The sequence below is a fragment of the Streptopelia decaocto genome (assembly GCF_964273445.1).
Source record: "Streptopelia decaocto genome assembly, chromosome: 23".
NCBI lineage: Eukaryota > Metazoa > Chordata > Aves > Columbiformes > Columbidae > Streptopelia > Streptopelia decaocto.
This window is the reverse complement of record NC_138678.1, coordinates 156,703-278,598: the sequence shown is the minus strand read 5'-3', so window position 1 is coordinate 278,598 and position 121,896 is coordinate 156,703. Positions and strand designations below refer to the sequence as shown.

Genomic DNA, 121,896 nt, shown 5'->3' with positions numbered 1-121,896 from the left:
CCAGCGCCCTGGGGAGGGGGTTATGGGGCAGCACAGGGTCAGGGGGTATGAGGGGCTTTGCCCCCTCGAGACCAGGGAAGCCCTTTCCAAGGTGGATTCTCCGTGGCCAGAAACGTCGGTCGTGCCCTTTGCCGCGGTTGCCGAGCAGGACGGAGCCAAAGCCTCGTCCTGGAGCCGAGGTGGCGGCCCGGCCGCTCACCCCTGCGGCTCCAGACTGTTGCTTTTCTCGGTCAAGCAGCAAATGTTGATGGTGGGGTGGGGGAGCCGGTGTGCAGCAGAGCCAGGGGACCGTCCCCCATGGCCGGTGTCACAGGGACGCATCGCTGCCCGCAGGGATGTCAGAGAACAGGCTGAAGCACTGACTATAGAAAATAAAGACTTTATTATTTCTTTTTCCAGTTTGTAAGACAGTTCTCATTACACAGACCACAACGGGCGAAGGCTCCGCCGCGGCAGCACCGCGGGTCGGTACCACAGCTCGGGGTCCTGCTGCTCCCCCCAGTGCCAACACCTGCCCAGCTGGCATCAGTGGATCGGGGGGGCTATTTGAAAGCCCCTGGGGCTGCAGTGAAGCTGGTGACACCCCAGGGACTGTCACTGAGGCACTGGGGTTTGTCACCAGGTCAGGGCAGCGGGAGAGCACAGGGACAGACGCAACCAGCGCTGGGACAGAGATGCTGTTCCTGCCACACGAGCCAGGAAACGTCACAAACTCAGCCAGCAGAGAGAGAAATAAAATAGCCAGGACAACCTTTATTAAACAAACACAGAAACGTACCATCAACCTCCTGTTATAAAAGTACTTTACATACATTCAAGGAGACATCGTATAAATATCAGTACGAAATGCCACTGGCTGCAAGAGTCCCAATTTGGCCGACGTCTTAAAAATTTCCTTAAAACATTTGAAAGTAAACGAAGAGGAAGCGAAGCCGGTACCGCAGGCGCAGCACCCGCCGGGGCGCCCGGGCGCAACCGTCCAGCTGCCGCGGGTGTTCGGGAAGCAAAGGGCCGGTGGTGGGAGGTTTAAGGCACAGGTTTGAATCCCAAAGTTCAGCCGGGGTACGGGACGCGCTCCGAACGGGCTGTTTGATAGGGACACCGAGACCTCTGGATGGGCTGAGAGATGTTCAGGATCCAGCACAGAACACACCTGAGACGGGAGAACGTCCCCCGCGGGCTCCTGCATCTCTTCGCACCCCTCGCCGAGCAGCACAAAGATCCCCCGAGCGAGCCGTGCGGTGACACCGCGGCAGGAACCTGCTCCTCGGACTTTTCTAACGGGACGAGAGGCCGCGCTGCTCGCGGGCAGCGGCTTCTACGCAGAGGACAGAGGAGATTAAGTCCCTCTTAACAAGGGTTTTGTTTCTAACTATGTCGTCAGGCTAACGCAAAGAATACAAGAAAATCAAATTTGATTCTACTGAAAGGAACTTACTCTCCCAAACGGAGGCAGGAAAGCGGAGGTGAGGTTAATAACCAGACCCTTCTTTGTAACATTCGTGAGGATTTAGTTCTGTCAAACTGTTCCTAAGTCAAGACGAGGGCTCTTCATGTGCAGCAGCGTCGTGCTGGATCTCTTGTTCACAGGTAGGGAAAAATCGGTGGGATCTCCGGCCTGGGGAGCTGGAATCCAATGATCTCCCGCTTGGTAACAGGGCTTGTGCACACACGAAGCCACCGGGATCAACTCAGAACACCCACATTTCCTCTACAAGAAACAACTCCCTTATCTTGCTATTTTCCAGTAATCCCACGTTGAGGAAATAACATAAGGACATTGTAATAAATTAACTGCTTTGAACACCCAAGGGAAGGAGAGAGGACGCGTTTCACAGCAATAGAGGTATTTTTGACATTTTCATTAGTATTTCCTATGGAAAAAAAAAACAACAAACATAGCTCTTTTCAGCTTGGCGAAACAAGGGAGGTTCAGCTCTGCCATCAGTGTTTTTGCTATAAAAATAAGGTTTTGTGTTTACTTGGGTTCTACGACTAAGTCGAATAGAAAGGAGAAGGCTCTTACAAACACTCCTGCTGTTGTCTCACCCCCTCCAGCTCCAGCTCTGCGGCATCTTGTGCTTCTTTATACAGCACCTCGCGTGCTCCTTGGAAACCACCCGCTGGCGTGTTCTACTGTACGGTTTGCGTTACGTGTGTTTCTTCATCGAGCTGAAAAGCGAGTCCCCAAACGTCCAAGCTTTCTGCTTCCCAGGCGGCGCAGAGCGATCTGCTCCGGCTCCTCACAGGAAATCCAGCTCAAGGGCTTGGTGAAGGGACACCAGGTCTGCATGATTCGTGATCCTCCAGAAGGGCATGTTGTGCTGGAACAGATGACAAAGTCGGGTTTAGGGGGTGGTTTTAGGGCTGGAAGCGCTCGGGGTGCACTGCGCTGCAGGTGACAGCACAGCCCGTTCGGAAGGACCCCGGGCACACGCACATTGGGATCTGAAGCCCGACGTGCGCAGCTGTTTACGATGGGTCGGCACTGACTATCAGCTCCTGCTTCACCCACAAAAGCCTTTCCAGGGCTCCAGGGGATCCGCGGAGGTGACAACCTGGCACGGGGCAGCCCGTAGAGGTGACGGCCCCGCAGCAATCTCTGCATTTCACTGCCTTTCGTGAGCGCGACTCAACGACATGTTCAGGGCTGCCCAAATCAAACAAGATATTTGCTCCGTGTTTGTAATTCAGACCAATTGTAGATAGATCTGACTGCTGGCAACCGAGCCCTGACTTAGAGAAATTGTGTTATCCCACCTGACGGCTGCGTGATGTGCTACATCAACCTCCTGGTTTATTAGAGCAATCCTACGTAAAACAAACTTTAAAGCCCGAAGAGCCAGGAAACTCCCCATCTTAGTGCAGTGAAGATCTCTCGTGTCAAAGGCCAAACCTCCCCCTGACCCACCTGCTTCGCTGCGACCTCTTCGTCCCGCCCGTCTCCGATCACCACGTAGGTGACTTTCTTCCCGAATCGCGACACGATCCTCTCGAAACAGCTCTCCTTACCTGCCGAAAGACAGCCCTGCCTTAGGCAGACGGTACCAGCAGCCTGGCAGGTCCCCTCTTCCCAGTACAGAAACATTCTTGTCTTATTGGGAAGGGGATAACACCCAGTCAAGCTCCTGAGGCCAGAAGCCACCACTATCACACTATGGGGAATTATATTTCCTGTGTCAAAACCCAAGCAGACGCCTCAGCACAAGCCCTTACCTATTTTTGTAGCGCTATAAATGTTTTCGATGGGAAACACCTCGCCCAATCCGTACAGGAGGACTTTGGCCAGAGCTGGCACCAGCTGGGTGGTCGTGATTAGGATGTTCACACAGTTCTTTCTAGAAGAAGAAGAACACCGCTGGTAAAGCACATCTCTGGGCAGCGGTGCCGCGCTGGGCAGCTCGCTCAGCTTGCTGAAGTGCCACGCGCTTTGTTGTCCTGCTTTCAAAAGGCTTCCTGGGTCATTTCACAGTATCACAGTATGTTTGGGATTGGAAGGGACCTCAAAAGATCATCCAGTGCAATCCCCCCATGGAGCAGGAACGCCCAGGTGAGGTCGCACAGGAACATGTCCAGGCGGGTTTTGAATGTCCCCAGGGAAGGAGACTCCACAACCCCCCTGGGCAGCCTGGGCCAGGCTCTGCCACCCTCACTGAGAAGAAGTTTTTTCTCAAATTTAAGTGGAACCTCTTGTGTTCCAGCTTGATCCCATTACCCCTTGTCCTATCACTGTTTGTCACCGAGAAGAGCCTGCCTCCATCCTCATGGCACTCACCCTTTATATATTTATAAACATTAATAAGGTCACCCCTCAGTCTCCTCTTCTCCAAACTAAAGAGCCCCAGCTCCCTCAGCCTTTCCTCACACAGGAGATGCTCCACTCCCTTAATCATCTTTGTTGCCCTACGCTGGACTCTCTCCAGCAGTTCCCTGTCCTGCTGGAACTGAGGGGCCACAACTGGACACAAGATTCCAGGTGTGGTCTCCCCAGGGCAGAGCAGAGGGGCAGGAGAACCTCTCTGACCTACTGACCACCCCCTTCTAACCCACCCCAGGTCCCATTGGCTTCCTGGCCACAAGGGCCCAGTGCTGGCTCATGGTCACCCTGCTGTCCCCAGGACCCCCAGGTCCCTTTCCCCTACACTGCTCTCTAATATGTAATTTCCCAACCTATACTGGAACCTGGGGTTGTTCCTGCCCAGATGCAGGACTCTACACTTGCCCTTGTTAAATTTCATCAGGTTATTCCCTGCCCAGCTCTCCAGCCTGTCCAGGTCTCTGATGGCAGCACAGCTTCCAGTGTCACCACTCCTCCCAGCTTGGTGTCATCAGCAAACTTGCTGACAGCCACTCAATTCCCTCGTCCAAATCGTTGATGAATATATTGAATAATATTGGCCCCAGTACTGACCCCTGAGGCACTGCACTAGATACTGGCCTCAACTGGACTCCGCACCATTGACCACCACTCTCTGGCTTCTCTCCTTAAGCCAGTTTGCAACCCACCTCACTACTCTATTGTCCAGACCACACCTCCTCAACTGAGCTGTGAGGATGCCGTGGGAGACTGTGTCAAAGGCTTTGCTGAAGTCAAGGTGACCACATCCACCACTCTGCCATCATCCATCACCCTGTTACATTTGTGGGGTTTGTTTCTTTGCTTTTTGTTTCCAACATAAATTCTTTGGCAGAAACATAGTGTTTTCACATGTTATCATGAAAAGAGTCATCATGTAAGTGTCACCATTAGGTAGGCAATGTCCCTCTTCCACCCACTGAGCCATCCAGACTATGACCCTCACATTGGATTCAAGTTCCAAGTCCCTGCTCTGCCTGGTTTCAAACACAGGCTGGAACCAGGGCCGCTCTCACTCTACCCAACTGTCCCAGCCTGCAAGAAATCTGCCCATTATGTGCAAGGGGGAGTTAGTGACAGGCTTTATCCTAGAATCAAGAAACCATCTCAAAGATTATCACAAACAGTACTTTTCCACAGAAAGATCAGTTACAGAAAATTGGCTTTTCCTGAACATTTCCTTCAAAACATTTGCAACGAATTCCAACTCTGGAGCAGAAAAAAAAAAAAAAATCCTTATTATTCTTCAGTAGTGCATAACTACCACTCTTCTCATAGAGAGCGATTATAACTTCTGCCATGAACAGTTACGCTACACTTATGAAGGGAACTCTTAACTGTTTAAGATGAGGGCTGTCTTGAACCTTCAGTTTCTGTAGGGCTAATTTGAATGGGCTAACATTCCTCACGTTCTGAGTCAGCAATACAAGAAGGTTCTCATCTTGCTTTACACAACATGGAAATTTGGCAGTTATCTTCCCTCAGAAATCAGGATTACAAGCAAAACTACAAGAATCATCTCTAAACACAAGGGAGACAGTGCTACAGTTAGTGCCAGGTGCTACAGTGAAAGAGTGACCTGAACAAACCAGAGCTTTGTGAACAAATTTCAGATGAAGAAACAGTCTTGTTAAGCTACATTCCTGTTGTCCTGGCGAGCACAGGGGACCTTCCTAACAACAGGTGATGAAGGAGAAGGGTGCTCGGGAGTTTATTCACCTGTGACAAACAGCAGCGGTATCACACATGGAGACAGCTCCAAGCAAGAGAAAGGGCTGAAAAAGCAACGTCCACATTTCCAGTTCCGTACCTGGACTGTATGAGCAGCAGGGACTTTAATGCAGTTTCCAGCCAGGAATCCGTTAGCACTTCGATATCGGTCCTGAGTCGCTGCAGAGCTTCCCTCTTCTGCGGGCTGAGAAGGCCTGGAAGGAAAAAACAACACGAGCGTTCCCAGCTGAACATGGAAGGTCTGACACAGAGAGCCAGTGCTTCATTAAGAGCTGCCTGTTCCGCAATAAAGGAGGAAAACGGCCTCAAGTTGCGCCAAGTTGGATCTTGGGAACAATTTTTGCATGGAAAGGGTTGTGAAGCACTAGAACATGCTGCCCAGGGCAGTGGTGGAGTCACCATCCCGGGGGGGTTGAACAGACATGGAGATGATGTTCTTAGGGTGGTTTAGTGTTAGATTTAGGTGATCTTAAGGGTCTCTTTCAACTGAAATGATTCTGTGATTCTGTTAAATAACACGGTACTGAAGGCACCTGAGACTGTCTCAAGGCAACAGAAGCCAGCCTCCAGTGACACAGCTGAGCCCAGACATCCATCTGTGAACAGCCAGTTCTTAGAAAATATGTCTGATAAAACATCTATAAAGGGTTTTTTTGTGTAGGTAAAGGGTATCCCAGCCCAAAACCCACCAGGCTGAGTCACCCTGCTGAGCTGCTCCAGCATCACCCCTTCCCAGGGGTGGCAGCGCCAAGATTCAGGCTAAACAGCAAATGTATCAGCAAAGGGACACCGCACCAAAATTTTCTCTTAAATGCAGGATCGACTGACTGTTCTCATCCACACAATAAATCACAGCCTGCGACTGGCATGGCGTTCGCTTTTGGAAGACATTACCCTCTTAGATTCCATGGAAATTGGGTCCCTCTTAGCACTAGGAGAACGTTGCTTTATCCAAACGCTCAGGAAAGCAAAAGCTCTGAGGAATGCCGGGGCCCGGCACCACAAAGCCCCTTTGAGAACACCCACCTCCGACGTTGGTTTTGTATTTATCGTAGATCTCGCGCACCCTGCGGTAGCGGAAGGCCAGTTTTCTCATCCAGTCCACGCCGCCCTGGACGCCGACGGCCGAGCCGTGATTCGCGGTGCTGCCCGAGCCGCTGAAGCCGTCCGTGGAGAAATTGTAGTTGCTGGTTGGGAAAAGCAGATCTGTTACATGGCTGCGGCGGCAGAGGAACGAGAGAGCTGTACGGCAATGGTTTTACTACCCACAGGTCAGTGCATGAGCCCAGTTCAAGTTCAATATTAATCATTTAGCTTAAGTAGATACACACTAAATGTAATGAATTATTAAAAGATATAAGGTTGTATGATTTTTAACATACTCTTTGCTTCATGTTACTTGGTAAGCTGGATTTGCTAAAATTTAAGCTGGAAAGTTTTGCTCATATATACGAAAAGCAACTACAACCCGCACTGAACACTTGCAAGATAAAGTCCAGTTTGCACTTTGAGAATAAAGGATTTATTCAGACAAAACTACCTGCAAGGTTATGGACAATAAACAATGTCTACAGCTGAAGAAAACAAAGGCCCACGTGGAACCAGAGGAAAAGATCCAATGAGAAGCAAGAAGACCCCAAAGTGAAATATTTTATTGGGCTGAATCATGGCGTGAATGGTCTGTAAAGACATAAAAGGCTGTAGTTTTCTATGCTTGCTTGGACCTCTGCACAGGTACAATTCCTCAAGTCTTAATGATTTGTAGGTCTTCAAAGAAATACCACCCAGGACCAAAAAACCCCTTTTCCAAGTTTCATGGCCTGCACAACGCTGAGCTCCGTCCTTGTTGGGGCCGGAAGCCCCCACAAAAAACAGCTGCTCATTTCATCACTACGCCACCTTAAATCCTGGCCGTTGTCGTCAGATGCCACGTCTTCTATGTGCACCTGGTCACACTCCTGCACAAGAAAGAAAGAAAAATAAAGCCATCTGTTGGAACCCAGAAACATCCTGAAATGTTCAGATTAAAGGGTGATATGAAACAACCCCCTCACGTTACTACCCAACACCTACAGCAATAAGTTAACACATAGTTAACACATCAATCACCACCTTTCCGGCACAGGAGTAGTTGGTGTTTTGTTTTCACAGAATCACAGAATGGACTGGGCTAAAAAAGACCTCAGAGATCATCCAGTCCAACCCTTGGTCCAACTCCAGTCCGTTTACTAGATCATGGCACTAAGTGCCATGTCCAATCTCAGTTTAAAACCCTCCAGGGCCGGTGAGTCCAGCACCTCCCTGGGCAGCCATTCCAATCCTGACCACTCTCTCTGCACAGAATTGCTTTCTAATCTCCAGCCTCAATTTCCCCTGGCAGAGTTGAAGCCCATGGCCCCTTGTCCTATTGCTGATGCCTGGGAGAAGAGCCCAATCCCCACCTGGCTAGAACTGCCCTTCAGGTAGTTCTAGAGAGTGCTGAGCTCAGCTCTAAGCCTCCTCTTCTCCAGACTGAACAAGCCCAGCTCCCTCAGCCTCTCCCCATAGGGCTTGTGCTCCAGTCCCTTCCCCAGTCTTGTTGCTCTTCTCTGGACCCGCTCCAGCACTTCAATCTCTTTCCTGAGCTGAGGGGCCCAGAACTGAACACAACACTCCAGGTGTGGCCTCCCCAATGCGGAGCACAGGGGAAGGGTCACTGCCCTTGTCCTGCTGACCACGCCAGTTTGGATACAGGACAGGACACCATTGGCCTTCTTGGCCACCTGGGCACACTGTTGGCTCATGTTGAGCTTCCTGTCCATTAGTCCCCCTGGGTCCCTTTCTGTCTGACTGCTCTCCAGCCACTCTGTGCCAGCCTGTAGCGCTGCAGGGGGTTGTTGTGACCAAAGTGCAGCACCCGGCACTTGGCCTTGTTGAACTTCATCCCATTGGAATCAGCCCATTTTTCCAGTCCATCCAGATCCCTCTGCAGAGCCTCCTGCCTTCCAGCAGCTCCACACTCCCTCCCAACTTGGTGTCATCAGCAAATTTGCTGATGATGGTCTCAATCCCCTGATCTAAATCATCAATAAAGATGTTGAACAGGACTGGACCCAACATGGACCCCCGGGGGACACCACTAGTGACCGGCCGCCAGCTGGATGCGGCCCCATTCACCAGCACTCTATGGGCCCGGCCCTCCAGCCAGTTCTTAACCCAGCGTAGAGTGCACTTGTCCAAGCCATGGGCGTTACCACCTTCACTAACTTCACAGCCACAAATGGAAGCTCCATTTAAGTTTCTATTTGCAGCAACAAAAACATCTTGTTTTCAGTGATGCACCTACAATTAATTGCTCACTGTTCAAATTTTGCCTTCCTAACCTTTAAACTAGGCCTGTAAATTCTGCAAATTACGTTCATATTCGTGGACTCGTGTCAAAGAAGATCGGTCGGGAAATGTGCTAATTCCAACCATTTAATTCCATATTCTGGAGAACCTGACACTTCAGTATATAGATTGTGTTGCTGTGCCCGTTAGTATCTGATAACACAGCACATGATTAAGCAAAGATTTATATTTGGCTTCCGTGGATTAGCGCAGAACAGTGACGTGGATTTAATTTGGCCAAGAACACTGTGCATGGAATTGGACGGTCCCCAAAACCATCGGTCACGTACCTCCAAGTCATTGAAAAACAAGTGAGTATCGGCCACTTCGAAAATCATCTCCTCCATTGACAGGCCCGAGCCGATCACCAGAGTGGGATCCTGGCAAAACAACACGAGAAAATGAAATTCACGGTGGTTAAATGCAGAAGTAAATTGCGATAAATCTTTCATCAGTTACGTTGGACGAAATTTCCCCCGTATATAATTTTCTACTCCTTTCCCAAAGTTTAACATTGACTTCTGTGTAACAGATCTGGTTTTTCTTCCTCAGAAAAGAGCCGTACCTTGCCGTATTTTTGAGCGTAAGACCCCGTGAGCAGCGAATGGAAGATGATGATGGTCTCATCCAGGTCCCAGAGAAACACACGCTGCGTAGGGAACAGAAACAGGTCAGAGCTGCGATATCCCAAGCACCGAGCTGCGATGAAGGAGAAAGTTTCAGGGTGCTAATGAACTTTGGAGGGTAGAAGTTTACTGGCTGTTATCTGGAGAGCACCAGGTAAACAAGAGAAGAGAAGCTGCTGAATTAATATGTACTGTGATTAAGTTATAGAAGATGTCCCCATCATTAACCAATTGACATGATATAAATGCAAAATGAGGGGATATTTCTCAAGTTTTAGATCTTTCTGCATGACAAGAGGGAGACAGAAGACTGAGTGATACACTGTTTAGAAGCAGAGCGCTCAGTTTATATTTAACTAATCATTAATAGATGTATTGTATCTAATAATTATGTGAATATAAGCAATGCAAGAGCATCCAGTCTTACGAAGGACGACCCCCAGAGCTGGTAAAATAAAAAATGCCGCTTAACAGTATAATTGACTCTGCTGTTAACTTTATTTCGCTGTTTCAGCTGGTGAGGATCTTGGTGTTTATCAGAGACACTGTTATGATAAATACGAGGGACTGGCTGCCATGTGGACAGAGTTTCAGCACAGAAGGACTTTGATAAACTGAAGAACTAGGCCCAGAGGAACTAGAAGTTCACCAACTGCATATTTCGCACGTGGGGTGCATATCCTGATGTCTCCTCTGCTGATGATTCCAAGACGTGTTTAAGTGATGCTTGTCAAGAACCACTAAGAACTCAGTTCAGCCAGTGTGCAGATAATGTGGGCCAGCGGAATTTCCCAGATTATCTCCTTCCATCTCCATGGAGGAAGGAGGAAAGAGGAGGATTTTTACCACCACACCTGCAGAAAACAAGTTTGCTACTCACCTCCAGTTCGCTGTCCTGGGAGGAGGAGGGATCTGCTTTCCTCTTCCCCCTGTTCTTCCCAGGGATGTTTTTTCTTGCCTGCTCATCCAGCTCTTTACTTGCTGTTGCTCTTGCTAATGAAGGACTCGTGGACGCGTCTCCTAGAAGAAAGAAAGAACACGGCTTTCAACGCTCGCGTCTCAAAACAAACACCAGCTCATAGCGTTCGGCCACAAAGCTCCTTTGCAATAGGTGAAGGCGTTTTCTTGCTTTATTGACACAATAGTGGTTGGATAACACACAAACCTACAGCTCCACTGGCCTGTCCAAGAATTAGTAAAGAAAAACAGGATGATCTTGACCCTAGAGAGAGAGATTTGGCCAAGCACCATGGCCATGACTGATGAGGAGCCATTATGGAGCCTATTAATAGAAAGAATAAAGCACCGTGATTAAAAAAAGTAATTAAAATAAAAAATCAGTGCTTTGATCTGCAGAACATTACGACCATGATGGGACATACTCTCTGAACCCTTCATAAAAGTTCAGGCAAAAGAGTTAACATCCCAAGCGTCGGCCTAGACTACTTCAGAAATGGCACAAGGGACTTGAAAGAGCTTCAATTCATTCGGGGTCTTGAAGATAAGACATCGCAATTCCTATGAAAATTCATGCAAAATGGTGAACGTGGAGAATTCCTGAGCTGAGAAAACGGCACCGAACACAGTCACTGGGCCATTCCCTGGCCAGCACCTTGAAATAACAGGTCAGTTCCCCAGGCTTTTACCATCGGATAAGAACACATTCTCCCTGTCGCGTTTACCGCGGGAGCTCGAGCCCCAGCCGTACCGGAGGAATGTCTCTGCACCATCCGCGCGGGCGCCGCGGCGTTGGGCTTCTCGGCGGGGTACGGGGTGGTCTGTAACGCAGCGCTCTCCGCCGTGCCGTCCGCCGCTGCCACGACTCCAAAGCCAGAGCTTGGGTAGCACGGCTGGTACTGGCTCTGGCCCAGGATCGTGTAGGTGGGATATTCCTGTTCGAGGAAAGGGTTCGTTACGATAGGACACTTCTTGCAGAAAACACTCCTCTGCATTCAGTCCCAAAATTAGCTCATGATGAACAATGTGACAATGACAGGGAGCACCAAGCGGACAGGACGCCATCAGTTCACCCCGTGTTCTGGGATTTGTGCTTTTCTCTTGTGTTTTACTTGCTGATTGCAGATGTACTGACAGAGCCACAGCAGCCTGGCCTGGTGACCCAGGTACCCTGGTCTGCACTACTGAAAGAAAACCCTTTTTTCCCCTTAGACCTCCAGGCAAGTTTATGTTAATTTAAAAAAATCATAAAAAGCACCAGCACAAGCATACGAGGATTTCTGTGCATCTGCTGCATTTTCCACACTTCTCATATTCCCGTTCTGTCTGTCACAACACTGAAGGGTTCCTTTGTACATCTAAATATTCGGAACAGCAATTAACTGCTGATCATTCTCCCACACCCACTGCTACTGTGATACTGTGATTCTCTGTTTACCCCCAGCAGGTCACAGCTGCAGAGCTTTTGGACTTCTCTTCTAGCAGCGTCAGAATGCGTCTCCTGCTTTACCGGAGCTTTCTGGTTTGTTTGTGTACGACCTATTTTCCTTTTCTTGCTGAGGGAGAACCAAAGGCGTTCAAAAAACACAGTATCACAGTATGTTTGGGATTGGAAGGGACCTCAAAAGCTCATCCAGTCCAATCCCCCTGCTGGAGCAGGAATGCCCGGGTGAGGTCGCACAGAAACACGTCCAGACGGGTTTTGAATGTCCCCAGGGAAGGAGACTCCACAACCCCCCTGGGCAGCCTGTTCCAGGCTCTGCCACCCTCACTGAGAAGAAGTTTTTTCTCAAATTTAAGTGGAACCTCTTGTGTTCCATTGAGCCCATTACCCCTTGTCCTATCATTGTTTGCCACCGAGAAGAGCCTGGCTCCATCCTCATGGCACTCACCCTTTATATATTTATAAACATTAATAAGGTCACCCCTCAGTCTCCTCTTCTCCAAACTAAAGAGCCCCAGCTCCCTCAGCCTTTCCTCACACAGGAGATGCTCCACTCCCTTAATCATCTTTGTTGCCCTACGCTGGACTCTCTCCAGCAGTTCCCTGTCCTGCTGGAACTGGGGGGCCCAGAACTGGTCACAATATTCCAGGTGTGGTCTCCCCAGGGCGGAGCAGAGGGGAAGGAGGACCTCTCTCGATCTACTAACCACCGCCCTTGTAATACACCCCAGGATGCCACTGGCCTTCCTGGCCACAAGGGCCCAGTGCTGGCTCATGGTCATCCTGTTGTGTCCACCAGGACCCCCAGGTCCCTTTCCCCTACACTGCTCTCTAATATGGAATTTCCCAACCTATACTGGAACCTGGGGTTGTTCCTGCCCAGATGCAGGACTCTACACTTGCCCTTGTTAAATTTCATCAGTTTATTCCCCACCCAACTCTCCAGCCTGTCCAGGTCTCTGATGGCAGCACAGCTTCCAGTGTCAGCCACTCCTCCCAGCTTGGTGTCATCGGCAAAGGTGCTGATAGTACACTCAATTCCCTCGTCCAAATCGTTAATGAATATATTGAACAATATTGGCCCCAGCACTGCCCCCTGAGGCACTGCACTAGATACTGGCCTCAACTGGACTCCGCACCATTGACTACCACTCTCTGGCTTCTCTCCTTGAGCCGGTTTGCAACCCACCTCACTGCTCTATTGTCCAGACCACACCTCCTCAACTGAGCTGTGAGGATGCCGTGGGAGACTGTGTCAAAGGCTTCACTGAAGTCAAGGTGACCACATCCACCGCTCTGCCATCATCCATCCACCTTGTTACATTCTCATAAAAGGCTATAATCCTCCCTGCAGGTTTGATTCTCAAAATAGTTCTATTTTAGTGATGCAAATAGTTGGCTTTCCTTGGTTAATTTTGAGTAATACGTTAAACAACGACGCTGCGCTTAAAATTAACGTGGAAGGAGTTTTACCTGTGAGATGCTGGCGACCGCTGACGTGGAAATATTGACAACGGTTGAGGACGTGGAGACTGGACTGGCGTTGGTCGTTGATGCTGTAAAATTAAGAATTACTGCATTAAATGCTTCTGGAAAAGCACAGGAGACAAGACCAAGCAAAGGTGTGAAACAAGAACTTAACAGACTGGAGCACTCTCCTTATAACAGCCTAAAACAGGTTGGGGGGTATTTTGAAACCAGTTACATTTCAGCGAAGCTTACAGGGAAGGAGAGCTAGCTTAGAATTAAAACCAGGACTTCCGAACGTTCCAGAGACTACAACTGTTTGTTGGACGAGATTTTCTGAAATGATTTGTCAGCAGCTTGTAGGACAAATTATTAGAGATGTGGGGTTGTTAGTATAAATGTCAAGGTGTTTAATAGTCTTCGTATTGTCGCATTTGGTTCTTCCAAAGCACAGAAGATGCTGCCAGAGCGTGTTCTGGGAACACAAGTCATTGAGCAGATTTTGTGGCTTCATGTCACTCCACACGGGGTTTTGGGACCCTCAAGGGTTAGTGAATACAATGAAATCAGCATGAACAACACCAGATGTACCAAACCAGGTACCACCATGACATCTTTTCTTGTGCTAAATCTTCCTCTGTGCACAAATACAACCAAAAATCACTTGGAGATGCTCAAGCAAAGACTTGCAGAGATCCACAGCATCACCGTCACTTCCTGCAAATGACACCCATGTGGAATTCAGCCCAAGACCGAAGATCTCGAGCTTCTGAAGGCCAGAGAATCAGACCCCACCACGAACTCTTCCTCAAGGTCCGCTGTGTTATGACACGCACAGATCCCGCCTGGTGAACAGCTCCTGGGAAGGAAATGGGTCCAAAACATGCCTCAAAGAAGATGAAAAGCAAAAGAAATGTATCTTAAAGGAGCAAACAGAGTGATTCTCCTGTGTGGTGCTCTGAAGAGCTTCTCCGCTGAGCTAGAGAACAGAAGCGAAGAAATCAGAGGAAAAAAAAGATTCCAAGCGCCCAGATTCCCTCATCTGATTGTCACTTTTTATTTGAACTCTGTTTTCCTCCCAGCATTTCTAATGACCCTTTCTCTACACAGTGCTGCACATCGGATCTTTACAAACAGCTCCCACTATAGATGAACCAATTCTTTCTGCACCGTGGGTCACTCCTTTCACCTGTGACCTACAAAAGTGTTCGGCAGGGATGCGCCCAAAGTGACCGCTCCATGGGCTCGGGTTTAAAACACCAGCAAACACAAGTGCTATGACTCTTTTTCCCTCTCCTTCTCCTCCACTTCCAGCCCTCGCATCTTACACCCCGCATCCCCTGCCTGATTGATCCTATTCGGTTTTGCTTTGGTCGTTTTCAAAGATGTTTCGACCTGCTCCATGTGCTGGGAAATGGTGATTAATACATTTTCTGTTTCACCGAGGCTCAAATATCCCATTATTCCATCCAGCATCTACAGCCTGAACCATGTCCACGCACTGGAATACGTGTCAGTGGGACAGCAGCACCGTCCTGCTACTGGGACTGCAGAGAAAATGTAAGTTTTCAGGAGATAACTAACAAAGCAACACCGTCCATCCTTCCAGCGCCTGCTCCCACACCCCCCTGCAGCCCCCAAGGGCTGAGCTGCCCCCCACACTTGCTCATCTGACAATAAGCAAACGTAGCAAACTCAAAAATAGGAAGAGTTTCCTGCCCGTTTGCAAAGCAGTTTTCCAAAAAAGTGATTCAGGGATTGAGGTGCTCGCTGTGGTCCATCACCCGCAGACCCGCCGGGGACACCCTGGCCAGAACCATTTCTGACCCTTGGCTATGAAAGCTGGTGCTATAAACCACCATCATCCATTCTGCCGGGGGAGAACCTGGAGAAAAGTGACGTCTAAAGGAATGTGGTGTTTCCAGTGTTACAAACACTGAGCAACCTGGTTCTGAACGCGGCGTCAACTCGTCTTGGAGCAGGAGGCTGAACTAAAGATCTCCTGAGTTATTCAATGAAATCATCGCACAACAAACAGATTAAGAATTCCGGAAGCGCTTCTTAAAAACTACAGAGAAAGAGACACGTTTTCACATTCATCGCCCAAACGTAAGCTGCAAAAATCCTGCCTTGCAAAAAGGATCGATTTGCACATATTTGCCATACGCAACATTCCACTATTTACTACTAAAAATTGCTTTGGGAGCTGGTGAAATTCAGCCCCTGGCTTCTTAGATTCCACTTCCAGCAGGTGGAATATTTGCAGGCTAGTTTTGTATTAAGAAATTCACTTTCTAGCAGATCTACCAAGCTGGGAGGGGTGTGTGCGTGTAATACATAGGAGCCATCTACCTCCAGAAGCAATTGAAACTGAACGCGGACACACGCAAAAGAAAAGAGACCAAGCGTTTAAGCATGCACAAACCAGAGCCAACGTGCAAGCCTCTCTAATTTCACTATCTGGACTCAATTAGGTGGAGAGAGATAAAAACCATGCCAAGTTACCTTCAGCAGAATAAGAATAATGTGCTGGGCTGGGCTGGCTTGTGGTTAACCCTGTAGTGCAGGTAAGAACACTGGGCTGGCTTGTAGATGGAGGCTGAATTAAACCACTTTCGGGTTTCATACCTGGCCACAGTGCACCTGAAGCGGATAAATCGGACCAGTTACAAATACGCTGGGACTCAATGGCATGCTGTAACCTCAGGTTAAGGTTTGCGCTTTGTCACAAAAGCAAGGAACAAATCACACACAGAAAATGTTTAATTTTGGCAATAGGATGTGCTGAGCGTCAGGCTGCACACAGATTAGAGCTGCTGACAAAACTGGCTGGAAAAGAGAGAATTAAAAGCACCAACAAGACGAATTTCCGAAGCTTTCAGCTAAAAATCTGTTAGTGTCACGGTAAGATTCAGTGCCAAGGAACTGCTTGATCCCTCGGATGGTGGGGCTGAGCTGCAGAGCTCAAAGAACAGGGAAAACCTCAGGATCCAGCTGAAGAAGCGCAGCTCAGGTCTGGATCTTCAGGGCTCCTCACCTTTTGTTTCACCATTTCCAGCCCTCCAGCCAAACCAAACATGTTTCTCCCTGGCCCGGGTTAGAAAGCGAGTATCGGCTGAGAGGATCTACTTGAAAACAAGCAGGAGTGCGCAAAGCAGAAGGACAAAGGATGTTTGGAGCTGGACACAAAGCTCAGGCCTGGCAGAAAGACCAATCTCCATCTTAAACCCTCAAAAACCGGTACCAAGGTGGCAAAAGCCGCCTGTGGTTCTCCACGTGCTCCAGGACGAGCTCTGAGTTTCTTACCCAGACAACAAGGGAGACTCTACAGAGCTGGACAAGAGCAGCGGCTCCCTGAGCTTGTTCCGTGTGTCACCATTCAATTCTGCAACGGCTCTTTGATTTACTTACATACCTGCCCTCAAACTGCCACCTATAAGTCAAATTAAGTCGTTCACCCAACTGTTCAGCCACGCCAGGGTTGTGATTCTGCGACTCTCAAGTTGCACCATCCATTACTTCTTCAAACCTCTAGTATTGTGATAATTAGCAAACAACAAGGAAAGACTGATTTAAGAAAGATTGGAGATATATTGCAGAATAAAATGTATGGGAAACAGAGAGCAGGAGAAGTTTGTTTAGTCTGGGAAGGGAATGGCGCAATCTTCAAACAGGCGAGTGGTTTTTAGAGGGGCCGGTAACCAAACGGTTCCTTACGGCGCAAGAAAGATGCCAACTCACAGCCACAGGTACTCGGCTTGCACGTCACTGCTCTTTATTTTAACGCTTCTTTAATAAATTCTCTCTGCACCACAAGTGTGTCCCATGCAGAACGATGCACTAAACACCACCGGAAGTTATTACAGCACAAGGGGTATTGGCAACAAATACACGCTAGAAAGTCATGCAAACCTCTGGAAAACATCTGAGCAATCTGGTCCAGTCCTGCCCTGCTCAGTGGAGATTTGGGGATTTGCTCTTAAATGTGTGTGTTCAGTCCTGCACCCTCCACCTGCCCCTCACACCATCCAACAGGTAGAATTTTACCATTACTAGAAATATGACTGTTAACACCTTCCTAATGCTTAAATCCAGACTAAAAATTAATGTCTTTAATACCGAACCTCAAAATCCAAACCAAGACATCTCAGCCGCTGATCGCGTTCCAGAAGATGCTTAACAGATAAAAGTTCCTATGAAGTCAACGGTAAAGGTCTTCAGAAGAATTTCTACTGTTACTGTTACATAACACTGACGCAGTTAAACACCCCAAATTTCAGAGCCTTTGTGTTAAAAAGAGTGAAACACACACTCCCAAATGAGATTTGGGAGATCAAACCCTGTTTGATCAAACCCTTGTGTCCCAGTGACTACAAACCCACTGTTTGCTTCCCGAGGTTCCCTCAAGCCCAAGAAAATTCATTCTCATGAATCTCAGGTGTTCATATATATATGTAAAAAAAAAAGAAGAAAGGTATCTAAATCCATTTTATGTACTTCTCATAAAGAGAATTTGTGCCACGTTGCTTTAAACAGAATTAGTAATGTAACTTTTGTCTAATAAAACCGAGCCTCACTGTATCACCTTTTCTACACCATCTTTCGTGACAAATCAATTGTGTTGTGATTTATATAAAATCCTTGCTCTGGCAGCAAAAGCCACAAATGTCACCGGTTTTGTCCAAAGACATTCAGCTCTTCAGCTAAGGAAAAATTAACCCCTTTACACGTCAAGATATTAAGATTTTAGAGATCAGTACTGTAGGTACCAAGTGACAATTTAAATCAGGCGTGTGCTCTCCTATGAACTCTTCAACACGCCTGGTTAGTTAAACATGGAATGAGATAGAAGATGGTAACTGCATGCATTTGGAAGGCTCTGAGAAGCGCTTTCTTACCAAAAGGAGGTAGTCCGTAGGTCTGGGTGGTCTGGGGGTAGATGGTGTAGGGCTGAGACTGCTGGAGCGCTTGGTACTGAGCCTGCCCGGGGTACGGGCTCATGGTTTCCGACACAGGTACAGAAAGGATATGTGCATATGGCCTTAGGGAAAAGAGAGAGCGAAATTAGAAAACCCTGTTTACACTACACATCTTTCAGCCTCCAAACCACAAGACAAATGAAAAAATTGCTTTGGGAAGAAGAAACGCTACACACTGACATGTGCTCTGAGTGTGAAATCTGCTTGTGCGTTAGGCGTTTATGTCATGGTCATTCCTCAAATACTGTGGGCATTATTCAACAAGACACACAGGGCTGCTGTCTTATGATCATACGGATAAATTAATTACTCGATGGGGCTCGTTTATCCTTATGATCATAACACAACAGGCACTGGAGCCAAAGGGTGACTTGTATGAGCTTCAGCAACAAGTATCTGTTGCCAGCAGACATGAAAACGTGAATTACTTCATCACAGAAATGCATGAAGATGCAACAAGATCCCTTCAGAAAGAAGAGTTACAGAGTTTAGTAATAATTGTTTGACTCACTTTGCAGAATACATTTGTGAGGTATAATCGTTTGATGACCTTGGGATGTAATCAGTGCAAGTCATAACTGGAAAAAAAAAGAGTTTGGATAATTACACAGGTGACTTCAAAACCAAACAAGGACAATTAAATATCAGTATGCACATTTTAATCAAGACACAGGATTTACAAGTTTTTCAGTGCCTTGAATATTTGTTTCAAAGCAAATTCTCAAAAAATCCCCCCGATTCAAATGAGCGATGACTTGTATGACTATAAATCTACACAGTACATGGGTTTACCCATTTGCATCTACCAGCACCACACACAAATTCTTACCCAGTTTCCCCAACAATAAGACAGGGTCTTACATTAATTTTTGCTCCGAAAGATGTGTTAGGGCTTATTTTCAGGGCTGTCTTATTTTTCCATGAACAACAATCTACATTTATTTGAACCAAAAAAATCAACATTTATTCAAATACAGTCATGTCACCACATTCTGGGACATCATCATAACTCTCCAAACCCTGAATTCCATCGTGAATTTCTTGTGATTCACTTTCCTTTCGAACCGTTGGCTCCAATTTCTCACATCTAGCAATGGTGCTTTCCTTAAACAAGCACCAGTTGGCAATGGAAAGTTCCATGTTACATATTTTCAATCAAGTTGAGCTGATTTACACTTGTAAATTGGTGCACGCAAAGCTATTCTACACAGGGATCTCACTTTTGTAATAACCTCCAGCCCTCTTTTTCCAGAAGAAAGGGTAAATTCCACTTCTCACTCACTAAGCAATCTTTTTATTCTCTGCCTCAGTTTCCCCTCCATTTAGCTTGTGCTTGATGAAGCAAATTAACGAGACCAGAGGAAGAAAAGAGGAAAGCTGGTGGGAGCAGAACTGCAGAAGGCACTTACTCTCACTGGACATGGGAAGGTTTGAACCAAGGCTTGAAGATTCAGGTTTCTGATCGCCGACTTCTGCGTTGCTCACGTGACTGGCAGGAAAAACAAAGGCAAATCACTATCGTGATGAACTCTTCAATTAACATCCTCAGGCACTGTAACCCCCAGGTTCAACCTTCCTGACAGAGGCAAACTGCTGTGTCACGACACAAAAAGGGGTGATGGTTTAAACTAAAGGAGGGAGATTGAGGCTGGACATGAGGAAGGAATTGTTGCCCTGAGGGTGGTGAGAGCCTGGCCCAGGTTGGCCAGAGAGGTGGTGGATGAACCATCCCTGAGACATCCCAGGCCAGGCTGGACGGGGCTCTGAGCACCCTGAGCTGGTGAAGATGTCCCTGCTCATGGCAGGGGGGGCACTGGGGGGGCCGGGAAGGTCCAACGCAAACTATTCTATAACTCTATGACCAGCAATAATAAAACTAGAGCCTGCTCATCCCTCCAGGATGGGCTGGAGCTCATCCCAGGACAGGCCCCGCTCGCTCCCCCAGGACGGGTTGGGGCTCACCCTGGGATGGGAGGCGCACTTTTCCTGGGCAGGATGCAGGTAAGGGGGGAATTAGCTGCCGCGTGCCCTGGATTTGGTTAAAAGACAAGTGATTTTCCTTCCTTTGGCCGCTGAGAGGGAGCGAAGCTTCATGGAAATACAACCACCTGGCTTTTCCCCACCATACAACCTTTACAAACAAAATCCTTGGAAATTTTTCTCAAGCTGAACAGGCTTCCATAATCCAGCATGAGTTTTGCAAGAAAATAACATATTTCAATGGGTATTTGTTTCAGGGTACTTGTCTACAATTATTCTTGGTGGAAAAACTGTGAATGCGTGGCAGAGATAGCCAACCTGCGGCTGCCACACAGCGCGTTTTCAAGTAGGTTGAACGCTGCTCGTTTTGATCATTTCCTGTGGAAAATGTAATAAATAAAGGGCCGATTCTCAGCACACTGTGCCAGCCCGTGTTCCTGCTCCTCAACCCTGCATGGGCAGCTCTCGGGGTGATCCATCCCAAGTGCTCTTATGCTCCATCATTTACAACTTGATACCAAAGGGACAATTAGTTGTTTGCTTTTTTAATTGGGAATTTAATCTCAAAGTATATTTGCCCTGTCTCTGTGAAAAATAAAACAATCTGCAAGCTTCTAAACTGGACTTATAACGACAAAAGGATGTTAATAACGGTTCTACGCTAAAATCAAATTCACATTTACATACCTCAGGCTTTGTTCTCTGGATTCCTGCATCTTGGCTTTTTTCACCTGCAAAGACAAACACATTCAGAGACCTGACAAACGAAGCTCTTGGCAGAGCTTGCGCACCTGGTTATTGGAGTGTTTAAATACAAAAAGCCTTGCACTGAACTCCAGAGCAAACCGGTGTCACCAGAGGCTCTTCATCTCCAAACGGGTCTTTTACTAATTAGAAAACAAGTACTAAAGCTGCTAAAAAAGAAGTGCTACAACCTGGGCAGGATGAGGGGGTGAGCTGTCTATGTTTCTGGAATGTATTTAGATGCCACATTTGCTGCTTCCTCCTTTCAACACCCCCTGCCCCCCGGAAAACCTCTGCAGAGACACCAAGGGGGTTTTTGTCCCCTCTCAAGTCACAGGAGCACAGTGCGATGATTTCTCATGCAGGAGAAGTGAATTCATGCTTTTTAAAAATAAGGTGAAAGGAGGAGGGAGGGAGGAAGGAGGGAGGAAGGAGGGAGGAAGGAGGGAGGAAGGAGGGAGGAAGGAGGGAGGAAGGAGGGAGGAAGGAGGGAGGAAGGAGGGAGGAAGGAGGGAGGAAGGAGGGAGGAAGGAGGGAGGAAGGAGGGAGGAAGGAGGGAGGAAGGAGGGAGGAAGGAGGGAGGAAGGAGGGAGGAAGGAGGGAGGAAGAGGTCTACCTGAGTGATTCAGCAACGTACTGAGCTGTCTCTAAGGTACAGCTTTACTCCATCTTTTTATTTCACTACCATTTTTGGCCTTATGTTGATTTTAAAAGAATCATTAGTGTCATGCTAATTATTTAAGGAGTCAGGACCTTCCACTCTCTCTCTCTCTAGCTGGGGGAGTACAAGTCGGGACGTTTACTTCGGTGAATACAAGTTTGTCTTGCCGAGTGTCACTGTATTCAGAATGCCAGCTCACTCGCTGGCTGTGGTCAATACAGCCGCATATTCTGTCTCAGAATAAGATACTTAAAAGAAATTGAGAAGAAAATCTTCAGCTGCATCTGCTCACAGATTTTTCACAGCTCTCATGCCTTGAAGAATCAAATTTTACAAAGCCAGATTTCATGATGTAAGGATGTAAATACAGAAATTTCCTCCTTTAATACGCACGTCTAATTCATTTTTAAATCCTACACAATATCTGAAGTTTAAATTGTGTTTTTTTCTGATTAGTCTCATGTTCTGTACACAGTGACTCAGGCACATGTTGTGTCCAGCAATATTTTGAACAACTGAAAATGTAGGTTTTCATTCCACTTTGTTCCCAAGTCACAAATGACATCACAGTGTATTTTCTAACTACTTAGCTGAAGAAAATTAAATTCTCACATTAAAAAGGCACCAAAATCTTTTCAATGGGAATGCTACCAAATTCCCTATTTATTCTATTTTTGTGTGCATTTGAAAATGCCTCCGAAATTAAAACAAGCTTCACTCTCTTGGCCCTTTCCTCTCGAGTTGGCATCAGGTTAAATTCTGGAACATAACATTAATACCAACTTTTTTGCTTAACTCCTGTGCCGCTGTGTTTCAGATGTACAAATTTTAATTCATATCATACTGCATTGATAATTGCTCTACCCAAAATTTTTGTGACGTGATATTATCGGTTAGTGATAATATGGATGGTAATTATTAGGCATAATTTCACATAGAAATACTAGAGAGCTTAAGCACACAAAACTGTTATTACTATTGCCTGTAGGATTGTGGTAAATAAAATGTACAACACATTTTGCTACCAACCAAATGATTTTTTACCTCTAGATAAACATATAAGGTTTACAAGCCTTATTTTACATTATTCATTAAAATATTATAAATTAAAAATTGGTGAGATCACCCATTTGGTGTTCGCTTTTAAGCTTTTTCAATGGACTTACTGGTTGTTCGGGGAGGTCTTGTGGCTCTTCCATGGGTACGATTTGAATGCTGGTCGCTTCCGATCGTGTGTTCCTCGGCCGTCTTCAAAGCCTGGCAAAAAAAGGTGTTCATAGCTTTATGTACTTTTGGGGGGACTTATCATTGAGGCTATCGGAGAACACGAATTGTTAGATATTCCACCCACCAGCTTTTTAAACTCCTGTTGCCATCTCGCGAGTCAAAGACAAAATTCATATACGGGCAGATTTCATAAACAAGGGATTTAGCTTTAAGCTCCTGCCCTGGTTTCGGCTGGGATGGAGTTCGTTTTCCTCCCGGTGCAGCACTGAGGTTTGGGTTTAGGACGCGAATAGTGTTGATAACACGTCGATGTTTTCGTTGTTGCTGAGCAGGCGAGGACTTTCCAGCTTCTCATCCTGCTGGGGGGACGAGGAGCCGGGAGGGGGCACAGCACAAAGGGGCATCGCACGCCAGAAACATCACAGTATCACAGTATCACAGTATGTTTGGGATTGGAAGGGACCTCAAAAGCTCATCCAGTCCAATCCCCCTGCTGGAGCAGGAACGCCTGGGTGAGGTCGCACAGGAACATGTCCAGGCAGGTTTGAATGTCCCCAGAGAAGGAGACTCCACAACCCCCCTGGGCAGCCTGGGCCAGGCTCTGCCACCCTCACTGAGAAGAAGTTTTTTCTCAAATTTAAGTGGAACCTCTTGTGTTCCATTGAGCCCATTACCCCTTGTCCTCTCATTGTTTGCCACTGAGAAGAGCCTGGCTCCATCCTCATGGCACTCACCCTTTATATATTTATAAACATTAATAAGGTCACCCCTCAGTCTCCTCTTCTCCAAACTAAAGAGCCCCAGCTCCCTCAGCCTTTCCTCACACGGGAGATGCTCCACTCCCTTCATCACCTTTGTTGCCCTACGCTGGACCTTCTCCAGCAGTTCCCTGTCCTGCTGGAACTGAGGGGCCACAACTGGACACAAGATTCCAGGTGTGGTCTCCCCAGGGCAGAGCAGAGGGGAAGGAGAACATCTCTCGATCTACTGACCACCGCCCTTGTAATACACCCCAGGATGCCATTGGCCTTCCTGGCCACAAGGGCCCAGTGCTGGCTCATGGTCACCCTGCTGTCCACCAGGACCCCCAGGTCCCTTTCCCCTACACTGCTCTCTAATATGGAATTTCCCAACCTATACTGGAACCTGGGGTTGTTCCTGCCCAGATGCAGGACCCTGCACTTGCCCTTGTTAAATTTCATCAGGTTATTCCCCGCCCAGCTCTCCAGCCTGTCCAGGTCTCTGGATGGCAGCACAGCCATCATGCCCGGGGTGTATTTTAGGGGAAGAAGAAGGACGGGGATGAGGGAGCGATGGCGTTTGCCTTCCCACGCAGCGCAGCGAGGGCTGAGCACCCGATACGGGGAGCGGGGAATGAATTCCTTGCTTGGCTTGTGGGGGCAGCTTTTGCTTCACCTTTTATCTCAGCCCCCTTAAACCAGGACAACTTCAAGATACAGACACGCAGCACATTTTGACATAATCTCCTTGTACCGTACTGACTACAGAGGCCGAAGTATCAATCGGACCTGCGCACCATGATTTGAAAGACACTTTAAATGATCTGGTCTGATCTACTAGGTCAGTAAACGGCGTGATTCGATCTAATCTGTTTTAACTTAGAATATAAAGAACAAAAAAACAAAAAATCAGTGCAAGATTGTACAACTAAATGTATTTACTGTTTATTGCCAAGTTTCAATTTCCATTGCACCCTTCAAAAAGTGAAGTTTGGTGAAAATTTATAGAATAATTTGTATTTAGGAAGCTGAGTAGCATTTAGCATAGAGACCTTGTATACTGTGCCCAAGAGCTGCTATTCCCCAGGGTTTCAAAACCATGAAAAAATTGGAGATTACCTTCACAACCTGGTTATTTTTTTGCAGTTTGCTGGGCAAAAGATGTGGGCAATTAGAGAAATTAACCACAGCAACTTTGCGAGCAGCGGTACAACCTATTCCTGCCTCCGCAGCCGTGGAATTCTGCTGTAAGTCTCAGTGGAAATGTGGAAGGCTGTTTACCTGGCTCTGCTTTCTCTATACCTGCTTTTCCATCCTGTCCGGAGCGCTCGGGCACCTTCGCATCATGAAAGCTGCGGTTTCCCCCTCCCGGCCCCTGCCAGACCTACTTAAAGCGCCCGCACGTGCAGCCAGGCTGCGGCGCCGCACCACGTGCCCGCCCGGCACGGGGACGCTGAGCAGCCCACAATAATTGCATGTTAACCATGAAAATACAAAGGATTTCTCCCTTATCTAAGAACAGGCAGAGGTCCTGCATACCAGGGTGTATTGGATATGCCAGGCTAAAATTTCATTGAGGTTTGGAGTATTTTCTGAGGCTGCGTCCCCTAATTAAAGCGACTTACCTGAATTTACAATAAGTCTCCTCAACAACTCAGGTTCTTTTGAAAAGACCAAATTCACACCATGCACGAGGAAGTAAACAATACAAAGCCCTGCTGTCACCATTCCAGTTTTTCCTCCAATTGGTTTTATTTTAAATACTAAATCATTAGAAAGACAAAAAGGAGACTCCACACCCGCTCTGGGCAGCCTGGGCCAGGCTCTGGCACCTCCCAGCAAAGAAGTTTCTCCTCATGTTCAGATGGAGCCTCCTGTGTTTCAGTCTGTGCCCGTTGCCCCTCACCCTGGTGCTGGGCACCACTGAACAGAGTCTGGTCCATCCTCTGACACCCACCCTGAGATACTGATCCATTGATCACATCCCTCTCAGCTTCTCTTCTCCAGCTCAACAGCCCCAGCTCTCTCTGTGTCTCCTCATCACAAAGATGCTCCAGACCCCTCAGCATCTTCGTGTCCCTCCCTGGACTCTCTCCAGTGATTCCTTGTCCTTCTCAAACTGGGGAGCCCAGAACTGGACCCACAACTGCAGATGTGGCGTCCCCAGGGCAGAGCAGAGGGGGAGGATTCCCCTCCCTGACCTGCTGCTCACACTCTTCCTCACACACCCCAGGTCCCATTGGCCTCTTGGCCACAAGGCGCATTGTGGGCTCATGGTCCACCAAGACTCCTGGGTCCTTCTCTGCATCTTTGGAGCCTGATGAGCTCTTGCCTCGATGGCAAGTGAAAACTTGACCTCTTTCTTCTAGAGAACACTCCATTCCTCCAGATGTGCCATGAGGGACATGAGGAAAAGGTTCTTCCCCAGAGGTGCTGGACACTGAACAGGCTCCCAGGGAGGGGTCACGGCCCCAACCTGACAGTGTTCAAGAGACTGGACACCGTCCTCAGACACACGGGGTGAGCTGTGGGGTGTCCTGTGCAGGGACAGCAGTTGGACTCTGACCCTGTGGGTCCTTCCAGCTCAGGACATTCTGTGATTCTATGGTTTGAAATAGAAGTAGCACAAGGACACAACAGGAAACCTAAATTGGCAACTTTTGGATCTAAAAGTGACCACAACAGAAGAGCTATCAAAGCAGATCTTCACTATCTGCAGTTCCAGAGAGTCCAAACCGCTGCAGTTACACCTGGTCCTGAGCAGCTTGGTCACTTTTCCACCTATAGATCTATTTATATTTGTGTGTGTGTGTGAGGTCTGAAAAGCAGATTGTGGTGGCGAGAATATTTCTGTGGGCTTGTGAATGCGAAAACCTGGACAAAACGTAACTAAACGTGCAATGAGCCACCAAAGGAGCTGCAGCAATGGGAGAAACATTCAGAAATATGAGTGTTATGTCTCTGAAAACCAGTAAAATCCCACTTTTTTCCCCTTTATGGGTGGCTTGCTTTATTTACCTGATGAAAACTACTCTGTAATATGTGGCTTCACAGTTCCCGGCCTCCTGCTCTGCACAGGATCACTATGCAAATAATTCTCTATTAAAAGCAGTTTCTTGCACTAAATCCCGTCTTAAAAATCCTAAACCACCAAGTCCAGCTTGGTCAGACTTGAGCTAGATACTGTGGCTATAATTCCACTATTAGCATCAGGCTGGACTGCTATTTACTTTCATTCTGCTCTTTTCAAGCCCATCTGCCTTGGCCTCGAATCTAAAATATAAACTTTCAGTTCTTCTCTCAAGCTGCAAACAAAGTCAAGGAGACCGCGATAAAACCAAAGAGCAGCAATTACACTGATTAGAAAAAAAAAAGCTGTTTGAATATGGGTTTATATTACTTTAAAATAGCTGCTATTTCCCTAAGAACAAAGCTTTTGTTAGGGTAATGAAAATATCTATTAAACAGTTATATGTATAATAATGCCATCTATGCAGTTATTTCCACTCCTTACTGACTCGAGGGTCAGCATCTTACCATGAATAGTAATGAAAATATGAATTAAGCAGCAAAAGAGGAGCAGGACTTGGCCCAGCAGGACGGCCTGGGTCCCTCCTTTATTTTAATTTAATTAAAACCACTCAAATACATAAATACAAAAAGAGAGAAGAGCCACAAACCGACATTACTACGCGCTGCTCAGCTACCAAGTGCTGTTTATTCTGAAGTTCCTCTCCAATTTTATGGTTCCCCGTATCTCAGCATTCCCGGATCCAACCCTGACGACATTTCACCAGCTGAACTGCTGAAATATTCCCACCCTGGTGACCCCGCGGCCAAAACACCTTCGAGATGCTTTAAATAAAAGGGAATCGCATCTCTGGCGACGTGCAAAGAAAGTCCAGCTTTCCTCACGGACTAGGGAATGAAATACTTAATACTGAATAATACTGAATAAAACTCTGTCAAAGTTATGGGGAAGGCAGATGATACGCCCCGTTTTTAAAGGTATAAGTGGCAACACAGTCCTGGAGGATTGGAAAATCAGAGTTTGATTAAAATTTCATAATCTTAAGGAAAAAAAAAGATTGTGCCGTATTTATAAAGTAAGAAAATGACAGAAATTCAATGTATTAATGCAAATAGTTTTACCCCAAGCAATGGCTATTTCATTCATAGTAAAATTTGGGTTATTTTTAAATCCGTGAAAGGTTATAATGTCAGGGCTTTGCTGGAACAATGACACGCAGCTCGGTTCCCCAGTTCTTATGCAATCCTGTTAAATTTGATTTTGAAACGCAGCGGGGAAATTTTTTAATGGGGAAAAGCACTGTCTTCACCGAGGAAAAATGTGGAAATAACAACTTCATCCTTGAGAAAAACAACTCCCGCCGAGCCCAGGAACAAGTTCCACACAGATCCCAACAACAGAAAACTGCTGTTAACCTTTTAGTTACAAAACAAAGCACAGGGATTGATGTTAACGTAAGAAAAGTCGATGAACTCCTGTTCATAAGGATTCGACTTGCACTGAGACTTAATGTGCAGCTCTAAACTTTATTTTCAATAAATTATTACACTAATACTTATCAAAAGCCATGTGGCTTCCACCATAGAAATTAATCTATAGTTTTATTAGAAACTGTTTCAGGACTCAGCTTTCACCACGATTTTATTAAGGAGGTTGCCACTACGGTAAATTTGCTTATTTCTTGTGTTATTTTGCATTAGAGGCAGCCATGGGATTTATCACAGTGCCATCAGTTCTGAGAACATCTGGAGCTATTTGTGTCTTAGCAACAACAGTTGCTGGAGTAACCTGCTCCAAAAAATTAATGAAAGAATAAAGTACAGGATATTTGAGATTTTTTACTGGGGGAGGGCAGAAATAAATAAGAAGTTTAAATGATGGGTGTTCAACACTCAGTAAGAGCCATTGCTTTTAATTAAATGCATTTATAAAAGCGTAGAATGGTTTTGGTTGGAAAAGACCCTCAGGATCAAGTCCAACCATAACCTGACTGGCACTGACCCATGTCCCTGACACCCGTGTCTAAATGCCTTTTAACCCCCTCTTGACACCCACCCTGAGATACTGATCCATTGATCACATCCCTCTCAGCTTCTCTTCTCCAGCTCAACAGCCCCAGCTCTCTCAGTGTCTCCTCATCACAAAGATGCTCCAGACCCCTCAGCATCTTCGTGTCCCTCCCTGGACTCTCTCCAGTGATTCCTTGTCCTTCTCAAACTGGGAAGCCCAGAACCGGACCCACAACTGCAGATGTGGCGTCCCCAGGGCAGAGCAGAGGGGGAGGATTCCCCTCCCTGACCTGCTGCTCACACTCTTCCTCACACACCCCAGGTCCCATTGGCCTCTTGGCCACAAGGCGCATGGTCACCCTGTTGTCCCCCAGAACTCCCAGGTCCTTCTCTGCAGAGCTGCTTTCCAGCAGCTCAACCCCAACCTGTACTGGTGCCGGGGGTTGTTCCTCCCCAGGTGCAGGACCCCACACTTGCCCTTGTTGAACTTCATCAGGTTCTTCTCTGCCCAGCCCGGCCTGGCCAGGTCTCTGGATGGCAGCACAGCCTGTGGTGAGTCAACCACTCCTCCCGGCTTGGGATCATCAGCGTCCCCAGGGAAGCCAAGGTCCCCAGCCAGCAACAGAGAGGGGCTGAAATGCTGGTAGAACAGCAGATGACACACACCCTCAGGCCAAACAAGAGCCAAAGGAATCAGTACCTTCTTGCTGACCGTATGGAACGGGTAACCTTTGATAAACAACAGTCCATCATATTTTCCGCTGCCTTTTAGCTCCCAAATCTGTCAACATCAAGAAATTCCCCGAAGGGCTGTTGGTTTTGACTTCAGCCTCCTCCAGCTAATGGATTCTGTCATTTCATTCACAGATTAGAGAAACTTACTCAACAACTTGGTGCTGTTTCTTCTTCAGCACAAAGTTAAATTCTTAAGGTTCTGGAAAACTGCTACACAGATTACTAATTGGGAGAACTGTCAACCTGCTTTTGCTACCTTATTTTAAAATGCTGAGAGCAGTGGTACCATTGACTCACGGGGACCTTTTGGCTTTCCTCAGCTCAGGCACGAGTATTTTTAAGGCGGAAGGTTGGTCACCGTAGCAGCAAGCTTGGCATGAGTGCTAACTACTGGATAGAAAGGAAAATTTAAAAATACAGTAGAAAAAGATTTAAACCTTGGGTGTTTTTGTAGTTCTGCAGACCACCAGCCAAGCTAACGAAGAAAAAACTGCAGTCTCTGTTATCTTTGAGTCCTTTTATCTTCCTGAATATGTAATTTTACCCTCTGATCATCTTAAAACAATAATATTTAAGGAAGAATTTCTAAAGCCCTCTCAAACAGTATAGGGTAAAAAAAACTGTCACAGAAAAGACATTAATATGAGACTGATTTGTGAGGTCTTCAAAACGGAATTACATATATAATGGTAGCATATTTATAGAAACATGAACCATCACCCTTTTTGAATCAGAGTTTTGCAGACCCAGTACAGGTTTTAAACAACACTCGTTTTCTGGGAGCACTTTTCAGGACAAAAAGAGCACAGATCAGCAGGGGAAAAAAAAATACCCACCTTTCCTACATCTAGTAATTAAGACTACAAGCCCTGAGTTACCCATGTCCACAATGACATATTATCTGCTTTAAGTCTTGAATCTTCATGCATGACATGACTTGAACACACTACTTGCCAGGCTTTTAATTTGGTATATTTTATCCAGTTTATGTTTAGTCGTATAGAACTATTTTCTGGTATAGAAAAGCTAGGAAATTGTCCATTAATCTGCTGTACTCCAATCTGTTAACACAAAACATGGAAATAAGGTGTTCTCTCACTGATTCAAAACTCATTCAACATCTGGACATCTCCAAGCCAAAACTTTGAGAAGCTGTAAATCCTTCCCAAGTCACTAATGAATTATTACAGCTATTTCAAACATCTGTGACGGGCAGGCGACAGTTTTTCAGTCACACAGCCCAACAATCCGGTCACCAAGGTGCCGTCACCGCTGCAGAGGCCGCGGGGAAGGGCCGAGGGGGAGGCGAAAGCTGCAGAAAGACACGGGACAGAAATCCTGCCGGTTTGCAAACGGCGAGACCTGAACCCTTGCTGCCCGTTGGAGAATGTACCTGTGTATGTGGTGAAAACCGGACTGCAGAACTGCACCAGTAAGAAGTATCGCACCATGAGGCGATAAGAAAACACCCAAAACGTGATAAGTACAGGTTGACAGGTCAGTTTTTTGCAGGTTGAGGAAGCCGCTGTCTTTATGTGCTTTTAAAAGCAGCTTATTATGAAAACAGCAATTTGAGGCACGATTCTCAACAAAACCTATCTTATTCAGTACTATAAATAGAAGATAATCTACAACAGACAGAACTCAAGGAAACCAAACAATACAGATAACGATAATCACAAAAATCTTACCTTAATCAGCGTGTTTTACTTTCAATTGACTTTTAATTACCTCTTGCAAGTTCCTACTCTACAGATTAAGTGCATCACCGAAGCAGCGCTCGCTCTGCACCACAAGCAAAGCCCACCGAGACCTCTTTGTACAATCTGAATTACCACAGCTCTGCTGCGCCAAGACGAGCTCTAGTCTGGAAACAATTTAGTCGCAACATGCGGTGCAGAAACCAAACTCCATAAAGCTGCAGCAGCTCCGCGGAGCGTTCCCAGAACCAGGGGCGTCCAGAAGAGCCTGTGAGGCCCCACCGACCCACATCCCCTTGGACCCGTCTGCACAAGCCCCAGTGGGAGCCACTGCACCCACTCAAGGCCTGAGAACTGCGGAGATGTCCCAGTGTCTCCTCGCCAAGCCCGGGCACATCCCCACACCCCGAGCTCCTGTTCCCCCGCAGGAGCCACTGAGGGGGTCGGTCGGTCGGTGCCTCCCTGGAGGTTCCGGCTGGTTCCCGGCTCTCCCTTCCCAGGCAGCCCCGGCAGCTGCTCCGGGGCCCCGGGAACCCCCCGCCGGACTCCGGGGGTCTCACCCGGCGCCGCCCCGACCGCGACGCCTCCTCAGGCCTGCGCTTCGCTCCACACACACACCCCGGCCCCGCTGGGCTGCGACCCGAGGCGGGGGCGGCGCCGGGGGCTCCCGCGGGGGAGAAGCGGCCCCGCGCCGCCCTCCCCGGGCACGGAGCGCGGCCGGGCCGCCCTCGGGGGGCTCTTACCGAGCGGCGGCTCCGGCGCCGGGCCCGGGAGCGCGTCCCGCAGCGGACATGGCAGCGCCGGCTCCTCCCGCCGCAGCGCCGGCCGGAAGCAGCGCGCCGGCGCCGGAAGTGACGCGCGGTCCGCAGGCGGCGGGCGCCTGAGGTGTGGGGAGCTGTTTCTCCTCTGGAATTCGTTTTTTACTCTTTAGTGGGACAAAACTTGGACGTCACGTGTCCCCAGAGCTCGCGCGGTGATTAAAAATACAATAAATAAATAAATGGCGCCAAAGTCAGTGGGTTTTCCCTCGAGTGTAAGCGCAGCAAGATGAAGGGCACGACACTCGGGGAGTGCTCTTTATTTAAAAGAACTTTGGAGGATCCACTTTATTGCAAAGCGAGTTGGGGTGAAACCCAGCAAGTGTTCCAGGAGCAGAAGTGGAAGCTCAGAGTGGTTTTTAGAAACACGTGTAGTTACTGCAACGCGTCCTGAAGTGTCCTCGGGGCTTTCTCCTCCACTCGCCCTGTTCTGAGGTGCAAGTTCACGTTAGTTCTCTGACCCTCCCGGCGTTTCTGTGGAGCAGAGTGTGTTATTTACACACACGAAGCCTAAACTGTAAACTTTTTTGCAAGCTTTCCAGGAACTGACAGAGAAACTCACACGTTTACCAGATCTGCGGGTTCTGGAGGGGCGCCTGACACCCAAGCCAAACCCAGGACCTTTCAAATTCCCTTTGAAATGTTTCAAATTCCTGTCAAAAATTTTAAAATCCTGTTGAAAATTTCAAATTACTTGTATAAATGCACTTAATTAAATTCCTATTTCAAATTCCCGTCAAAATTTTTACAATTTCACGTCAAAATTTCTAAAGTTCCAGTTGAGATTCTTAAAATTAATGTTGAAATTTTTCAAATTCCTGTCAAAATTTTGAAATCCTGGTGAAACTTTAAAGAATTCTCCGTAAAATTTTCCAAATCCCCGTCAAAATTTTTAAAATTTTTTAAATCCCCGTTGAAATTTTGTCAATTCCTGTTGAAATTGTGAAAAATGCAGTTGTGATTCGTGCTAAGATGTTTAATATTTACAGGTATAACCAAATGAGGCACGGACTCTGAACTTGGAAAAGGGAAAGGTGGTTGAGTTCTATGTAAAAAGTTATGGAACTTGTTTAGGAAGTTATATTGATAGAGCAAACTAACATTTTAAGGGTTAAGCAACTATATAATAAGGGCCTACTAACAAGCTAACATTTTAAACCACATAATTAATATCTAGTTTAGAGCTGTATGTAAATAATTGTGCTAAAAAAAGCAGGACTTCATTAAATGCCGAGATCAGCAGTTTTACAGCACCAGCTGCAACCTTGAGGAGACAAGACAGCCAAGATTTACAGCAAAAAGGGGGCGCCAGTCTGGTTTCAGTCGGTTTGGCAGCTCGGGTTCCAGCCAGTTCCTCCTAATGAGCCAAAGGTACAAAGTCCACTGTGATGAAGCTGAAGGAGCTTCATCCAAAGAGCCCTAAAGACCCCTCCTCAAATTCACCAAGTGACCTGCGCAGGCGAACAGGGGAGGGTCTATGGAAATGGTTCTCTGAGACTCATTTTAATAAGAAGCGGGAAAGGTCATGAATATGTACAGGTGTTCCTGGGGTCATTATGAATATGTGATACCTCACTGTATTTAAGCACAGCTCTTGTTGTTCAAAGGCTGCGTGTTGGGCGGAGCGAATCCCCCGCGCACCCAGCGCTGTTCTGCTTATGCTCTAATGAACACGTGTTTAAAGAATACAATTAAGGAATTGGATTAAACGTTGTTTATCCATAGAAAAAGCGTAAGTTATTTATTTCAAAATGTTTCAAATTCCTGTCAAAATTTTTAAAATCCTGTTGAAATTTTCAAATTCCTGTTGAAAATTTTCAATTTCCCGTCAAAATGTTTACAATTTCACGTCAAAATTTCTAAAATTCCAGTTGAGATTCTTAATGTTGAAATTTTTCAAATTCCTGTCAAAATTTTGAAATCCTGGTGAAACTTTTAAAATTCTCCGTAAAATTTTCCAAATCCCCGTCAAAATTTTTAAAATTTTTAAAATCCCCGTTGAAATTTTGTCCATTCCTGTTGAAATGTTTAAAATTCCTATTCATGTTGTGATCAAGATTCTCTCCTCTGGAGATGCTGTTAGGAAAATAAATGTCTTGCTTCTTTTGCTCGTTCACACAAGGCAGCATAAAACCTGCCGAGGATCTTCAGGAGATACGTCGGAAGGACCCGCGTCTGCTGAATCTGCACAAAGTGCGATACAAACGTTGGTCCTGTCTTGGGAAAGACTTGAGCTTATCTCCCTATTTTCCTGGTCGCTCTGGGGTGGGTGTGGAAGGCTGTGTGTGAATAATCGGTGTCACAGGCCAAAGACGCTTTTCCTGTCATCAACCAGACCCTCCGCTGTAGTTTAGGGAACAAAAAACTGCTGTGAAAACAAGTTCCCTGCCCAGTTTCCTGCGCGGGATTGGGCAATTTTGGGTCAGAAAAGGAACCTCGAGTGTCTCGTGATTGGTAACAGAGCTCAGCACCACTGGAAAACCCCATTGCCCATGACCTGACCAAATACTTCACTTGTGGTAGGACATCAGGAACTGGTCAGCAGAAATAGAAAAGCTGGGGGAAAGAATAATGCAGGGTTGCTTGCTACAACTCTAATTCACATAAATAAGAACAAAGATACTAAAGAATTTTACGTTTGTTTGGGTTTTTGTCTTATCATAATGCCCACACTGACAATAATCTGTTATCTGGAGCCTCCAAAGTGAGATCGGGCTGTGGCACCACTGATTTATCTTCCTTTTCTTGCCTGCTGGTCCAGTTACTTGATTGATTCAAGACCTGGGAGCAAAGGCAAATTGGGCAATGGCTACTCCCTGTCAAGTACGGACCCAGCAGACCGCGTGAGCAGGTGAGATGAGATCGGAGGTGCACGTCTCTTCTTTGGAGGCATTTGAGGAAATCCTTGGACCATGTCCCTTCCAGCCACTTCTTCAGCTCAGGTTCCCTTCACAGAACCGTGTAAGCTGCTTAGAAAAGTCACTTGACTGGTGGCACAGTCTGTTCTTCCAGGTCTTTTAGAAGGCTCTAACAGCTTTGATACTGAATTCTTCGGGGGAGCTGGGCAGGCAAAGGACTGGGGACAGTGCCATCGGGGCTGACACAGGGGATAATTTCAGTGCCCTCAGCTTCTAGCTGCTCACTGCACAAGGTCAGTGACACCTTTATTTATTTATCTGAGCTCTTCTCAGCGCCCATGAGAACATCAGCCCAGACAGAAGCTGCTTTTCTGCCAGATCATTACAGGTTCCAGTTCTGCAGTTGCATGTGGTTGATAGAAGCGATGAGTGCCCATTCCTCCGTCAAATGGGAAAAAGGAAACGTAATATCCTGGTCCTCTGTTGTGTCCCTCGGTGCCTCTTCTTGAGAACAGATGAGTGACTAATTTCACACATCTCAGTCTACGATCGGAACGGGGCTGACCTAGATCCTCATGGCATCCTCTTGGTGAATGGTGCCCTCGATCACGGTGTCTGTGGTTTGCCTGGAGCACTTGCGACTCCCTTTCATGCTTTTCAGGTTTTCCGAAAGATGCTTCTGGAACTTCTTGGTGAGGAAGCAGTAGATGATGGGGTCCAGCACGCAGTTCATACTCAAGAGGCACAACGTCACCTGGTGAGCGTCATTGAGTTGTTGGCGCAGCTGACAATCTTCTTTCCTCCACTGCTCCAGAACCGTCAGGGTCCAGGGCAGGTCAACTATGTGGTGAGGTACAAAGCTGATGATGAACACGGCCAGCACCGTGCAAACCATCCAGAGCGCCCTTTGCTTGACGTGAGCGCTCCTCCGCGGCTGCGCTGGTTTGGAGAACAGCGTCCTGATAATGATGACGTTCCAGCCTAGTATAAAAAAGAAAATGATATAGAAAAGGACGCAGATGATGACGTGAATGGCGAGAACGGCTGAAACGTTGCCGGAAGAATCGTAGCGCTCGAAGCACCGGGTGAAATTCTTCGAATCGATCTTCTCCACATTAGTATTATCGTCGAAAAGGTAATACAGAGAGCTGCCCACTATTATGATCCAGATTGCTGCTGATAAGTAGATACCTCTTCTCTGGGTGGTGAACTGAGCAGCTTTGATGGGATTAGTCACGGCCTGGTACCGGTTGTATGTGATGACCATCAGAAAGGCAACAGAAGAGTAGGTGTTAACAAAAAATAAACAGCCAGCCACATTACAGAGGAACTTGGGCATGATCCAGTCCCCGTGGTGATGGTAGTACACAACCCACATCGGCATCGTAACCAGGAAGAGCAGGTCGGCTACGGTCAGGTTCACCATGAATATCTTGATTTCATTGAGTTTCTTGGTGGGGTAGATACGGCTGAAAATCCAGAGCACGTAGCAGTTGGCAGCAAAGCCCAGGATGAAAATGATGCTGTAGAAAACGGTGAAGAGGTTGTAGCGAAACTCAGAGTCGATGTGGCATGGAATGTAGGAACCAGCGCTACCTTCCGCACCAACTTTACCCTTTTCAGACATTGTGCTGCTGAGTAGGCACGTCTGAAGCAGAGTTTCCTGCCGTCGCTTTTCTTCTTACCTAAAAATATAGAGCATTTGTGGTACACTGTTGGTTTTTAAAGACAGTTTATCTCCAAGTCCTGCCCATTATCTCTCTGGCTCCTTTCGCCCGCCCCCATCATTTCTGCACCAAATGCAGCAGCAGTAATTCTGTACTTTCCTGTGTCGCTGGTGAGGCTACAGACAAAAACATCCCTGAAGAGACGCCTTCAGGATTGTAATATTTCCAGTCTCCACCTCAGTGTTTCTTCAAATCTAAAGCTTGGACATAGCATCATCAATACTGCATGTGTTCTTGTCTCAGATTTACATGGATTTGGTCTTGTACGCTTTAACCTGCTGCTTTTACCATCTAGAGAACACACACGTTCTTGGCTGCACCACCCACCTCCCCATGACACAATCTGCAGATCTGCTTGTTTTTCTCTCCCTCTTCCTTCATGCGAAGATAACTAATACAGGTAAAGCAGTTTGAGAGCCACCAGCAAGGACACTCGGTTGCTCACCGATGGTAAACGCGCTGGGTTTTTAACCTTATTTGCAGAACGTGGTGGTTTTCCCGGAGTGAGTGAGCTGTACCACCAGTCACGAAGCCCAAACTCCTTGCGCGAGTCACGACAGGAGCGCCGGGTTCTGCACGTTGTAATGGGCCCGTCCCAGCTCTGCCGGTCCCGCACACACAGGCGTTTTCCCCCAAAGACTCTGAGGAGGTGCCCGCCTGCCTCGAACCGTTCTGGATCTTCCTCAGCAGCAGAGAGTGGCACAAACGCCATCTCAGCCTCTCTGGGCTGAGTCTCTCGTTGTGCCCGTGTGCCATCGGTTCCTCCTTTGCAATCTTCCTCTGCAAATGGGGAAGTCAGCTCTAGCTCAGGAGAGCTCTCCCTTCTTCAGAAAACCCTGCAAACCCCTTGGTGCTTCTTTCCAGTTGTTGGGAGAGGTGACCAGTGACCAGTGACAGAGCCCAGGGAACGGCAGATGTGCCAGGGGGGTCAGTGGGACATGAGGAAAAGGTTCTTCCCCAGAGGTGCTGGACACTGAACAGGCTCCCAGGGAGGGGTCACGGCCCAACCTGACAGTGTTCAAGAAGAGACTGGACACCGTCCTCAGACACACGGGGTGAGCCGTGGGGTGTCCTGTGCAGGGACAGCAGTCGGACTCTGATCCTGTGGGTCCCTCCAGCTCAGGACACTCTGTGATAACTAATTTAGCAGTGAAGATGACTAAACCCACTATTCTACCTGCCAATTTCAGCAACTAGTTCTGGTGCTCGGGGCTGGAATCTTTGCAGTGAAAGGTTCTGCACCAGTTCTGCATTCACAAGGAAAAGAGAAGCACCCACATCAATATACAGGTACGACCATTCACAAAGTCACTTTAGGCTGTGCCGCAGGGTCCTGCCCACCTACCCCTCCATCTGTGGTGCTGTACATGGGCATGGCAGTCTCCAAACTTTGCCCAGGAGCTCTGGTGAATGTTACTGGTGGCCTCTCCAGTTTTTCCCTTCTCACTTGTCAAGCCAGCTATTCTACAAAATACAGCTAGAAGAGAGCGTGGCACCATTCCGCACTAAACCTACTCAATACCCACATTTCAGCCTGAGGAACTCGAGCTCACATCTCCTGTGTACTTGCGAGATGCCCTAAGCCTCAGAGATCTCACTCAGTCTCTCCTGCTGAAGCGGTTCCCCTTTGTCTAAAACACGTAAACACGCTCGCCCAGTGAGGATTTACTGGCTCGTGGCTGCAAGGTGCGAAGACAACAAGCTGTGCTATTGGCAAAAGCATCATCCAGGAGGAATAACACTAATAAAGCATACTTTGTGCTTACCGCAGCTGAAAGGATTCAGCACGATCTGCCAGTAGTAGAGCAGTGATGGGTGTTTTACTGGGGAGGCTCAATGTTCTGAATCCAAATGTTGTTTGTTCTGAGCGGGGCTGGGAGGTCTCGGCGCGGGCGGCTCTCGAGAGCAGGACACCGGAATGGGAGCAACGGCAGCATGACTGCAGAGTCACTAGAGAAGAGGAAACGTGTGACATCAGCAAAGGAAATGAGAAATAAAATAAGCGGTTGAGGAAAGGCAATTAACCGCAGTGAAGATGTGGAAAGTCCTTAAAGCTGTTTCCTCAAAGCATCCCTCCTTCTGACGATCCCGAAAGACGGCAAAATTGGGGTTTTCCTCTAAAGGCAGAATAGGAATCCTCTCCCTATTCCTGGTTAGATCTGGGATTAGAGAGCATTCGAGCATCCCTTGTCCAAATAGATGGGCGGCAGAAGCCAGAAGAGCTTTCACTTCATACCTTCAAGGAATGGAAATGCCAGGAAACTCATCTATCCCATGGACAGGCGCATTCCCCAGCAGAGCCTCCTGCACGCTTGTGAATCAGGAGTCCAGCCATGCCAAGTCTCCTTTTGTGTTAGGGACCGTCAGCCGACATGGGGACACCACAGCACCGCAGGACTTCACCTGGCCCGACCCCCTCAGTCATCACTCCATCTGTGACAGCCTGAGGACTCATCACAGCGGTGGAAACGGCTTCTCCGCGTTCACCCGGCACTGTGTCCTGCAGAAAACTCACACCTGCACACCTCCAGGAACCGCAGCACCGAGTCCGGTGTCTGGGTTCGGTGTGAAACTCATAGGAACGGCGCCCAAAAGTCCATCGCCAGCACAAAGAGGTGCCCAAGCCTGCAACAGGATCAACGCAGGCCACGCGGAAGCAAAAGAGGCCGGTTCGTGATGGCGCTTCCCTGGGAATGCCGGCTCTCCTGGCTCTTCTCATGAAATGCCACCTATGGCCAACAGCCCAGGGGAGCCTTGGCCACATCCTGGCTGTGAGGAGCACCAGAGACCCCCGGGTGTTGTGTCCCCTGGGCACCAGCCCAACTTCTTGGAGAGCCAGGAGCGGGCACGGACCCTGGGACACCTTCCAGCGCGCTTTTGCTGTTCTGTGACGTGGTTTAACCCGAGCTGGCAACGCAACCACACAGCCGCTCACTCACCCCTTCCCCGACCCCCCAGTAGGGGAGAGAGTCAAAGGGGAAGGGAGAAACTTGGATTTAATAGAATAACAAAGATACTCAAGGCAATTCCTCACGAGCTCTGTCCACAACTGAGCAGCCAGTCCTAGCAAAGCAGCCCCTGGTCCCACAGCCCATCCCAGAGAGAGGAAAGGGGGAAAAAGGCAGAAAAGTCCAGAGGTCCCTGCAACACGGCGAAGGGCCGGGCTAAACATCCCGACCGAAACTGCCCCGGCTCCGACAAAACAAAAGAGCGAAGAGAAGAGAGAGACACAGAGAGATCAGAAGAGCCAACCCAACCGCAAGGCCCTGGCTCCTTAAATAATTAGCGTGACGCTGATGGGCTGGAACACTCTCACTGGTCAGTCTGGGTGTCAGTCCAGCTCTGTCCATCCATCCCCTCACACCTGTGGGCAGAGCTCAGAGCGCCCGTGGCTCCCAGACCAGAGCAATTAGACACGTTAACTCTGTGCTGGGCTGGTATCTCTTGTTCTCAAACTAAGTCACGTTTATCCAGAATTAAGGAAATAAATTCATCCTTCAGAATATCACTGATTTCCTCCCAAGACTGGTCCTTGAGGCAATTGCATCCATTAAGTAGATACATCTGCTATTAAACCCAACTCTTCCTAGAGTCTGTCTACTTAATGATTTATATAGTTAAATGCATAACGGATTTATATATTTAAAAGCATAAAAGATTCTGGAGGTATGTTAAACTCTCCTTACAGCTGCTTCTCTCAATACCTGACTCTAATTCCACAGAAGAAATATTTTTACTGTTAAAAAAAAAATGATGGAACAAGTTGAAAGTGCAGAAGGTTCATCCTGAAGTTCAAGCAGCGAGGCCCAGACTCCGCGTCAGCCACGTTCATTGGCGCATCAACACCTTTTTGCAATTCAGGGCACGTGTTTAAAGAAATACGTTCTATGAACCGACGTGGACTGAGGAGACACAAACCAGGGCGCTCGGGTCACATTGGGAACGAGCTCTTTCAAAGCTCTCTGCTCTATCGGGGTGACCTGAGGGGCGACACGAGGCTCCTCAAGTGATGCTGCGGTTGGACTCGATGATCAAGAGGGTGTTTTACAACCAAAATGATTCTGTGATTGCACAGATGGAGGATGCAGCAAAGACCTTCCCCCTGCCCCCCGCCGGCCTCCCTCCTTCACCTTCCCCTCTACAGACGGACCGAGGAGCTGGACCCTTCTCGGACCACACGGAGCCCCAGTTGTCTCTGCAAGGCTGCTGCTGAAATGGAAAACGAAACAACAGCGCGTTCGTGAGCTGCCGACCAAACGAATCTGCTGAGCTGCAGCCGCCGAGTTCCTAGAGGAGATGGAAGCCCTGGAGGTTCTGGGCTCTCATCAGAAACCTTCGTCCTTCCTCCGCTCGGCCACCGATGGGAACGTGTCACCGTCATATGTCACCAAGTATTTTTCATATTGTGTTTGTAACAAAGGTCTCTGAATTTGAGTGATGCAGGAAAGTCAGAATAGCGACCACGTATTCCTTTACATGAAGAGATGATGAAGCAGGGAATGTCAAATGAGGCTGGCGGGAGCTGTCATTTCAACAAAGGGGAATCTTCATGCAAACGGCAAAAGGCTGGTGGAACCTCCTGGTGTTGTAGATGCTGCAGCTGACGTGGAAACTGGAGCAGTGCACAGGAGAGCAGTTTGTGTCAGTCCCCGGGGCAGAGCGACCCCGTTTGGCTCAGGAAGCCCCCGAGTCAGGAGCGTCGGGAGGCCCGAGCGCTGGCGGGGCTCCTGGTGCACCTCGCACCGCTGCCCAGGCACCGGGCTTTGCTCGCTGGACTGGGCTCCCCGCAGCGCTGCTCTGTCCCAGCACCCCTAGGTCATCCTCCTTGTGTTCTTCTGGTTGAAGAGAACCGAGCAACAACAGCGCCCGAGTGCAGCGGCGAGGGGCGCAGGGGCCCGATGGGTGGCAGCTCTACCGGCGCCACTGGCTTTGCTTCCTGACCTGAGCGCCCCCACTGGAGTCGGGGCACCTCTGGCTGCCCCTGACCCAACCAGAGCCCCTTACACTCTCCAGATTTACAGATTTTGGCTTTGCCTCAAAAGCTCAGGTTGGGCCACAAGTCACCGAGTTTCACTGAAACACCCAGAGCAATCATGCAGAGTGGCCATTGCTGGGCTGACACTTGTCCCCCTCTTATGAGCTGGGGAGTTCCCTTCCTCATCATCTCAATGATGCATCTAAAGCCTGAAAAGCAGAAGGGACCCAGATCCAGCACTCCCAGCACTGAGGGCAATGGAAACAGGATGAGAACGGTCCCCTCTCCCCCGAACTGCCGCGTCTGTTCGCGCCGAGAGCTGCTTTTATTAGCGCTGATTCCCGTGCGATGCTGTTCAGGAGCATCAATGGTACTTTAGGTTGTTACATCAGGTCGGTGGATCCTGGAGCAGCTTCCCCAAGTGACATTTTCTGGGGACAGAGAATGGCCTGTGCCCGCTGCTGAGAAGGATGCTCAGCACCTCCGGTTGCACCCGCTGTCTCTGGCGCGTGTTCTTGGGAGCGTTTCCTTCCGAGAGGAAGCCAGTTAGCAAATACTTGCTTTTGATGACCACATATAAATTTTGCAGGTAGCAGAAACTCTTTTAGTTGTAATAATATGTAATAATGTGTAATAATGTAATAATGTGTAATAATGTAATAATGTGTAATAATGTAATAATAGATAATAATAAGCAAATATCCAGTGATCTCTCTCCAAGAGCGAAACCACACTGTGTTAGTGGAGAAGAGCTCTCCACGGAGCAGCATTCTGACCGACGGTCTGTGCGTGCGCTGCTCACTGCCCTGCTCAGTGACAAGAGCGGTGACCGGGGACGGGATGAAAAACCAGCCCAGAGCTTGTGACAGCACCAGCTGCTGCCGGCGGGCTCAGGACCAGCACAAGGACCAGCACACGGGACCCAGACACGGGTGAGCGTGATCCCGTCCCGGTCCCAAGCTGCGTCCTGGAGCGCCAGGACAGCTCTTTGAAGTGACACCAAGTTCCTTTTGAGCCGGAGCGGCTGATGATCTCCGCTGAGTGTTACCGTCTGTGAGTTTCCACCACTTATCTCGCCCCCTCCGCACAATTTCCTTTTGCTCGTTGCAGGAAAGAAATAACTAAATAAAGTTTGTAGCTTTCTCCCGGGAGCACTTGAGAGCCCGGTACAACGTGTCCCCACCTTGTTACCAACTCCGCAGGAATGTGCCCCAGAGCTTTGGCTGCTCAATGGGGAAACATCCACCTCCGCGTGGCCGAGAGTTGCTCCCGGGGCGGCCGCGCTTCCTGGTGGCCGTGGGGCAGCTGCAGAGAGCGGGCGCAGCCTCCTCTTCCTCACAGGGGAAGGTCCATGGCGGGGATCCGCACTTCACAGTGCCCAAGCAAAACCGGGGTCATTCTTGCCAGCCAGGGGTGGGACAGGACCCAGGTGAAGGTGTGAAATCCCCATCCCCACGGCCCCAAGGGCAGCGCCAGCTGGGCTTGTTCCGGCACGACTCACGTTGTCCCTGCTTGATGGGGAGGATGAGGATGGGTCTGAAGCCCCTGGAGCCGTCTGAGATGCCACAGCTCAGAGACAGAAGCATAGAACAGAATCATAGAATCATTTCGGTTGCAAGAGACCCTCAGTTAGAGCCTCGCAGTCAGCAATAGGACAAGGGGGCACGGGCTTCAACTCTGCCAGGGGAAATTGAGGCTGGAGATGAGAAAGTAATTCTGTGCAGAGAGAGTGGTCAGGATTGGAATGGCTGCCCAGGGAGGTGCTGGACTCACCGGCCCTGGAGGGTTTTAAACTGAGACTGGACATGGCACTTAGTGCCGTGATCTAGTAAACGGACTGGAGTTGGACCAAGGGTTGGACTGGATGATCTCTGAGGGCTTTTCCAACCCAGTCCATTCTGTGATTCTGTGATTCTGTGATTCAGGATCATTGAGTCCAACCATAACCTGACCTGACTCTGGCACTAAACCCTTAGAGCCTGAGATGCAGGGGGGACGCACAGCCGGCCGGTGCCCCGAGACACCCCGACGCAGAGGAGCTCGGGGAGGGCGGCAGGAGGGGAAGGAGCCTCTTACCTCCAGCCACAGAGCAGCAGGTCCCTGCCGAACACGGAGCCACCGGCCGAGCCGTCAGCGTCCTCCTCGGGGAAGCGGCCGGGCAGGAAGGAGGGGAGCAGGTGAGTGACTCACTTCCCTCTTGGCACCGCTGTCCCGGCTCAGACGTGCCCCGGCTGCGCCCTGAGCTCCACACCGGCTCCCACAGCCCTTCCTCGAGTGGAGAAACGGCGGCAGAGGCTCCGTGCGGGACACACGGGGGACCCATCGCCTCTTGCCGCAGCCGCTCTGCTCAGGTTTCACCTGGGATTTCCCCAGATGTGTCATTCTGTGGCGCTGGCATCACTTAATCACGGGCATGACACCCACCTGAGTCACTCGTGTTTAACAAGAAATCACTTGTGTTTCTGTCTGCTCTTCATTCACCGCGGGTTGTTTAACAAGAAAACGCTGACGGGTTTTCTTTGCCGTTGAGAACTGGCGCTGGTTTCTGTGAAGGAGGAGGTGGGAGGTTTCTGAGCCACAGTCCCAGTCTGACCGGCGCATCCGAGCACACGCAGCCCGCGCCGCTCCCAGAGCTGCACGTCCACCCGTCCGCCCACCTAAACCGCGGTAAATACCCAAATTTCCCAACCAAACAGAAAAGCAGCATCAATTGGCTACGACCTTTCTGAACAGTGAAGAACGTCAGCGTGAGGAAAGCGGGGCTGTGCCAGGAGGAGCACGGCCAGCAGGATGAGCGCAGTTACACCCCCTCCGCTTGGTGCTGGTGATGCACCTGGAACCGCGTGTGCCACTCAAACGGGCCGCGGGGAACCGGAGGGGGACGGCGCCCTGAGACAGATCGGTCACTGCCTGCAGCTTTTGGAAGGGACGTGTCAAAGAGGACAGAAGCAAACTCTTCCCACTAGGGGCGGGTGGTGTGACAAGGGGCACGAGCTGCACACGGGGGTGCAGGACAGTCAGGATGGGCATTGCTGAACGAGAGACCCCCAGAGGTCGCTCCCCAGAGCATTTCAGTTCAGTCATTTGAACTGCAACAGCTGCACCGGACGGTGATTCGCACCGTGTGGCTGCTGAGCCTCAACAGTGAGTCCTGGACCCGCCTGAATCCAGACTATTAAATTAAACAGTATTCCCTGGAAATAAAACGAACAGGTTCAGAACAAACACGAGGCCTTGGTACTTGTTTTTAAAATGTTCTTTAAGCATCAATGATTGTTCGCTGCTCCCCTTATCTACAGTCATGCTGAATAAAGCCATAGCTAAATGGAAAGTTAAATGTATTTACGAGGTGTTAATGTCTACGTCTCATTATTTGCAGCCTCTCAGAGAAAGCAAAAGTAACTACAAATAGCGCTGTGCCAGAAACTGGTCTCTTGACCAACAATGTTGCTTCAGCACGCAATGAAGTGGTTAATTCTGAAGTGGTCACAGGTGTTGGTGACAAGAGGCTTTGTATTGGAATATGGCACCTCTTTTGGTCCGTGTGAAAACAAGTTTGAATGCTAAATATTTTCTGCCACTTTCAAGTTACTGTTGCTCTTCCCATTTTCTGTAGGTCAAAATATGGTTCATGGCAATACCGTACAGGTCTAAAATCTCTTTACAGGCAGTAGTCTGGGGTGCGATGAGCACCATGCGGTTCACCACGCGGTGCTGGATCAAACTGCAAAATGGAGCATTTTAGAGTATCATCAAGTTCTGTAATTGTGGCCTGGTGGCCACACCACCAAACAATAGTTTGGAGCACTGAAAATCGTTCCTACATTGCGGCGCTGGCTGCAGCGCTGGGCTGGGACGGGGAAGGCAGGAGCCCGGCCCCGCGGAGCAGCCCCCAAAGCCCGGCCCGTCTGTGCACAGCGCGGAGCCGGGGCTGCGGGAGCGTCACCTGCCCAGGAACCGTTACCTCCAGAAAACAACAGCGAGCGGCCCCACACGACAAGGACGACACGACAAGGACGATGCTCCTTTTCTTTTCCAGCTGCCCGGGCAGAGCATCACGCTCGCGCCGCAAGAGGAAGAGGCAGCCAAATGGCCTGTTAGCTGTGCAGAGCGCCCTGCAACCGCCCAGCGCTTCCTGCGGGAAACTTCCCACGTTAAGGCCAACCATTCACCATTCCTCTCCACTTTCAGTTGTTTTAAAAGAGCAGCAAAAGAAACTCATTGGGAAGAAGAGGGCACAAGCCCTCAGTCTGTCCTGCCTGGTCCCTCTGTCTGGCTGCGGTTGATCCCTCAGAACTAGTTGTGCTCGTGAAACACAAAGGGCACGCGGTGAAAGAGCCGTTACCACCCGGGAGAAGGGGCGGAGAGCTGACGTAGAGCACGGTGTTTGCCAAACTAAGCAAAATTTCAAGTAACGCACTGGTTTATTTTACCAAGAAGAGGTTTAACCTCCGGCAGATCCCCCTGAACATTCTGTGGGAATTGGACACTGAGGTCAAGTTACTTCTACCAAAAAACAAAGCCAAGACCCTACTGAAAGGTGCTTCTGTAGCTATTTGGTACCTTCTCTCCTTCCGAAAGAGAAAACCAAATATTCCTTATTCCCACCAATGTATTTTCTTGCCCTGCGTATCGAGGACAAATATTTTTGGCTCTGAGGACCAAGTGACCCAGAAAGAGCTCCAAGGAGGAAGGAGGCCCAGAGATCTCTCCCTCTCGAAATTAAACCACACGTTTTGCTGACCCACCCCGTGGAAAAAGTGACTCGAAGTGCAGGAGCCCACAGCAGCAGCGTTTTGGTGACTCGGCCGCAGGCTGCACCGGTCAGACTCATAAACATTTCCAAGCAGTGGAACCAGCAGCGTAACATGGGTCCTACAAGCATCTCAAGTTCTCACAGGACTTGTCCCGAGCTACCTGAAAAAAACATGAAGATGTGAAATGTCAGTAGCATCATCAGCCAGCAAAGACATTACATGGCATGAAAGGCCCGTGTTTCAACATCCAAAGGACAGACTCTGGGACAAGAGGCACTGGGACAGGTCTCTGAGCTTGAACACTTTGTCAGGAAATAAGAGGCAGATAAGGGAGAGGGGCAGCACATCCTCTGTGCTCACAAACACGCCGATATCTGAGCTACTGCCCAGCACCGCTCGTTCTTGCACCCAGGAAGCAGAAGAGGTTGCAGCAGCGAGACAGCACCGCAAATTTAACTGACATTTTCCCCAGAACGAACGCGGCTCATCGTTGCTTGAAGGAAGTCGTGTCCTACCAGTCAGCGGAGGATCAGGCTCTGCCGACAAAAGGTATTTCAGCACCTGAACAGAGCGATGCTGCTCAGTTCACCTGCGTTATTGTCCGGTCACACAGATCTGACAGGAGAGGGGAGGAGAGGGGAAAGGGAAGGGAGGGGAAGGGAAGGGAAAAGGACGGGGAAAGGGACGGGGAAAGGGACGGGGAAAGGGACGGGGAAAGGGAAGGGGAAAGGGAAGGGGAAAGGGAAGGGGAAAGGGAAGGGGAAAGGGAAGGGGAAAGGGAAGGGGAAAGGGACGGGGAAGGAATAACACAGGCAAATATAGCGATTTCACATCTACACATGGTACAGAACAACTCTCATCCCGTAGTACAAGTTCCTCTCCCGTGACCCTCAAATACTGCCACATAGAAACAAAAAAGAAATATTTCCATTTTCACAAGAGAAAGAAATGTCACCATCAGTGTTGCAGAAGGAAATTCATCGTTATTTACACGAGGGGTGGGGAGGGAGGGAATGGGGATGTGGGACACAACGGGTGATAAATTTCAGGTATTTCTGCCCAGCTCTTTCCCCAAGAAAAACAAACCAGTCGATGTAAAAGATTAAAAACTGAAGAATGGATTTCTGTACCCACAGTAAAAACAAGAATAAAAGCAAAGCCCAACTGTTTAATCCAAACCTATTAGTTTCCTTACATAGGGTGACAGCCCTGAATATAGAGAAGGTCTCAGTAACTAATGAAAAGCTGAGAAATCCTGTGTGAGATCCAGCGGGCAGAGTTCAGCCGCCCAGCCCTCGCGAGGCAGAGCAGAGCTGGTGGGATAGCGGGCACCTTCACCGCCCGGGCCCAGGATACTGCACAGAAATCCTCCCAATTCCATGAGCTCCCCACAGCGTTTGCCTGTGAAGCCACAGTCACCTTGCGGCAGGTGCATCCGAACCCTGGGTGCTGTCGGCGGCTTTTCCTGCAGAATCTGTTTGGTAACACAAGGACTGTATCACCGCTCCTCCCTAGCGGGCAGAAATAGACGGCAATTAATTAAAATCTAAAGAGCTGAGACATCGGAAGGTGGAAGCGCCGCTTCAGGGCGGCAGAACCCATCTTTCCAAAGAGAGATCTCGACAATGCCTGAGACGCGAGGAGCAGCGCAAAGACTGGCAAAGATTGGTGGCATTGGAAGACGAGGACGCAGCAACAGTTCAGGTTTCAGACCCTCACCAGGGACGTGTTCACGCTCAACAGCAGCATTTCAGCGCCCAGCGCTCCATTCGCACCCCCGCAATTATTCCTGAATAATTCCAAGAAAAAAAAAGCCACAATGGTAACTTGGGTAAAAATTTATTTTACATACAGACCATCGCAACTTAACTATGAATCAAGAGAAGTTATCTTTTTCCTTACAGGAAGTGACCAGCTGGTCTGAGATTAACAGAAGGCTAAGCCTGAGAGCTGGGGGTTAATTTGGAAATCAGGGCTCGGGGAAGGTCCTTCCAAGCACCACTCAGAGCAGTGAGGACTTTTGGCTGCACTGCACCGTGCTGGAAGCACATTCCCAGTGAGTTCACACCTTTCTGACGCTGAACACGCCAAGAAAGACGATGCCCAGCAAGGTACAGATCCACCTCTGATATTTTGTTCAGCTCTCAGGCTACAAATGGAAGTGGAAACAGCACAATCTCTGTGAGGTACAAAACACCGAGTTACGGGGCAGCAGACAGACAGGACAGCGATAACGGCCAAGTGCTCTACGTGTAGCGGGTTCCTGGCCGCGTTCATACTATGGCCCTAGTTCAAAGGGACAGAGTACAAAAAATACTTTGACCAATTAATTAATCGTACTGGAAACAAACAGTCTACGAAAAAGCAATTCTTACTCTAGGTGCCAATGAGTCCTTAAAAGCAGGGAGGGGACTGAGGAGCCGCACTTGGGCAGTGCCGCCCGGATCATTCGCGCTGCTCCATTTTTACTTTGGGAGGTCTCAGGAAGGTCCTGTTTTTCTTTTCTTTCTTCCCCTTTGTATTAGCCTGGAAATTCCTCCAGCTGTCCACACGGCCATCCCGACTTTCCTGGGAACGAGAGAGGAGATGGAGAGTTAAGAGGTGCAAGATGTCCAAAGGAAACAAGAAACCTCATCTCCAGTGGATGCTCCTCATCTGTCAGCCCAGAACGTGCGCTTGCTTTCGCTGTCTCGCATCCTTGAGACAAAGGGATCTGATCAACCTGCGCAGTATCTGAGGGAGGGTGGAACGAACACCTGGGCTGCCCAGGACCAGAGGCGCAAACTGGATCACAGGAGGCTCGATCTAAACACCTGGAAACACATTTTTATTGAGGGTCCTGGGCTCTGCTTGAGCAGGGAGGTTGGGCCAGATGGAGCCCAGAGGTCCCTTCTGACCTCAACCATTCCTATGAGGATTCAGAAATACTGCGGAACATACACAAGGGACAAAACATACAGGTTTTAGGGTAAAGAGAAAGGATCGGAACAACGATGCAGTCGAAGACCAGAATCACCAGGAGCAGGAAAGCCCAGAAGAGCAATGCAGACGTACAACACGAGCACCTTGAAAGGCTGAGATTATTGTATTGGGTTGTTTGGGGCTTTTCTAAGAGTTTTCCAGAATATCCAGCTTTTATATAGCACACGAACACAAATTCTTCCCAGCTCAGCTCCAGAAACACCCTACTTGTCCACCTTACGCAGCTCACGCGCTTCTTTCCCAGACACCCTCGTTCCTCAAGTCCTCTTGAACACGGGCTGGGATCTGGCTTTGGATTAAATGACCAATCTAGCTCATCTTTTCACGAGGTCCTGCACACCATCACTGACTTCTCTCCTGCTCACCACTCCTCACATGTCACATTTCATCTCTGGTGTGTAATGAGGGATGAGTTACAGGCTACTAATGGTTGAACAGCTGCCAGATGAAGTTTGACTGGTCACCAGTGACCTGGGCTAAGCAGCAATTCCAATTTCTGACTGGGGCAAGAACGAGCTGCTGACAGAACTGACAAATCTTAATCTTCCAGACCTGTTTGTGGGAAGCGATACCAAAGCCCTATTGGTGGCCCCTTCTCTCCACAAAAGGACAAAACCCAGGCTTGTGCAGCATCTTTTACTAAGTGTCTACTTAAATGATCTTATAGCACCTGCAGACTAAAAGTCTCTCTTCCCTCCAGGGTCATTCATTCCCTGCAGCGTGGCCAAAAATTGCTGGAAGTTAAGCTGGCGATTACCTCAAAGTTCTTCTGCCATTCTCGCTCTCGTTTGGCTTTCTCTTGCGCCTCAATTTCCTCTTCCCTCTGCCGCTTCCTGGAAGGGAAGCCACAAAGAAGTTATGAAGCCACAAGCATCTGCCTTATAAAGAAATGCAGTAATATCAAAACATCTCAGAAGAGTCTTCTCGTTTCTTGGTAGATTAAAGTGCTTATCAGAAGAGATAAATACACCTGAGCTGCATGAGCAGAACACCCCTCATACCTTTCGTGCATTTCTTTAGCTTCTCTTTCTTTCCTCTTAATTTCCAGTTCAGCAAAGAGCTTCATGGTCTGCTTGTATACGGCTTGTTTGAACTGTAAAACACAAAACCAATCTTAAAATGATGCCGATAAACACAGTTAGAGAAGTCTGGTTTATGTAAGAACGTAAAAAGGATAAAAGGAACGTGAAGTTTAGATAATATTTACTCTCTATGCTACAGCTAAACTGTTTTCTAAAATGTGTGGGTTTACAATGTCTTATCAGAATTTGTTCTTTTTAAGTGCAAGGATTCACAACACTCTTAAGTCTAATAAATACTTCTGTACTAGTTTTGACTCTTAATTCCTCAAAATACATCCTGGACTCCCCAGTTTCTCTGAACAGCACATGACTTACAACTTCAGGATCATCCTCTTCTACAGTGGGAGGTTTTCCGTCCTTCTTCAACTGCTTCTTTTTTTCTTTCACCTAAAGGTAAAGAAAAAAAGTAAGAGCCTAGAGAGTTTTATAGGGTTTATATTCCTGCTTCACTGTGTGGAAAGAATTCTGGACGACAGTAAGTTCTTGATTTGGATCAATGTTTTATTACAGGTGACGAAGTCCTAGTCCTAGGTCTAGATAAGCACATGTAAGATCATTATCACATGAATTGTAGTAATTAAAACATTATGTTAGATACTATTTATTCAACACAATCCTTTTTTTTTTTTTTTAAGATATATTTGTATCCAAACCAGCAGGAAGTTTATTTTGCCTTGTGATATTTAAAAGACGAACAAGCAGCAGAACATCAGGTGTTCCTTGCTTTAGAGTATCTGAGTTCTCTAGTATTGAGTATCTCTCTCTCGAGTGTGCTGTGTTTTAGTCCACCCACGTCACTCAACTAACTTCTTAGCCAGCATAATCCAAGCTCCTTTTCTTATCTTATAGGTCATTTCCCCCCAAACTTTCCAGTCTCCTGCTGTCACCACTTATTTTCTTCCACCTACGCACATCTGAACCACGTCGTTCATTCACAGACTCGGAAAAAAAAATATTTAGGTCAGGCTGTGTGGCTTGACCTAATTATTTCCAGTACTGAATTTCACGGGATTATCTGGCGCTGAGCTCACCGGCAGTCGGGGACAAAGCGCGTTTGTTCGTGTAGTGAAGAGCCCCTGAGTCCAACTGCGTGGTGTCACTACGAGGTTTGCTCAGCTCACCGTTGACTGACCCAAACATGCAGCAGGTTGAACCAAAACCACGTTACAAACGACCTGGCCAGGCCTATGGAATACTTGCCGTGTGTTCCACGTATTCCTTTCCTGCCTGTATGACATCCAAGGCCCTCTTCTTTTGCTCCTGATCCAGCAGCAACTTGTACGCTTTATCTACGGCTAACAAAAAGCATCGACGTCAATAGCACCATTCACCAGGCATCACAAGATTGCTACGTGTTGAGCACCCCTACAAATTTTGCTTCCTAGAATTTGAAGGGGGGTTGATTGATGCATACACCCAAAACCATCACATTCCTTCTTTCGTGTGGGCTTCGAATAAAATCTACCGCACAGATTAAACAGTTTTTCTTGAGCAATCTCAACTTGTTTGTCCCCGTTGCAAACAGGCAATGTGATCACTGCCACCTAGTGAAAAACCACCCCACATCTGCTGCTCCCTCATCTCCAGCAGCTCCACCCCTAATAAAAACTGAAACCAGCTACAGGAAAATACCAGTCCCACCACTATCATCCACCAGCCCAGAAAAAGGGTGAGAGCGTTACCTTCAAATGCCTTCTGGGCTCTGTCTGCATCATCTTGATTTTTGTCTGGATGCACCAAAATTGACAACTGCAAGAGAAAAGGTCTTGCTATCAGAAGATGAAGACTGTTTCACAGATTTTGGGGAGAGTAGGGAAAGTCTCAGCTAAAAGGAATCACAGGAGATGACGTTCCTTTGTATACAGACAAATCAGCTGACAACATGCAGAAGGATGCACTGGTAAAAGCTTATAAATCAAATACAATCCCAGGCTGTCTGAGAAACTCTGCAGCTTGAGATGCACAGAATAATATGAACACCCTTCAGTTGCGGTGCCTGGGGATGATAGCAATGCCTTGGCCACTCAAGTTTCGTAACCTTGGTCTTCAGAAGAAACACACCTCCAAAGATCATCCTCAACTGAAGTTTCCCTTTCACTCAACACCTCCCACGCAGTTCTCCAGTATCCATAAGGCTGTTCAAACACTAAACTGTTTAAAAGAGCAGGTAAGGTTTTTCTTAGGCTCCTTTACTGAAAGAAAACTCCAACAACCCCAGTTTACTGATTCACAGAGCTGAGAAGTCAGTAACAGACTGAAAGGTTCTCTTCTCACCTACAGAACTCACCCACAGCCCATCGTCAACCCCTCCAGGGATGGTGACTCCAGCACTGCCTTGGGCAGCCTGTTCCAATGCCCCACAGCCCTTTGGGGAAGAAATTGTTCCTAAATCCAACCTCAGCCTCCCCTGGTGCTACTTGAGGCCATTTCCTCTGCTCCTTGCACTTGCTTCTAGGAAGCAGAGTCCGACCCCGCCTCACTTGTTGATACAAAGATTGTTCTATGCATTTCTTCCCCAAATGGCTGCTCCTCTACCATCGTTTTTCTTGTTCCCAAGCACAGCTGCATAATCTTCACAGACCTTCCAGTTCCCTTCCAGAGGCTTCAAGTGCAAAAGCCAAATACCTGCCGGAATCTTTTCTTTATCTCTTCATCTGTAGCTTCAGGATCCACCTGCAGCACCTAAAAGAGACCAGGAGAGCAGAGGAAGTTCGACAATACTCCCCATGTTTCAGGTTCCTGGCAACAAGCTCCAACACTTGGTTCCCTGGTGTACAGACACAAGAGCAAAAGCTTCCCCCATCACGGAGCTGCTTCAGGACATGAATATTCACCTAGTGAAACAGAAATATTATAAAAGAAACATGGTTTGGGATATTCACGTAGACAGCTGCCAGCCCTGAACAGCCACAACTGGTCTAAACCTTCAACCAGTTGTAGAAACTCTTTGATTGGCAGAAACAGAAGCATTTGGTGCCTTTGGGACACTGCTGGATCATTTGCAACTGAGTATTTGGGGCAGAAAACATACTACTGTGCAAGAAATTATTCATTTTATCATTTTGGAAGAAGACAGGACAGTTTTACTGTTTGGTTTCCATGACCGTCTAGGGAATTTTCTTCTTTCTTTACGTTTGGTCTTTTTACTGAAATAAATCTGCAGTAAATCTGGAAGCTGCTATACTGAGTCAAACTAACCTCAAAAGGGTTCAAGTTGAAATAGGAAGATCCAGGTCGGGTCAGCCTGTCGATTTGGTTTTTGGATGTTAAGACAGAATCTCGTTTCTCAATTTGCTTTACCTGAAGAATAAAAGAGACCATCACAGTGCGTTTACCTGTTTTCCACCAGCCATTACCGTCCTGTACCACAATTCTTGCTCATCCCAAGCCTGCAGTTACTCAAGCACTAGCACAGCGCATTTTTTTAGCCTTCCGTACAGCATGACAGTATTTTTAACATTACATTATAACTACAAAGCCCCCCAGAAAGCACTTCTGCTTGCTTCTCCTATATGAAGCTCAACAGCTGTGGTTTTCGCCCTCACTATGCTCCCATACCAGCCCTGTCATTGCAACTCCTCAGAAACCCATCCCACTACTGCTTTTAACCCCCTGTTGGCAGGAAAGCCCATTAAACACTTTAAATTATACCAGTGCAAACACACAACTCCTTTCTGACCACACGTTAGTTTGGTTCAATTTACGTTTTGTCCTTTACAGCAGGGGCATCAAATCACTGTCACTGGGAGCCACATCAGCCTCAAAGGGCCAAATGGAATTTTTGGACTGTATCAATGTAACTGCTTCTACATTTACAGAGTCATAAAATTCCATTCAGCCTTTCAAAGGCAACCGCAAAATTGATGTGGCCCCTGGTGAAAAAGAGTGTGACACCCGTGCTTTATGGTATTAAGCCAAACCAAATCTTGCATGTATATTTAATGTTCACCTTTATTCTTTAAATAAGAACAAAGCAGTGGCATCACCTTTTCTCAGGTAAACACACCCGAGCTTTTGCACAAAGTAACGGGAATCAGCACAGGCTGTGGGAAAGGGCCCCGCGCACCTTTCCCAACGCCCGCCTGTCCCCAACAAGGCCCAGCAACGGAGCGAGCCCGGGGAACAGCCACCCTCCCCCGGGCCGAGCACCTGCCGCTCGCCCACCCGGCCATTCACTCGCCCCCCGCCCGTGGCAGCGCCTTGGCCCCCCCTCCGGGATCGGGCCCCCCAGGGTCAGACTCGGGCCCGCCCGCCAGGATCGGGCCCGGCGGTTCCCCTCAGAGCTGCCAGCCCGGGCCAGGCGCCGCGCGGCCCCACAGGCCCCAGCGCCGGGAGGGGAGGCTACCGGCCGCCAGCCACGGCTGGGCAGGGCCCAGGGGACGGGGCAGGGCTCCGGGGGCGGAGCGGGGCGGCCCGGTAGCTCCGGTACCTCGCTGTAAAAGGTGAGAAACGCCTCCTCGGCGGCGCCCCCCGCCCCGGCATCCCCCGCCGCCGCCGCCATCGCCAGCACCCACGTGACGCCGCGCAAGTTTGCGTGAGCACGTAGCCGCGCGACGTAGCAACAAGCCCCGCCCCCCCGGCGTCCCTTTCCCGCGCTGCCACCGCCCCCTCGGCTGGACCGCGGGGCGGACAGGACGGGGCGGATAGGACGGGGAGGATAGAACGGGGCGGATAGAACGGGGCGGCCCGGCCCCGCCCCGCCCCGCCCAGGGAAGGGAAGCGCAGCCCGACGGCCGCGGGCTCGTACAGGCCCCCACTTCCGCCCGGAGCCTGCTGGGGCTGGCGCGGGTTCTGCGCATGCGCGGGCGGCGCCGCAGCGGGCGGGCCCCGTCCCTCAAGGGCAGGCGGCGATGGCGGCCGTGGCGGTGCTGAGGGGCGGCCTGCGCGGGGTCCTCCTGGCGCAGCAGCAGCGCTGGAGCTCGGGCTCGGGCGCCGACCAGGTGGGCGAGGGGCTGCGCGGGGGGAAGCGGGGGTGTTTGTCCCTGCCCCGCTCACCGCTGTGTCTCCCCGCAGCTCGGCGAGCTGGGCAAAGGCGCCGGGAAGGGCGGCGGAGGCGGCGGCGCCATCCGGGAGGCCGGGGGCGCCTTCGGGAAGAAGCAGGCGGCTGAGGAGGAGCGGTACTTCAGGTGAGGGGGTGCCCGGTGTCCCCCGGCTCGGTCATCACCCCCGGGTTTGCGGGTGTCGCACCTTGTGCCTTATGTGATTTTGTTTCTCGCAGGGAGAAGGAGAGGGAGCAGCTCTCGGCCCTACGGAAACACCACGAGGAGGAGATCGACCACCACAAGAAGGAGATCGAGCGGCTGCAGAAGGAGATCGAGCGCCACAAGTCAAAGATCAAGCAGCTCAAAGATGACTAAGCCGACACTGCTCTTGAATGTGCACGGTCAACGCTGATTGTGGTGTTAAACAGACTGTATGTTGGCCAATATAATCCAAATTCATCCCATTATACTGTGGCCTGCAACACTGTCGAATAAACTACTCAGCCTGTCTTTTCTGCTTAGTAACTTTAATGGAAAAAGATACCTATTGTCTGGTTTAAACATTGTTGTGCCAAAATAAGGCGATACTATTGAGTCCTGTACAGAACTTCACTGCTTTTTTTAGATTTATTTGAAAGAAATGACTATTTTTACTTAGTTAAAACTGCAGGAAGGGTTGGGGAACAGTGGTGCCTGTGTGGAGGCCCCTTGACACAGAAATAACTTTGTGGGGTTGTGGGGAGATGTGTCTGTGCTGACCTAGGGGAGTCTCTATAAAAATGAACTTCTTTTGCTGCACTTAGTGTTCAGTGCCACAAAGACAAAAATACTATTCGAAGTTGTGGTGATTTCAGTTGTGGTGGTAAAACTTCCTGGAATATAACAGCTGAAGTCCTGACTTGTACATGAATGAAACTCAATGAATAGCAATATGCCATGGACCTGTTTATTTTTTGCCCATTTAAAAATCAAAATATTTGCCCATTTAAAAAGCAAAATATTTACCCATTTAAAAATGTTTGTCCCATTGTATCTGTCAGCTGGGTGGCTTCCCCGAATCGCTGTGGAGTCACTAGTAAGGTGTCCCTGTTGAAGACCAATTTCTTGGCATTGTGGCTGCAGTGGACTATAGAATAGCTGAAAAAATATTTGGGCGACTTTGTATTCTGAAAGGAACAGATGAGGGCTTCAATTCCTGGTGTGTTGGGCTCATGGGGGGGGTCATTCAGCCTGTTACCTCACCAGCCTGTATTTTTGTTCTGACCCTGATGACTCTTTTTCTAGGTTAGCAAGGTGAATGACTTGTGAAGTCCAAAAGTGTCAAAATCACCACCAAGGGAGCTACTGAGGAGAGAGGGAGGGGAGGTTGAACGGAACTTCTCCCGTCTCTTGAAATTACCTTTGGTAAATTACGGGGACAGACTTCATCAGGGCCTGTTGTGACAGGACAAGGGGTGATGGTTTAAACTAAAGGAGGGAGATTCAGGCTGGACATGAGGAAGGAATTGTTGCTCTGAGGGTGGTGAGAGCCTGGCCCAGGTTGGCCAGAGAGGTGGTGGATGAACCATCCCTGAGACATCCCAGGCCAGGCTGGACGGGGCTCTGAGCACCCTGAGCTGGTGAAGATGTCCCTGTCATGGCAGGGGGGCACTGGGGGAAGATCTGAGTTATTAATCCCTTAGCGGAAAACTCACATGCTCAACTCCTGTATTTGCGAAAGCATCTCAGGCTTAACAATCAATATGGATTTGGGTTGGAATAACCTACCCCCAAACCCCACAGCCTGGGAGTGCTCACAACTACCTGCAGATCATTAATTACCCACAAGGGGCTTGGGAAATACCAGCACAAAAGAGAGGAAAGTGTCAGCAGTGCCATAAAGACTTTTATTTTGGCAATTGGTACCTTAGGAATGTTGCTGTAAGATCCAAACAACTGAAATTATTACACTGCCATGTTGTGGGGGAGGAATCTAAGGTTCTGGTTGTTCATACCTCAATATACCTTTTGCTGTAGTCTCATGGTGTTCAGTTGTCATCTGATGGGAGATGTCTCTGTAAACTGCATATTGGCTCCTGGATTCTATATTATAAAGTATTTAAGAGCTTTGCAGGACATCTATTAAGCACCACTAAAGGAAAAAAATGCTCAGATCCCTCCGTTCCTCTCTATCCTAAAATTTTACCCAGGCTGACTTCCCCCGGACTTATTTATTGCGTCCAATCTTCACTCATTAACAGCCTAATCCAGCAAATCAAGTTAATCACGGATTAATTACAAACTATCCGGCCCGGACATCAGAGAAGCCACCCCCGTTCACCCCCCTACGCTGCGGCCCCGGAGCCCGCCCGGGACCGGCCCCGGCCCCCCCCTCAGCGGGACACGGTTCCAGCAGAGCCCGCCGGGCCCCGAGCGGCTCCGACCGGCACCGCCAAGGCCCGAATCCCCAGCCGGGACCGCGGGAAGCGGCACCCAGAAGCCGCTGGGCCGGGCCCGCCCCCAGGGCCAGGGTTCACCTCGCCGGGCACCACCCCCGAGCCAGCCCCGGGCCCGCTCCGGCGGAGGCTCCGCCCGGCCGGGGAGGAGCGGAGCGGGGGCGGCCCCGAGCGCTCCCTTTGTTCGGAGGCCGCGGGTGGCGCTGCCCCTTTAAATCCCCCCAGCTCCGGCCCTACCGGCGCGCCGGGTCGAAGGAGCTGCGCCATTGGCTCCAGTGCCTCCCTCTCATTGGTCCGCGAGAGGAAAGGCGCGTCCCGCCCCCCGCATCTTAGAGGTCCTCCCGGCTGCTCGTCCGGAGCGTGAGGTTCTGAGTGGGTGAAGCGGCGGTCCCTGGAAACAGTTCCGGGAAACCCCGCGTGTTGCCGGGGTCGCGCCGCCGTCCATGAGGAGAAGGAGGAGCGCGCGCCATTTGCCGTCGCTGCTTCGGCCCGAGCTGCGCCGCGCAGGCCCCGCTCCGGTGAGTCCCGGGGGATGCCGGGGGGGCCGCTTCGCGCGGGGGGGGCTCCTGCGTAGGCCTCGGCGCTGGCGGAGGCGGGCCCGGGGCGGTGGAGAGCGGGGCGGCGGCGCCGCTGGGTGCAGGCCGCGGGGTGGCCGCTCCGCAGGCCGCGGCGGAGCGGGGGGGCTGGGGAGCGGGGCGGGGCGGGCCCTGCGGCCTGGTTGGGGGGGCGGCCCGGCCGGGCCCGGCCCTGCGTGCGGCGGGGGGGCCGGGACGCGCTCTGCCCGGTCCCTCCCGGTCCCCGCCGCGCCGGTGGGGCTGGAGCGTCGGGCAGAGCGGTGGGAGATAAAGCGCTCTGCACCTGCTCCCGGCTCCCGCTTCGAACGGGGCTTGAGCGAGCGACACTTGTCAGAGGAGAAAGTCTCCAGAATTTGGTTGCTAAGACGTTGTTTTTCTTAAACACCGCAGGCCTTGATTAAACCTTCAAAACTTTTAATAAGTCATTATTGCCGTTGTGTTTAAAGTTAGGCCCTACTTGCTGGGTCTTAGCGGCCTCGTTACCTGTGGCTAATTATCTTTAGATAATTTAGTTTACTCTGCTGGACTACTCTTTTTAACATAGTTGTTTGGATTCCCCTCCCGTTATACACTCCACCAAATGATCCTACTGGTAGTCATGTGTTTATGCTGCAATGCTGTGTGTTGTGTTTTATTTTTTATTTCTTTTTGAGATTATGCTTTAAGACTGATTTTTTTTTTTTTTTACACACCTTCTAAAAGTAAAGGTAATTTGACCACAACGCTGCGTCTCGCAGTGTAATTTTCTTTTTACCTATGCAAACTAGCAGAGTCTGCTTGATAATTTTGTGTCTTAGAAGCTGTCTTTCCCACAAGTGTTTAATGACTTTACCTCGCAGTTTTTCTGGCTAGATGTGAACACAGTCAGAATAATATTTGAGCCTCTGATTAGTTTTGTCAAAAAACCCCAATACTCCTTCCTTAGGCAAAGATCTGACCAACTCTTTGAGGATAAATGAGTCAGGACAAAGCTCATTTTTGTTGAAGTGTCCCACCAGCATTTTGCTGCTGTGCAGCCCCAATAACCAGCTGAGCTCTGGTTGGAAATGAGCACGGATGGAGTTCGTAGCTCAGGTCAGCGTGATGTTGCGGCTGCCGGTGCCGTGTTTGGTGCTGCTGTTGAGGTAAATCCACCTCTTGATGGTGCTTTTGTCGAGTTTCGGTGCGGTCTGTGCTCTTCTCTTGCTGAGCATCCTGAGGGTCTCAGGTTTTTCATCCCGTGGGGTTCTGGAGGGGGAAAGGCTGAGGTGCCGACTGCACTTGTTGCAAAGGTCCTGCCACTGAAATGTGAAAACTTCAGGGGGTGATAACTTCAAAACAAGCCTTGTAATTAATGCTGATAAACACGTAGATCATAATTAAGCTATTAAAAATGTACTTTCTGGGATTGAATAAGCCATGGTACAAAAGAAATGGCTGTTAGGGGCTTGGTGTGAAAATAAGAGGATGTGTCAGTGCTGACTTTAAGCTCTCAGCTCAGAGTTTTAATGTGAGTCCTTACCCTCGCTCCTGTGTTTCCTTCTCTTTTGACAAGAACCTTCTTGAAGTGTCAGGTGTAAACTTTATAGGGACTACAGTTGTTCTGTTGTGGTTAATTAAAAAAAACAAACAAACAACAAAACAGAGTGAACCAACCAAAAAAACCGCAAGAAACGTTCCCCTTTTATTGTGTTATAACTTAAATGCTTGACACAGTGTGTTCAATAGAAAGAACAGTAGCATAAGCAAGTTGGATGACTTTAGTGCGGAGTTTTTCTGTGTCAACCTGAGCTGAAAAAGTGCAGTTTGGTTCCTCCGTGAAATCAAGTGTCATGTAGTAGGAAGCCAAGAATATTGATGGGTAATCACTGCGAAGTTGGTTGTGGTGGCTTGAGATATTGTCCCTTGGCCAGAAATTGCCATTTCTGCTCTGTTACTAAGCGTGTTTTGAGTTAACGAGGCTGTGAATTTATAATTAATTGGCTGGAGTTATACTTAGAATGGCTGTGGGTGGCAACCGCTGTTCGAGTCGTGGTGGAGGATCCAGGGAACAGGAACAGCGGGGCTGTTCGAGCATCTTGTCATACGATTAGAGCTCAAAAAAAGGGCACATGACTCTTTAGAGATGCAGGAATTCCAGGTGAAAGATAGCGGATAGCTAGAAAGATGTTTTATATTATTAAGTATTCATGACCTGCAGAAAAACAGTGTTGACACCAGCGTGAAGTCTGAACCAAGGCAATCCTTCCATTCCCCTCACACATACTAATATGCAGAATCCTTTACTTAAAATCCACACTTCAATCAATCTCCCTCTTTGAGATATTTGAGTTAATACAGATGGAGAAACTCTCAGTGCACGTGGGTGCTTTTCTGCATGGCCTGGCCTGTCATAGGCTGAGCCACGTGAATACTCCTCTGTCCTTTAATATGCTTTTAATATTTTTTTAGAGGAGAACAAAAATGTTAATAAAACAACTGTGTTTTCCTTATTGATGAAATAAGTTCTAATAAGTCTAATCTCAGATTTCAGGCCCAGCTTGCAGAGCCAGCAGGGAATCTCATTATTAGAACTGTGAGAAACAACATATTTCTTCTGGATGTTGTCGAGACCTGAATATTTTGACAGCTGGGTCACTTCAGGATTTTTCCAGAGTAAATTTCTTAAAGTGAAGTCTGTGTGACAGGAAATAGTTACAATTTGAACACCCAAACTGAACTTTTCTGGCTAGTGACCATGCGTTTGAGTTGAGTTCTTTATGAGGATACTAATTCTTAAAAGAAAATAAACCGTATGGCTGGAGAATTAAAACGCTGAGATTTAATTGGCGTTGTCTAAAAGCCTGTTTAAATAAGCACGTGGTGCTGTGCAGTAATCTGGTGCTCAGGGGTGAGGTATTGCTCCGTGTGTTGGTGATGAAGGTAAATGTGTTTTCACACCGTCAGGAGTTGGAGTCATTGACCTGCTTGTGACACGGAATAGCTGCCGAGCTCTTGTTTGGTTGTAGGAGACGCTGAAAATGGCACCAAACTTCGGGGTGCGTGACACTCGCAAGCTGATTTAGATTGACAAAAGCCCCGTGTCTGAAATTCCGAAGGTACTTGTAATAGTTTCAAATAACTTGATGTGTTGGCTCAGCCTCGCAGTTCTTGGCGGGGTGGACAGAGAAGTCAACGTGTGTGTTCGGGACTGATTTTATAAGGCAGTAAAAACAAAAAACCCCTCCCTGGATCTTTTTTGGGTACATCACCCTGTGCATGTTGGAGCAGAGGGGTTTGCGATGATACTGCACCCAAAGCATTTGCAGTTTAACTAAACCCCCCCTGTTTCAGATTCGAGGGCTCAGTTTTCCATGATTTTTGTAACTTCATGTTCACTTAATATTTGGAGAATTCGGTTAATACTTAAAACGATAGATAAGCATTATTGTAGTCTTCAGGTAGCATTTCTTGTTTTCTTCTGTAATTAGGCTATAGTCGTGGTTGCTTTTTAGTGAACTGAACGGGTTAGAAATTTCTCTTTGTCAAGTAACGCTATATATATAGAGAGAGAGATATATATAGATCTAGATTTTTTTTCTTTTTTCTTGCAAGTCTTTGTAGGAAATCTGCCCAAAAGCTCATGAGCTTTAGTGTAGAGGGGCTGGGTATACCGGTGACTATTAGAGGTGCGGTTGTGTTTGGAGACTTGTTTTGCAGCACAGTAAATAGCTTGAGGCTTCAGCATTTCAAATACAATCCAAAAGTGTTCTTGAATCACCTTCATACCCGTATTCCAGCAGCGAGTCGCGTTGCTCGGCCCACGCTGCAGACCTTGTCATTTCACATTTCATTGACTTCTTCCCCATCTTTTGAAGTCCGAGGCGCGTTTCACTTGTGAATTTGGCAGCTGATCGCCCTGATGTTCTCTGCTGGGTGGTTGAATCATCTCTCGTCAGCCCTTTTATTTGCGAGCACTAAATATCAACCCTCTGGCTAATGGAGAAATTGAAACTGGTTGTAACGAATTGGGCAAAGCCCGCTGGGGCTGTTGGAGAAGGTAGTTGTGCACTTTTAGTGCACATATTTGGAATCCAGTTGTTATTCAGGTAAAAACTGAAGATGCTGTGGTCATGGCTTCCTTTTAAACCAATAACTTACATATTATAAAAACAAATAGTGGTGATTTGTAGAGCTACTGTTGAGTAAAACTGAAAGTTCAGTTGCAGCTCCAAATTATAACGTGGATTACAGTGCAATTTTTCTATCTTTTCTGACAGTGTCATGAGAAAGCGTTTGAGTCGAATGCAGCACGTTGGGTTTGAAGGAAGACATGGCAACAAGAAAGTGAAAATTAGCCAACGAGTACTGACGTTTCTATGTGTTAAGGGTTATGTGTTTGCTAAATTTGAAACGATTGTTTGAAAAGTAGTGGAATGGGAAATGAATATAGCACTAGTTCTTCTGATGAAGGATGTTATTGTGGTGTCCCAGTAGCTGCTATGGTAACCAGTTAACTTACAATTGGCACATAAACTTTAGATGTCGTTATGTACATGAGGTACATTTTTTTTTTAATTCTGTAAATTCTTCCATGTACATTTTTCACAATATCAAGGGTTGTGCTTTCTTTTGAAACTTAGACCAGCTGCATCAAAACAGTATTAAATATTTTGCTACAGGTCATTTGCAGCATGTATACCGATTAGTTTAGATAACTCATGCATTGTCCTACAACCTAGTGATTTATTGTAATGCAGCTCCTGAATTTTTTCCAGCAGCCTAATAGAATGGCTAATCAGGTGAATGGTAATGCGGTACAGTTAAAAGAAGAGGAGGAGCCCATGGACACTTCCAGTGTAACTCACACAGAGCACTGCAGGACACTGATACAGGCAGGCCTCCCCCAGAGCGTGGCAGAGAGACTTGATGAAATATTTCAGACAGGTATCACATTGCATTTCTTGTTTCTGATTGGGTATGCAAGCGAGGGCGTAGCGCTGTCCAATTTTTAGAGATTAAGGTGTAAAAAAAAATTCACTGTTTTTTGATCTGTGTAGCTCTGAATGTTTTGACTTTCCCTAAAGGCAAATTGGGTTTGACGTTGACTAATGACCTGACGCATCCTTAGTGTTGTATGTGATAACTTTAGGGCACAGAGCACTAGTTTCAAGTAAAGATCTATGTCTGAGCACACTAAACTGTACATATTTTTTTCCCTTCAACCCAAATCATCATTTTGCTTTTACTTTTCTCCTGTCAGCTCCTCACAGTGGTTCCTAAACACTCTAAGGTGACTTAGGGAAGCAACTTGTCTTGCCTGGGACTACATTGGAATTGAGTCTGCCTGGGGATTTTGGTGTTCTCTCAAGTTCTGAGCGGACACTTTAATCCATGTTGGATTTTTATGTTCTCTCGAGTTCCGAGTGGACAGTTTAATCCATGTTGGTTATCTCGCTTTGACACCAACTGCTTTTCAACCAAGTTGAGGACTGAGCTCGCTAGCAGCTCAAGTAATTTCTTGCTGGGTAGAAAGTGGTCTCTGCAGCTTCTCGAGAGGTTTCTTTACAGACAAAGGTTTTTCTAGTTTGTTTTTGTAACCCCCTGGTCATTCCTTTCCCTCTTTAGACCGTGTTCTGTGAGCAGATTTACCAAAAGCAGTAGAAACGCTCTATGTGCTGATCTCAAACTCCTTGCTGGCACAATGTCAGAGTCCACATCCCACTGATGGAGGGAAGGCAGTTCCAAAATCTTCAGCATGGTTCTTTTGGGAGCGAGTGTCCATCGAGCCTTTCCCAGCTTTTATTGGCTTTGGCCAATGTACTTTGTGGGTCACGACGTGCACTCGATGGGTTGAGAGAAGGTGGAAAATGCTTGTGGGGCTGTGGGGCAGTGAAGTTGTGTTCTGAGATATCATTCAAAAGCTTTTCAGCCCAGAACCTGACTGCTTAATACAATTCCACTGCATGATTAATGGGGAAAACATTTATTCAACCTCCTTAAAGCCACCGAAGACGTTTGCATTGTGCAGGGGTTGGGCAGCAAAGCCAAGCACTAAATTTGGGATTTTTAATCCGCTGAGGTCTTCTCTATAAGATACAGATGCCTTCCAATGTGCAGGATCACTTCTGAAATGTAGTCCTTGGGCTCGGCACTCACGGGTATTTTTGAAATCAAGTAGCACTCAACCTGTGTTTTGTGGATCAAGTTGTTGCAAAGTGTGTGGAGTTCTTGGTATCCGTGTAGTTTAAAAAGCGCAAATCTCAGTCTGGACTTGAAGCTCCACAGCTTGTGCAAAAGGAAAGAAAGAACCTGTAAAGATCATTAAACAGAACAAAGTGCTTCAGAACTGGTCCAATGTTTCGTGGGGGAGTCTGTACCTGTATAATTAACCTTTTTGGGTACACAGCAGGGCTCGAAAAAATAAAATAATAACCTTTTTGAATTCTTGCTCTCGAAACTGCATAAAGCAACAAAATGAGTTAAAAAAATATAGGGAGTCCACTGTTTTTTGCTTTTTGAAGTTGAAGAGTGAACAAACCGTTCCACTCGCTAATATTCAGTGAGGTAGAGCTTGATGAGTATTTGATCATCAGTTAGGCAGCTCCTTTTTCACATCCCTGTGACGTTCACATGTCAGCTCGTTCCAGAGCAGCTCCATTCGAGGGAAGGACGCAGGAAACTGAAATAAAGACAGACAAACCAAATGCAGGTTGTTAGAAGTGAGCCAGAGTTGGTTGTTTCAAACCCTGGTGTGTAAAGCTCCTTTTATGCAGCCAGTTGTGTGTTAGGAAACTGTCACACGTGAGCTCTAATTTTGCACTTAGGTCTATACATTTTAATTTTTTCTCATTGTTGTACTCATGTTCTCTCATATACCTGTGTAGGAATATGTCATGATGTTAAATGTATAATTCTGTTGCTATGGAACGTAACTTTTTGACTTTAAGTTCTTAGTTTGTCTGCACTTAAACAGAAAGCTGTAACTTGTTTATCTTTAATTTTAGGCTTGGTAGCTTATGTCGATCTTGATGAAAGAGCCATTGATGCTCTTAGGGAGTTTAATGAAGAAGGAGCCCTGTCTGTGTTACAGCAGTTTAAAGAGAGTGACCTGTCGCATGTCCAGGTAAGGTCAGAGCATCAGTGCAAATAGTGTCCAGGTGCTGTCAGCACGAGGGTTGGGACTTAGAAATTCAGTCATGTTGCTGCATTCGAACATTTCAAACCCAAATTTAAAAGTTGCCTGAAACGAGGAGGTATTTGAGATAATGAAAATGAGTGTGCTATTGAGAAAATAAGGTAAAATACCACCTGGAATCTGTTTTTTCAGTCTGAGTTTGTTCAATCAATTGTCATTTTTTTTCTAAAGGATTCTTTTGTCTTTTTCTGGTATTGGCTTGATATAGTGACCTCGGGGTCTGGAGTGTGAGATTCGGTGATTCCCCAGGGCTTTTCACACGCACAATTGAATTGTTTTGTGAATTGTGTCTGCAGAACAAAAGTGCATTTTTATGTGGAGTTATGAAGACCTACAGGCAAAGAGAGAAACAAGGCAGCAAAGTGCAGGAGTCAACCAAGGGACCAGATGAAGCCAAGATTAAGGTAACACAAAATCCTGATTATTTTCTGATCTATTGCCTGTGCGCAGAAAATACTGATTATTCTTTCCTGTCCGATGTGCAGACTGAAGTGATTCTGTATATATTTAAAAAGCATCAGTGCTACCTGGGTAAATATATTCATACTTGGAATTAAATTACAGACACTCAAAGAGTGCTTGTTTAAAATACAGATCTCCCTAATTACACAACGAACTTAATGTTATCTAAGTTGTATGAAAACATTTCTATCTGTTTAAAAATTGTCTTAGTTGTCTTATTTTAAAGCTTTCACGCACTCCTGAAATTATTTTGAGACCGATTGGACATCTCAATGAGGTATTAGTGTATTAAGAAAAACCTAAATATAGAGGGGGTGAAAAGAATCGCCTGGTGCTCTGGAGTTCTTGGGGTGCTACAGATGAAATGGAAAAGAAAAAGGAACTTTCCACTGACTGTGTAGTATAAAAACAATCTTGGTAGTGGGTTTTTAAAACCCCAAAATAAGGGGGTTTTGTAGGTTTTGCCTTCTTACCAAATGTGGCAAGGAAATGCTTGTCTTAGGAGACTTTTTTTCTATTTTAACTCCTTCTTTTCCTGCCTCATAACTAATGTGCTGATTTATTTCCAGGCTTTGCTGGAGAGAACCGGTTACACTTTGGATGTGACTACGGGCCAGAGGAAATATGGGGGACCCCCCCCAGATACCGTGTATTCCGGGGTGCAGCCCGGGATTGGAACTGAGGTCGGTACATTCTGTGTGTTTGTGCAAACCGATAAGGGAGAAATACTCAAAAATAAACCATATTCCAAGGGAAGGTTGAAAGTATCGTAGGGCAAAGCGTGTGTGTTCATCAGCCTTTCTCACTCCTCGGATAACAGAGCGAGGGGGGAAAAGCAGGTGGAATATACTCAGGCTGCATGAAATATTTTAAAATGTAACATGGCCATTAAAGTGTGAGACTTCACGGTCCATCGCTTAAAAAGCGAGGATTAGTATAGATACGGAAAAGCACGACTCTGTTTGTGACATAAATGGAATGGAAGTGACAGGACCAAGGTTCATTTCATGCAAAGTGCTGGAAGTAAAAGAGACGTGAATGCTGTGGGAAGATCCTCAGGGTTCTGAAGGGACAACCGAGAACAGGGATTCGTAAGGGGTTGTTGATTTGCTTTTGTTACAACTTATGTGAAAACAGCCCTGGTACTGGGTGCTGTGGGGCAGCGCTGTGGATCCGTGGGGCAGAGTGGAGGAGCTAGGGGTTTCTGTGGGTCTGTGGGGCAGAGTGGAGGAGCTGAGGGTTTCTGTGGATCTGTGGGGCAGAGTGGAGGAGCTGAGGGTTTCTGTGGAGTGCTGTGGGGCAGAGTGGAGGAGCTATGGGGTGCTATGGGTCTGTGGGGCACACTGGAGGAACTATGGGGTTCTGTGAGGCAGTGCTGTGGATCTCTAGCACAGAGTAGAGGAGCTATGGGGTGCTGTGGGGCAGTGCTATGGGTCTTTGGGGCACACTGGAGGAACTATGGGGTTCTGTGAGGCAGTGCTGTGGCTCTCTGGCACAGAGTAGAGGAGCTATGGGGTGCTGTGGGGCAGCGCTGGGGGAGGGTCTGTGTGGTAGTTTGCAGTCACTGTGGGGCCGCATTTGGGGGGGCTCTGGGGCAGTATTGGTGTTGTGGGTCACTGGGTCAGTGTGTGGGTCACTCACCTGCAGGGGGTTCAGCCTCTTCTGGGGTGTTTCACCCCAAAACAGCCCTGTTGAGCCCCATAGACCCTTGTGACCCCCACATTGAGGGTGGTGGAGGGGGGGGTGTGGTCAGGTGGAGGGGGGGGTGTGGTCAGGTGGAGGGGGGGGTGTGGTCAGGTGGAGGGGGGGGTGTGGTCAGGTGGAGGGGGGGGTGTGGTCAGGTGGAGGGGGGGGTGTGGTCAGGTGGAGGGGGGGGTGTGGTCAGGTGGAGGGGGGGGTGTGGTCAGGTGGAGGGGGGGTGTGGTCAGGTGGAGGGGGTGTGGTCAGGTGGGGGGGTGTGGTCAGGTTGCTTGCACTATTCTCTGGGCAGGAGCTGCAGTTTTATTTTGTTTTATTTTGTTTTTAAAATGCTGAATTTGGTTTCAAAATCGTGGGAAATAGCCCCAAATCCCCCCCCCCCCCCGCTTAAATATTAACTTAGTGAACAAATTAATTGTAAAATAGATCTTAAAAACTTCTTTGAGCACAAATTATCAAAATTATCATCCTCTGAGATGGCCGCCTGGGGCTGAGCCAATGGGAGGCTTTCCCGCCAGATGGTGCTGGCCAATCAGTGGGTGCCTCCTCTCCCCCCTCAGCGTGAGGGGGGAGACAAAATGGCGGCGGGAGCACAAGATGGCAGTGGGTTAAAAAAAGCCAAATTTGTTCCCACTTAAATATTAACTTAGTAAATTATTGATAAGTTGCTTGTAAAAGATTTTTGGGGGCGCAAATCAGCCCCAAAACAGCCCAGAACTGGGATCCTGAGCTTTAAATATGTTAAATAAAGTGAATTCAGCCCCCAAATGCCCCCTCCTGACTTTAAATAGAATAATTTAAACAATTAAGCAGCTTCAGGAGCCCCAAACGGCCAAAAATGCTGCCCCCAAAACCCCAAACTCAATTAAAATGCAACCATCAAAATCCCCGTTTAAATATAATACATTAAATTAATCAGTGGTTAAAATAAACAGCTGAATTTGGACTCATAATCCTGGGAAACAGCCCCAAATCCCCCCGCGCTTTAAATATTAATATATTTAATAAATTAGTTATCAATAAGTAGATTTTAAAAGCTTTAAAGTCGCAGCTCAGCCCCTCAAACTGTAAATGCGTTAAATAAACCTTTTAAAAAGCCCATTTAGGCCCAAACAGCCCTAAAATGGCCCCTCCTGGCTTTCAATAATTAAAACAATTAAACGGCTTCAGGAGCCTCAAACCGCCCAAACCCCCCAAATAAAACCCCAGAAGAGCCATTAAAAATAAAAGTGAACCCACCACACTGACAGTCCGTGTAATTTCATCAATTTTTGTGCTCTTGTGTTCAGAAAGGTGGTTCAGAAGTTCTTGACCATCTCAGGGTCATGATGCGATGGTCTAAAGTGTTACTGAATTGCATCCTTATATTATTATTGATAAATAAAAGCGTGTTGAATTGTCATTTTGCTGAAAGGATTTTGTGGGTGAAGCGTCTGGTGTGTTTTTTAGTGGTTGGGCTTGAAAAGCACCTGGACCATTTTGGAACGTGATTCTGTAATAAAGACAAAGCAGCTGGAGCTGTGCAGACCCAGTCAACATGGGTTTGTGAAAGGCTTGACCAGCCTGATCTCCTTCCATGATAAGGTGACCCACCTAGTAGATGTGGGAAGGGCTGTGGATGTTGTGTACTTAGACTTCAGCAAAGCCTTTGACACTGTATCCCACAGCATCTCGTGGAGAAGCTGCAGCTCATGGTGTGTCTGTGATGGGTAAAGAACTGGCTGGAGGGCCGGGCCCAAAGAGTTGTGGTGAACGGAGCCCAATGCAGTTGTTGGCTGGTCATGAGTGGTGTCCCCAGGGCTGGGACTGGGAGTTCTGGTGGGCAACACGTTGACCATGAGCCCACAATGCGCCTTGTGGCCAAGAGGCCAATGGGACCTGGGGTGTGTGAGGAAGAGTGTGAGCAGCAGGTCAGGGAGGGGAATCCTCCCCCTCTGCTCTGCCCTGGGGACGCCACATCTGCAGTTGTGGGTCCAGTTCTGGGCTCCCCAGTTTGAGAAGGACAAGGAATCACTGGAGAGAGTCCAGGGAGGGACACGAAGATGCTGAGGGGTCTGGAGCATCTTTGTGATGAGGAGACACTGAGAGAGCTGGGGCTGTTGAGCTGGAGAAGAGAAGCTGAGAGGGATGTGATCAATGGATCAATATCTCAGGGTGGGTGTCAGAGGATGGACCAGACTCTGTTCAACTACTTTAAGTCATCTTATTGTGATTTAAGGTAAACCAGTTGTTCAGCAACACTGGAAGTCACATAGACAGTAGTAACTTCTACACAGCAGTTTCAGTGACTTTTCAAATTAAGTGCAGACAGGTGAGGAGAGAAAATGTTAGAAGTATTACATTAAATGCAGTCACAGCGAGGAGGAGCTTGTTGAAGTGTATGAGGATCAAAAGGACACAGAAGACAAGCATTCAGCAAAAACAAATATAATACCATTTAAGACCTGCTTTGAAGAAAAGGAGGCTTCATTGGTAACTGCAAAATGTCATGTTATCCGAGGTGTTGGGGCAGCTTAAGCTGCTTTTGGCCATAATAAATTGAGTGGGAATAGTCAGAGACTGTGATAATTCTGTTTTCGGAAGCAACTTAGCAGGAGTTGAACCAGACAAAGCTCGTGCTGGGTTTATACACAAATGAAATGTCACCCCCACAACTGGGGGGTTTGAAGGTTTTTGCATTGGGCCAGAATTTTTTGACACTCCCGTATTTATTTCTTTAATGAAGATCGTAGATTTGGATGAGATCCTACGTGTTTGTTCTGACCCTTGCAAGGTGTTCACCTGGTGTTTGTCCTGTCTGGTGTTGATCTTGTGGTTCGTTAACATAATAAGTGTACAGGCTCAAAGCAAATTCACTTACATGTGAATTACTCCCACAGAGCTCTTAGTCCTTTTGTTGTAAATGGAAGTTACTCTGGAATACGAGTCAGATATGAATGTATGCAAATCAAATCCCTCATTCTGTTTCTCATACTAGCTCCTGAAACAAAGAGAATTTGATCTTATTGGAATGTTTTGCTTGTATTAGCAATTCAGAGGTTTTTGTAATTGAGATCTCCAGCAGTTAAACAATTTGGGGAGAGCTCAGCCAAATAGATTAAACTCCTTAACAAAACTTTATAGGAGTTTATCATTATCACTCTATGTAAGGAATGAAAACACGAAGACTCGAGGTTTTCTCAGAGTAATATTAAAACATGCAGTTGGTGGGAGCTGAAACAAATAGAGTCTAGAGAAGTATGGATTTCTGCAAAACCTTTGTATAAATGTCCTGTTCCTTTTCAGGTTTTTGTGGGTAAGATTCCCCGAGACCTGTATGAAGATGAACTGGTGCCGCTGTTTGAGAAAGCCGGTCCCATCTGGGACCTGCGCCTCATGATGGATCCTCTCTCCGGGCAGAACAGAGGTTACGCCTTCATCACCTTCTGCAGTAAAGACGCGGCGCAGGAAGCGGTCAAGCTGGTGAGTGACTTGTTTTCGTGATAATGTGAACAGCAAGGTAATCTCTGAGATAATGAAGTCTTTAAATTAATTAATTAAAGCATCCTTTGTCACCTGGGGATTTGGGACTAGATGATCTTGAAGGTCCCTTCCAACCCAAACAGTTCTATGAATTCACCTGGTCCTGTTTGAGGAAGGGGGTGAAAACCAAAATGTCTAGTGAAGTTGGGGGAAAAAAAACACCCACGAAACCTATGGACACTCCAGAATGAATTCAGCCTGTGCAGTTGCATCTGTTGCGTTTTGTTCCTTGTACATCAGTTTCTTTGGAGCTTTAGCAGAACTTCCAAAGTTCCTATGGAAAACCTGAGTTCTGCGATGTTCTTCAAGTGAATTCTGACCCGAAAACTGGAGTCGTAGTGATTGTGAATTCAATATGCTATATATAAAAATAATACATTGTGAAGAAAATAGCCGAGTTTATGACTTTGGGGATCTTGTGGATAAAGCAAATGAATGGCTTTTTATTTTCTCAGTGTGACAACTATGAAATCCGTCCTGGGAAGCACCTCGGGGTTTGCATTTCGGTGGCAAACAACAGGTTATTTGTCGGGTCAATTCCAAAGAACAAGACTAAGGAAAACATATTGGAAGAGTTCAGTAAAGTTACAGGTAAGACCTTCTGAAGGGGTTTATTGTGATGACCCCAAAACTCAGTCTCTCTGTTCTTTAGGTCTAGTTATTTGGCAGATATTTATAATTTATTTCCAAGTTGGATTCCAGGTTTGGTTTTGGTTGAAATTTTATATTTCAAATATATTTTGTGTTGGAGCATAAATGGTCTAGTGTTTGTTTTACTCATTGTTAAATGAATATTTTGGTGAGGAATGATGGGGAGGAGGAAATAATCGGTTTAGAGGGGATGTTATTGTAGGAATAGTTAACGACAGATGGATTTCTGGCCCAGTTCTTCCGTGTTGTTCTCCAGTAAGTAGGAAGAAAATCATCAGCTTCTGCCTTAAATAAGAGATTGAAGTCTTGATCACCTGCAGGAGAATTTGAACCTGCCGCTTTTTTTCCAGGCGTATTATTTATAAGCACTTCAGGGAAGTGGTGAAAACAGCAGGTGAATATTCCTTTAGTTTTATCTCCTCATTTTTGAGAGATGTGGAAGGAATTCTTTCCAGCTTTCCCTGTTGGCAGGGGAGATGCTATGTGAAAATGGTAAAATATCTTAAAACTTAACCGGTGTGAACTGTTCAGGTCGATGTTTTGCAGGGCCTGATTGCGAGGTAAGTTTGTTCTGGAGAATTTCACCTGCAAGGTGACCTGTTTTTCCTCTTGAAGCTTAACGCTAAAGCTGTGTTTTCCAGAGGGTTTGGTGGATGTAATCTTGTATCATCAACCCGACGATAAAAAGAAGAATCGCGGCTTCTGCTTCTTGGAATACGAGGATCACAAATCGGCAGCACAAGCTCGACGCCGACTCATGAGCGGGAAGGTGAAAGTCTGGGGGAACGTCGTGACGGTGGAATGGGCTGATCCGGTGGAGGAGCCTGACCCAGAGGTCATGGCCAAGGTGAGAACAAATTAACTGGTTTGTGCTTTGGAAGGGATTTCTTTGTGCCGTAGAGACAAAGCTTTGTTCCAGCTGAGCAACGTAGAGAAGGGAATAACACTTTGTCACTTTCTGTTCTTTTCCTTCAAGGTTTGACTTTTAAAGCTTACGGCTTTTGTTCCTTTTGTGTGGTTTTTTGTTTTGTTTTAATCAGGTCAAAGTTTTATTTGTAAGAAACTTGGCCACGACTGTGACGGAAGAAATTCTGGAGAAATCCTTTTCGGAATTTGGCAAGCTGGAAAGAGTAAAGAAGCTGAAGGATTACGCGTTTGTTCATTTTGAGGACAGAGGCGCAGCAGTGAAGGTGGGTTGATGATTCTTTCCATGCGAGCAGTTCATTTTGTACAAATGGCTTTAAGAAGTTTCTTTATGGTGAATACATAGATAATTTGTGCAGCCCATTTAATAAGGTGAGTATCTGCACACTAATGATTTTGTTCCTGTGATTTCAGTAGCTTAGGAGGATGTGGAACTTGCAAAGGACAAAACTGTAGCGAGTTAACAAGTAGATGGAAAAGAGGTAGAGACCAATGCAGGAGAATCTAGAGAAGAGGAAAAATTGTAAAAAAGATCAACCTAGACAGTTTTTCAGAGGAAACACAGAAGGTATCGGTTGTCTTCTCACGACCCCTGTTTAAAGGCTGTGTGTAGTTTTGGAGTGAAGTTCCTCTGGTTTTGAAATCCACAGTTGGTGGGAGGAAGGAGGAGAGGAGGCGTTTGGCACCTTGGAGCCTTGAGCGAGTACATTATGTGGCTACGTAAAAGAGGTCAAAGGCTCTTCACTCAACTTTATTAATCATTTATAACCATTTAATCACTTAAAATTTTCCTACCCACCAAAATACGGTTTAGAACACTCCTGAGTTTGGCTTTGGGATGAAAGTCACTTGTGTAATGAAGCTGAAGTCAGTTTGGAAAAGGATCTCGAATGCTCCTGTCTCTGAAACAAGCTGGAATTCTGCCACATCTGCCCTGTCACCGACTTGTGGCTACTAAATTTAGGAATTTTGGGAGATATTTCTGTATGGACATGTTGTTTATATTTTTAACAAAAACATCATTATTATATTAATGCATAGAATTGGTCCATTGAGTCCAGTGTCTACTGGTTTTCATACCTCCTTAGAAGTAAGTCACCGTGATCACTGATGTAAAGGCTTTGTTAATGCAAACGTTAATTCCTAGAAATGTGAAATGCAAAGCGGGTAACGCCAGGTAAAGAACTGGCGGGGTAGTCCTGACCATACTTTGTATCACATCCTCTTTGTGCGTGCACTTGATAACTACAAATCACACACGACTGTTCCGAGGGGTCGTGTCTCATTTGATGAGGTCACCAAGTTTGAGTCATGTTTCAGTGTTTTAATCCCGTTCTTTTACCTTATGATAGAAAGAGAATTATTATTTTTTTGTTTAAATGCCACTTCACTGTAACTGTTGAATAAAGTAGGACTTGAAAGAGTCGTCAATGTTCTGGTTAAGTAGCGCGTGTCCCGGTTCAGCCCGGAGCAGCCCGCCCAGCAGTGAGTTTGAGTTTTAGTTTCCTTTTGAGCAAAAATAAATTTTTAGATGTTTCTCTTTTTCTTTCTTTTTTTTTCTTTTTTTATAGGCTATGAATGAAATGAACGGCAAAGAGATAGAAGGGGAAGAAATTGAAATAGTGTTAGCAAAGCCGCCGGATAAGAAAAGGAAAGAACGCCAGGCTGCCAGACAGGCCTCCAGGAGCACTGCGTGAGTGCCCGTTCCTTGGCTTTGGGAGACTTTTGATGAGGAATTGAATGCTGTGATTTGCAGAGGAACGTTCTGCTCCCAGACAGGAGAACCTGAGCGGCTTTTATTTTGTGCGTGGGGAAACTTGATTTTTGGGAGACATTGATAAGGAATATTTTGATACCTCAGAGCAACGTTCTCCTTCCAAACAGGAGGAGAACCCCAGTGACTTTTATCCATGTTGCGTGTCGGGAAACTTGATTTTTGGCAGACTTTTGATAAGTAACGGAGTCATTCTGAAGATCAATAAGAAGAGAAATGATGTTTCTTTTTCTTAATAGGTACGAAGACTATTATTACTACCCTCCGCCTCGCATGCCACCTCCTCTTAGAGGCCGAGGCCGCGGGGGCAGAGGCGGCTATGGCTACCCCCCCGATTACTATGGCTATGAAGATTATTACGATGATTACTATGGCTACGACTACCACGACTACCGCGGTGGCTACGAAGATCCCTATTACGGCTATGATGATGGCTACGCTCTCCGAGGAAGAGGAGGAGGAGGAAGGGGTGGGAGAGGTGCCCCCCCCCCACCTCGGGGCCGGGGGGCACCACCCCCGAGAGGTAGAGCTGGTTATTCCCAAAGGGGGGCACCCATGGGACCGCCCAGAGGAGCGCGGGGGGGGAGAGGGGGCCCTGCGCAGCAGCAGCGAGGCCGCGGCGCCCGCGGGGCCAGGGGCAACCGCGGGGGCAACGTGGGAGGCAAGAGAAAGGCGGATGGGTACAACCAGCCCGACTCCAAGCGCCGTCAGACCAACAACCAGCAGAACTGGGGCTCCCAACCCATCGCGCAGCAGCCGCTCCAGCAAGGTGGTGACTATGCGGGTAACTATGGTTACAATAATGACAACCAGGAGTTTTATCAGGATACGTACGGGCAGCAGTGGAAGTAGACAAGTGAGGAGGGATTTGAGAGGATTGGAAACGTAGAATTGGCTCTAGCTCCACATCCTTCAAAAAAACCACAAAAAATTGGCTTAATGTCTCATCCTTCGGTAGAGATTGGCTGCCGTTTGTATTGGGCTGAAGAATCACTCTATTGTGTATATACTCGAGTCTCTTAGTTTTCTTTTTTCCATAACCGCACTTGGACATTACTGGGCTTGCAGAATTCCTGAACTCCATACGGGGTTTTGACGCTTTTATCATTTTAGGCTTCATTTTAGCAGTTTAAAAGCAGGAATGGCACACTGTTCAATCATGATTTTGCAGAACCTCTGGTTTTGGACAGTTTTTTTTTGGATTTGGGATAGACTACATAGGAGTATGCTGTACATAAAAGTAAAAGCTAGTGCTTTGTCTTAGTAGTTTTAAGAAATTACAACAAATTAAGTTTTCTTGTATTGAAAATAACATGATTGTATGTTTTGCATTCCTAGAAGTAGGTTAACTGTGTTTTTAAATTGTTATAACTTCACACCTTTTTGAAAATCTGCCCTACAAAATTTGTTTGGCTTCAAACGTCAAAGCCGTGGCAATTTGTTCCTTGATGTGATTGTATTTCCAATTTCTTGTTCATGTAAGATTTCAATAAAACTCAAAAATCTATTCAAAACATCACCTATTTCAAATTCAATTGTGTCCTAAAACATTATTTCATTGGTAATTCTTGCGAAAAAAACCCATTGTTTTCCAAGTATAACTGCCTATGTGAGTGATCAAATTCGTGCAAAATTTCTTGTGCTTTCCAACATGTGGACATCACTGAAAACTGAGAAATTACAGACAGCCCACGGGGCCACTCTGTGTTTAACTGTTCAGCATCTAATTTTGAACCTTTTTTCTTTTAAAAAGCGTTGAAATGCATCCAAACCATTCATTTAAATCTAATCTAATGTGGAGAAGGAAGCAGAGCCTACAATGGTGTTAACTTTGTGCCTTTGATTACGCGCTGCTGAGTCCCTGCTCTATCGTATCATTCAACGTACAAACACGTAGGTTCCAATCTTGAGCATAGTTTAAGATAATCTTGTAATTTAAGATAATATTTGATTAGGGCTGAGAATTCCAAGTTAGGCGCACAGTGAGCTAAATTCTCACAGCAGATTACACAAACGTGCTCTCCCTATTCTGCTTATTTCTGTCTTGACGTTTTAATTTGATGTTCTGCCATGATGAACAATTTGCCGTAGAATTCTCATGCCTTGTAATAAAGGCCATTTAAAAAAAAATATATATATATTTTTGGGGACATTTCTAGCTACTTTCTTGGGGTATTATGTGTTGCTTTGACCCTTGTTTTGGACATTCCCAGATGTCAATTTTAACGTTACTCTTGTGTCGCATCTGAGCCATTCTGTACCCCAATGAAGAATCAAGAAAATAAGAGAAACAAATGGATTTAAACTTTCTCTAAAGAAAACTATTGCCGGACCTCTAAATATCCAAATCAAACGCATTGCTCCTGCTTGATTTACAGTGTTCTAAACGCAGACCATTGAGGATGTTAAACTGCAGTGGTCAAATTCCTCCCTTTGTCTTCTATTCCTGGCTGGTGTCTCTCGAGTGGTTCATGTCAGAATGTGACCAAACAAACGAGCTGCATGGTTTGAGTTTGGACCCGAGTTGAAGTGAGGATGTACAGCTGGTTCTCAGATAACGGCTTTGCCCCCGGGTCAGGCTCTTCCTTTCAAATTCATAGAATTAATAGAAAATTTTTAAATTTTTTGTTACACTTCATGAAGCTTAATGGGCCCAAATCCCTGTCCTCTCTGTTCGTATCTGAGCATCGCCTGGGTAAACGTTTCAGGCTTTTGCTTGTGGTAAGAACCTGTAATTTGCTTTAATCCAAGGGTTTGCTGTCCTGCCAGTACGACTCGATCGTAGTTTGATAATTCCCGTGGTGTTTGAGCAGAACCCTGGGATCCAAAGAAGTGTTTGCTTTTCATTGTGAAGGGCATCTGACATCAATTCAAGTTGTTCCCCGTAGTGTTCCCGTCCTGCATGTTCCAGGTCAGCCCAGTGCCGGGGGGTGTGGGGAGGAAACGCTTCAATTGCGATGATGACAAAACAAACATTTAACAAAAAAGAAGTTAAATTGTCTTCCTTGACCTGTGTAGAGCTGCGTGTGCTGGTTTGCTGGACACGGGGCCGTTTTCCTGGTGCGGTTGCCCCTCTTCTCCCCTTTTTAGTGCCAAATTGGAATGTTTTCGAGCCTCGCGTTGGGCGCCACAAAAGCCTGTTGTGGTTTAACCAGCGACAGCATCTTGTATTTATTTCTGCCCAAATCGCCCTTTCCGCTAATATTTTTATTGATTATGAGATGCGAGCTATGTTATTTTTATAATTAAAAATGAAAATCAAAGTTTATATTGACAAGATATGCCAAGTTCTTTGATTTACGTGATTCGTGGTTACTCAAATTCACCATTTAAATTTGTGCAGTGCTTTCCTGAATCCTTTAAGATAACATGTGCTACAACTTGCTTGAGTAGTGGTGGATACTAAACTTAATTATTGAACAAAAAATAATGAACAAAGACACTGTAGCACAGTGGCAAAACCTGCGATGATAGATGTTCAAGGGCAGAAGCTTGTGTAGTTTTGATATATAGTCAAAAAATAAATTCGCTCTCATGCATCTGTTTTGATTGTTTCTTCAGCATAACTGAGCAAAACCTCTTGCGGAATAACGGATTTCAACTTGCAAACCGATGTTAAGCTCATGTGAGTGTCCTGCTGGTGTGGGAGGAGGAGCCAGGAGGTGGAATTGGAATCATCATTTGATCACTCATTTATAGCAGTTGTCCAAACGTCCGTATCCAGAACCTGTCTGACCTGAAAATAAGAACTAGGTTGTCAGATTCCAGGCGATTCCAAAACTTGAGCAACGTATTTTTGCTGCTGTTGCGTTGCTATAGGCTTAGTTCCACATTATTAACAAAACCGGTTCGCTAAACCTGGCTTTTAATTTTACTAATTCATTAAACATAGTCTGCTTTTTTTTCTGTTTTAATTTTTTGGTAGCAATAGTTTATTTTCAGGACTCAGCTTCCATAGTCTTCATTACTAAAAAGAACGACAACTGCATTGCTTAAACCTTTCCAAAATCAGCTCCAAGTAGAAGATCACCACATGATTTTGGTGACTCTGGATGAAAACCTGACCCCTTTTTGTTCCCTCTGCGCTTGCAGACGAAGCCCATTTTTGTATTTTGAACGCAGAAGAAAGGCTACAGAGGCCCCTCTTATTATAAGGCTGGCAGGAAAAGAAATGTGAATTATTGAGCAAAAAGCCTTAAACTTCATAGTAAACCATTTGGCCTGGAGACCTGTAGACCCCAACGCAGACATACGTGTTTTCGGCAGGACTCAGTTGTGATCCAAAAACCCAAATCTGTCAGGAATCCTCGCGGCTGGTGCGCGATTAATGATCACTTGGACAACGAAGGTTTGCCAGATTGAATTCTGTCATTCGCATCGACTCAAGTAGATCAGACACTTATAGAGAGATAACGAGTTGTCTCCTGTTCTTTCTAAACTTAAAAAAGTTAGAGCTTCTGTTAACTTAGAACTTGAACTAAGTCATTGTAGTCTATTGGCTTAAAATGTCGTTTGAAACCCTCAGTTGAGCGTATATTAGTTGATGAAGTGTGTGGAGTAGGGAAAAATTGTGTTAAAAGGAAATCCTTTGCTCTCATTTAAACAAAAAGGTCAAGGTGGATCTGCAATATTTGGTTCTTTTGAAATTTTAGAGCAGGAGAATCCCTCTGAAGAAGCGTTTTAGCAGCTCGGAGGTTACCAGAAGCTCTCAGACAGTTCAAAATATGTTGCATCACGTTTTTTTCTGATGTCCAGAAATGGAGAAGTGTCAATTTTGTATTTTAACTCCTTGTTTTACCTGACTATCAGGGAAGCGAGCTTGAGGCTGACCTGACATGTCACGATGTCGACTTGCTAGGTGGGGTTCGCAAGGGACAGTAACCCTGGAGCTAGCGGTAAGACAACTTTATTTCTCGTTTTCTTCAGTAAATTGGAAGGGCTGGGGTGGGAGGGGGAGGAGATGAGCCCCGCAGGCCCGGCCGCTGGAGCGCTGTTGAAAAGCTGCCATTTCCATGGAGAGTTTCCGAGTGCTTGAAGGTAAAGGCCCAATTTAAATACGTCCATGGCCAAGCGGAGCATGGCCTGGGTTCTCCATCAATTGGAAAATAAAGATGACTTGCGCTTCAAAAGAAAACTGGATGCTGTTTTAGGGATGCTGGAGGCATAAAAGATTTTGAATGCTTCAAGTTTTCCTCTAATTAAAGCCATTTTTTTTTCCCTCCACAAAGCAAAGAACGTTTCTTCAGGGTCTAAGAACGTTGTTAAGAAACATGTCCAAGTAGACCTCTGTAAAAGAATAAAATTTTACCATGAAAATAACAACAGAACTTGGCATATCACGAGTTTGGATCATTTCTTTATTGAGCATAACACTTAGAAGGCATTGAGAGGGAGTTGTGGTTGATCCCTTTATAAATCTGCTGGTTTTAGTCGTAATTTTGTTTTGCGGAGGGCATGATACGTTGGTTCTAAAACAGCAAACACTGAAGAGCAGCGTTACAAATGGAAATACTTGACGTGTTGAGTCCTTCATGGCACCTGCTCATCTTGCGTTTTCCTCAGCCAGAAACGTCAAGACTTTTCTTGTCCTGACCGTACGTTTGTGCCGGATCAGGAGCAGAGAGGGCGGGAAGAGCTCACTGGGCCGCCTTCCAGCTTCGGTTCTTGATCGCCGGCTCCGTCGCCAACCGCTGAAGCAATGTGACTGGTGAGTAGGTGTCCAAGTGCATTTCTGTGACTGTGATCTGCCAAATTGCATTAAACGCAAAACAAAAAAAAAGGCAAAAAGGATGAAGAGCGGGTCAAACCGGAGTTCTGCCCGCCTTGCTTCACCTGCAGCTTCACGCTTTTCCTTCCCTAGCGCTCAGTCTTGCTCATTCATTTTCCTGTTGAGCTTTTCTACAAAATCACTGACCTCTTCTTCTAGCACCTCACATCAGCCTTTGCGAGAGGTGGCTCTATTTCCATTTTAATTTCAAGGAACCCATTGCATCAATACCCGTTCACACGACCTTTTTCTGACGTCCCTTGGCGTGCAGAAAACGTGTACCCAGCTTGAGTTTAACAGGCGTCGTGGTGTAAGGATTAATTTTGCGATAGGAAATAATACAATTCTGGAGCATGTTCGGCCATAGTAGCCGATGGTCTTGTTTTTCCTTCAATTCCCTGCTGTGCTGCTTCAACTTCTACAGAAAAAGTGAAACGCTGCGGTGAAAGTAGTTGAAGTGCGTAATTGAAGATGGTTTCGTGGTGCAGAACCGAATACACTTTGCACAGGCAGGAATTCGATGTTTCTAGCATTCAGTTTTTAACCAGTTCCTGGAACAATCAGGTTTTAAAATTCTGTATCTTGAACCAGCGAGGGAGAGAATTTGTGTAACTTTGTGCTGGTGATACCTAGAGAAAAACACCAAAACGGACAAGAACACGTGAAGTTCCACGCCTGTTTTGTAGCAATTACAGCTTTTTCTCCCTGTTTTTCGGGGCAGGCTCTTTGCTTTGTTTCTTCCGGTTTGCTGGTTGTTGCTCAGGTTTTTAGGTTGTTTCCACTTAGAGGAGGAGGAGCAAATATGTTCTGATTTTTTCTCTTGAAAGATGAGTGGTTATTTTTGACAAAATCAGGAGCTTTTGGCTACAATGTTGGTGCATCAGCACTTCAGCTCCCATTTCTTTAAAGGAACGTCCATGTCCTGACTAATATGGCTGTGGGGAATTGCATTGAACTAAAGTAGCCCTAATTTTTTAGTCTTGAAACTAGTTTTTATCCTGCTACATGAAGTTAAACTAACCGGGGGAATCTCCAGGTAAGGAAGAGGCAAATGATTTACCTGTGTTTTTAGAACTTGCCCTCAAAATTATTCCCTGGGTAACCACTCGCTGAAGTTTGTTGGCAGGGCTGTAGCAACGGCACCTTTCAAATGTTGAGTTATATGTGTGAGGCAAAACGTTTTTTCTCCTCCAAGTAATCACAGAATCATTTTGATTGGAAGAGACCCTGAGGGTCACAGAGTCCAACCACAACCCAACTCCAGCACTAAACCTTGTCCCTGAGAACTGGCACTAAAAACTAATCCAGTTTAGTCCATTTGTACAGTCTCTATGCACAAATCTCTTTTTTCCAGATGCACTTGTTAGCTAATAGTAAGGTGTGCTTATTAGTTAATTTTGCAATTAATTTTGCCATTTTATGCAAATAAAGATTTATTTTTCCTCATATCTACAAAGCATTAAAACATGATGTTCCTTGTAAACTTTAAATATCTCACAAAATGTGTCATTTCCCTAACGGGGGCCCATAGAAAGTAAACGTGCTTTTTTTCCCTCCCCTTTTACTGGCTCTTGGCTGTACAGTTTTCACCCTTTATAAACGCCTTCAGCTGCGCGCCCTGTTCAGAATGGGGCTCAGCACAGCAGGTGAAGTCTAAAGGTAGTGAATTGAACGTGCTTCACTGGGCCAAAGTAGCTTTGAGTCCCTCAAAGTGTTTTTTCTAGGGCGGTGGAAGAAGAACAACACGCTTGTCCCCTCTGAGCCGCTGTGACGAGTTCCAGCGCCCCCTCAACCAAGAAACAGTAATAATGGATTTTAAAATTAAATTGGAATGCAAGCAATAAGCTAAAAGTCAGCGCTGCTCTGTTCTAGCAGAGTTTGGAGTGGTGGGAGTCGCCAGCTCAGAGGCAACACTTGGAATGTTTAGTCCTTTAACTTTACTAATTTTCACTTTTACGTGAATTAGATTGTTTAATTATATAAAAGCCATAAATTAGAGTGCTTGAGGTACAATAACCGCCCAGAGGAGGACAGTGACCTTGGCATCCCCCCACTCTTGCTGAGACTGTTATTCCTCCTCCCGCGCGTCCATCTAGTGCAACGTGGGCTTGGAGGGGTTCTCAAGAAACTCTTGGTTTGTGATTGAGCCCTGTCCGGAGTCTTCCGGAGCCCCTGCCTGTTAAAATACCCATACAAAAGTGAGGAAAACCGTCCTTCGTATGAATGTGCTGCTCAGGTTGTGGAGGTTCATCCACACCTGGTGCAGCCAGCGACCTGTTCGTCTGAAGACATTTTAACAGCAAATGTTGCAGTTTTTACTAAGTTTAGGAGGTGGGCTGCTTTGTTTTTCACTTTTTCCTCTGTTTTTCTTGTCCAGAACTCTTCATGTCATCAGCAGTTAGGATGAGGAGGAAATTCTTCCAAACTGTGATCCCTGTCATCTCATGTCGATGGGTGTCTATTGAACGGCGTAGGTGGGTGTCTATTGAACGGCGTAGGTGGGTGTCTATTGAACGTCGTAGATGGGTGTCTATTGAACGGCGTAGGTGGGTGTCTAACGAACTACGTAGGTGGGTGTGTAACGAACTACGTAGGTGGGTGTCTAACGAACTACATAGGTGGGTGTCTAACGAATGGCGTAGGTGGGTGTCTAACGAACGTCGTAGGTGGGTGTCTAACGAACAATGTAGGTGGATGTCTAGTGACGTAGGAGGGTGTCTAATGATGTAGATCAGTGTCTAACGACGTAGGTGGGTATCTAATGATATCAATGGGTATCTAATGATGTAGATCAGTGTCTAACGACGTAGGTGGGTATCTAATGATATCAATGGGTATCTAATGATGTAGATCAGTATCTAACGATGTCAGTGGGTATCTAATGGTGTAGATTGGTATCTAATGATGCAGTTTTACAGGTGTCTGAGTTTCAGTGCCCCGTCAATACAAGGAGTCCTTTCGAACGCAGGTGTTTCTTCTGTAATCTGCATTGGGGAAGCATCTAACATAACACCAACACTTCTGTTTTCTGGTTTGGCCTCAGGGCAGGTGAGAATGATGGTTGTGGAAGGGCTGGAAAGCTGCTTTTGGTGCTGTTGGGTGCAGTAGGTGAATGACCCATACAGCCTGTTTTTGAAGGAAAATCCTGGATTGTGGTAAAAATTTCCAAAAGAATTTTGCGGGGCCGAAGGTCCACGTACGGTAACATCAAAGTTGCATTAAATCTGATGTAGTCAAGCAATCAGTCTTCCATGTTCTTAGGTTTTAGATTTCTCTAAAATCAACTAATTTGCTGAAAAAAATGGGGACAAAGCAGTGGTATTTGGGTGGGAGAGGAAAGTCCGATAAAGTTGCTTCTTGTTTCTTAAGGAAGTAGCATCTGCTTCCTCCCTTTTTGAATTTTGTTTTTAGGAGAACGATTGTAATGGACTGTATCTTTCTATTTTAATCTCTTCTTTTAATCTCTATAACTATATATGTTTCAGGTTGAGGTCCTACAAGCTGGAAATGCAAAGAAGTTGCATGTTTCGTATCTCTCGAACCATTGTGTGTTCCTTACAAAGCTTCCAATAACGAGTAAATGAATGCAGGACAAACCACGAGGATGGATTTTTAACTGTTTTTCTATATAAAAATGCATATTTTAGATACGGAGCTGGATCCAGCAATAGACTCTGTGAGCTTTGCTCTTGATGTAAGAGGCATATGGGGGCTACATAATTCACCTTGGTTCTCTCTTGGCAGTTACTGTGTTGGTAGGTGAAAATGATTTATTTTTGTCAATTAATTGTTTAAATAAAATATTTTAGAAAAGATAGTTGATCAGAATTTGAAGTTGATGGAACTTGATCAGAAATTGACGTTGATTGAACTTGATCAGAAATTAAGCTCCACAAAAGTTAAAACTCATTTATACCAAATGTGTGCAAGCGCTTGATCCTTTATATCGACTAATTATGTTTTGGCTTCCGTCCTCATCTCGTCGCTCGTAACCCCTGAAGAATGTTTGTGATGAACTGAGCTGGCTGGTGAGTTATTTGTCTTCACTTCTTAAGTCAAGCTTGGTTGTAGCCCAGCACTTCTTGAACACGAGTGTCTCAGGCAAACCTTTGGTTGGAATTATTTACAGTTACTTCTTAGAGTTTTGTACAAAAATTTCAGTTGTATCCTGATTTAGGAAATGGTAGCGTTCCCATGAATGGCTCTTCCATGGCCCTTTCACAGCCCACATTGGGGAGAAAAAACAAACCAAAAAACCCACAAACCACAGACACACACAAAACCAAATGAAAAAACAACCAACCAAACAAAAAGTAATTAAAAAAAACAAAAATCACCCACAACAACACAACCCCAAAACCCCAAGCCAGCCACCCCAGACCCAACAGACAGGGAAATGAGACAGAAAGATAACAGGACTCTACTTTCTTTTTAATATCTATTTGTTTCAATATTTTCCCTTTCTAGGTTTCCTGGGCTCTGTCTCTGTCCCTCTCAGCACGGAACTGGATGATATTTCACTTTTTCCTGGCTTTCTGTACTTTTGAATGGAATCATTCAGGAAGCCGGATCTCAGCTCTCAGTGGAGGTGAGGTGAAGAAGCAGTTGTGTAACCGCCCATTTTATTTGCCTGAAACCACCTTTTTGGGTGTTGTCCCCGTGCTGAGGTACCCGCTGCTTTGCAAGGTTCATATTTGTGAGACTCAGCAATACCACGAGAAGGGAGCAAAATGAGAATCAATTGTTGATTTAGACGCGTATTACACTTCTCCTGACCCAAGAGTTGAGTTAGGTCTGGAGTTCAGCTTGGTTTGAGGGAGCTTTAGAGCTTTATACCCACTCACAGATGGCAGAAACCTGTCAACCACTGTTACTTCTTCGAACAGTTAATTTGAAGTGAGAGTTTTTCTTCTAGATCCCTTGATTTCTGGTCTCCGACCTGTGCTGCATCATCAGCCTGACTTGACCTTATCTCTTCATCTCTTCAAGGTTCAAGACATGAAGATTTCGTTGGTTTCATTCTTTTGTTGTGCTCACAGCTCTCAGGTAGCTCCTGAATCTTAAAATTCGTAGTTTCTGCAAAACTGGTGCTTGTTTTGTCTTCACCGCTTTTAGCCCTCAGGCTTAGAAGATGCTCTTGGGGAGTGTGGTTGGTGTTGCCTCCTGGGATAGCGCGTGTTGACAGTACCTTGACAGGTAGAATAATTTAGGCTCACGTAGGCAACAAGGAATAATTATCTGTTTTGGAGTAGAAGCTTCCAACATATTGCAGGAGAAAAAAAGTTAAGAAGGGTTTAGCACCAAAGTCAAGGAGCGTAGGTATTCATTACTTATCCTGGACCAGGCCTCAGACAAACTGTTACTCAAAGACTGAAGTGTAAAAACAGGATTAGAGAACTCTGTTAACTGACTTTCTCCTGTTTGAAATGTCATTATTTATCCTCTTGTCTGGTTTTAGATGATCACGGGCAGACACTAAAGCACCGACTGGGCTGATGTTAAGTCCTCGTATCTGGTCCCTGTGGTATCTGAGGAAGGTTTATGTGCCCTGTGTCTCTTGGCCGTGATTTTCTCTCTTCTCAATTTATTAATTTTGGTGTCGATAGAAACGTTTGTCTTTATTTATAGCGTATCTAAGAGCAAGAGAGAAGGTGAGTTTGGGGCAGGCGGGAAGCGGGTTGACAACCAAGACCTCAATAGTTAGTCTCTTCTGGTATTTTTCTGATATAATCCTTAAAGTTCTACAGACAGATGTTGGATTGAACTGAAACTCTAACAAAACATTAAGAAACAAGGCATGTTTTCAGCATTTGGGAGGAAAAGAGAACAATTGGAAAATTAGATTTTTAATCCTTCCTGACGTTTGGTTTTGTCCCTTTGGGACACAGACTCAATCTGTTCAGGGAGGTGTTTTTTCTGGTCATTTTCCTGATTGAGAATTAGCGTCTGTGTTGGGTTGCTCGTGCTCATTTATTTCTCTGCTCCATGTCCAGCCGAGTTTTGCTCTCTGCTCCGTGATGAGGTTCTAAAGGACTTACCTGGGAGTCTTATTTGGGCAGATAATCAGGTAACCAAGCAAATGGTCTCAGGTAGAACCACGTGTAAACAACACGTTTTTATTATTTGTGGGGAAAAAATGCACTGTAAGAACCTGAAATCTAGGTTACCTTGAATTAAGTCAAGAAACAAGATTGTAGGAGATAGAGCATCTTAGTGCCACAGCCTGGGAGAGTGATTTAGAAAATCTTGAGGATGAGCCTTGTTTTCACTGTTATTAAAACTGCACGTGCAATCTGTGCTTCTGCAGTAAATGTAAAACGTACCGTGGATTCAATGTCTTCTACAAGAGCCCCGGCAGGTGATCCGAGCGGCGACTCGGCGCGGCGGCAGCTCCAGGTGAGTGCGTTGTGTGTGTTTCCAGACTTCCCCCTTGTTCTGTGCGGCGGACGGGAAGCTGCACGTGCCTCGTTGTAACTCGTTCCCTACTCGGTCCTCTTGTAACGTCCAGTTTTTCTAATAAACATCTTTTGAAGTCATTGCTTTGTGGCTGTTTTCCAAGGGTCTGAGTGTTCTCCTGCGTTGCTCATCCTTGGTGACGTATCCGCTTTGGATCACACAGGGAAGAGAAACTCATAATCCCTTTGGCTGGGAACTTTATTTTGCTGCCAGGTCAGAATGCAAGACCTTGTCTAAGAGCTTCTGTTTATGTGTTTTCTTGGAGTGCCTGATGCTCCAGATCAGACAGAAAACCATTCTAAGCAAACTTGAAGAAACTTCTTCTGAAGCAAAGTTAATTCTGAATATTTCCTTGGAAAATGATGACGAAACAAGCTGTGATATTGTGATTTCATTCCTGTGAAGCGCCAAGTCCTGTGGGAAGCTTCAGCTGTATGGATTTCCGAGTTACCTCGCGCTTATGTGAATACCGAGGGTTTGGCTTCATCCCGGTTGTTAGGTTTTGTTTTGAAGGAGCGCTGAGCAGCGGGTCCGCAGCCGGTGTGCCCGCGTAGATAAGTTTTCAAGAGGTGAGAATTTGTGTGTATGCATGTGTATATTTACTTTAAAATCCTTTTTTTTCTATACAAGTGTTGTGGCGTGTCAGGTAGGTCAGTTTGGCTTTGTTTTTCACGTCAGCTGTGCAGACATTACCAGAATCACCCAGAACGACACTCTTTTTTGCCACGCTTAATTGTTACGTACAACATTGTACCAGTCTTGCTGAGCAGCCGGAATGAGCGGTTCCTGAAAACAACTGTTGCAGAAGCGTAAATTCAGGAGCTGGCATGAGATTGTTTTGGACACTTGGCCAAGAAAGCAGGATTAAAGTTAAGCCTGTAATAAACATATATATGCGAAAGCGATGAAGTTTAACTTGGCTCTAACCCTCTTTTCAAACAAAGAAAACTTTTAGTTTCAAACAAAGCAAACGTTTCCAGCAGGACCAGCCTGCAGGAGCGTTGGCTGCTTGCGGACGAGGAGACGTCCACGGCCCTTTGATTCCACCAGCACACAAATAAACTTGTTTTGTGGTTGCGTTTGTTTGTGTGGATCCCTGCTCTGTAGAGGGACTCGTGAGCGGGAATTAGGTCCTGTGCACATGCTGCATTCTGGTCTGGGAGGACGTGTCCAATGTGCGAATCCTCCGCTTCTCTTGGTTGAAGAACAACATTGATTTTGCTCTGCGGTAAAGCGTGGAGTATGAACTGTAGCTGGGAACAGTTCTTGTCCTTACGGAGCTTGGGCTGATGGCGTCACTTCAGTTTCTGCTCCCAAGAAAAGGACGTGGTTTGTTTAAAGGGCTTTAAGGTAGGAATTTTCTGGAAGCTTCATGCTCCTTTATTTGGTACCGGGCAGGCTTTGAGGTGTATTCATCTTCCCCCCGCCCCGACAGTTCAACTTTACCTGTTGTAGCCAAAATTCTACATGCTGCCCATCTTTCACATTTTAAAAATTGACACATTTAGGCGTCCTATTTTTAGGAGGCTCTTTATAGAACCCTTTAAATTCTCCTGCTGGCTTTCAAACTGAATTTCATGTGTGTGTGTTTGCGTTTTTTCATATTTTGCCTTACACACCTGCCTGCCTGCAGTGCACATAGGGGAGGGCAGATGTGCTGACGGAAACACAGGTTAATCCACCCCCTCCAGAAACACTCACAGATATTGTATTGAATTCTTCCCTTTTTAAATTTTAACTGAGAAAAACATACAAAGGCAAGTATTTGGATTTTCAGAAGGAAAGTCGAAAACTTCAACAAAACACTAAACTGAAAAACAGTGGGGAAATGTCACCGTTGAAGCTGATGGGGCCTGTTCCACTGAGGGGACGGCTCGTGGGAGCCCGAACCACCTGGAACTGGTGTGAGAAGGTTAAACCAAAGGAAAATAGGTGTTGATGATGTTGTTTTCTTGTTGATAATGGGCCATCACGGCCCCAACCTGACAGTGTTCAAGAAGAGACTGGACACCGTCCTCAGACACACGGGGTGAGCTGTGGGGTGTCCTGTGCAGGGACAGCAGTTGGACTCTGATCCTGTGGGTCCTTCCAGCTCAGGACATTCCGTGATTCCACGGCCTGAGCTGGTGTGGAATGACGGCTTTAATACCGTAACAGAGACAAGCACCCTGGCCTGACGTGAGCAATGAACTTTAGCCCCTTGCAAAACCATACTCAGCTTCAGCTGTCAGCAGCAAAACCGGCTGTGGGTACCGAGCACGCTGCACCTCCAGATCTTTTCTTGATCTCATGATCCTGTAGCAGGACAGGAGTTAGAGATACTTGTTCATTGGAAACATCGGGGCCTGGTCCAAGGGGCTGGGGCACGATCCAGCAGCAACCAGGCAGCTCCTTGAAGGGCCGTTACCATGATGATGGTGCCTTTTTTGGTGTTAATAACAAGCGTTCGTTTGGACTACATGAGTGATGCTCTTGAGTGAGTTCCAGCCTTCCTCCATCTGAATCTCGTGGTCTTGTAGGTCATCAGAATGTAAATGCGAGAAATTACGCAGGTGCGATACCTCTTCTCCAAGCTGCCCAAATATGCAACAAAGTGAATAGGTCAAGGTTGGGGAAAAAAAAGCAAACAGCTGATGCTTTGACCTCAAGTGACAGAAGATGGAAATTTGGCAGCAGAAGGTTCTGTCCCACCCCGGCGGTGCAGAAAGTGCTGCTCAGGGGTTCGTGCAAGTGGGGAGATGGAGTGATAATCCTTGTGTAACGTTAAAACGCCACGGTCAATGGCAATGGAAGAGCCGTCCTGGAGCTGCCGCCGGCGCATCCATGTCTGTGGGAGGGGAGAGAGCTGTGACCGGGAAATCTGAAAAATTTCAACAGGATTTTAAAAATTTTGATGAGAATTTAAAAATTTCAATGGGAATTTGAACATTTTTGACGGGAATTGAAAAATTTGAGTGAGAATTTTAAAAGTTTCAACAGGATTTCAAAAATTTTGACAGGAATTCAAAAGATTTCAACATTAATTTTAAGAATCTCAACTGCAATTTTAGAAAGTTTGACGTGAAATTTTAAAAATTTTGACCGGAATTTGAAAAGTTTTGATGGGGATTTTAAAAATTTTGAAGGAAACTTTAAAAATTTGAATATTAACTTTAAGAATTTCAACTGGAATTGTAGAAATTTTGACGTGAAATTGTAAAAATTTTGACGGGGCTTAGGAAAATTTTAGTGAGAATTTTAAAAGTTTCATCAGGATTTGAAAAATTTCAATGGGAATTTGAACAATTTGGACGGGAATTGAAAAATTTTGACGTGAATTTGAAAAATTTCAACATTAATTTTACAAATTTCAACCGGAATTTTAGAAATTTTGACTTGAAATTGTATAAATTTGACATGGATTTGGAAAATTTTAGTGAGAATTTTAAAAGTTTCAACAGGATTTGAAAAATTTTGACAGGAATTTGAAAAATTTCAATGGGAATTTGAACAATTTGGACAGGAATTGAAAAATTTTGAAGGGAATTTGAAAAATTTCAACATTAATTTTACAAATTTCAACTGGAATTTTAGAAATTTTGACTTGAAATTGTATAAATTTGACGGGGATTTGGAAAATTTTAGTGAGAATTTTAAAAGTTTCATCAGGATTTGAAAAATTTTGACAGGAATTTTAAAAATTTCAATGGGAGTTTGAACGATTTGGACGGGAATTGAAAAATTTTGACGGGAATTTGAAAAATTTCAACATTAATTTTACAAATTTCAACCAGAATTTTAGAAATTTTGACTTGAAATTGTATAAATTTGACGGGGATTTGGAAAATTTTAGTGAGAATTTTAAAAGTTTCAACAGGATTTGAAAAATTTTGACAGGAATTTTACAAATTTCAACCGGAATTTTAGAAATTTTGACTTGAAATTGTATAAATTTGACGGGGATTTGGAAAATTTTAGTGAGAATTTTAAAAGTTTCAACAGGATTTGAAAAATTTTGACAGGAATTTGAAAAATTTCAATGGGAATTTGAACGATTTGGACGGGAATTGAACAATTTTGAAGGGAGAGCTGCTCGCAGGAAGGGGCGATACCCTGGTGGTACAGGCAGCCTGTGCAGGGGATGCAGTTCTGCTGGTGCTTAACAAGGTCATTAGTGGGATCTCTAAGCTGGAGAAAACCCATGAAGTCCTGTATGCCCTTCAAAGGTCAGGACTGGAGGTAGAAATGGTCCTGGTGGAAGGATGGGTGGTGCGCACCAAGGTTTCCGAGGGAGGGCGGGAGCCAGGCTGAAGGGCTCGGGCGCCCGGGCTGAAGCCGTGTCAGCCGTGGCAAACCCGGCTCCCGCTTGGTGTCCCAGAGCCTGGTGGTGGTGCTGGTGGGTGCTGGTCAGCGGTGGGAGCCCCAGGCTGGGCCAGGGGATCTGCTCAGCGCTTGGGAGCAGCCGAAAGGCAAAGTGGGTGTTACGAGCTACGGTAAAGGAACAGCGAGCTCAAATGAAGCTCGCGATGGGACCGAAGCCCACCCGCGCGGTGCTGCCTCTTTCCACCCATTTCCATCCGTCGCTTGTTCCCAGTGCTTTGCCCCTCTTCATCTTTTTGAGGATGTTACTTGGGAACACTTTCTTTTCCCTTGTTCACCGACGTGTGTCTGAGAAGGGCAGCCGGGCCGAGGAGGGAAGGATGCTGCTCCAAATGCCGCCTGTGAAGGCCCTGCTGGAGCTCTTTGCCAAGACCAGCCTTCCTCAAAGGCCGTGCAGGGCCCGGCTGCAGGATTTTGGGGTGCTCTCTCCCCTTTTCCTTACGGATGTGCACCCATTTGCACAAACGTAGCTCCAGGAGGGCTTGGGGCTGCAGAAGTTGCTTTGTTCATGTGTTCAGGCTGTTTGGTTTTTCCCTAGCTGGGCAATTGTGGGTAAGAAAATGTTGAATTAAGGTGTGGAAATGAGAAAGGATCGCGGGGAGGGAGCTGCAAACTGTGGGAAAGAGATTGAAAAAGCTTTGTTATGTATGTTAACTAATTAAACTGGGAATCTAACCAGTTCAGAAGGGCTCCCAGCCGAGCGGGGGGACAGTCTGGGGAGTTCATAGGCAGAGTCAGCACCGCATGTTGTCTCGAGCTTCGCGCTTTCAAAGGTTGCGGCCGCGTGTGGTCGGTCTTACACGACGGCTTCCAGTTCTGTATCGTCCTTCCTGTAATTCTTAAATAGCTTCACGTTACCCACAAACCAAGCACGTTCGTCGTTCTTTGTTGCGCTCAGCGTACAAAGTTCGTTGTCAGTGTGATCGTGGGTGACATCCAAACGCTGGCAGCAGAATCAGTGCGTGTGCACAGATTGGGGTGTGTGTGTATGCACATCCAGGTCTTCCAGTCCTGGTTATTGAACCCAGGCGTGTCTCCTGGTCTTGAACTTGGGTGAACTCCCGTTATCCCCTTTGTGACACCATCGCCATCTGTGTGACAGCTCCTCTGCCCGAGTGCTGTCTGCCGTGATGATCTGTCTCATTATCTGTCTGGCACGGCTGCTGTAATTGCCTCCCACATTTAAGTTCTTCCACCCCGCTCCCTCCTACACCAGAACCTGTAGTGCGCTTAAGGGTCTTCACACCGAAATTCTGTGAGAACCTCTAATTCTGTGCCCCGGCTCCTGAGCTCTGCCGGCCCTTTGCTCCCCGTCTCTGCCGGGGGTTCCCTGGCTCCCTGCACCCCCGAGCGCATTGAAATACTTTGGGGTTCATGTTTTAAATGTGCAATTGCCCTCATCTTCCTCGTGTGACTTGGGCATGACTCCACGTGTCCTGTGTGCCTGTGGGGACCATCTGTCATTGCCTAACACAGAGCTGGTCTCCCTATGGATGCTGCTCCAGATGCCGCCTGTGAAGGCCCTGCTGGAGCTCTTTGCCAAGACCAGCCTTCCTCAAAGGCCGTGCAGGGCCCGGCTGCAGGATTTTGGGGTGCTCTCTCCCCTTTTCCTTACGGATGTGCACCCATTTGCACAAACGTAGCTCCAGGAGGGCCTGGGGCTGCAGAAGTTGCTCTCAGTTGGCCGCTGTCTCCTGAGCTGCAGGTCTTGACACATTCAGAAACTTCCAAATAGGAGAAGAGGTTCATGCAGGATGTGTCCCGTCTGAGATGCTGTTTCACTGAATCGTGGCTTCAGCATCTCCCCGGTGTGGGAGTGGAGCAGCTCGTACCCCACACGGACCTCGGCCTGTTGCTTATGGGCTTGGAATGATGGAATCATTTCGGATGGAAGAGACTCTCAGGATAATCAAGTCCAACCGTTCCCCGCCCCTGTCCCTGCCCCATGTCCTGAGAACCTCATGTCCGTCTGTCCAACCCTCCAGGGATGGTGACTCCAGCACTGCCCTGGGCAGCCTGTTCCAATGCCCCACAGCCCTTTGGGGAAGAAATTGTTCCCCAGATCCAACCTCAACCTCCCCTGGCGCAACTTGAGGCCGTTTCCTCTGCTCCTGGTGCTTGTTCCTGGGGAGCAGAGCCCGACCCACCCTGGCTCCAAGCTCCTTTCAGGCAGTTCAGAGATCAGAAGGTCTCCCCTCAGCTCCTGTTCTCCAGCTGAACCCCCCAGGTCCCTCAGCCGCTCCATCACACTTGTGCTCCAGCCCCTCACCAGCTCCGTTCCCTCCTCTGCACTCTCTCTAGTCCCTCCATGTCCTTCCTATGATGAGGGGCCCAAAACTGACCCCAGGATTCCAGGTCTGGCCTCACCAGTGCTGAGGGCAGTGGCACAATCGCTTCTCTGGTCCTGCTGGCCACACTGTTCCTGACACAAGCCAGGACCCTCTTGGCCACCTGGACACACGCTGGCTCATGTTCAGCCGCTGGCACCAGCACCCCCAGGTCCTTTTCCTTTTCCAGCCGCTCTTCCCCAGCCTGGAGCGTCCATGGGGCTGTTGTGACCCAAGTGCAGGACCCGGCACTTGGCCTTGATGAACCTCAGACAATTGGGCTCAGCCCATCGATCCAGCTGGTCCAGATCCCTCTGTGTGGCCATCCGAACCTCCAGCAGATCAACACTCCCACCCAGCCTGGTGTCATCTGCAAACTGACTGAGGGTGCACTGATCCCCTTGTCCAGATCTTGGATAAAGAGACTAAACAGAACTGGCCCAGCACTGAGCCCTGGGGACACCACTCGTGACGGGCCAACAACTGCACTGGGCTCCGTTCACCGCAGCTCCTTGGGCCCGGCCCTCCAGCCGGTTCTTTCCCCATCGCAGACACCCCGTCCAGGCCGTGGGGACGGGTTGTGCTCAGCGCCTCCCTCACGTGCTCCTTATCCCAGTAGAAACTCTTCGGGACCGTCGCAGCACATTTTGCAGGTGTTGCCCAGTTGTGACAAGCATCATTCACCTCAGACGATGAAACCCACCAATTCCGGTCGGTGCGCATTGCAGGTCCAAATTTTTGCTTTTTATTACCATTTTTACTTTTTTTTTTAAAATTCTTCAGGGAAGCTATAAAGAAGAGAGTTGGAAACATTAAAAATGTTTTACTAATGCTACTGATAAAAATAGAGAAAATAATACAAAATATACAAAACCAATCTTGAAAGTCCCGGCAACTGCAGAGCCGGCACCCGAAGTCCTGGACTGGACTCTGCAGCCAACCGGAGCTGGATTCAGTCTGTCACTGGCCTCGGTTCGCAGGGACGACTCGCAAGGTCCTCTCCTAATGTCGCCATAGGGAAAAGGGACGAGATCCTGGTGATCTCCCACTTTTCTATGCAGTATCAGGTGAATGGGATGTTACACTCCGTTGGTCAGTTTCTGGTCCCCTGTTTCTCGTTGTCCCTCTCTCCAGATGTCCATCCGTGCTCATCAATAACCTCACATTCCATTGCTGTGTTACCAGAACATGGATCTGGTTCTCCAGGAAAATGCAGCTGATCTGAAGCTTGAGCTGACAGGGAAATTCACCAAAAGAGAAACTTGTTTTTAACAAAACCAGGACACGGGCACAGCTCATTGCTTGTCCTTGGTCACAGCTCATTGCTTGTCCTCGGTCACTGATCTGGACGTTGCATTCGGAGGACTCTGGGCTGGCTTTCTGCTTTAAGCACAATCTCTCTCTTGCCAGGGTGGTGACGTGGGGCTCACAGCTCTGTGGAGAACTGTCCCACGGGCTGTGTCCCAGTGCGGGTTGACTCTGTGCTCTGCTATCTGGTGGTTCCAGCAAGGACGTGGTGAGCTCCAGCCCTGGTGTGTGCAGGGATGTGGTGGGAGGTGATCGGCTGAGCTTCCACTGTGGAGACCTCCCAGTGCTGGGCTGGGCTGGGGGATGCCCCAAGGTTGGGCATCAACATCGACCAGGGTTCTGCTGCATCCGAAGATGCTGCTTTATGGGGGACAGACTGCCGTACAAGCAGAATAAGGACACAAGGGAGACCCAGGATATAATGAATAACGTGAATAAAGTGTACGCAGCCCTGGTGCTCATAACTCGCCCCGGTGTACGTGATGTTGCTGTGCTGGCTCTCACTAATCGTGGCAGTAGAAAGCTGGCAGGTGTTGGGAGATAAAGGCGCTGATGAGGTAGCATTAGCTGTGATTTCCTGCACTGGAGGGATGAAAGGATGGTTGCAGAGAGGAAATCTGCTGCTGCTTATGCTGCAGAAATTGTTAAAGCTGCTTTATGCAGACACGAGTGGTGAGGGATCAGAGGCTGAGGCAGAGCTTACGTGGTTGTGGGTCAAAGTCCGTGGGATGCAGGCAATCAGATGAGGCTCTTCGGCAGAATACCAAGTTACAGGAGCTGTGATGTTTCGTATTTAAGGCCCAGTAGCCCTGCAAGTGGCTCGTTCTTCCTCACGGATGCCAGAAGCAAGGAGCCGAAAGCCTAGTTTTAAATGAGGATGCTAAAAAGTATGTTACATCAGACACCTGGTGTGAGGAAGTCGCTCTTGATGTCGGGATGCACGGCACACAGCAGAGCTCTCCAGTGTCAGTGTAGGCGCGGTGACGTGTGAAGAAACACTGAAGTCACGTTAGTTAAATACGTGGCTCAAGAAACAACATGGGGCCCTTTCGAAATGAAGTTGCAGGCCTAAAATCTAAAGGAACAGTGTTAGAACTGGACCAGGACATGGAGGAAAGCAGAAGGGGCAGCAAGGGAGGCTTTGCCCCAGTACAGGTTGGGTGTGATGCTGAAGGTAAGTTTGGGGACACCACGCATGGCTGCTTTGTGGAGCAGAGACTAGAGGACCCACAAGAGGAGGCGTGACTGTTGACATGGCCCCAACCTGACAGTGCTCAAGAAGAGACTGCACAACGTCCTCGGACACACGGGGTGAGCTGTGGGGTGTCCTGTGCAGGGACAGCAGTTGGACTCTGATCCTGTGGGTCTTTCCAGCTCAGGACATTATATAATTCTATGATAATAAAAGAACAGACTAAAGGGCAAAACACTTGCAGAAGCTTTGAAGATTTAATAGCATAGTGGAGACCTATATATATATTTTTTAGTGAAGGCCAGGATGGCTGCCCAGGAGGGCTAGGACAGGCCACACTGCAAGGAAGATGCCTGAGGAGCACGTTCAGGGTTATCCCAGGTAGACTGGAAAGCTCAGATCTCCCCTATACCTCCTTCAGAGTAAGAGCTCGGGACGTCAGGAGAAACTGGTGGATGCACAGCAAACCACAACTAGTCCTTCTCCCCTTGGTGCGTAGTGAAGTACGTAGACATGGTTGTGTAGGGTAGTACAGAGGTTAAGGGCTTAGAGGTTTGCAGGAACCGGTCTCGGAAGGAAACCCTCTCCAGCAGTGCCTTGAAAGCTCAGTGGTGGGAGAAGAAGAAGGAGCCTGTGACCTGTCTTGTGTGAACCTACTTCTGGCCCAGAGGACACCTTGACTCTCATCTGCTGGTCTCTCAAATGGCAGCTTTAATGGGACGTTTGTCAAAAATATGTCTCTGTCTCAGACGTCTGTAAAGCCATAGGAGGCTGGTTCAGAGCTGACAACTTGGATAACTCAAAGCGTATTGTAACCGTGCCACATTAAATAATGCAGCATATGGACAGCATTGACGTTAATTTTTAAAAGGTTTGAGTTATGCACTAGTTCCTGATTGCTTTTTCGTCTGTGACATATCCTCCAACCCTCTTTCTCTCCGTGTTACTCAGATGCTATCGATTCATGAAGATTTCTCTAGAAATACTGGGACTTTCATGCCTTTTTTTTTTTTTCCTGTAAATAATCACTGTTGATTTGCTTCATGCATTAAAAATAAGATTGTCTCGTAATTTTTCAACAGAGCCCATATAGTGTCTTTTTTCTTTAGTGAGGGAACAGTCATTGAGTGAGATTATTGATGAAGGCAACGAATTTGCACATTTGAAAAAGATGCTATGTTAGGAGAAACTGTAAAGACAAGATCAAAATTCAAGCTTACTTGGACAAACTGGAGATCTGAAAGCAATAGGATGCTCTTTAGTAAAGATGCTGCCTGTTGTCTTCCTGGCACTGGAATTATCAATGCACGAAAGCACAACGGGAAACACCGATCTGAAGGAAAGCACAGATTTATTGTGGACCTCGAGGTGAAGGTGAGACAGATGGGTCGTGCTGGTGTGGAAGTGGCAGGCACAAAATCATCTTCCTTTGCGAGCAGGAGAGGAATGAAGAAGCACCCAGGACAAGGCTCTGGGGTGAGGACCGCGGGCATGTGCTGGGACGGGGTCACCTCGATCGTGCTGCTGAGGGAGCTGGAGGTGGTTGGTTGGATCCAGCAAGTCCTCAGGTAGTCAACTAATCCTGACCACAGCTCCTGGGCTAAGGACTCGAGTAATCTTTCCCTTAAAAGTCCTCTTCAATGCACATCTCAATACCTCTTAAAACCAGACCAGAGTTTGCTGTGGGCAAAGCACCATAGACAACAACTCTGTGAGGTCTGCAAGCCATGCAACACTTCAATTTGTTCCATTCAAACATGAATATCTGGTTTATTTTAACATCCATTCACTGAGGCTGAGGAATAAGGACTTTTGAGGAGGGACAAAGGTGCCATGGGTGGGATACCTCACATGGCTGGATGCGGGTGGTTCAGGAGAGACAGGAGGAGGTTAGTGTGCTCTGTACAAAGCAGTGGTGGGCCAGCCAAGAGCTGGTGGGGAAGGCTCAGAGAATGGACTAACACAGGTGACCATTGCGTGATGAAGAAGAGGAAGCAAATGAAACCTCGCAGTCAGAAAAAGCTTTGCAATCTCAGGTCCTGGTGCTCATCAGGATCTTCAGTCACCCTGGTGGGGCAGAAGGGCAACAGGCCTGGGCGCGAGCAACCCAGGAGACTCCTGGAGTGCGTTGGGGACAACCTCTTTGTGCTGATAATCAATGAACCAGGAGATGTGCTGCTGGTTCTGCTGCTCATAAACAAGGAAGAGCTGACTGGGGGTGTGAAGACAGAGATCGGCCTGTACAACAGCCCTGAGGTGGTGGAGTTGAGCATCCTGAGAGAAGGGAGCAAGGCAAATCAGAATTGCAACTGTGGACACAGGTCCCGTGAAGAGTGTTTTGTTGCAGTAAGTTCTTTGGACTCATATGACTAATTAAGGAAGAATTTGTTCCTAGGGATGACATCCCTTGCCTCTTCATCCTGTCCCTAATTTCTTGAGTCTGTTTGGGAAACCTTCGCCAGGCATAACCGGGAATAAGAAGGTCACCCATTCCAGACAGGTGTGATCTTGCACATGCTGGTGCTTCCGGTACTCAAGGCACACGCAGGGGAAACCTCAGGCCTCAGAAATAAATAAAACTTTCAGCAGTTTGGCTGCTTAAAGAAGGTCACTCCGGTTTTCCGCTTGAGCAATTTCATGCTGCCGGTTCGGTTGCCTCAGGGGTTGTCTGGTGTCTGACCACTTCTGAAATAGGAACAGGCGCTTTCGCTTTGGGGCCTGAATGTGGCATTGACAGTGGAAAATGGTGATCTTGGAAAGAGGAGAGGCGGTGAAGAGAGCTCAGTAAAGCCCTGAACAGGTTAGCTCTTAGACTGACCAAAGTAAACCTGACTGAGATGTAAAGGGTGACGCTCCGCTCCCCATTCTCACCTCCTCGTTCCCTTCGCTCCTCAGGCTGTGCTGGAACATTCACGTCCCCCAGACCGCAGATCGGTTGGTGGGCTTGCCCCAGGGTCTGCCTTTGGTGTCTCCACGTTAAACTTAACCCTGGAAAGCAAGGACCGGTCACTTGGTCCCCGCCTGCTCCAGGTTATAGTCTGTGGACTGGCAGTGCAGAAGGGTTAAGGGTTTATGGATGAGAGAGGGGACACTGGGCCACAAGCACTGAGTGATGTGAGAGCACTGGGGTCCGAGGACCCAGCACTTGTTTAAGGTAGAAATTATTGTGTGTTCACCCCACTTTCTCCCCAGTGAAAAACTGTGATCAGTGCAGCTGTAACCACCATGAGGGCAGAACACAAGAGAGTGTCTGGGAGACAGAAGGTGAAAAAATCCCTGGGGTGAGATACGACCATGGACCCTGCCCACCTCCTCCTGACCCAGCATCCCAAAGAGGCTGTGGTGTTCACGACGCTGTGAATTTATCCTTACTCTCTTGATAACACCAACTATTAGTAACTAACAGCATTGATTTCACTGCAGCCATTCCCAAGTGAGGTTTAACTCAAACTTTCTTGCTTCTCTTCTGTTACTTGTGTGGCTTCCAACGTGGGATGAAGTCCCACGTGAACATAGTGGTGGTTTCTCCTGCTCCTCACATACCGCTTGTTTTGCTTCTGGTATTTCTCCTGGAAACTGAACAGAGCTCTGGGAGTGTTCTCCAGTCTATCTCTGGGTTTTAGTACAGCAAAATAAGTCTCCTTTGATCATGGGAGTGTGAAAGGACTGGTGCCTGTGAACTAGATATGAAGGGAAGTGCAGAAAAATTTAATACAGAGATATATAAAAGTTAAATAGCAAAGCAGTTACGCTAGAAACCATGTTCCAATTTATTCATTTAAAGTACTGCAGGAGGCCTTCAAAACATGACAATCACAGCGAAAGTCTGATAGATGGTAATTGCTCTACTTTTTGCTGAGCAGAAACTCACTGCACAGTCCGTTAATCCTTAATTATAAGCAGTAGACTGGTATAATTTCTCTCGTCTTAGATTGATCAGGTCACTAATATTTCAAGATCACGGTTGTAGGACAAGTTCCTTGATCCTTGTAGTCCTATTTTCCACTGTTCCCAGAGGCTGAGGTGGCACTGAGGGGGTGAGCAAGGGGGCTGAACTGGGAGATTGGGGGTCTGTTCTTGCTGAATGGAGGGAGAAGCTCCTCCTTGAGCCCATGTGGGTCTCCTCCCAGTCCTGCTTCCCTTGAACCAGCAGCCCAGGTGTGGCTCCTGCTCACCCTTGTCTTTCCATGCATTCCACACCTACAGAAGTGGATCTCGCCTGGTCTGCTGAGAAGCCGTGAGCTGGGTTTGGCTGGAAATTGTCGTGCGTCAACCTGCATGTGGATGGTTGTCAACTGTCAGCCCTGTATATGGGACGGGACTGCTTTTAGCCAGAGACCAGCGCGATGTGCTGAGATATCAATGTATGTTATTGTCTGGTAGTGAGGATGGCAGCATGTTTGCTGGAGCAGTGTGCTGGTTTGACTGGAAATGGGTTAATTTTCTTCGTGCAGTTAGAAATCTTTATTTTTCCTAGCTCGCATGCTCATTATTTGGACTTAGTTTGGACTTATTTGGACTTAGTTTGGACTTATTTGGACTTGGTTTGAGAAAAAGAGAGAAAACCCCAGCACAGAGTTAATGTGTCTAATTGCTCTGGTCTGGGAGCCACGGGCGCTCTGAGCTCTGCCCACAGGTGTGAGGGGATGGATGGACAGAGCTGGACTGACACCCAGACTGGCCAGTGAGAGTGTTCCAGCCCATTAGCATCACGCTAATTATCTAAGGAGCCAGGGCCTTCCGGTTGGCTCTTTCTTCTCTTCGCTCTTTTCGTTGGAGCTGGGGGAGATTTTGGTGTGGGACGTTTAGTTCAGCTTTTTATCACTTTGCAGAGGTCTCTGAGCCTTTCAGCCTTTTCCTCTCTCTGGGATCAGCTGTTGGGACCAGGTGCCATTTCCTAGGACGGGCTGCTCAGCGTGTGTGTGAGGAATTGCCTTGAGTATCTTTTATTTCTATTTTATGTATATGTTTACTAGTAGTGTATTAGTATTTTGTTATTTTACTGAACTGTGTGGATCTCAATCCAACTTTCTCCCTTCCCCTTTGACTCCCTCCCCTGCTGGGGGGTCGGGGAAGGGGTGAGTGAGCAGCTGTGTGGTTGTGTTGCCAGCTCGGGTTAAACCACGACAAACAGAAGGAAGAATCTGGTTAAATTTCTAAGTCTAGGTAAAGGCCCTGCAAGCAGGGTTTGCTTGGCTTCTGCCACATGCTGACCTTGCTGTTACCGACAACACTTTGTGTATTATTCATGCCTTTAGCAAAGGTCAGCGGGTATTCTCATGACACACGCGGTTCAATTCTAGCAGGTGCTTCTGAAGAGCTGTTTGGAGACCAAACTGTGCAGCATCAGTTGCACAGTCATGTTGGGTGGGTCACTGGAACTACGTGACACGGCCCCGGGCAGCCAGCTGGAGGAAATTCGGGGTGTTCTGGGGTACAGTGACTGCGTTGGCACCTGGACGGGAAAATCCCCCAAAGGACACTGGCAGGGAAATGAAGGATGGGGACGCAGAGTAGGGAGGCCAAGTGGTGGTCTGGGGCAGGAAAACTGAATGAAGACTCTGAGGCCACCACCACACATCTCAAGGCCTATTGAAATATTGAGTCTGATGTGGAAGCACAGACACTTCACATCACCCACCCGGACCATAAAACCCGGCACAGAATACAGTTGGTCTGACAAAACGTGGGTTTAAGGCCTTTAATTCTTTCCCCAGGGTGGGAATATTTGGGCTCACGCGGCAGAAAAGCGACTTCTCTCGCGGACGTGACCGGTGCAGGGAAAATTTCCGGGTGGTTTTCCTAGATTTAGGTGCTGTGGTTCCCCTTAAACCACATTTGAATGAGCAAAGCAAGGTCTCTGGGCAGTACCTGTGGTGCTTTAAGAAAGAAACGCTTAAAATCTGCCCTTCTGACCTTTGTGGCAAAATACCTGTTTTTTTTTCCCTTGGTCCCTCTGATTGCTCAGGGAAGTCACAGCATGTATAAGATTAGATATAGATTTCTCGGCACCAATGGACAGAAGCAGCAAGGATGAAGCAGAAATAGCACAATACTGAATAATATTTTTCTTATTTGAAAACAAGGTTCAATTCATTATACTTGAAACTTAGAAAAAAAAATAGCTGGAGAGAGTGTTTTTGTGAATGATTTTCATTAAATCTCTATCATTGCAGCCTAGCCAGCTCTCCAGTTGACTGCAGCATCTTCCAAGAAAATCTGTGTACACAGGGCCAGAATTTCCAATGAAAGAAGAAGCAGGAAAAGTATTGATTTTTGTAGTCTTTCCAGGCCTTTTTTAGAAACAGAGGAGAGGACAGATTTAATTTTTCTGCTCTGCATTTCATTAATGTTCATGGCGTATTTAAAGATATTAGAAGAGAGATTTATACAGCAAGATGTGGTTTTATCACAGCAAGTCTGTGGGCCTCTTGTCCATTCTGAGTTCTTGCTGAAAACTGTGTCCTCTTGGACACTGATGATTTTCCAGTAGCAAATAAGGAATGATCGCAGACGTGCCTCAAGGGCACTGTCTCTGCTTCATCTGCTGTCAGTCTGGGACAGCCTGGTCAGAAATATATTGTCAATATCCCATCCTACACTGTCACATGTTGTTAAGAAACAGCCAAGAAAGAAATCCTGTCTGCAGCGAGCCCTGCTGAGTTTGTGCATTTGCACTGGTTTTTGTAGCCACCCAAGGGACGTGACCTTATTAATCACAGCAAACAACTGACTCTGCTGTTTTTAGAGGTGATGACCATCTGTGTCATCACTTGGGCATGAGCTGGATTTGTTAAAGAAGCCTTGATGCTTTCTAGTATCAACTCCGGTGTTAATATCAAGAGACATCTCAATAATCTGTAGGAATGCATCAACGGGGATCTTATGAAGTTTGACTCAGGCAAACGCCTGCTCCTGTCTCTGGGATGGAATAAGCCCATGCAACCAGGACAGGTGAGGGACAACTACTTGGGGAGCAACTCCCTAAAAAGACCTGGTGAACAACTAGTTCAACGGGAGTCAGACGTGCATCCGTGTGGTGAAGATGGCCAGTTGTATTAGCAAGAAAACAGCCAGAGGTCTAGGGAAGTGGTTCATCCCCTTGACTCTGAGACACGTTCAGCATCGTGCCCACCTTAGGGCTGCCCAGGGAGATCTGGCAAACTGGAGAATCAAACAAAGAGGCAGTAAGACAATCAGGAACAGAGGTGCATGATGTGCAGGTAGAAGCTGAAGGAAACGGACACAGGGAAGAGAAGGTGTTAGGGGCAATCAAACTTCTGTCTTCAACTACTAGAAGGGAAAGTCATAATGAAGATGGAGCCAGACTTATCTTACAGGCTCACAGAAAAAGAACAAGGCAGCTCACACAGATGACAGTGTTGGAAACTATGACCAGCTATGGTCATCAGCCACTGGAGGAGGTGCCCAGAGCTGGTAGAGTGACTATACTTGGAGGTTTCCAAAACTTGACTGGGGAAAATCCTGCCAGATCTGCTCTAGCTTGGAAGTTGGTCCTGCTTGGAGTGCAAGGTTGTGCAAGGTGACCTCCAGAAATCCCTGTCATCCCAAGTCTTTCTGGGATTCTATTATGAAATCCAAATGCTATGAGCATGGGAAATCCAGGTGTATGAATGGTTCCTTATCAAATCCAAAATCATTGGCATATATATGGCATCAGTCATCCCATTCTGCCATGCTGGCAGGTGATAAGTGCAAGAGTCAAAACAAGACACAGGAAGGAGCACAGCAGAATTTGGCAGGGATCAGATGTCCTGAGTTGGAGTAAGGTGATTTTTCATGCGCACTTTGTCTTTTTAACTTTCTGGGCGACAGAGTTGAAGCTCTGTGAGATGCGTAACTTCACCACTCAAAGACGAGGCTGCGATGACCATTCATCCAGCTCTGTGAACCTCCTTGATAGTTCTGCGTACAAGTGAGGCTTGTGGACATGTACCCAGTGCAAGACTAAAAGGCACTGGGCAAGACACCTACCCAAGTGGCATCTAGTGCCCAAACTGGGGTGAATGAGGGAGTTTGCAAAGGCTCCCTGATGAAAGGAGAACCCTTCATCAGTGCTGGTTTTGAACAGTGCAGGCCCTTTGACTTTAAAAGAGATCAGGGTTGAGAGAAATTCAATATTCCCTGAAGGCAGCACATCTTCTGTGCTGCAGAAGGAGTATGGGCTGGAAAAGGATGCGATGGAGTGAGACAGCACAAGAAGGTGTTAACAGATGGGCAGAATGTATGTGTTAGCAGGAGCAGAAGAGTGAGCAATCGAGAGCGAGCACCGAAGGGAGCTCGCTTCAGAGGAGCGTGCGAAGGAGATGGTTGCCCACACTGACCACTGGACAGCTGTGCTGGGCAGGTTCCTCCAGCCTGTCACCTCCACCGTCACCGAGTCCCCGTGGTGAGCTCCTTGCCCACTCTGCATTTCCTCTACAAACCTTAATATTTCCCAGCTTCATTATTCATTTTGTACTTTGACAAGAATATTAGTGAAGACAAGAAAGAGGTTATTCACCCTAAAATCAAATAGTGGATGTGTCAGGTTCAGACAAAGGTTAGTTTCCCCAAAATGCGCTCTCTGTCAAATGCAGACGTCAGCAGATGGGCCGACATCTCATACCAGATGGGACCTGGTATGAGAAGGAGCAAAGAGAGATGCCTCTATTCTTGGATTTCTCCTGAAGTCACTGGGAGAGGAAATGGAGCTGCTGGGGATTTCTGCATGAACGGAGACCACAGGCGATGGGGTAGCACTGTCTGCTATCTGCTTCCTTCAGGGGCCGGGGCTGCTGGCTACAACAGGACTGTCCACCACCCATGTCCAGAGGGAGATGGATCCTACCACAGTGTATCAACATAGTTTTCATGATACTGCAGGAACAACCCTTGATCGCTGTTTCCTCTGCTGACAGCCTCAAGTGTCTCCTAGGACCTGTACTGGACAGGACATGGTGGGACCCAAGGACTCACAGCTGTGCTGTCAGCACTTCACAGAATCACAGAATCACAGAATCACAGACTGGTTGGGGTTGAAGGCACGTCTGGAGATCATCCAGCCCAACCCCTGCTAACACATGGTCACCAGAGCAGATCACGCAGGGTCACGGAGCAGATCACACAGGTGGGTCCAACCGGGTTTGAATGCCTCAGAGAAGGAGACTCCACACCCGCTCTGGGCAGCCTGGGCCAGGCTCTGGCACCTCCCAGCAAACAAGTTTCTGCTCATGTTCACATGGACCCTCCTGTGTTTCAGTCTGTGCCCGTTGCCCCTCACCCTGGCATTGGGCACCACTGAACAGAGTCTGGTCCATCCTCTGACACCCACCCTGAGATACTGATCCATTGATCACATCCCTCTCAGCTTCTCTTCTCCAGCTCAACAGCCCCAGCTCTCTCAGTGTCTCCTCACAAAGATGCTCCAGACATCTCAGCACCTTTGTGTCCCTCTGCTGGACTCCCTCCAGTAATTCCTTGTCCTTCTTGAACTGGGGAGCCCAGAACTGGACCCACAACTGCAGGTGGGGCCTCCCCAGTGTACAAGGACATGTTGCTGGCTCATGGTCAACCCACTGTCCACCAGCACTCCCGGGTCCTTGTGCGCAACGCTGCTTTCCAGCAAATCAACCCCCAACCTGTACTGGTGCTTGGGGTTGTTCCTCCCTTCACTTGCCCTTGTGGATGAGATGTCCAGTCTTCTGACATATTTAGGGGACTTTCATAGTTACCTCTCCAAAGTAGGGAGCTCTTCTGGTTGTCTTAACCAAGGGCATGGGGCAAGAAAGAGCAAGGCACCACATGTGGAGCCACCCAGACCATATTCCTGATAACTCCATGGCAGAGAACCAGAACAGAGCCTTGACTCATCTGAGATGTCTCCTGGCACCAGCATGCTCTGGATTTGGCTCCAAATGCCTCTGTTTTCTCAGCAGGGAGAACAAGGAATCAGCTCTCTTCACAGCACATCATGAGACTCGCCCACCTGTGCGAAGTGGTTTGGACTCCCTGTACTCACGGCACTGTTCTTAGTATTTAATCAATGAGCCTTGCAGTCAGTCAGACTGTTTGGCTGCATTTGAAGAGTCCAGTTTTCCTTTCCTTTCTTGAGATGTTTTTCATCAGTGCAGCTCTAAAAGCTGACTGGGTTCACTGAAACTCTTAAAACAAGCAAAAAACGGGTACTTAAAAGTCTAAAGGAGGACGATGTTCCTTCAGAAGTCTCTGCTGCCAGGAGAAACAATGTAGGAACACACACTATGTTGGGAATACTTCTTGGTGTTTCAAATGACTTAAAACCACAAATTTAGATCACTGTATTGAAATTAGAGTGTAACATATTTATCCTTTAGTCTGTTTATATTTCCTCTGGCAAAGCCGGAAGCTCTGGGTTGGCAGAAAGTCACCAAAGAAATTAATCTAAAATCATGATAAAAATGTGGAATAGTGAAACAGGTTCTTCAGACAGTCCAGAAAATATTCCAGTTGACCCCAAAATAAGGGTTTGCTTTTGAAGTTCACAGTTTCACAGTTCACAGTATGTTTGGGATTGGAAGGGACCTCAAAAGAAACGTAAGTATTTGTAACTAATTAAAAATCAAAAGATTTAAGAGGGTTTAAAAGATGTGTAGATGAGGTTCTTGGGGACGTGGTTTAGAGGCAGTGTCATGTTAACAGCTGGACTCAGTGATCTTGAAAGTCTCTTCCAACCAAAATGATTCTATGATTCTTCCTTATTAGTAGGACCTAGCAAGCTCATTTTCTGGGGATGGTCTGTAATTTTGGCTTCTAATACTGTTGGAATCCACTCCTGTGTGTAGGTACTTACATGCAGTTACCGGGAGTCTTTACTGTGAGTATCTGAGTTTGACACGTTGGCCCAACTCTCTCATTCATAGATAGCAGGGAAGACTAAAAGCCATGAACAGCAAGTTGTGCAGGGCCTTTCTCATCCCTACTAAAGCTTCCAAACTCAACTTCCAAATCTGAGCTATCAACACCATATTGCTAGAAAAGCAAAGTTACCTGCACTAGCAACTTTATTTTTCCTTCTCTCACTTTGACGATGGATATACCTCATGTAATCCTACACACCGACCCTTTTCTGAAACGTTCTGTTCTCTATATGCCTTGCACAATCCTGTTTACTCCAAGTGGTTCGTTATAGCCCGAATATGTTCCACAGCAACCTCCAGCAATATAGATTTTGTTTTTTGGCAGTAAATTCTCTGAATCGTTTTCCTGGAAGAGCTCTGGCGTCCCACACCTTGGTGAAGAGCCAGGAAGTTCAGTTAGGAAAAGTTTTGTATCATGCTAAGTGGTGACTCTGGGGAGCTGCTTCTCCAAAACCTGCAGGCAAGCAGGCAACCAAGAACCATGAAATCTGGTGAAGCGCCTGCCTCGGATGTTGAAAATGGACACAGAAAACTGCTGTTGCCAAAGCCTGTTAGCTCAAACGGGAGGTGTCCACATCAAGAGGATAAACCACTGCAAATCACCATTTCTTCTTTTTTTTGGGGTTGCTTTTTTGAAATGTGTAGGAAATCATATTCTAAATAAACTAGATTGAAATAATATCTGGATTTAGACACCTAAGTGGGTTTTCTGCAGGAAAAAGAGAAGTCTCTAGTATTTTGAATGTGAACAAACTTTCTTTCGTCCAGACAGTTCCCAATGCCTCCCATAGTCATCAGTACTCTGGAGTTCTCTGCTCCTGCTTCCCTTGCACCACCACCAAAAAAACCTCCCAAAAAACCCAACAACACAAACCCCAAAAACTCGATGAGTAGCTTCGGATCATTTCTTAATCTGCAGGTCCTACAGGCAGCTAAAGCTGCCCATCGCTGCCCATCACGGGACATGGGTTAATGTTGGGCACTGGGTGCTCAGGTAGGACAAATCAGGGTTTTTTTCCCAGCTGTTAAATTATTTGCACCAACCTAGAGATGCAGGGGAAAGGGTAATACTTAAATATACTAGAACTATAGTAAAAGAAGTTAAGGCTTTAGTAGGGCTACTGGAATAACTGCCTATCTGTTTTCTCAAATATTTTAGCAGAATTGGAATATACGAAATTGTTGCACTGTTACTGTTTGCCTGGGGTGGTGGCTGAACATTAAACAGCCACTCTCCCTCACCTTTCCCTGGGACGAAGGAAGGGAAAAGGAGGAAAGAGTAGTAGGTTGAAATGGAGACAGACTTAATCGAATAATAATAAAAGAAGAATGAATAATAATCTGAATACCACAGTGGAAAAAGTCCTTCATCCCCTTGGCAACAACCGAGATATCAGTGAGATAGTACATTCTTTTAGTACCAAACCCTGAATATTGGAAATGTACAGGAAGAAAACATCAAGTCTATCCCAGGGTGCTACTTCTTTATTCTCAAACTAAAACCAAACCAAACGACCGTGCTGGCTACCGCCAGATTCTAACTGCGTGGAAAATTCAGCTAACCCAGCAGAGCACACTTCTAGTCATTGAAACTTATGGGTTCTGCCCATCCATCCAGACACTTTTTGAAGTGTTATTCACTGAACTGCGGGTGGTATCTCAGGCAGTACAGAGGAAATAGGACCTAAACAGAAATTCCAAAGCAGTAGTGGTGTTAGGATGGATCTTTTGGTCTTTTTTTGTTTCCAGATCTGGTTTGTCACACTTGTCATGCAAACAAATGGAGTTAAAAGGGATCTCCAGGATTAACAGTGCCACATCATCCTGTTCATCAGGTCCTTGACCCAGTTGCGCTGTTTATTGTGTGTGGTGAGGCAGTTCTGGACATTCACTGATCTTGTGTCAGGGCATGTTTGATTTCCAATTGAAATCTATTTCTGAGCTACAAACACATGAGTTTTAAGCTGAAACCCATGAGCTTTGCGTTATTTTTGTGCATTTGGTGAGGTAGCTCAGCCTTCCTCTGCCTACCCTTCTGACATATACCCTAAAGAAGAACCATGGTCCAGGTGCTGCTCTCTCCCTTTCTGGAGTGCCGTTATTCTCAGGGCTGTGGTGGCTCTTTTGAAGTATAGGAGGAACTGAACAGTGGCTGCTGTTTCTTAATTGCTGCACACCGTTGTTCTTCCACTGGCCCAGCTGCCCAGGACATTCGTGGTTTCATCTTGTCTTCGATCTTGGTCATGCTCTGGCCCTCATCTTCCTGTCTCAAAATGTTCTCTTTCATTTCCTGTGGGAGGAAGAGACCAGGCCATCCCTGTATGTGTTGAAGAATCAGATATAAATTTATTGAATCCTGTTTGCTTACAGATTGCCAACAAGATGGATGTCGAGGAGAGAAAAGAGCACAGTGTTTCAGCCATAAAAAAAGGTAAGAGCCTGTGCTGGAAATGCTGTCAGATGAATTAAAAACCTTCAGTATATGCTCCTGTTGCAGTCTCTATGATGCTGGCTGCTCATTTTGCACAGTATAAGTGCGTGTTCTTCTGACAGGCTGGAAGAAGATAATGCATTATGACCAGCTGATAGTTAGATAGTTTGTCTTTAGAACAGCCTGAAGTGTCTTGCCAGGCTGCCTTGTTATAATCACCCTTCTAGCGTTTCCCAGGCTGCAGCCAATGCCTCACTCTTCCCCTCATACAGCACAGCAGGACATGGAAACTCCATCGCGCATTTCTCACAAAAACCCACTTCGAGAGCCTGAGCCCCAAGAACTGACTCTAACCACGGTCTCTGTGATTCACAGGCTTCAAGACTAGAAAAAAATGGTGATGATTTATTGCTGCTTGGCAGCAAAGTCAGCAAATGTCCTGTTATCTCAGCTTTATTGGCTCTCTCCTGAACAGACATGGTCAAAGGAAAAACCAAACGTGGTTGAGGACCCATAGTTAGTGTGGAGTTGTTCACTAGCTTCTAGTGCAAGAGATTCTTTGGAGAGAAGGTTTCTAGTCCTGCTGTCCAGACAGCCTCATTGTACAGGGCCTTTCTCAGAGCCCTGTGGACTCGAATCACGTTTCACCATAAATTAGTTTTTCTTGCCAGACTTGGACCATGAGTTGTGACCCAGGGTGGGAAGAAGGACATGAGGCCCAGAGGGTGAGGACCAACCAGATTTTTGCTTATCTTCATCTTTTCCTACTGGGAGTGACTTTCAAACAATTGTTAGGGGAAATCCCATGGGCAAGGCTGCTTGAAGGTAAAGGGGCCCAAGAGAGTTGGTCAGTGTTCAGGGACTGTTTCTACCGGGCTCAAGATCAGAGCATCCCGACATGTAGGAAGCCAAGGAAGGGAGCCAGGAGACCTGTGTGGTTAAACAGGGAGCTGCTGGGTGTGCTTAAGTGGAAGAGGAGAGTTTATAGATCATGGGAGGAGGGGCTGGCTACTTGGGGAGAATATCAGGCTGTTGTCAGAGGGGGTAGGGAGGCAACTAGGAAAGCTGAGGCCTCCTTAGAATTAAACCTGGCGAGAGGGGTCAAGAACAACAGGAAGAGCTTTTTCCAACATGTGGCAGATAAAACTAACAGCAGAGGCAATGTAGGCCACTGATGAACGAGGTGGGTGCCCTGGTGACAGAAGACACAGAGAAGCCAGAGTTATTCAACGCCTTCTTTGTCTTTGTCTGCTCTGCCGGGGCTGTCCTGAGGAGCCCCGCACCGCTGAGGCCCCAGAGGAAGGCAGGACAATGGAGGAGTTTGCCTGGTTGCTGAGGACTGGGTTAGGGAGCAGTTGGGCAATCTGGACATCCATAAATCCATGGGTCCGGATGAGATGCACCCGCAGGTGCTGAGGGAGCTGGCTGAGGCCGTTGCTGGACCACTCTGCATCATCTTTGCCAAGTCTTGGGAAACCGGAGAGGTGCCTGAGGACTGGAGGAAAGCAAATGTCACTGCAGCCTTCAAAAAGGGCAAGAAGGAGGACCCGGGTAATTCTAGACCGGTCAGCCTCACCTCCATCCCTGGGAAACTGATGGAATGACTTATCCTTGGTGCCATCTCAAGGCATATCAAGGATAAGAGGGTCATTAGGGGCAGTCAACATGGCTTCGCCAAGGGGAAATCGTGCTTGGCCAGCCTCATTGCCTTTTATGAAGACATAACGAGGTGGATGGATGATGGCAGAGCGGTGGATGTGGTCTATCTTGACTTCAGTAAAGCATTTGACAGTCTCCCACAGCATCCTCACAGCTGAACTGAGGGAGTGCGGTCTGGATGAGCGGGAGTGAGGTGACTGTGTATTGGCTGAAGGGAAGAAGCCAGAGAGTCGTGGTCAATGGGGCAGAGTCCAGTTGAGGCCTGGATCCAGTGCAGTGCCTCAGGGGGCAGTGCTGGGGCCGGTATTATTCAATATATTCATCAATTATTTGGATGAGGGAATTGAGTGACTGTCAGCAAGTTTGCTGATGACACCAAGCTGGGAGGAGTGGTGACACTGGGAGCTGTGCTGCCATCAGAGACCTGGACAGGCTGGAGAGCTGGGCAGGGAAACATTTAATGAAATAGAACAAGGGCAAGTGTAGAGTCTTGAATCTGGGCAGGAACAACCCCAGGTTCAGTGTAAGTTGGGGAATGAGCTATTAGAGAGCAGTGTAGGGGAAAGGGACCTGGGGGTCCTGGGGACAGCAGGGTGACCATGAGCCAGCACTGGGCCCTTGTGGCCAGGAAGCCAATGGTACCTGGGGTGGGTTAGAAGGGGGTGGTCAGTAGGTCAGAGAGGTTCTCCTGCCCCTCTGCTCTGCCCTGGGGAGACCACACCTGGAATATTGTGTCCAGTTGTGGCCCCTCAGTTCCAGCAGGACAGGGAACTGCTGGAGAGAGTCCAGCGCAGCCACCAAGATGCTGCAGGGAGTGGAGCATCTCCCGTGTGAGGAAAGGCTGAGGGAGCTGGGGCTCTGGAGCTGGACAAGAGGAGACTGAGGGGGGACTCATTCCTGGGGATCAATCTGGAAAGGGGGAGTGTCAGGAGGATGGAGCCAGGCTCTTCTGGTGACAACCAGTGACAGGACAAGGGGCAATGGGTGCAAACTGGAACACAGGAGGTTCCACTTGAATATGAGAAGAAACTTGTTTGGGGTGAGGGTGGCAGAGCCTGGCCCAGGCTGCCCAGGGGGGTTGTGGAGTCTCCTTCTCTGCAGACATTCCAACCCGCCTGGACACCTTCCTGTGTAACCTCATCTGGGTGTTCCTGCTCCATGGGGGGATTGCACTGGATGAGCTTTCCAGGGCCCTTCAACCCCTGACATTCTGGGATTCTGTGACCTTTGGCTGTCTGCTCCTCCCTGGAATCTTCCTCTGACTCCTTCAACAGCAAAGGAGGTTTCTCCATCGCTCCTTTTTTGGCTGCCTGGGTTGCTTTCTTGAACATGTCAGGAGTATTTCCTTGCAAGGAGAAGAGTTAGTATCTCCATCTTATCCCAATGGAGGAAAGCAGCCTTGGAAGGTTAAGGATGCCATCTGCTTGGGCATATCATAGAATCATAGAATCATAAATGTTCCCAGTTGGACTTGATGATCCTTGTAGGCTCCTTCCAACTCAGGACATTCTATGATTCTATGACCTCAGTTTTGCAAATAACCTTTGTTTTCACAGAGCCCTGTGTACCTAATGAAGGAAAGGTAGCTTGGATGCCATCCCCAGAATAACCAAAACAGAGTTCCACCCAGGTTTGGGTGGCAGGTCTGTCTCCAGCCGGGTGCAAAGAAAACCCATCATTTGGCTGATAAGAGCTCCCTGAGTTGTGCTGGGTCGAAGCACTCAAGGATCCTACAGTCTCTAGAACCGCAGTTACTCCCTTCCTCCAGTTCTTAATTTCATATGATCCTCTTCTGTTTTACCTCACTATGCCAAGAAGACACATTTGTAGTCTTACAGAGTTGCCCTCTGGGCCGCCCCATAGGCAGACTGTGTAGCATATTAATCACGTTGTGTCTCCAGCCATCACTGCATCACTGCACAAATGTTCTTCAATGCATAGATGCCCTAAGAATCTGTAACGTAAACGCCAACAGCTCAACAGCAGCTACACAAAGTACTCCAGGAGGAGACGATGCATCTCTGCTGGGTGGTCAGGTACCATAATCACCGGCCGCAGGCTGAGCGGAGGCCGCTCGCCGTCTGCCTTTCCACGACCTCCTCCACTGCACACCGACTGCTGACTTACAGCCCATGCGATATGTATTGCAACCATTTCCTTCGCTGCTTTTTCAGCGCCAGCGATGGTTTTGTTATTTTACTTGCTGAGGAAATCACTGACATCAACGCCGTTGTCCCCTGGAGCAACCCTTCACGTCAAGAAAAGCCCCCAGGTTCCTGCTGAGGGAAACTGCAAAGGGTTGTGCTTGTACCTTTGCAGTTATTTTAACTCCACACGTGCTCTCCTACATGGTCTGTGGAGGGAATGAGAATCAGAGTGCGGTTACCTTGACTCACTATTTGTTTTTTGAGCTATAAACCACAGGCTACATGCTGAAGCTTTGAAAGCGGCAGCTGCAAGCAGAAGAAGAAAGGGAACACAGCAGACAGACGACAGCCTTGCTCTTCACTTACAGGAGGGCAAAACTTGCTGGAATGTACAAAGAGTTGCTCCAGGACCAAGTCACCTGTCATCATCTATTAGAGACACATGATAGATGCTGACACAAAGCGTGAATCAAATAGCAAAACTCTGAAGAGCTGCTGGCAACACCAGTGGTGGGTCGGGGCCGTTGCCAACCTGGCCAAGAGTCTTTTGCCCTTTGGTGATGAGCGATGAGCTGAAGGACTAGCAAGACAAGGAAGAAGTTGGGTCTGGGCGTGAGGTGCGTAACAGACTCTTTCCTTTCCCAGCACGGTGGTTTGGGTTCGTGCTCTTCCCTTGATCAAGGCTGAGGCCGGACCCTTGAAACAGAAAAATCAAGCAGCAAAATCTGACAGCTTCTGAAACAGCAATAAATGGTTCCTTTGGAACAGAGCTTCAGCATGACAAGTGATTGTTTTTCTGACATTTTGAAACAGAAGCATTTCTTTTTGACATTTGCAGAATGATGGCATTTTTCCTCTTTTTTTTTTTAAATCACTCAAATGATAGTTTTAATAAAAAATCAATCAAAGTGGAAAGCAGATAAAAATGGGCAAATAAGCCCCTTCTCACCACCTGCGCATCCTTCCCACCGCTCCTGCAGGAGGCAAACACCGTATTTCAGGTGGAACAGGATATTCTGTCTGTGTCAATGCACAGGAGGAGCGAGCACTGCACACCATTGTTCATACTCCCCTGCTGCAAAATTTCTGCCAACACAATCATTTCCCAAAACGTGTCGACATCTGACCCTGCACAACCTCTGTGAGCCACCGTCACGCAGTCTCAGCAGGCAGAAGGTTTTGACTGCATGGTCCATTCAAGCATCTGATGAAAAATTCGACTCGGGGAGAAAAGTAGAAATTCAAAGCTTTTGGGTAAACCTGGTGCATTTTTATAAACGTTCAGTTTTGTGTTCTGGTGTTATTTAACCCTTCAATTACTTTAACTGGACATTGGGTCAATTTTTACATGAAGCTGTTTTTCATAAGCCAATGTTTTATAAAACTTTGCACTATAAACTTTTCCAGTTTGTCTTCTTGTGGCCTTAGGATTTGTCATGTATATTTTGTGTAATTAATTAAATATTATGTCAAATAGAAAATTAAATCACCCTAATAATAATTATAATGAAGAAAATATATGTGATAAATAATATTTTAAAAACCTAATTTCATAAGCACTCCAGGGGTCATCAAGTTTTAAGCACCTTTCGCCTTTCAGCCGTTCACACAAATAACCACACTACCTTTGCTGAAATGCTGGTACGGTGAAGTCATGAGGGATTATTTCCCTTTATCTACACTCAAGCTTGTCTGTCACCGGTTTGCACAAGGTTGGTTTTGTGAGGTCTTTCCTTACCATCCACCATCCAGCATTAAAGAAGAGCAGGTTTTAATCTGAGAATCACCCTGCGGTAGCAAAGACTTGAGTGTGGTCCCTTGTATTGAGAAATTCTAACTCAAGAGTGGGCCTTTGGAGCATCCAGAAGGACTCTGACTGCAGGGTCAGAGCAACCGGTAGGTCTTGCTATCTAGTGCAGGCAGCCATATAGTTTGTCACCCATGATAAGCAGGGTGACTCTGCAGCAAGTGCAGAGCCGTTACTTACCCAGTTTCATAATCAAAAGATCAACCAAAATAGGCTTTCAGTGCTACAGGGATGTTTTGCAAGACGAGCGGCTGCTCGTCATAAAGTACCCAGTTTATCTTCCTGTTGTCCTTGTGTCGAAGACGTTGCTTTGTTAAAATACTCGCATCATAAGTCCCAAGCACGTGTAGTTCTCAGAGTTCCCAAAGAGCTGAGTTGATTTTCTGGGTGTGGCCTTGGAACAAGGCTTAGACTTTAAAATGTCACTTTATAAACAAAGAAACATAAAACTGAGCTGGAGCTTTCTGTGGGAGAAGGATTATCAGTTTGTTCAGAGCCAGAAAGCATCAATGTCCACCAAATGTCTTAGTTCTATAAAAGACAAATACTTGGAAAAATCCATCAAGGTCTATCAATAAAGCTCCGTGGTAGAGTTTTTATCTTCTCCCCAGCAGAACAGGAATCTTGAGCATGTTTGATAAGGTGAGTCTATCACAGGCCTATGTTATCAAAACACAGATGTTCTACTTGTCAAGCCCACAGGACTAAACAACAGAATCACAGAACCCCAGAATGTCAGGGGTTGAAGAGCCCTGGAAAGCTCATCCAGTGCAATCCCCCCATGGAGCAGGAACACCCAGATGAGGTTACACAGGAAGGTGTCCAGGCGGGTTGGAATGTCTGCACAGAAGGAGACTCCACAACCCCCCTGGGCAGCCTGGGCCAGGCTCTGCCACCCTCACCCCCAACAAGTTTCTTCTCATATTCAAGTGGAACCTCCTGTGTTCCAGTTTGCACCCATTGCCCCTTGTCCTGTCACTTGTTGTCACCAGCAGAGCCTGGCTCCATCCTCCTGACACTCCCCCTTTCCATATTGATCCCCAGGAATGAGTCCCCCCTCAGTCTCCTCTTGTCCAGCTCCAGAGCCCCAGCTCCCTCAGCCTTTCCTCACACGGGAGATGCAAATGCAGCAGTTGGGCCAACATGGATGTGCCGTGGTGTTATGTGTCCCCCAAAAGGAGGTCTCTATCTCATCCTCTGGGATGTTCTCAGCCGCAGCAGAGCTGTGACAAAGCTGGGTCTCATATCAAAGATGTCTTATCTTGCACAAAACCATGCACACAGCCAGGTAGGATAAATTAAAGAAGTGATTCAGCCTGCAAATCCACTGGCTATGAGAGCTCCCCCAGTCTCTTCCAGTGAATGAGTCAGAGCACGTGGACTCAAGGCTGTACCAGTATCTCCAGAGAACACAGCGAGGAGCGCAGGCGAACGTGTCTGCCCAAGACAACACACTGATAACTGGATGCATGCCACCTGGTTTCTGCTGAAAAGAAAAATCCAAAACATGAGAAAAATGGGCTGTTTGTTTGATCGGAATTTTCGCAGACTTTAAAGGAGAGGAAGCTTTGGTCTCGTTAACTACTTCAAGTGCCTTGTGAAATTTTCAGTCCTGTAAAACAGCCAATAAGATGGAACTTGCCCACTCAGGCTGTTAGAGGGACATGAATGATCATCTCTAGGCTTCTAAATACTGAGTATTTCCACACTGAGGAGAGGTCAAGCACTGGGAGAGGAGCCCAGTGATGCTGTGAAAGCTCCTTTCTTGAAAATATCCAATGCGCAAGGCTCTCAGCAACAAGATTTAATTTCAAATTTAATCCTACTTCGAAGCTGGCCCTGCTTTAGTGGGGTTGGTTGAACCAGATGGCCCCCAGAAAACACAACCTATATTATTCTGTAATTATGCAATTCATAAGCCAATAATAAAGAAATCTGTAATGAGTTGGCCGTTCAGATTTGAGGTAAAGTCCTAAGGTATTATTTCCTGGGAGGAATACAAGGCTGTGATGAACGTTGCTCTGTATGTTTTTCTTCCATGGTAGTTCTTGCCCAAGCGTTGCCACCTCTCGTTCTTATGGCCGAGCCCTCTCCACGCGGTCCCTTCCTCGGTGTCCTCAGTTGTCGCTGTATGCAACTCCCTCCTCACGACGTTTAGCACATTTGACAAAATGTTGGCTTGCACTTCTCTCACTGGCAAAAAAACCCACAGTTAGAACTGCATTTTAAAAATGATTTTTTTCTGGCATAGTGAAGAGTGATTAGAATACAACATTTCTGTAAATTGGTCATTGTATGATTAGAAGCTTAAGGTCAGTGTATTTTTAATATAACAGATGCAGTCATCTCCATCTTTCCATTTAACAGTAGGAAGGAGACTGCACAACTACGGGGAAGAATAAATGGGTTCTCAGAAATATTCAGTGAATTGGATGTCACAAAAATTCCCGTGTATCAAAGTGGAACGAATTCCCCGCCCAGTCCCCACAGCTCTTGGGGTAAGACAAGGACGGTTCCACGTTTCCGTGTTCTGCGCATCCCACTTGCAGTTGTGTTTCACAGCGGTGAAAACCCCACCTTTCCTCTCAGACCCCTGATGAACTCGAAGGAGCAATTTTAAGTCAGGTGGAGCACAGTTCTCTAAAGTAACGAATCCTGCATATCACCAAGTGGCCTCTGCCTATATAAACGCCAGACACATCTTCTTTTAGTTCATAATCATCCCGTGCTCTGACACCTTTTGCAACTAAAGTCCTTCACGTTGAGATTCTTTGAGTCTACAACATCCTCTTATGCTTTGTTTTTTCTGTATTTCAGGCAGGTAGTTAAAGGTTCTATTTCAGTATTTGAACTTGGACCCGCTGGTGCCTCATCCAGAGGTGCTGAACTCCTTCTCCCAGCGCAGCACGGCACGATGCTGAGATCACTGGAGTGTGCGTTAGAAAGAGGGTTTTTGAGTGAGAGAGATTAATCTTTTGCCCTTTCAGATGTGCGTTCTCCTTTTTCTTAATTCTCTGCCTTGAATTAACCACTTCTCACTTTCACGATTCTTTTCAAATTGTGTCGTCCAGCTTTGGAGTTCATCTGAGTTTGTCACAGGTCATTTTTCCAGACTTTTTTAAAGCAGAATGATGTTTCTATCCCAGAAGAATCTATTTATTAATATAGATGCACTGTCACAGCAGTACATAATTTCTTTGCCACCTGCACCCAATATTTTCAAAGGATGATGTATACACAAGAAAAGCAAGTAGTAATTGTCAAACAATTATTTTCTGGCTCCACTAAAGATGGCCAAGGGCTACAGAGAGGCTCACGATGCTCGGGCCACAGCTTTTTGCTTAGAATTGTGGTTTCTGCTGCCTGAGAGCCGCCTGATGCGCCAGGGATCCAGCCTGAAGAGCAGCCCCTTTCTTCTTCCAGAAGGATATTTGCTTTGCTCTCTTCCTCTAGATGTTGACAAGTCACCCCAAGGAGAAGTATTTATGGTAAACATCAAGAACTGCAAATGAAAATGTATAACTAGCTTATTAGAGATTCAGTGAAATACAGACTAACTTCACCTGCCTCACAGATGTCTCACAACGTACTTGAACATTGCGGGGAAGCTGCTTCCACTGCGGCAGCGTTTGATGCAGCAGAGACCTCTCAGGTACTTGTGGTGTCATTTACACGCTTTGTTAAGTCTTGTTCTAGTTCTAATGATCGTGTATCACAAACCAGACTGGTTTGCATTTTCCTGCTAATTGCTCCTCAGAGGAAAGCTTTCCAAGGCGGGCACGGATGATTTCTGCAGCTCATGGCATAATCTGTCCATCCACACAGCTCCCATGTTTTAAACACATCTGAGGCGACAGCACCCTGCCTGCTCAGCAACACGGACGAGACACACTCTGCACAGAAGCACGGCCCTCATCTAACACCAAGAATTTCTTGACTCTTGTTCACATACCCATAGATTTCAGAAGAATCTGAAGCTGAGAATATCTTCGGAGTTCCCCAACCTAATGATATCTCCCCACCCCTCTTCAGTAGCACTCGGTGAAATTTCTTGTCCTGAAAAAACTGTTCTAGAACTGTGATTCCTGTCATTGGGCACCACTGAACAGAGTCTGGTCCGTCCTCTGACACCCACCCTGAGATACTGATCCATTGATCACATCCCGCTCAGCTTCTCTTCTCCAGCTCAACAGCCCCAGCTCTCTCTGTGTCTCCTCATCACAAAGATGCTCCAGACCCCTCAGCATCTTCGTGTCCCTCCCTGGACTCTCTGCAGTAATTCCTTGTTCTTACCTCTCTGACGTGTTCTTATAAGCTCGCGGGTCCATTACTTGAGTGTCTAAATGAACTGCAGGCTGTTATTAGCGATCTCATTCAAACGACTTTTTCAGATTCTGCAGGTTTCACCCAGAGAAACCACAAAACAAAAGACACGCGTGACCACGTGTGCCCCTCGGAGGTTAGACCTGAATGAGCTGCCCATTTTCCATGACAATCCATTTGGGATCAAAACAAAGGGACATGCTGCTCACTCTCATTCCTGAGAAGCCACCCAGGGGCCCCAGGGAGAGCTCAACAGCAGCTCTGTGGATCTGGGAAGGGTCTGAGGAGACAAAATGTTCAGTTCCAGGTATCCAGAATCGGGCTAGAAGGACCTGAGACAGTACTTAATCAGTCTTTTCTGGTAAGTCATTTCCAGAGGCAGCAGATTAACTTGTAAAGTTGCATGTAGAAGAAGCAGCAGGGAAAGCTTGGGAAAATATTTCCCAGTGCTTCACAGAGTGGAGTTTTGAATTGCTGTCTGCTGAGATTTAGAAATGACCAACAGACCTGGGGATGATAATCAGAAACTCAGCTGTGTTTGGACAGCCAAAGGAAGTTCTTGGTAGGTAGCACCTTCGGAGGAGTCAGTTACCAGGAAGGCATCACAGCTGTCTCCTCAGCTCACCTGCTCTCTTTTCTGAGCGTGCACAACCAGAAAAGCATTTTATTAAATACCTGTTCAGTAGTAAGCAACAAATCTGGGCTTGTGTTCTTAACTCTAAAGCAAGAAGTCTCTGCGCTGAAGGTTTTGAGGAGCAAAAGAAAGTGTGCAAAGCATAAGCCAGTCTATCTTTAATTGCCTGAATTAGCATGATTTTCTTTCCAATCTGGATGCAGAATATAAAATACAATAACTATGTGCACAAGTCAGTGGTCCAGCTAGTTCCAGTGAAGCAGAAGTTAATGAGAACGTTCAGCAGTAGAAAGAAAACCCAAACTGAGAAGCTGCTCCTGAACATTTAACACAGAACAGCTACCGGAGGCAGACGGGACATTTTCACCGGAGCAATTCCATCCGCAGTAAGAACAAGCAAGCGGGGATGTTCAGTGGCAGCTCTGCGGGGAAGCACAAAGCAGAGGAGATGGCTGGTGTGACAGATACTGTAAAACATCAAGACCAATCAAACTGTGGTGCTTGTGTCACATACATTTGGAATCACAGCATTGCCATGATGTCAGGGAATCACAGAGTGTCCTGAGCTGGAGGGACCCACAGGATCAGAGTCCAACTGCTGTCCCTGCACAGGACACCCCACAGCTCACCCCGTGTGTCTGAGGACGGTGTCCAGTCTCTTCTTGAACACTGTCAGGTTGGGGCCTTCACCTCCCTGGGTGAAGAACCTTTTCTAACCCAATAAGAGCTGTGGTCCAGCTCTGTTCTTCATACCCGCCATTCCTTCCCCATCCAGGAATCTGCCTCCATGTGCCCAGACTCCCTTTGCTTTGCTGGCTGCATCCTCACCCCACCCAAGGGAAACTTCCACCAGGAGTCTCCTGCTTCCCATGGAAACACCAGTGGAAGGGCTACATCTGAGGAGGCTGCGGCTGCGGCTCCTCTCACCGTGAGCCAGAGAAAAGAATGGACTTGGCTTTTTTACCATGGAGTAAGAGTCTAGCAAAGGCAGCTGAGGTCCTAGGTCAGAGGAGTCACCTTCTGGGCAAGACTACTCACTGGCTTTTCAGTGGCTCGTTCAACATAGAGTCTTAAAGCAAGTGAATTCTGCTTCATGAGAAAAGCTTAAAAAAAAAAGAGCAGGACGAGTGATGGTAAACAAGCAAACCACAGCAAGGACAGTGAATTAACATCTCAGCAGGGAGAGCCGTGCTCTCCACAGAGCAGTAACCAGCAACGTGCCAGCGCTCGTTCTAGAGGAAAAGTGACTGTAAGCCCTGTTCCCAGCTGGAATCGGCGATCAAAAGAGGCAAATGGAGCACTGCTCTTATTTTCTGTACTTTGTGCAACTTGCAAGGAGACTCACTGTGGATGAAAGCCTTGCCAAGAGCCAGAATCCTTCCACCGTGAGGACGTTGTATCTACAGACTTCTGGGTAACGGCTGAGGAGCTTTTCTGCATCGCAGAAGAGCTGAAGCCGTTTCAAACGGAACATTTCCTACGAATATAGCATAAAGCCCACTGACATTGAATATGCATGACTGCAGCCTCGGTGTTCTCACAAAGAGGGAGTGATGGGTGAGGATCTGAGTCCCCCAGGCAGCTGCAGCATCCTTTCAATTCACTTTTCCAGCAGATTTTGCTGTCCCTGAGGTCCCTGCTGCGTGTGCAAGTGTCAGGGCAGGCACAACAAACACAAGAAGGAAATAACAATTAGAAAATATTATTTTAAACATTTAAGTGTCATTTCAACGCTTAGCTCATTTTTTGCCACACATAAAGGTTTCTGAAGTATTTAAATCCAGTGCTATGAAAACGAACAATGCCTTTATCTGCTGAACTTCATGAGCGAAGCATTTATCTGCTCGAGCTGTCTGATGGGATTTTAAAAGAAGTAAATTACTGAATTCTTTCAGGTACTGAAGCTCCTTTGTGAACTGCTTCAGTGAGTTGGGGGCGCTTGCTAAACTTCTCA

The 121,896-nt window shown here is 47.1% G+C and overlaps 5 protein-coding genes across 12 annotated transcripts; 2 read left to right on the top strand and 3 right to left on the bottom strand.

Annotated features, from left to right (window-relative positions):
• Nucleotides 1–363: 363 nt before the first annotated feature.
• Nucleotides 364–32,093, bottom strand: EYA3 (EYA transcriptional coactivator and phosphatase 3). Of its 5 annotated transcripts, none has more exons than XR_014185934.1 (19): nt 32,000–32,093; nt 22,981–23,071; nt 21,097–21,140; nt 19,839–19,918; nt 18,941–19,007; nt 18,349–18,491; nt 15,956–16,093; nt 13,457–13,539; nt 11,291–11,474; nt 10,463–10,602; nt 9,522–9,605; nt 9,247–9,336; nt 7,487–7,545; nt 6,614–6,774; nt 5,667–5,781; nt 3,217–3,338; nt 2,912–3,012; nt 1,439–2,324; nt 364–1,318 (listed from the first exon to the last, which is right to left on the bottom strand). XR_014185934.1 is itself a non-coding variant. In XM_082071345.1 (18 exons), exons 2-18 carry the CDS (start codon nt 23,011–23,013, stop codon nt 2,244–2,246), a joined length of 1,725 nt encoding a protein of 574 aa, XP_081927471.1. In that variant the 5' UTR covers nt 23,014–23,071; nt 32,000–32,093; the 3' UTR covers nt 364–2,243. The 5 variants fall into 5 exon arrangements, 3 of the variants coding, with proteins under 3 accessions (XP_081927471.1, XP_081927472.1, XP_081927473.1); XR_014185935.1 differs by having other exon boundaries at nt 364–1,874; nt 2,027–2,324; XM_082071345.1 differs by having other exon boundaries at nt 364–2,324.
• Nucleotides 32,094–32,268: 175 nt separating this feature from the next.
• Nucleotides 32,269–43,787, bottom strand: PTAFR (platelet activating factor receptor). 2 transcript variants are annotated; one of them, XM_082071349.1, is made up of 3 exons: nt 43,711–43,787; nt 38,426–38,609; nt 32,269–36,617 (listed from the first exon to the last, which is right to left on the bottom strand). In XM_082071349.1, the coding sequence occupies exon 3, from the start codon at nt 36,557–36,559 to the stop codon at nt 35,498–35,500; it is 1,062 nt and encodes a 353-aa protein (XP_081927475.1). In that variant the 5' UTR covers nt 36,560–36,617; nt 38,426–38,609; nt 43,711–43,787; the 3' UTR covers nt 32,269–35,497. The 2 variants fall into 2 exon arrangements, with proteins under 2 accessions (XP_081927475.1, XP_081927476.1); XM_082071350.1 differs by lacking the exons at nt 38,426–38,609; nt 43,711–43,787 and adding an exon at nt 37,105–37,537.
• Nucleotides 43,788–48,214: 4,427 nt separating this feature from the next.
• On the bottom strand, nt 48,215–55,025 carry DNAJC8 (DnaJ heat shock protein family (Hsp40) member C8). Its single transcript, XM_082071351.1, has 9 exons — nt 54,885–55,025; nt 53,654–53,755; nt 53,081–53,137; nt 52,138–52,204; nt 51,656–51,750; nt 50,771–50,842; nt 50,375–50,466; nt 50,131–50,206; nt 48,215–48,959 (listed from the first exon to the last, which is right to left on the bottom strand). Exons 1-9 carry the CDS (start codon nt 54,954–54,956, stop codon nt 48,837–48,839), a joined length of 756 nt encoding a protein of 251 aa, XP_081927477.1. The 5' UTR covers nt 54,957–55,025; the 3' UTR covers nt 48,215–48,836.
• Nucleotides 55,026–55,103: 78 nt separating this feature from the next.
• On the top strand, nt 55,104–55,947 carry ATP5IF1 (ATP synthase inhibitory factor subunit 1). The gene is made up of 3 exons (XM_082071352.1): nt 55,104–55,395; nt 55,469–55,581; nt 55,674–55,947. Exons 1-3 carry the CDS (start codon nt 55,306–55,308, stop codon nt 55,810–55,812), a joined length of 342 nt encoding a protein of 113 aa, XP_081927478.1. The 5' UTR covers nt 55,104–55,305; the 3' UTR covers nt 55,813–55,947.
• A 2,290-nt stretch (nt 55,948–58,237) lies between these two features.
• On the top strand, nt 58,238–76,153 carry HNRNPR (heterogeneous nuclear ribonucleoprotein R). 3 transcript variants are annotated; one of them, XM_082071327.1, is made up of 11 exons: nt 58,238–58,390; nt 63,184–63,352; nt 65,413–65,531; nt 65,900–66,007; nt 66,635–66,748; nt 71,049–71,225; nt 71,741–71,876; nt 72,578–72,783; nt 72,977–73,126; nt 74,432–74,553; nt 74,874–76,153. In XM_082071327.1, exons 1-11 carry the CDS (start codon nt 58,316–58,318, stop codon nt 75,484–75,486), a joined length of 1,989 nt encoding a protein of 662 aa, XP_081927453.1. In that variant the 5' UTR covers nt 58,238–58,315; the 3' UTR covers nt 75,487–76,153. The 3 variants fall into 3 exon arrangements, with proteins under 3 accessions (XP_081927453.1, XP_081927455.1, XP_081927454.1); XM_082071328.1 differs by having other exon boundaries at nt 58,251–58,390; nt 63,187–63,352; XM_082071329.1 differs by lacking the exon at nt 63,184–63,352 and having other exon boundaries at nt 58,249–58,390.
• The last annotated feature ends 45,743 nt before the right edge of the window (nt 76,154–121,896 follow it).

Coding starts and splice junctions, on each gene's coding strand:
- EYA3 (XM_082071345.1), bottom strand. CDS start 23,013: ATGGAAGAGCCACAAGACCTCCCCGAACAACCA. Junction 18,492..18,940: donor TCACAAATGTATTCTGCAAA/GTGAGTCAAACA, acceptor CTTTTCCCTAAG/GCCATATGCACATATCCTTT. Junction 9,337..9,521: donor ACGCTCAAAAATACGGCAAG/GTACGGCTCTTT, acceptor TTGTTTTGCCAG/GATCCCACTCTGGTGATCGG.
- PTAFR (XM_082071349.1), bottom strand. CDS start 36,559: ATGTCTGAAAAGGGTAAAGTTGGTGCGGAAGGTAGCGCTGGTTCCTAC.
- DNAJC8 (XM_082071351.1), bottom strand. CDS start 54,956: ATGGCGGCGGCGGCGGGGGATGCCGGGGCGGGGGGCGCCGCCGAGGAG. Junction 53,756..54,884: donor TTCTCACCTTTTACAGCGAG/GTACCGGAGCTA, acceptor TTTATTCTTCAG/GTAAAGCAAATTGAGAAACG. Junction 50,207..50,374: donor GCTAAAGAAATGCACGAAAG/GTATGAGGGGTG, acceptor CTTCCCTTCCAG/GAAGCGGCAGAGGGAAGAGG.
- ATP5IF1 (XM_082071352.1), top strand. CDS start 55,306: ATGGCGGCCGTGGCGGTGCTGAGGGGCGGCCTGCGCGGGGTCCTCCTG. Junction 55,396..55,468: donor CGGGCTCGGGCGCCGACCAG/GTGGGCGAGGGG, acceptor GTCTCCCCGCAG/CTCGGCGAGCTGGGCAAAGG. Junction 55,582..55,673: donor GAGGAGGAGCGGTACTTCAG/GTGAGGGGGTGC, acceptor TGTTTCTCGCAG/GGAGAAGGAGAGGGAGCAGC.
- HNRNPR (XM_082071327.1), top strand. CDS start 58,316: ATGAGGAGAAGGAGGAGCGCGCGCCATTTGCCGTCGCTGCTTCGGCCC. Junction 73,127..74,431: donor ACAGAGGCGCAGCAGTGAAG/GTGGGTTGATGA, acceptor CTTTTTTTATAG/GCTATGAATGAAATGAACGG. Junction 74,554..74,873: donor CAGGCCTCCAGGAGCACTGC/GTGAGTGCCCGT, acceptor TTTTCTTAATAG/GTACGAAGACTATTATTACT.